At 38.0% G+C, this 142,969-nt stretch overlaps 7 protein-coding genes across 16 annotated transcripts; 2 read left to right on the forward strand and 5 right to left on the reverse strand.

The window, feature by feature from the left end:
- Positions 1 to 14,385: 14,385 nt before the first annotated feature.
- LOC102233037 (interferon-induced, double-stranded RNA-activated protein kinase-like) lies at positions 14,386 to 22,743 on the reverse strand. Its single transcript, XM_023327036.1, has 17 exons — positions 22,490 to 22,743; positions 21,023 to 21,152; positions 20,786 to 20,928; positions 20,579 to 20,702; positions 19,607 to 19,665; positions 19,011 to 19,160; positions 18,776 to 18,908; positions 18,622 to 18,692; positions 17,916 to 17,982; positions 17,380 to 17,435; positions 17,160 to 17,279; positions 16,923 to 17,045; positions 16,639 to 16,834; positions 15,899 to 16,033; positions 15,378 to 15,476; positions 15,159 to 15,221; positions 14,386 to 15,044 (listed from the first exon to the last, which is right to left on the reverse strand). Exons 1-17 carry the CDS (start codon positions 22,606 to 22,608, stop codon positions 14,931 to 14,933), a joined length of 1,902 nt encoding a protein of 633 aa, XP_023182804.1. The 5' UTR covers positions 22,609 to 22,743; the 3' UTR covers positions 14,386 to 14,930.
- Positions 22,744 to 26,322: 3,579 nt separating this feature from the next.
- LOC102232776 (interferon-induced, double-stranded RNA-activated protein kinase-like) lies at positions 26,323 to 35,584 on the reverse strand. The gene is made up of 19 exons (XM_014469412.2): positions 35,353 to 35,584; positions 34,306 to 34,432; positions 34,066 to 34,208; positions 33,852 to 33,975; positions 33,679 to 33,743; positions 32,993 to 33,142; positions 32,770 to 32,902; positions 32,065 to 32,120; positions 31,571 to 31,661; positions 30,978 to 31,009; positions 30,855 to 30,897; positions 30,695 to 30,768; positions 30,454 to 30,582; positions 30,190 to 30,318; positions 29,902 to 30,118; positions 28,704 to 28,847; positions 28,510 to 28,611; positions 27,829 to 27,891; positions 26,323 to 27,308 (listed from the first exon to the last, which is right to left on the reverse strand). Exons 1-19 carry the CDS (start codon positions 35,457 to 35,459, stop codon positions 27,168 to 27,170), a joined length of 2,070 nt encoding a protein of 689 aa, XP_014324898.1. The 5' UTR covers positions 35,460 to 35,584; the 3' UTR covers positions 26,323 to 27,167.
- A 640-nt stretch (positions 35,585 to 36,224) lies between these two features.
- gpatch11 (G-patch domain containing 11) lies at positions 36,225 to 39,155 on the reverse strand. Its single transcript, XM_005795125.3, has 8 exons — positions 39,008 to 39,155; positions 38,144 to 38,370; positions 38,016 to 38,057; positions 37,813 to 37,933; positions 37,630 to 37,720; positions 36,812 to 36,919; positions 36,600 to 36,681; positions 36,225 to 36,525 (listed from the first exon to the last, which is right to left on the reverse strand). Exons 1-8 carry the CDS (start codon positions 39,055 to 39,057, stop codon positions 36,470 to 36,472), a joined length of 777 nt encoding a protein of 258 aa, XP_005795182.1. The 5' UTR covers positions 39,058 to 39,155; the 3' UTR covers positions 36,225 to 36,469.
- A 189-nt stretch (positions 39,156 to 39,344) lies between these two features.
- On the forward strand, positions 39,345 to 63,475 carry heatr5b (HEAT repeat containing 5B). 3 transcript variants are annotated; one of them, XM_023327525.1, is made up of 36 exons: positions 39,345 to 39,416; positions 41,210 to 41,366; positions 41,452 to 41,663; positions 42,191 to 42,299; positions 42,393 to 42,542; positions 43,310 to 43,481; positions 43,554 to 43,711; positions 43,965 to 44,259; positions 46,185 to 46,340; positions 46,424 to 46,674; positions 46,756 to 46,867; positions 46,954 to 47,106; positions 47,794 to 47,893; positions 47,971 to 48,080; positions 48,169 to 48,332; positions 49,410 to 49,585; positions 49,717 to 49,822; positions 49,899 to 50,089; positions 50,815 to 50,974; positions 51,061 to 51,250; positions 52,692 to 52,861; positions 52,944 to 53,091; positions 53,418 to 53,597; positions 53,679 to 53,933; positions 55,265 to 55,446; positions 55,546 to 55,614; positions 55,715 to 55,894; positions 55,973 to 56,213; positions 56,691 to 56,927; positions 57,048 to 57,175; positions 57,923 to 58,067; positions 58,148 to 58,420; positions 58,496 to 58,720; positions 59,783 to 59,934; positions 60,512 to 60,725; positions 62,367 to 63,475. In XM_023327525.1, the coding sequence occupies exons 2-36, from the start codon at positions 41,241 to 41,243 to the stop codon at positions 62,672 to 62,674; spliced, it is 6,198 nt and encodes a 2,065-aa protein (XP_023183293.1). In that variant the 5' UTR covers positions 39,345 to 39,416; positions 41,210 to 41,240; the 3' UTR covers positions 62,675 to 63,475. The 3 variants fall into 3 exon arrangements, with proteins under 3 accessions (XP_023183293.1, XP_023183295.1, XP_023183294.1); XM_023327527.1 differs by having other exon boundaries at positions 43,965 to 44,214; XM_023327526.1 differs by having other exon boundaries at positions 39,370 to 39,416; positions 41,213 to 41,366.
- A 798-nt stretch (positions 63,476 to 64,273) lies between these two features.
- On the forward strand, positions 64,274 to 97,614 carry strn (striatin). 4 transcript variants are annotated; one of them, XM_023327769.1, is made up of 17 exons: positions 64,274 to 64,634; positions 78,951 to 79,054; positions 80,919 to 80,992; positions 83,799 to 83,877; positions 86,099 to 86,263; positions 88,281 to 88,410; positions 88,500 to 88,668; positions 89,641 to 89,751; positions 91,744 to 91,887; positions 91,965 to 92,101; positions 92,367 to 92,542; positions 93,531 to 93,581; positions 93,677 to 93,798; positions 93,884 to 94,051; positions 94,147 to 94,287; positions 95,205 to 95,393; positions 96,129 to 97,614. In XM_023327769.1, exons 1-17 carry the CDS (start codon positions 64,422 to 64,424, stop codon positions 96,296 to 96,298), a joined length of 2,343 nt encoding a protein of 780 aa, XP_023183537.1. In that variant the 5' UTR covers positions 64,274 to 64,421; the 3' UTR covers positions 96,299 to 97,614. The 4 variants fall into 4 exon arrangements, with proteins under 4 accessions (XP_023183537.1, XP_023183538.1, XP_023183539.1 ...); XM_023327770.1 differs by having other exon boundaries at positions 93,534 to 93,581; XM_023327771.1 differs by lacking the exon at positions 89,641 to 89,751.
- Positions 97,615 to 98,856: 1,242 nt separating this feature from the next.
- Positions 98,857 to 126,783, reverse strand: vit (vitrin). Of its 5 annotated transcripts, XM_014469576.2 has the most exons (23): positions 126,636 to 126,783; positions 119,890 to 119,977; positions 119,599 to 119,664; positions 118,744 to 118,900; positions 118,534 to 118,667; positions 118,372 to 118,449; positions 117,753 to 117,938; positions 117,255 to 117,299; positions 116,467 to 116,505; positions 116,321 to 116,371; positions 114,646 to 114,708; positions 114,101 to 114,154; positions 110,013 to 110,087; positions 109,808 to 109,873; positions 109,317 to 109,379; positions 107,367 to 107,429; positions 107,014 to 107,061; positions 106,480 to 106,548; positions 104,767 to 104,914; positions 104,583 to 104,686; positions 102,948 to 103,174; positions 102,356 to 102,869; positions 98,857 to 101,199 (listed from the first exon to the last, which is right to left on the reverse strand). In XM_014469576.2, exons 2-23 carry the CDS (start codon positions 119,918 to 119,920, stop codon positions 101,021 to 101,023), a joined length of 2,460 nt encoding a protein of 819 aa, XP_014325062.1. In that variant the 5' UTR covers positions 119,921 to 119,977; positions 126,636 to 126,783; the 3' UTR covers positions 98,857 to 101,020. The 5 variants fall into 5 exon arrangements, with proteins under 5 accessions (XP_014325062.1, XP_023183533.1, XP_023183534.1 ...); XM_023327765.1 differs by lacking the exon at positions 114,101 to 114,154; XM_023327766.1 differs by lacking the exon at positions 109,317 to 109,379.
- Positions 126,784 to 132,171: 5,388 nt separating this feature from the next.
- On the reverse strand, positions 132,172 to 140,092 carry LOC102231994 (visual pigment-like receptor peropsin). Its single transcript, XM_014469641.2, has 6 exons — positions 139,912 to 140,092; positions 138,260 to 138,465; positions 135,668 to 135,767; positions 133,844 to 133,948; positions 132,814 to 133,037; positions 132,172 to 132,732 (listed from the first exon to the last, which is right to left on the reverse strand). The coding sequence occupies exons 1-6, from the start codon at positions 140,048 to 140,050 to the stop codon at positions 132,274 to 132,276; spliced, it is 1,233 nt and encodes a 410-aa protein (XP_014325127.1). The 5' UTR covers positions 140,051 to 140,092; the 3' UTR covers positions 132,172 to 132,273.
- Positions 140,093 to 142,969: the final 2,877 nt, after the last annotated feature.

Raw genomic sequence — 142,969 nt, forward strand, 5'->3', positions numbered from 1 at the left:
CATTCATTTGTTATTTCCCATTTTATTTGCTACAGTCTACTATTATGTAATCAAAACGCTTTGGTTATTTAAATAGAGCTGGACATTTGAATTGTTCGCATGTAAAGTAATTCCACTTTTAAAAAAAAGAAACAAAAATTGACCCAAGACTGAAGCCCCACTCTCTGACTTTGACAGAACAGGCAAGCAAAGAAATAGAAGAAATAAAAATCTTAACATTTCAACTGAGATTTTTAAAGAAATAGTGAAAATTCATATATGCTTTGTTTATTCTGCAGCTCACTCAGTGGTGTTCAGCCAACAACTTGGTGCTGAACACAGGGAAGACCAAGGAGGTCATTGTGGATTACAGAAGGTCCAGGAGGACGGATCACACTCCCCTTCTCATAGATGGAGAAGTGGTGGAACGTGTGGACAACATCAAGTTCCTGGGCCTCCACATCACTTCTGACCTCTCCTGGAACACAAACACCTCCCACCTGGTGAAGAAAGCACAACAAAGGCTCTTCTTCCTCAGGAAACTGAGACGGGCTGGACTTTCCTCACGGCTGCTCGTGAACTTTTACAGGGCGATGATCGAGAGCATCCTCTGCCTCAACATGACTGTGTGGTATGGTAGCTGCACAGCACTGGAGAGGAAACAACTGACACGGGTGGTGAGAACAGCACAAGGCATTGTGGGATGCCCCCTCCCAGACCTGGACTCCATTTACACAGACCGGGTCAAGAAGAGAGCTGGATCCATAGCCATGGATTCCAGCCACCCGGGCCACAGACTGTTTGTGCCGCTGCCATCAGGCAAGCGGTACAGGAATATACGGACTACAACAAATAGACTGAGAAACAGTTTCTTCCCCACAGCCGTCAGAGCCATTACTCCCTGCCGTCCCCCCCTCCCACACATATCATAACCTCGCAGTCACACATACATATCCCCCACCCCCACACGGCCATATTGTTCTGCACTTTGCACTGTCACATTATCTGTACTTTGCCATAATTGGACCTGCTGCTACTTCTTTGGTGTGGTTGAGTGCCTTTAGTTAATTTAGTTGTATATATTGTTATTATTATTATTGTGTGTTTGCTTATTTATACTGTATATATTTGACCTTTTGCACGGGAGCTGCAATGGAAATTTCGTTGAATTCTGTTCAATGACAATAAATGCTATCTATCTATCTATCTATTTGACTGCATAAAAATATCTACACAAATAAAATTAAATTAATCAATTATACATTTAATATACTTATGTAATATACAATTAACCCAACATGGGTTGGATGTGTGGGGTCTCTCTGTGAACCCCAACTTTTACCCACAGTCCAAAATCATGACTGTTGGTTAATTCTTCTCCCTAACTTGCCCTTAGGTATAAGAGTGTGTGGATGTTTGTTTGTCCGGTGTGTCTCTATGTTGCCTAAGATGTTCCCCATCTCTCGCCCCGTAAGATAAGCACATATAGCTGATGGATGAACCCAAAATTGGCACAGATGTCATGTAAAATCTGACAAAACAGATTTAAAGTCTTAATCTTCTCAGTTATTAACTACTTTGTGTTGGTTTATCATAAAAGAAAATCACGACAAAACCCATTTAAATTTGTGTTCATTATGTGTGAAAAAATGTGAAAACCGTAAAGAGTAACAATGCTTTTGTAAGGTATTATATCTAATGACTGTATGATATGCACATCAGCTCTAATTGACACTTCTCTCCATCATAAACCCCACAGACAGATGCAGCAGCAAGTCAAAGTTTGCAGAACTAGCTCTAATGTAAGTTTTCTTCCCCAGACGCTGAGCTGTTCTATTACAGTCCAAACTCTTAAATATGCTGAGTGACAGCGTTAGAAAGTTGTCCAAGGAAGTTGCTGCTTTCACAATTTCATCCCCTCGGTTGTACATCATTCACTCAGCACTTCAAGGATCCTGAGGTTTTATCAGGCACAGGGCTGTCAGAAAGCATCCTGCATGCTGATCGAAGCCGTTACAAGAACGGCCAGATGTCAGGAAATAAAAATTGGCTGCAACATCCTGCAGCAATAAAACAAGGTGCACTTCACATTGTCTCATAAGTCATGCTTGTAATGGATGAATTCAGAATTTACTTGGGAAAAATCAGTGTTTTACAACAACATATAAATAGTAGATGCAGACAACAGAATGGCAAGTGTGATTCAGAACACGGGGTGTTGATTTCTGGGAAAAGCAGTTCCAGAGGGTGGGAGGAGGAGGACAGATGGCAACGCGGTGAACTGGTTCCCCTACGAGGATTCACACGCAACAAGAAATCCAGTTATGAAATGGCTCTCTGGGTTTAATGCCACTAATTTGGGTCTGATGAAGAACACAGGAGCTGATCACCAGCAACGGGGACAAGCAGCCATCTCTAACAGGATTTCTGAGAAGCCAGATGTGCTGCAAAATAAATGTAATTCAGCGGTCTTCATCCCCATGGGGGGTTTTAAAAGGATATCTTATCATATTACAGCAAGTACTGAGGGTCCTATACTGTATGAAAGAGTTATTGTTCTGTGTCAGTGCACCAGTGGCATCAATACAAGTTTTTAAAACACTTGAACAGTGTTCTTTGAACAGAATCAAAGACTCAGATTGACCTTTGACTTTTCTACAACCAGCAATTCAGGAGAGATTTGCTTGAAATCAAGGATGAAAATGTGTTACATTTTGTCCACAAGTAAGAATAGTAGAAAATGTGTGATGCTTTGGGTCTGTGCTCTGGGAGTACCGGTAATATCGTAGCACCTGGCGTCTTTTGATCATTGACATACAAGGAGAAACACTAAATAAAAATTGGTGACCTCAGCCACAAAACTGAAAAATGTGAGTCACAAAAGCAAATCATCACTGAAATAAAACAGAGATGCCTTTAAGTGATCAGATAATTAAAAAAAGACCAAAACCTCAGGCTCTACAAAAACCTTCAATAAAGTTACCGTAGAGTTCATTCAACCTAAAGAGTAATGGAAGAACAATTAATGCAAAGGCATGGGGGTGAATTGATCATGATTTGGACTTGTCTTACAGCAAGATGAAGTGATTTCTAACTGACTGAAATATCACACATAAGAAAGTAAAAGACATATTAATATTAATACCTAAACACCAACTATAAAGTCTTTAAAATGGCAATAATTAAGAAAAAAACTAAAATAAATAAACAATGCTAAGCCTGGTGAGAGCACAAGTAAAGCCTGGTGACCCACCAGGCTTATAATACACTGAGGGAAACTCTGCTTATTTGAGTTTTGAACTCAGCACATTCTTTCTGCAAGGCAACCGGACTACAGAATAGAATAGAAATATCCTTTATTGTCCCACAACAGGGACATTTCTGAAACACTATTACCTAGGATAATGCTCCTTAGTGCATTTAGGATGCAGCCGTCTGTCACTGAAGGAAATCTCCTGTTCAAATGCTCCAAAACATATTAAATATTTACAAAGAAATATTTAGAAACGTTACATTTGTCATCCCTGGATCATCATTATCACTCCAGTGATTCAAAATACACAGTGATACTTTAACTTTTCACTGTTGCTGTGTAGTTATCTGCTATAAAGACAGAATTCGTAATGTTCAGTCCTCTGCCTGTTTAAACTGTGACATACTGAATTTTCCCTCACAAAGGCTTCATCCATTTTGACTGGTATTGATTTCTGGAGGCACCAGACAGAGCAGACTCTTTTCAATAAGGATCAATACAAATGTCTACAAGTATCATCAAATCCCCAGCGCTTGTGATGTGAAACTCTCAGTACTGAATTTTTTAGTCATGCTCCAAGTATGTCACAAATGATCACATAAGTGGCATAAATTTCTCTTCTAAGTTTGTCCTCTAAAAAATGGAGAAATCACCAAATTCAACCTTCTGTTGCTAATCCTTGAACTTCCCATCGAGTGCATCTGCTCCGAACATGCAACCATGATAATAATGTGTCAAACATAATGTGCTCTGCTGAATGTTTGATGTTTTCCCCTCCAGGCAACAACAACATAATCTAAAGAGATGGAAATGAAAAAGTAAAGTGTATTTTAAAACCATCTTTGAAACCTGAAGGGACCTTTCCCCTAAATGCGAACAAACCCACTCAGGCAGAAAAGAGGTTTAACAGCTCTCAAACAGCAGACAGGCGGGCTGATTGCAGAGAGGGAGGCAGAGTGTGTCTGCTTTTAGAGGCTCTGTTGGCTCGAGTGAAGCCAAACTGGACGCAAATCATCTGGAGCACCATCCAGAGGGGTGGGTATGTGGGTGGATGGGAAGGCAGAGCAGATAAAACGAATCCTAAAAAGCTCCTGGCAGCCGAATAAAAACAGCCCCAAAGGCTGTCTGTCATGGCGCGGTGTTCAAGCGCTGGCCCCCTCTTTCTGTTTTCTGACTTTGTTCGTGTCCTGGTTTCGCACGGCTTTCATCTCCCTGCTCGCCTGCTTTCATACGAGCCCGTGTAATCACGGCCGACACAAAGAGAAAGAGGACCTGAATCTGCAAACGTTACACACGTAATCATTTCCTCTGGATTCGCTCTATCTTCCTGCTTATCTCCCTGTTTAATGAGCTTGCTTTTTTTCTGTCCTTTTTGGCTCTCTTGTCGCATGATGGCAAGAGAGCGTGATGGCTCTCTTGCCATCATGCGACCTGAATTTACTGTTATCATTCACGCTACGCCATTAAGTCACCTCTCTTTTACCCTTGCTCCTCTGTATACCCTAATTGTTGGCTTTATGACATCCCTTTGCAGTCTTTAACAGCATTTGGAGCGGAATCCATCTCCACAAAGTCAGTCTGCAGCAGCAGACTGAAGGAGTCGACGCCTTCTCTTAAAATCAATCAAGAAGCACATAAAACTTCATAGACCTCTGGAGAAGTGCATGATGGCTCCTATTTAACTTTTATATTAATGGAAGCAGAGAGGAGGATATGTACAGTAGATGCCTCTGTTATTGATTTGTAGCTGTGTTTGCATGAAATGGTGCTTCGGATAATAACTTGTACTAGTATTTGTCAGGTTACACCCACAAATTCTGTGTTTTATTTCAATTCATTATGAGACAGACACAAAGTTTTGGTGGAGGAAAAGTGATCAAAATTTTTTTTGTATGGCACGCATTTGTATTCAAGCCCCTTTACTAATACTCCAAAAAAGTCACCTAATTATTAATATCCTGCAAACCCATCAAGTCGTCCATATCATTTAAATCAGAGCCACCAAACTCATTTTCAATTTGGGTCATTTCAAAAATCTGAATGTTCTTAAAGGGCCAGTTGTGCCAGAATATATTGGTAAAACCAATTAAACTGTTAAAATATCAATAAGTAGCTGTTTGTTTCAGCATTCAATAAGTGTTTCTTAAAATTAAACAATGTTTAACATCTTTTCACGCTGACCAGAATTTTGTGATTGTTTTTGTGGTTTTTTTGCAATCACTGATTTTGTGGTGCTAATTTAAAAATATTTCTAAGGAACTTTTATGATATTTGTGCTAATTTATGACTTTAAATGTAACTCTTCAGTAATCGCGGCATCAATCACGGATTATAACTTGACCTCACGTAAGGTTGAGGCAGCAGTCACATAAAGCCGATATTTTTGGCCAATTTTGAGAAACATTTTCAGTAAAAATCAGAATAAAATGTGGGAATCTGTTAATTTTGTGTTAATTTTGTGTGAATGTTGCGGATTTGTGAAAAACTGGAGGGACTTATTAATGTAATTTGGAGTCCAGAGGGCCACATCAGAGTGAATGTGTTGACAGAATCAGTACTGGTCATGCACTCCTGAAGTCTGACCTTAATGGAAAATTTGCAAAAACTTATCGGAGGTGTTTATTAAATGCCATGCAGGAGACACAACACACACAGAATAATCTTCTCTGATCATGGAAACCAAAATTGCTCTTTTTGAGCAACATACACGGGATTAATTAGGGAAGAAATTTATACTCCACATCACTCTTAGCACACAAAAGAAACAAAGTGGTGGCAGCATCATGCAGTGGGGATGCTTCACTTCAAGGAAGATGCTGATGGTGAGATGGATAGAGTGAATTATATGGCAGCTCCTCCAGACTAACAGCAGCAAACACCTGGTCGAACTGCGCATCTGCTGAAGTTACCATACAAACTACTTCTCAGTCAAACGCTTCTAAGATGATGCGATGAAGGCGGAGTATCGGAAAGAGCAGGAGCTTCTTAAAGAGACAGAGGCCCAATTTCAAGGTGTTAAATTGCTAAATCAAATTTCTTTTAAGTCTTGTTTCGTACAACAATTTCATAACAACTGAAGGCAACATAGTTACATGACTGTGCTATAAAATGAAGCCTAGGCGCAAATTCAAACTGGAAGACTCTTTTATCCCCACCCCGACCCGTTAATTGAAGCGACCTGCCCACAATCATCGACCTATCAACGCCGGACCAAGCCACGTCACGTCCAATCATCGACCAAGTCCCAGCTGATAAGGACCTTCATTCATGGTGTCCTTCGCTCTCCAGCCGAGCTCAACCCACCACCACCCCTTCTCCTCCATTCGCTCGGTCCTGAGGCCCGCACCCTTCTTCAACCTCCACCACCAGTGCCGGGCCCTGGGGGATAACGTTCCTAACAGCATCGGGGATGCTCATCTGAAGCCTATCGCTAACACTGCGATAACCGTTATCCCCAGCCGGGGCCCGAGCGCCAAAGACTTTAAATTCTGTTTGTCAATAAACTCTTCTAATTGTCTTCTTATCTCCATCTGAGTCGCTCCAGATTGAAATGACAGTATGTGGTTGGAAAATGCATGATATTGCCCCTTTAAAGGGGCTGAAACACAATGCATGCCACGATGTTCATTTTTATTTTCATATTTGTATGTTTGTTGATCTAGCACATTAAATTCCAATTAATTACATTAAAGTTTATGGTCATAATGTGAAGATATTTGAAAAATGTACATTATTTTTTGCTGTAATAAATCAAGGTATAAACCCGCTACAAAAAGTTTACATAAAGCTATTTTGTGCCTTCTTGTTGCATTCACCTTCTGAATTCAGCTCTAACGCTGTGATTGCATCATATCTCACCTGTCTTTTCTGAAATCAGCACAACAGCTGGCCTGTCAGAAAGTGTCATCTTTTGCAAAAGAAAACAGAGGAGAAAGTGGTTGCAGATGATCTTCAGTCGCACCCCCGTTGCTCTGCAATGAACTGCTCAACTCCAGATGGGGCCGACTCCTTTGCCTATTAAAGATTTATAGGTGAGTTTGCCATCGCGTCCCTGACCTTCAGTGCTGTAAGCAGGGGCCTGTGCTTTTAAAACGCCAGTAAGTGGGGACTCGAGAGGGCAGGAAGTTGACAAATGACTTTGCTGGATTTGCCAGTCGACAGTTGGCAGGCTGACAGAAGCGAGAATGCAATATCATTTGCAGTAATTTTACCTGACCTCACAATGTGCAGCGCGGCTCTGACAGCTGCTGCAGATGTCTAGCAGAACAAAAAACTATTAGAAAAGCACTGAAAACAATTATTTCTTTTACACACACCACTTTAGGTAACAAATAGCTTAGCCTTTCTTATAATACACTGAATTTGACTCTGTTATTCACTTTTGATATTTCTTTGTCTTTTCCAATCAGAAAAAGGAGACAAACTATTGTATTATCATGTATATATTATAACCTGTTTTGCACTTTAATGTACTAAATTCAAGTGTTTTAAAGTAGAATAACACTCAGACATGCAACCATTCATACACAGTGGTTCAGGGGTACACAATGTGCAGCAGAAAAAGGCTGGAATCAAACCTACAATTGTTTTATTAAGATATTTAATTAGGTGGAAGGTTAAGAGAAAGAAATTGAACATTGTTTGTGGCATTTTTAACCTGTGTTTTCATGCCAAAACTGACCAAAATAAAACACAAAACAACTGAAACAGCAGCTGTGACAGTGTGTGTATCACAGGTAAAAAAGCAACATCTTAGCAAAAACAGTACTGTTTTCAGTACTGATGTGTAAGATCAGTACTGACAGGCAGGGTCTCCAGAGAGAGCAAGCTGCTGTATGCGAGAGGTGAAAATGGATAAAAAGTCTCTGCAGAACATTTGACTGATGTGCAGCGATTTACAGCACATTTGATACGGGCCATTAGGGATGTCTCATGTGAGATGAGCTTTATGTAACCACAGCATAAAAGGCTGGGGGAGGATTTACTGTAGGTGTTGTAAAAGAGGATCCAATCTCTTCTTCTGAGTACAGCTCAGTCAGGTGGACAAAGAGCTCTGTGCTGCTTTTATAGCTTCAAGCTTCGCCTTCTTCTTGTTACCTGTTGATGCTGAAGTCCTGCTGCACATGCCATGAATTCTTTACACTTTCTATAAACTGCAGGGATTTTAAAAAACAAGTTTTTGACACAACTTTGAGTTTGTTTTTATTTTATTTAATTCAAACAGATGACAAAAAGTGAAAACATAAAAAATAAGATAAGTAGCCATCCCAATTGGCATGCAACTTTACACAAATTGTTCTAAAAAGGAACAGGTAGAAGATAAAAGATTTGATTTCTTGCCTCTCTCATCAACATACAATCATTTACGTCTCCCACACTGCATTCTCATATTAAATTATGTTTACACCTCCAATTCATTCATTGGCTTGGTTTTTAGCCCTGATTTAAAGGAACTCAGTGTTTTAGCTTTTTTTTTTTTGCACTTTTCTGGAAGTTTGATCCAGATTAAAAAAATGCCGAAATGTTTCTAAAGTCTGTCCGCAACTACCGTACTTGTTTTCTTGCCTAACAGCTCAATCTTTGTCTCATCTAAAACTTTTCTCTCAAAGGCATCTGGATTGTTCAGCTGACATTTCTGTTGATCCTGAAAGCATCAATTTTGGAGGTTTTTATGTTTTGGTCAGCACCATGACCATCACTTACACTCCTTAATTTTCTCTACTGTCCATAATGACACTGGTGTTTCAAGAGTTTCCAGCTACAGACAGAAAACCTTTGTGGGTTTTCTTGAACATTCAAACACATTTCCTTTAATCTGAGGGTGACAGATTGGGGTTTCCTCCAGGTCTTACAAATGTGTAAACCCGGCTCAGTAACTTTTCCTACTGTTGTTTCAGCCAATAACGTTGGCGTCCCTAGTGATTTAAAAATAGAATGTTAGCGCTGCTGTAAATCTATGCACCTTCACTGAGCTTCTTGGACGTTCCCATTTTTCTGAGTGCTGGTCTGTCCAGTCAGTGCCATCAAACAAAAACTGTTTTGATGCTGCTAAAGACAAACTACCAGCTGTGCTTTATCTGTTTATTGACCTTCAGTTCATCAGAGTGAATCTCCAAACCTAGCAGGAAGTGACGATTCAATGAACTTGAACTAAATTCTGAACAGATACAATAGTTTTCAAGGTTTTAAACATCAGATAATGAGAACTATTAACAGCACACAGTTAAGTTCAACAAGTCTAAACATAAATCCAATTGAAATACTATAGGAAGACTAGACAATTAATGTTTAGATATCCTCTCTATTCTAACAAGAATTTCTGAAGAATTAAGCTTTTAGATGTGCAAAGCTGGTAGTCATGTGCAGCTGTAATTGTAGCAGTAGGTGGTTTAACAAAGTTATCAACTCAAAGTGGCCTGAATTAAAATGCATGCCACAAAATGTTTTAAAGCAATATTCCAATATTTTATTGCACAAAATCCCCCCAAATATGCTGAAATTTGTGGTTTGCAAAATATGAAAATATTTAAGCAGTTACTCACAGTGGGTAGAGTATCCAGAAGTTTAACTCAAGTAAGAGCAGTGATAGCAATTTTACTCCGGGAAAACCAAACAGTTCAGTGTTGTAATAATAACTTACTTACTAATAACTCCTAAAAGTGCATTTTTTTTCCCCAAAAAGTTACTGAGGTAAATGTAACTAGTTAACTAGAAAGTTAATTGTGTATACTATGATATCAAAGTTTCTTTAGGTGCAATCAGAGAACGAGGACTCTATGCAACACATGCATCAGATGATACGAGAATAAAACCTTGAAACCCATTCAGGCGCTTTAAACAGCACTTGTCCTGTTTGCTAAGTGTTGTGGACAGTGGCAGGATGTGGCTGCAGAGAGGTGGAAAGTCCAGGGTGAAAGCCAACAGGAGCCTGGGGGCGAGACGGGTCATGTGCTCATGCTCCAGTAAGCTCCCGTTCACCAGAGGTTAAGTGGGTTTTAGCATAACAGAAATATATGAACAAGCAGTGAAGGAGGGCAGCGCTATGTGACAGCCTCTCATGAATCCTGAATTCTCATTTTGATTTTGAAGCCCGCTCCCGGGCGAGGTTGGTTCCCTAAGACACAGAGCAAAAACAAACTCTGGTTGCCACTTCTGAGATGAGGCTGTGCACTGAGTAATCACTCGTCGAGACCCCGGGGACCGCAGGCAGACTCTCTGACTTGTGGGTCCATTTTACCCCTGGATACATGGTTCATGCCACTGACCAGGAGCTCTGCTTCAGCGCCCACACAGCTCTCAGAGGAAGTGACCTCAATACATCCAATAACCCTGCTCACAGGAGCGCGGCTGCTGCAGAGGACCGGAGACTCACCTGCTTTCTTATCTTAGAGGAGAAAGATGCTGCTCAGATGGAGCAAAATGTCAGGAGGACAAATGTTTGCAAGTTTACACACCCAGAAATACAATTTATCACCACAAATATTTATCCAGTAATAAAGTGTTAAGTTCGTCAGTTGACACAAGGTGTCTTTATTTCTTTTATTTGGATCCACATTAGTTGAAGTTTCCTGCATCTACTTCTCCTGAGGTTCACACATTCAACATAAACAGCTAAAAATACAAAACATACATAGATCACTTAATAAATTCAAAATTAAAACTACAAAAATAGACAAAGACAAACATAAAACAGAGGTCATATATCAAAACAAATTAATATTACTATAATGAAATGCGTAATATGTATAATTATACTGATTGTGTGTTTTTCCACATTGTCACCTTCCTAAAATAATTTGCCAGAAGTGATTTGTTTTTGCCTAAATCATTTTTTGGAAATACAAATGAGGTTATTTGTTAACAAAAATCCCTTTTGGCAAAAAAAAACGTAGGCCATTATTTTAGGAAGGTGACAACATGGAAAAAATACACAATAAATATAACAGAACATAAGATTAAGATAATTCAGAATAGTTGTTTTTCTTGTAAACACCTTCTTGAAGCTGGTCGAATTTCACTTTCCTGATGTATCTCCAATACATTTTTCAGTTGCTTCAGATAGAGTTTAAATACATAATTATCCCTAGATTTATGGGTGAAGCAGAAGATCTGACCAAGATTTGGCAAGAAAACGATAAAAAATATAGGTCTAGTTTATATAAACTGCACATATTTTTGGTTCCTCTGTGTTGTTGTGGTTGTTAAGGTAGCTCTCTGAGCTGCAGAACTGATCTGCACTGATTACCTGCGCCTCACCCGGTGTTTGCGTGATTGTGTGAGATCTGCTCTTTGGCCACTGTGACTGTTGTTTTCCACCGAGATGCTAATCATGCAGCATGTGCCGGAGGCATGATTAAATGTCACACACAGACCCCTCACCCTTTTCTGCTCCCCCTCACTGTGAACAAACCTGGATCACACTCAGCGACCTGGAGTTTGCACACAGAACAGCAGAACAACAGCTCCACCTACAGGTTGAGCCATGAAAGATGGTTAGTGTGTAAACCGCAGCATCATTCCTGCTCCATCTTCCATGGACAGTGTACAAATGCATTAAAAGAGCTTTAAAAAGCTTTCTCAGATTTTGTCCGACTATAACCAAAGTAATCAGTAATCAATTATTAGGATTACATGCAAAAGACCAACAAAATTTGTGCAGCATTTAGAAAAAAACAAATATAACTACAGAAAAAAAAAGTTGATTCTTTGAAGGGAGAATCTCTGTATATTGGTCTCTGTATATCCAGAGACTGACATTTTTGAACATTTTGGCTTTGAAAACTGTATCAAGATCAGTTAGATTAGATGTCGATCATCTGTGAACATCATTTTTCAGATATGGCCAAGGAATATTGAATGGATTTTGGTCTGGGCTTTGACTGGGCCATTTTAAGACATGATTGTGCTTTGATCTTAACCTACTGTAACTGAGGTCGAATGTTTATGGCCATTGCAAAAGGCTCAATCTGAAGCCTTTTGCAACCTCTCAGGTTTTCTTCTAAAATTCCCTTCTTCCTAAGAAAATACTCTCTCAGTATGTTGCCGCCATCGTTTCACTGTGGTTATCTATGGTGAATTCAGAAATGTTACATTTTGGCAGGACTCAGTTTCTATGCGCCACAAATCTTTAACAAACTAAAAGAAAACTGCAAATCAACCAGAAAGGTACGGAGCCTCTTAAGGGACATGGGGAATTTTTTTTTCTTTTGAGTTACCTCGCTAAGGAATTGTGTTCCCTCGGATTACTTTTGAGTTCTCTCGAAATGATGCTGATTAGTTCATGCGGCATAATTTAATACTGTAAGCCTTTCTTACGTGGCCATCGTACTTTCTGCTATTATACAAGGCTTTCGTGAGATTTTTCCATGTATTTTAATATGTCGTTGTGAAATATCTGAAGTTTTATATATTTTTCTTTAGGACAGAAATGCACCACATACCTAAACAGAAACTTTCTGTAAGTAGGAAAGAAGAAAAATACATCCAAACTATTTGGATTATTTACTATAGCGGGGTAATAAGTCATCTGACCAGGGCCGGCCCAAGGCACAAGCAAGTAAAGGATGTTTTCATGTGCAGTTCCGTCACAACCTTTCACAAACAGATATGCAGTGAATAAATAGATTTTCAATAATTGCTTTTGCACCAAAGAGTTAAGAATAAATACTGAGGTTCTTTAAATACATTTTAAAATTTTAAATTGACATTTGTGACTGTATACAAAATAGACCAGCAAATATTACAGTAAGCATATTGCGAGGTAACGCAAAAGTTTTCGAGGTAACGCAAAAGAAAAATTTTCCCCCATGTCCTCTAGAGCAGTGGTTCTCAAATGGGGGTACGTGTACCCCTGGGGGTACGTGGAGGTACTGCAGGGGGTACGTGAAGCTTTTCAAAATATCTTTAAAAAATCAGTAGGCTCCTCATAATAAGTCTTGGGAAAAATTATTTTGTAAAAAGTTCGATAAAATATAAATGTGTGTTCATGCACTGAATTTTATATTCAGTATTTAGTTTCAATATCCTTTAAAATAAAACGGTTTGACTGGTTTTATACCTTCCTGGTGGTCACCGTCTTCTGTTTTTCTTTTTTGTTTAACCATGCAATGTTTGTAATATGGATGTATTTGTCAGGTTCACTGATATAAGTTGTTTGGCTTTAATAAATCAGACAGTGATTTTACAGCACTGTACCTCTTTTTAATTCCAAAAATGTTTTGCCCGTGTCAGGGGGTACTTGACTAAAAATATATTTTTAAGGGGGTACATCACTGAAAAAAGTTTGAGAACCACTGCTCTAGAGGGCTCCGTAGAAATATGACCAAAGAGACAACTTTTAAAAATATTTGTAACATTATCATGTTTCTTAACCATGTAAGCCCTAAAACAGTGAATTTTAGGGCTTACATGGATTGAAATAAATATGGTTTTGACACCTTTATTGAGACATATGAGTCAAACGTTTTACAGTCAGTGTCTGATGAATATGTTCTCGCTTTGCAGTTTCCCGCTTTTTCTTTTAACACCATAATAACTTAACACATGACAAGACAGAGGCCCATTATGTAGAAAATTTGATATCACCCCTAACTGTCCAGTCTATTAATATAGGAGGAGATGGATTTTAATTTCTGAGCCCGTCAATATCTGCATCCCCTGTCTATTGTCCTATTGATATGAAACTTTTACCAGTAGCTCATAGAATAAGTGTGATTATGCAGCAAAGGTGAAATCCCTTTTAGTTTTTTATTTCTCCAAGTTAGCAGGGGGATGCATTATTTGGCAAAGCAAATTATTAGCCTGCCAATATTTGGGGAAAATATAGATATTTTCCCCAAATCTTGTCCTATTGATATGAAACTTTTACCAGTAGCTTAGAGGATAAGTGTGATTATGTAGAAAATGTTATTCAACTCTTGGCTCTTTATTTCTACATGTTAGCTTTGGGATGCATTTTATTTTGGCAAAGCCAATTATTAGCCTTTTAATATATGCACTCCCTATCATTTTTCCACCAAATATTGTCCATTTAGCTGTTAATATTTTCTCAAGATTTAATATTATACCTTGTGTATTGACTGTGGTTCTAAACCTTGTGTGGGTTTGCAGAGTTTTGTACTAAACAACAAAACTGCAAAACACTGTAGATTTTGTCTTAAATCATTAACAGAAGAAAATGGTTTATTAATGAAATTTAAAACCAAAAAATCTTAACAAAATCTAAAATTTCCAAGGATTACAAATTTTTCATTGCATGCATTTTTGTACATTGTTTAAAAACAAGAGCATCCTCTGAATGATTGTTTAACTTTCTATGCATCAATGTGCGTCATGTTGCTGAAGTTAATTGAGTTTCAAAGGAGTAACAGTTTAATAAAATATGCAGCTTTCTTTCTGGCAACCCAACAAGCCCACCTTTAGTTTTTCCTCCCAGTTGTCCCATAGATTATAAAGATGATCTATTTCTAGAGAAGAATAAGGAAACCAGCTGCTAAAATGACCCAAATCATGATTTTTTAGAACAAGCATGATTATCTATGTTGTAATTATTGCAAGACACGTACAGTAAATCATAATAATTTTTTTTCAAAGCTAAAAATTCCTCCAAAGTGCTGCATGTTGACAACTTTCTCCACAGTTCATGTAAAAATAAAGCATTTCCTCCTTCTACCCAACCAAACTCTCATTCTTTTGACATTCACACACTATGTTGGTCCAAGTGTTGGTTTGTTTCCTCCAGTTGTTCCTTCACTTGACTTGCTTCAGGTCGATCATTTGGGTTCTCAGACAGCAAAGATTTGATTATTCGATACTAAAATCAAAAATAGGAACAATGAACCTTGATTAGTATCAGGCTCCATAAAATAGTTTCTGAAACAAGTGCATTTAGTAGATAAATTGGCGGAGACTTAAAACTACAACATACCTCAAAAGGAAAAGCCTGTGAAAACTCTTTGGGAAGCTTGCCCTTTCTTGCATTTTTCCAAATCTAATAGTAACAAAGTAGTTATGACATAATAAGAGTAAATTAATTAGTTTGTTAAGGCAATAATTCTACATCACATTTTAAAGAAAAACAGTGCAAGAGAAAACACACAGAGTAATTAATTTAATTTCAAAATCAGTTTCTTTATGAAAGACTAACCGTTGCTCTTTCGTGGCCAGTTGACATTTTCCAAAGGAGTTCAAAAAAGATCAGACCCAGAGAAAACATGTCCACTTTACGATCATATCTATTACTTTCCTGTTAAAACACCAAAAAGTTAATTTTACAATTATTTCTTATCTTAGTAATTAGCTTGTATATTAGAATTGGTTTTGTTTGTTTTTTGCACAGCAGGTAATTAGTTATAAGCAGGGGTGTGTGCAAAAAGATACTAGGTTGTACTAGAACACCTTCTTTGTCGTGTGGACAAAAAAGTGCCCTTCTGAAATCGTTTAATTTATTATTTGACATTGTATAGTATGTGTTAGCAGAGACAACTCAGAATTAACATATTAGCCCAATTTGGTATTCCCTACTCTGGTTGTCCATTTCCTTTGCAGTTGATTTTAAGATTTTGTTTTTAGTTTTTAAATGTCTAAGTGGTTAAACACCTTTATTTTTTATCCTCTTATACAATACAATCAATACTTGTGTTAGCTCTAGCACATTACTTTACTTACTTGTTCAGGAGCCATGTAGATTTTGGTTCCTGGTCCTTCTGTTCTGTCGATCAAGATTTCACTTCTGTCAATAGTGACGAGACCAAAGTCCCCAATTTTCACCTTCCCATTTTTTCCAAACATTATGTTGGGAGGCTGAGAAGTGAAAAACAAAAAGTGATTAAAGTGATTATCAAACTTCTTGGATCAAACAACTAATCCTTTATGAAAACTAAAATTACTAAACCACCAACATACTAAAACACGGGCTAATGATTATAGATGCCCCATGTATCTATGGGGCATTTATAGGAGCATTTCCTGATGATTTGTGTCTTAACATTAAGGAAGTTTTTAAAATGGCTCATTTTCAAGACATCAAAAAACCTGAACTTATTGCCAAAAAACATCTGACTGGTTTTTAAGTACTTGGGCTGTTTTTAGAAGCAGACCCAAAAGAAAGTACAAAAATGGGCAAAGTGTGAATTTTGCTCAACAGGTCCCCTTTAAATATTTTGTGTAAAATAAGGAAAATATTTTGAAGTGCCCATCATTGGATTATATGCAGTTTGCTTCAAGCCGTATGCACATTTTTAATGAAAAGAATTAAAATTAGTTTCCCAATGAAACTTTCAAGAGAGAAAATGTGGTAAGAGAAAACAAAATGAAGGTAGAACACAAGCAAGGGAGAATCCAAGGAACGAAGGAAAGAAGGAACCTACCAACCAATCAAACCAGCAGTGTAAAAGCCTGAGTCTCACCTTAAGGTCTCTGTGAATGAAGTTGTTGGAGTGAATATATTCGACTCCATTGACTATTTGCAATGCAATAGGAAGACTGTCTGCTCCTCTCTGGGGGTGTGATAGTTCCTCCTCGTTCCTCTCACCAATCCATTGTTTGAGGGTTGCAGGTTTACATAATTCCATCTTAATAAAGAGGCACTGTCCACATGTGACACTTGCAGGTAAAAAAAGGCAAAATGTGATTTTTCTGCCAGTCTGTAAGATGGATTCACTTATGTGAAACTAGAGGTGAAAACTCTTACTCTTTTAGTTTCTTTTGGACTTTCGCTGGTTGCACTTTTAAATCCTCCATCCAACAGTTGTAGTATCTGACAATGTTTTCATGTTGGAGATCTGATAACGCCATCACCTCTCGCAAAGCTTTTCTAAATCAAAATAATATAAATACAACCAACCTCAGGGAAACAATTTCACTGTTTGTCCTGAACTCTTTAACCAACGTTTCTGTTTTTGTGCCCAGAGCAGCACTACATACTCACTCTGTTCCAGGAACGACCTTCACTGCATAATCCAGATCCAACAGTTTTTCCGTCACCATAAAAACGCGACCGAACCCTCCTCCGCCAAGATATTCAAGGATCTCAAAATCTGATGCGAAGCTTTAGGCATTAAACAGATTGCTTAGACACAAAGAAATGAATTGGTCTTTAATACTTATTAAAGTTTATATTTTTAGTGGAATAACATGTTTTTCAATACCTTGACTGCACTGGTGGGTTGCTTGTATTTGTGATTTTCTGGTTGTCCACATCATTCTGGGAAAAAAATCAATAATGTGTGTATTTTAAAAATAGAAAAGCATTAATTGAGAACATCTGAGTATTTGAACTATATAGAGAGAAACAGTGCAAATACTACAACTTCAGCCCTTGGTAGCAATGTCTCCTCTTTGATTTGAAACTGCTAATGTACTAATGATTTACAAGAGTACATACAAGCGTCAAGGCAGATTTTAAAGGTACAGTTCAAATTTGGTATATCAACCACAGTATATACCGTTTATAGTGTGTTTATTTTGTATAAATACTGATTTGTTCTTGCAGAAGGCTTAGGATGATCAAAACCTGGATTTCTATCATCCTAAAGCTGTTTCAGCCATGAAAATTTCATGCTAGTTTCTGTAAGATGCTTAAAAAGTCTGCAATGTTTATCTATAAATGTATGTTTATAGATAAAATATGAGTGTCTACATAAGCATCAAACAATGCATTGATAGTTTAACACAAAAGCAAAACCTGGTTCGAAGAATCCGCAGGATCAGATGAGTCCGTCATCTCGCTCTGCGATGGCTCAGAAGAATCTCTTTAACAAAACATTAATTAAAAATTATTGTTCTACAGCGCTCCCATTAAGGTTCTTAATAGAAACCAATCATTTGAATTTCTCTTAGACCGCAACCCACTTCCTCCATTATTATTATTATTATTATTATTATTATTATTATTATTATTATTATTATTATTATAGTCACTGTTCTGATTACAGATGCTCTCAGTGAGTGCCAGCTGGAGACATCCTCGAAGGAAGCAGCATTATGAATCTTAATAGGAAGGTTATTACTACAAGCTGCTTTAATATAAGTAGGTAATTAGTATGATCATGAATAAACAGCCATTAACTTGCAGCAGACAGCAGTCACAGCCATCTCAGTTTTGATTTCAGATATACTATATTGTTATAAGTATTTGTTCAGCAAATAATTTTTGTATTGAAACATATTTGGGTAAGACTGGCCATGAAAGGCCCAGGATGAGAATCACACCTAAAGTAGGTGCGTCCCTTACTACATGGGGCGCTTGTGCTCCCCAATGGACCAGAGAGTGACCTGGTAGCCATCAGGATGGGCCGCTTGCTACTGAAGTAAGATAATGACTGCTCATTCGTACTCCACACATCCCCACTAAAACAAAACAATATGCTATGTCTTTTAAGAGGACTTACTGTGACATGGATGATGGTTCATGCGATGCTGCTGCTGCTCCATCTTCAGATGTTGTTGATCCGACAGACACCTGAAATGCCAAGGAATAGTGAAGAACATTTTAATTTGCCGTCGGCTTGAACTTGAAACTAGAGAAATCTGAACTTTGTCCACCTTGCTGTCATAGTCTGACTGCTCCTGAAGAGCAGACCAGGCCAACTTTGCTGCATTATGTTGGGCTTCCTTGATCTTCTTACCCTCAGCAATAGGGTATTCCCTTGTCTCAATTTTTAATTTGCAGAAAAATCTGCATTGAAGAAAAAGGATCTTGATATCTGCATGTTTACTTTAACATCAGTCAGCAATTCAGAAGCAAATGCAAAACTGTTTCAGGTGAGAAGATTCTTACCGAGGGTTATGAGGAGGTCCACGTTTTTCTACTAGTATAAATTCAAGACTGAGGCTTTTTTTCTGACAGTAGTTGTGGATAATTGCAACAAACCGTGGCTCCGTACAGTTGTTGTCTTCTGAGTTTATACTCAGGCTTTTTGTCTTTGCACTGAAACAAACAAACACAATTTCACATATGTGAAAACATCATAACTAAACAACAGGGGTGAGGGATAAAAAATTATTTTCAATTATTTATTGAGACATTGACATGGACGATTCAGAGTTGATTAACAAACATTCAAACTTTATTATCTGAATGTCAACTAATAACCTATAATCCGAGAAAATCAAAGTGTGGAACTTAGAATTTTAAGCACTTCCACGTTCTACTCTTTATGTTCCTATTTTACATAATTTTATCTAAGGTACGTATTCTTCTTTATCATTTAACTAAAATTTATTGTGCATTAAATTATTAATTATGAATGGAGGTTTGTGGGAGTTGCACCATGTTGTGACAATGATAATTTATAATTGCATCGTAGCATTCTGAACTGTTGGACCTAAAAAAAATCTCCACCCATAATAAATAACCTGCTGTTATTTACTCACCTGAGACGATTTAAGTTTTCATTGACCATCTGATTTTGTTGAACTGGGGAATCTATGACCTTAAAGCAAAAATAAGATAATTAACAAAGAGGAATGCTGCCTGATAAGTATTAGAAAGTTATTTACGTAGAACTTATATGGTCTGTGGTTTTTTGCAAAGTATTGAAAAACACAGCCTATTATGGGTATCAGAGGAACTATGTGGTGTCCTATTACAAAATGCATCAGTTTGCATATGGGACTGTGAAATACAGTCGGGGTGCCCATGCTGGTCATAATGTTATGCTTGATTAGTGAAAAATCAATACAAACTAGTGCAAGTGAATTGCTTGTTTCATTATAGATGCTCAGACGTCTGACTGCAAATAGATGCATACAAGGATCCACTTTGTAAAATGCACCAGCACACCTGTGGACCTAAACAGCCCCACAGTATAATGCTGCCACCACCATGCTTGATGGCTAGTACAATGAGGTCTGAAAGCCCAGGATGGAACCATCAACACAGTGATCTCAAACACACATCCAAACTGGATGGATAAAGCAGACTGATATTAAGCTTTGTCCGCTCTCATTATGCTAAAGGGTATAGATTATCAGTCACGTCTGGGCCAAAAAAATCGATTTTAATTATCCCAAAAACTACAAAAGGAAATGTGGTGAAATATGAAGTTAGGATTTTGACATAAGCTTGTTGATGACTACAATAACATCAACAAGCTTTTGGAAGCATTTTGGAACAAAAATTAGAGGAGCAAATATGCAAATATTTGAGTGGATAAAAGAAAAAAATACTGTAAATTCAGAAAACAATAAACCCAATTCTTGTTTTAATGAATCTTCCTAGTGTGGCATTACCATCCCACACTAGAAAAACAACAGTTCTAATAAAGACATACACAAAACTCCCCACAAAATTTGCATGCTATGATGTTTGCGTCTAAACGTCTAATAAACTGTATCACTACTCACCTCTGGAGATTGACTAGTATTTATCATGTTGTACACCAACTTAGCAGCTTCCTCCTTTGCTTCTCTCTTAGATTTTCCAGAGGCTTCTGGGTATTCAGTGTCACCCACTATAAACTTACACCATCTAATTCAACAAATGTATATTTATGAATTTCAAGTGGTTAGTTCATAGCACAGACGAAACATGCAGCAATGTGGTAGACTTACAGAGTAGCATTATTTGGTCCAGGCCGTGCCGTCACCTTTGCTTCTACATTCACCCTATTTGTTTGACCGTATTGATTGAGCCAACATATGTAGTTAATGTCATTTTGCCTAGCAGGTGAAGACATTTCTGCTGAATATTCTTCCTGTCAAGACAACAGTTATTCACCATTTAGGGACCAAAATGATTGTTTTGAATTATTGCACATAGTTTCGTTTCGCACAGAAGAGGAATCTTACTGTGTCCTGTTGTTGGTCCCCACGAAGACATCGTATAGCAGTCAGAGCTGCGCTCAGCTTGGCATCCTGTTTGTTTTTTCCCACGCCACTCGGATAGGGTTTGCCATCTACGAGAAATCTCCCAGTGAATCTTAAAAAAAATAAAATAAATTAAGTCAAAATCTATTTCCATGTTATTCATTTGTACAGTACTATTTTTATCGATAAGATGACAAAATCATCTGTACAACATTTATAAGAAACAAACGTAACACTTTTCTCAACCAGCTTTGCATGTCTAGAAGCTGAGATTTTTGTACTTTTTTCTTTACAATTAGGTCAAGCTGAATAAAATTGGATGGGCAAGTACTTGTGAAATTTGGTTATCAAGATTTGCAAAAAATAAAAATAAAAATAATTGGATCTCTGCAACTCCTCCAGAGTTAAAATGGGCCTCCTGCCTCTGGGATGCACCTTTTATTAATGACCATATTTTGGAAGGTATTCAGCTATGTTATATGCCTAATCTCCTGTCTCAAGCTGCTTTGAACGTCTCCACAAGTTTCTCCCTGATATGTGTTCCTTGGTCTTCCTTGTTTGTCGTCTAATGCTGTCCAACAAACATCTGAGGCCGTTATAGGTCATATGGAGCTAGTTTAAGATTTATTTAAACATTTGCTTTTTACTAATGAAATAATTAATTAATTCTGAAGGCAGTTGTCCAATACTTTATTTAGAAGTAATAGATTATACCAGGTTAAATACATGTAGACACCACCCTTCTCAGATTTGAAACATTTAAAACATTTTTCTTTCACTCACCCTTAGGATTTATTTTGGTACACCACATAAGAATCCAAATACAATACAGCAGTTTGTGGTCATACATTCATACTTTCTCCACAGCAATGTGTACTCAAAACCTCCACTGTTTGGTCTCAACTGAATGCTCTGTCTTTGTGTGTTGGTCTTCTGCTACTTGAACTTATTACACTAACAGAACTGCACTCCATGCCTGGAGACAAGGCACCGATTTAAGTATGTATAAGGTAAGTGAAGTAACTATTTGTGTTTAATTAGGCTAATTTGATTGTTTATAAGAAAACAAACAAACAATTGCTTATTTTCTACTTTTCAGCAATTAGAGGTAGATGTAATCTAAAACTGAATATTATATAACACTGTTATAAAAGTCTACCTGTGTAGCTTACTTCCCGGGGGCGTTTTAGAAAACGAGGTGACAAGTTAAAATTCACGTAATACATTGATAAAAACAACATTTATTACTGAATTAGTCTAACTACGACAGCAGAAGTTTGATAAATAACTATTGTAATCATTTATTATATAATGACTGATCTCAGCAGTTCTTATTGCCCAGTTCACTAAACGACAGTTATTATTACCTGTCTTAAAGTTTCTCCATCACAGTCCAAATGCGGACTAATTCCCCCTCCCAAATCCCAAAAGGAAAATATTAACACTTACTGTTTATTATGATCGGGGCCCTCGGAGTCAAGAACCTCATAAGTTAAGTTCAGACCACGTCTCTGTGCATACATGTAGAGATTAGAAATTGCGTTGCCAGTCTCTAAGAGCTCCATCATATACAGTAAACAGCGTCCAGGCTCTGTCTGGCTGGTCTCTGCTTCAGCTTCAGCCTATGTTCAAGACTATCTTCGATGCAGCTGTTTTGTTCTTTTCTAAGTTTCGATTCTGTCCTCCAGCTGGACGAATCGAAATTAAGCATTACAACTTCCGGAAAAGGGTGGCGAAAAGCGGAAGTTCTATCAGTTCATATGGAACAATTTCGATGGTTGCAAGACGTCTAGGATTGTGAAGAAATATTAAAATGATTTGTGTTTAATGCCTCTTTTGTGAAATCTGACTACACCTAGGGCTCCTACATATTTTTAAAGTTCCCAATTTTTCTTTTGTGCAGTTTATTATTATTAATAATAATTATTATAGCTTCTGTTACTAGCACTACTTTGACATATTTTAACTCCAAAAAAAGCACACACACACACACATATATATACAGTTTCTACAGTGAATACCTTATTCTCAGAACTATAAGGCTAATAACATCAAGTTACAAAAATTGTTTCGATTGCACTTCAGCCGGTGCTGGCCTGTTGTTTTATGGGAACCAGAGCAGACATTTTTAGGTAAAAAATAACAGGAAATATATTTCAATACTCAGTTTTATTTTTTCTGCTTATCACAATTTGGAAAATATTTAAAAAATGATATATTTGACTAAGCATATTGTTTACCAGTTTTTCAGCCAATTAAGGTCTGCAACTAACATGTAGTCTTTTAGAATTATTAGAGTACTGGGTGGGAAACAAACAAATTCAAGTTTTATCAAAAATTAAATGCAAGTTTTATCACATAATTAACTTCAGATTTTGTAAGTAAAAAGTAAGCACACAGAAGCAGACAAACCTCATAAATTTCACATGGTTTTATTTTCCAGTTTGGTCTTTTATTACAGTAAGAAATGTTGTGATGCAACATTATAAAACTGCCAGAAATAGTATTAAATTGATCTTAAACAAGCTGATATTTAAACCCCAAAACATGATTATTTTCTCACAATGATATTTTTGTTAAAAACCTCTCCTGATAAAACGGAGTCCATTATTTTCTTCTATCAAGTAAAGTGTCAGACACAAAACACCTTATCACACAGCACATAGTCATGATTAACGGTTATAAATATTCCTCAAAATGCAAGAGCTTATTGATTTGATGTGAGAACATGTGAAAAATAGAGAATGTTTGTTTATTTGTGTGACAAATGAACTAAAAGTAACAGAAAATGACATTGTATTTGAAACTAGACGAAAATGATTAAATGTATTGTACATTTTTCACCTACCAAAAATTTCCATAAAAACTTTCTGAATGTTAAGTCAGGCAGCATGCTTAGATTGGCTTAATTACAATAAACTATCTGACATTTTATTTGTTGTTCATATGGGTATAATTTAAGAGTTGGGCCATTATCTAGAATTTTGTGTTTACATTTTCTTAACTGTTAGTGACGCTATGCAAAACAGTAAATCCTGCTACTGTGTACAGAGGTAACATTATCCAAAACACTGCCTGAAAAATGTGTGTTAAAAGCTAATTTATATCTGGAGAGGTGTGAGCAGAGAAGAGAGAGATGGGGCGCATACAATGACGGGCATGTTGTTCATCTCATATTCAGTGGTCACTACAACTCAAAACTGCAGAAATAATTACTATTATTTGTAAAGCATATACAATTAGTAATTTATGCTGCTTCAATTAGCTTATGACACAGCACACACAAGCTGCAGAACTAAAAATAAAACAAAACTGTAATTTTGTTTTTGTTTTGTAGCAATGACACACTGGTGAAACAGTAAAAACTAAAAAAAAAAAGAAAAGGCTGGTAGATTGCCCCATTTTTGGTCTGACCTTAAATAGATGCAGGTTAAGTTGCTTCTTTGCAGATTTTGGTCTCTTTGCAACCAGAATTTAGTGAAAACTCTCTATATATTTGGTTTAAACACTGAAAATCTACTTATATTAAAGACAGGGCTGATAACCAACTGTGTAATCTGATTAATCGTTTTGTGTGGTATGTTAACTGACCCGAAAACAGATTAAAACCACAATGAAAATGGAAATATAACATAATTTGAAAAACAAAATAGAATAAAACTAAAGAAAAGAAAAAAATCTGAATCATCACCAAGCAATATTGAAGCATTTAAAAAAGAGAATTAGCTGAAAAAGTTTGACTTTATCATGGATTGTTTCCTTTTACACAGAGAAGGTCATACGTACAGGCTCAAATATATTCATATACTCTTACAAATACTTGATTAAATGTCCCTAAGAAAGTTGCACCTTAACCATCTGGTGTTTGTAGCCATCAACAAGCTTCTGGTATAAATCTCTGAATATTTGATCTCTTTTCATATGAGAAAAGGTAGAGTTAATTTAAACTGGTTAGTTTACTGGCACAACCCTGAATTGTAAGAGTAATTCCATCATTTTCTATAGCTATTTAGCTATTTCAAAAGGTTAATGATAGACCTTTATTTTTACCCAAACCAGTTTTCATTTGTGTTTGGGATAATTCTTCTTGTCTGGAACATCCAGCTTTGACTCCTTGTTGAATTGAAGTCAAGATATAAAAGAGGAGTCCCCAAAGCCAGTCCTCAAAAGCTACCATGCTGAAACTTTTAGATGTATCCCCTGTCCTACACACCTGAATCAAATTAATAACTGGTCACTAGATCTCTGCAAAGCTCATTGACCTGTCTAACAGGTGCAAACACGCAACAAGTGGTGAAACACGTAGCAAACACATGAGCAGTGCAAACGCCAAAACATAAAAAAATTAAAATAAAAAAATGCAACAGAAAACATTTTACAAAATGCAGCAAAAAGCAAAAACAACAGCAAGTATAAAAATGTTGCAAACTCCACAAAGCAGAAGTGCAACAGACCAGTAGGGGGAGTTGACCACCAGAAATCGTATGGGACTCGATCATCAGTAAAGACAGAATGTTATGATTTAACATTATGCCCAGAAGAAAGAAAAGGTGCATTATGCTTTGCCTTTTTCTAAATTATACAACGGCAGCATATATGTAGGTAATATTACCTACTCCAGACTCCACCTAGTGGTCTGGACCATTTCCGTTTTGTGGAGCAAGTTTGAAGTGTTTTATACAAGCTGTGGTTCTTGCTGTTTGTGGCATTTTCTCTTTTGCTTCTATGTCCTGTGGTTGCAGCATTTTTCTGTTGATTTTTTTTTTTTGGTGTGTTTGTATGTTTTGGAGTTTGCATCATTCATGTGTTTGCAGGGTGTTTTGATGTTTGATGCAGCTGTGCTGGAGAAGGGATGCATCTAAAAGTTGCAGGATAGCAGCTCTTGAAGACTGTACTAGTTGGGCACCCCAAGTCCATATGGAGTTTTTCCTCCATTCTTATTATTACTGTGTATTTACACATCAATAATGTGTTTAAATACAAAATGTATTAACACTAGCAAACACAGACTCTATACTGACTCCTTCAAGGACACAGTTTGAGTCAGAGGGTTGGACCCGGCTTGACGAACATAACATGAAGACATGTTTCGAGTGAATAAAGCAGGTAAACAATAAGCTCTTGCAATGACCTTGACCATCTTTTTTATTTACTTTTTTACCCCTCCAGGGGGTCTTTTGTGGGCTCTAGTGTCCCTTATATGAAAGTAGGCTGACAGGAAAGGTGGAAGGAAAAGAGGGCAGACATGCGGCAAATATCGCAGGGTCCGGGAATCGAACCCGTGACGGCTGCGTCGAGGACTCAGGGCCTCCAAACGTGGGTCGCGCTATCCCCCACGCCACCACAGCACGCCCAGACCTTGACCATCTTAATGATTTCTAGACTTAACCAGGTCTGTGTCAACAAACTAACCAGTTTAAATTAAACTCCACTATTTCTGCAAAAATGAAGATTCAAATATCCAGACAGCTTTGCCAGAAGTTTGTCGATGGTTACAAATACTCTGTGGTTTAGGGATAACTTTCAAAGAGACATTTGACCAAATACTGGAAGGGGTGTATGTATATATCTGAGTTTGTATGAAAGTGACTGTCTGAATAAAAGAGAATTTATCAATAAATAAAGAGTCATATCTCTAAAAACACTGTAGTTGTGGTTATATTATTAAATCATAAATATCACAATGAAAGAGATTCATGCAGATCCAAAGTGTATGTAAACTTTTGACTTGTGCTGTATATAATGGACCAAGGACGTGTCCACATCAAAAACACAAATGCGGTTAATTATTTGCACTTCACAATCAGAAAATGTTCTAAGAGTTTAAAGTTTACATAATGTGGAACATTTTCTTTCACATTCTGTTTTTAATCACTAAACATTTATTTCGCATGAATATGATTTCGTCATAAAGGCAAATACTTTAAAAACATTCAAGTTCAGATTCTTCAGGTTCTTGAGTTTCATATGTACTTAAATCGAATCAATAAGCTCAAGCATTTAGAAAGATATTTCATCTTTAAAGCAGTTTTACTGCATTAGTTAAAAAAACTTATGAGTCCAACATAAATGGTCACTAAATGAATAATTCATCCTTGTCAGGGCTCCAAATGTGTCTGTGAAGTAATCAGATTACTGTCCTGCTGTCACGCTGCTTGGTTTTAAGTTCTGCAAGCAAATGTTTGTGCTGCTCTAAATCTGTTTTTATTTTACTTGCTTCCGGTCGCTCTTCTGGTTTACCACACAGCATCGATTTTATCATTTGGCTCTGAAAGAAAAACACATCAAGAACAAGCCGGTATTAGGATTTATTTAATAACTTAATTAAAGTCTGTTGTAAAACTTTTATGGTCCTGGTTTATCTTAAACATTATGATCCTTCAAGGCTTCATGAATAAGTTTCTAAAGTGATTACTTGTTTATTAATTCATATTATAACTGAATTAATAGTTTGGACCAAATGAGGAGGCTTTAGTCCTCAATACATTAGTCCCAGGTTCAATTCCTGACCACTGGTCACTTGCTGTATAACTTCCCCCTCTTTGCCGTTTTCCCTGTCAGGTTACTAATGAATAAGAGTCACTAGTGTCTCAAAATCTAAAATTAATAACAATATTTGGGAATGTTTTTTTATAGTGGTCACTTAATGTATTTTTTAATATTGCTGATAATTTGTCTTATACTATGTGCCAATAGAATAAAAAATAAAAACATATTTTTTGTAATCTACCAAATATCATCAAAGTGAAAATTAAGACGGTCCATAGATTGAGAGAGTAGTCGAGTACCTCTTGAGAAAAATGATACAGAAATGGTTGAGGAAGCTTCTGGTTTCTTACATCAGTCCACATCTGGAAATCAAGTAGCAATAAAAGAGAAGAAAACTGTTTAGTCTGGTTGAAATAAACAAAGAAGGATCAGCAAAACACTTTTCAAATAACAAAAAGACTCCCTATAAAATGATGCTTCCACTACCGCCATAGGTAACAGTAATTACAGCCCTCTTTGAGTGATAAACATCTAATGTTTTCCTGGTAAAGTTTGCAGTAAAGACACAGTTGGTTTTTCTTAAATAGGATCCAAAAGTTTACACTGATGTGAACTGGCTTGATCAATTTATGTTTCACAGTAAAACAAAAAAAAAATTATTTAATGTTACAAATATCCAATGTTAAAAATATTTTATTTTTTTACATTGATAAGAGTAACTAGAACCTTTTAATTTGTAATGAAAGGTTTTCTGTTTCCCTGAGGTTTACATATAATGCGACACTGAGGGCCTGTCTCTCTTCCAAAGATCCTGAGAACCTTGTTCATCGACATGGCATGCTGAAATATTTGAAACATTTGAACATTTTTAATGAAAAGCTGATGGACTCTGCCAGACACCTGGAAAAGGGTCATCATCATCCAACCCACAGCTCCAACCTAACAAAGAAATGACTGACGAGACACAAAAACAACCTTACTTTTTCTTTCTCGTGGATAGTGGGTATGTTCCAAAGGAGTTCAAAACATATAAGACCCAAAGCAAATATGTCGACCTTCCGGTCATAAAGCCTCCGTTCCTTCTGTTATAAAATGAGACAGAGTTAGCAAAAGCCACACAAACCCATTGACAGTTCATGAAATATTTAAGAGACGTTCCTACAGCTGCTCTAACCTGCTCAGGTGCCATGTAAGATGGAGTTCCTTTGTAGCCTCTTCTCTCCTTCTGGTTCTCTGCATCATCTTCAATCTCAGATGTGGCGAGACCAAAGTCTCCGATCTTCACTGTGCCGTTCCGGCTGAACATGATGTTAGCAGGCTGACACGCAGATTCATGAGGCACAGAAAGACATAGTTCAGAATTTGCCCGAATGCCCTTATGTAAATTTGATTCCTTGGTTTTCTATTTTTTTTAAACTTGCAAAAATCTCATCCTTTTTCCTCCACCTTTTCAAATGAGATATTTGTGTGTAGAATTTTGAGAAAAGATATTGATTTAATACAATTTGGAATAATGCTGTAATATAAAAAAATATGAAAAAGGGAATTGCTGTGAATACTTTTCAGATGCACTGAACTACAAAAAAAGAAAACAAAATGAAACCAATAATTTACCAAGACTGGAATAGCCTGCCTACCCTACAGTGGCTACTTCTGCCTACTATTTAGAGTTTTATTTGTAAAACCTCTGAAAAACCATAAATAATTTTCCCCTATTTTATAACTAATCAGCAATTTGTGTTGGTCTAGTTCAGTGGTTTATAATTTATTTTGTCACATGAGCCAAAAATATCAAGTTAAAAGTACTAAAGGGCCAAAAGAAAATATTTCTTTAGACTGCAACTACAACAATACATACTGCATACGTTTTTTTAAAGGAGATGAAGAGCAAAATCAAAAAGAAGGTTTTGTAAAAAACTTTTATGAAAAGAAAGACATCCAGTTTGCAAATTCTTTTGAAATCAATTGAAAAGAATAGAATCACATGTAGTCTACTCTTACCAATAAGAACAGGATTTGGATCACTCTTTCTTTGAAAATGCTGGCTGTATTTAGCCAAGAATAAACTATTTAAAAGCAGAATTCGGTGCAGCAAAGACAGCTGGGTATTTTATAATAAATATAAAAGCAACACACAAAAAACTGTGATTATCAAGACATAATTTGTGTTTTCCGTAATACTTTCAATTGCTAACAGATTTTATTGGTAATAGTCGGCTAATCGATTGTTGAATTGAAGTTGGCAATAAAGTCAAAACCCTTGTCTAGCTCACAAAATCTCAATCGAATCAACTTAAGTTTTTGCCATTTTGCAAAGCTCTGTGTCACTGTGATTTTTTTTAGTTTCAGGTGAAACCGACCAGCTGCCTCACCTTCAGGTCTCTGTGGATGAGCATATTGGAGTGAATGTGCTCGACTCCGCTGACCATTTGCACCATAATATCCACACTCTCGTCTCTTCGCCTGGAGTCTCTGAGGGATTTTTTAGGATTCTGGATGTTTTTCTCATCTATCCAAACCCGCAGTGTTTTAATCTCACACAACTCCATCTGAATGTAGAGATACTTCATAGACAGGTCAATGGAAGATCTGTAGACAACACAAAGATGAAATAAACACCAGGTTTGATGAGTGAGACCTCCAGAGAGCAGAGGACTCACTGTGAAGCGCTGCTGCTGTCAGTGGAAGTGTCCCGCGAGTAGGCCGTGTCCTCCAGCCAGCAGGAGTGGTACCGAACGATGTTACAGTGATTCAGCTCCGACAAAACCTTCACCTCCTCCAGAGTTTTTCTAATTCAAATAAGTACAACAAATAGATTACATTCAAAAAACATTACACGTTGATTTGTGTTTTTAAAGCATATGTCTTGGGGATTTACCCCCCCAAAAACCCGCTGTTGTTAAAGAAAAAAATTCTTGACTCACTCTTTGTAGCGCACAATCTTTACAGCGTAATATTTTCCCTCCAGTTTACGTTTTGCCTTAAAAACACGACCAAAAGCTCCTTTATCGAGTTTTTGTATGGATTCGTAGTCTGTTTCAAATCTACTGAAACTGAAACACATTAAAAGTTATGAGCTATATGATAGCATGTCTTATTTACTCTTATATCTTCTAAGAAAAGCAATCTCTCTCTTTGTTTCTTGTGCCAATTAAATTTCCATACCTTGAAACTGTCTGAGTTGGTGACTTTACACTCTGAAGATTTCCTCTCTGATTGGTTTTGAAATTTATCATATCCTTAATAAAAGCCAAAATGAGGATGTGAGCATTTTGAGAAAGAACCATAGATACAAATGGTCATGGTCACTACCTTCGTTCTTTACCTCTTTACTTTTGTCTTTGGCATTTGGAAAAATGGCAGCAATTCTGGTAAGAAAAAAAAAAAGAATGAATCATTAACATTTGGGGAAAGAAAGTACAGCTTTACAGTAGGGATGATGGCTTACTTTATTTTAGGCTTCACAACTGGACTTATCGCCTTTGGAGAAAGCAGAGAAACAATCATTTTACTAAATATGCAAACTTTCAAAATCCATTTCAAAATCCATCTTGATGTTTTGCACGCTGGCCAAAATGGTTCAACAATACACAAAAGCTGCAACTAAACATTACAAGTCAAAATGGCTTAATTTTACTTATAGTGGAAATCAAAAATAATAGATCGTATATTAACTAACAATGGAAGTTGTTGCCAGTTGGAAGTCATGCTAAAGTGGAAGTTTTGTTCATGTCTAATATTAAGCCAAAAACATAAGTATATGAGAAACCACAGTGTTTGGGGCCTCATCATTAGACTAACAACACCAGCCCCAAAATCTGACAACCAAAAGAGTATCAGATCTTTGTGCTGCAGCTTTTGTTACTGTGCTCCGTCTTGTGTTGTGACTTCAGTATTTTGGTGAACCATCTGGGCCACTGCAGGTTTTAAGAGCTCAAAACACAAAGCAAAAATATGAGTTGGCTAAAAACTTTAATGGATAAGCCCGTTGCAATATGTTCTGCAAAGAAAAAACAGGAGCAAGAGAAATAAATAACAGACCTGATCTTTGGGTGGGTTTGATGGATCCATAAAAACAATTGATTCGCTTGTGGCTGATATCACCAGACCTGATTTTGTGTCACCAGAGTCCCTAAGGATTGGAAGAGATGCACAATTAGTGACGTGTTCAACTATAAGTGTGACCATCTGCTGTATGGCTCAGTCAGAACAGCATAACACTTTCATTATAAAGCATTTTCATATTTGAATTGTTTAAGTATTGTTCCAACATCTGAAGTAATGAAAAGAAATTAAAAAAAAAGACAGCAGTTTGTGTTTGTTGGTAAAAATATCCAAGAATGCAGAATAAAGGCCTTTTTGAAGCATAAATTTGACTTTTGAAGTTTTCTTGAAAGTAATATTAAAATCTTGTCCCATCTTGTTCTCGCTAGCTCAATTTTGTGTCTCATCTTGTGAGTGTTGGGTATGGTTGCAACACTAATAAAATCGCGTAACAATGCAGAGTTTTAAACCCAAACTGAATCTCCACTTACAGTGTGCTTGTTGGAGGGGACTGCTTGGCTTGTGTGCAATCATCAGACCCAACTACCTGAAAACACAGGACCAAAATGTTACTTTTTCACATAATATGAGCAGACCAATAAAACAAAGATTTAAAAAAAAAGAAAAGAAATGTTGGCCAACTAAAATGTATTTCCATGAAATGTGTAGTAAATGCTTGTTTTACTGCATCAATTACTGTGTCAGTGAAGCATGGATGAGATCAGCTTGTGGATCTGGTGAGGTATTAAGCAACCCCAGATTGCTTTAAAAGCGGCCTTCAATTCATCTGTAATGTTGGTTATGTTATCTCTCCTATTCCTGTTGATGGTACCACATAGATTCTCTATTGAGGTTAGATCAGATAAGTTTGCCAGCCCCTAATCTCCCAAATGGACATTCCTTCACAGTCTTCTCAAAGCTATGGCTGTCCCTATTCCTTACGCACATTTGTCTACTAATTGTTTTGCTGCCATTAAACGTTCTGTGAATATTCTTGCATGCAGCATTGTGTGCTTATTTAGAAATGACCTTTTTAGAGCTATAGTGATTAAAATGAACTGAAATAAATACCTTAAATATATTACTCTGTGTGTAATATAACTGTGTAAAAGATGAATAAACTTTTCAGTGATATTTTAATTCATTTAAATGCACCAGAACTAGATCTCACATTAAAAAAGCTTAAGTATCGGTACCTTGCTGTCCCAGTCTGACCGCTCCTTCAGTGCAGACAAGGCCAATCGAGCTGCATTCTGTTTGGCATCCTTGACGCTCTTGCCCTCACCAACGGAGTACTGCACCTTGTTAATCAATAACTTGTAGGAAAATCTGTAATGCCCAAAAGGAAGAAATTAATAAGCAAAGAGTTTATTAGTCTGGTGCTATGTATTCAGCTTAAAGAAGTTCACTTATGCTCACAATGGGTTATGAGAGGGGCCACTTCTATTCTCTTCTACAAACGCACAGGTGCTCCTTGTTTTCTGACAGTAAGAATTGACCAGTCCAATGAAGTTTGTTTCTGTGAGAATGCTGTCTTCAGACTGTAGGCTCAACCGCTTGGCACGATTACTGAAAGACAAAATATTATAACTAATAAAATATTTTACAGTCCCTCCAGGAAGTTGAAATATTAACTAGTAGGAAGGCTATTAACTCATCAACTGTATATTTTGACTTGCAATTTTCACCAGTCATCTCAACTTTCCTGTAGATATGACTAATCACCTTTACGTTTTATGTATTCCCTTCTTTTCTGACCAATCACAGCAACCCGGCTGAATTTTGACCAATCCCCTTAGCCATCTTGAAATTGAACTTCCCCATGACATAAATGTATTTGTATCAAGGGTGCCATTTCAGAAACGTACTTGACAATATTATTTGCATTTCACTTATTAACCATGTTAAAATCTTATCTTTTTGGTGAAGAAAAGATTTGTAAGATAATGACATGGTGTAAATAAAGCTTTAAAAAATTTGCAACTTTTTGAAAAAGGTGTTGCATAATCGGTAATTTTAGGCTGCAACAAAACAAACAAAAAAACACTGCATCATCCTGGAGGGACTACTTTTAGTACCAACACAGGGAAAAGCATCAGGCTCACCTGATATCTGAGACAACTTCCTCATAAGGCAGACTTGATGTGCCGCTGTCCCGATCATCTCCAGTCTGCCAAACAAACAAAAACATACAATCAGAAATAAACATTTAAATTGAATCCAGGAATCTGATATTTTAGGATAAGATGATAATAAACTTATGTATCTCAGTACTTACATCCAAGGTTTCATTGCCTAATATCTCATGATGCACCAGCCTGGCAGCTTCCTCCCTGGCTTCCTTCTTGGTTTTCCCAAAAGCAGCTGGAAACTCCTTGTCTCCCACCACAAACCTACAATATCTGACGCCGTCATGAGAAGAATACTTTTATATAACTTGTACTACTGAATTCACACCTGTAAAAGTAACTGGTTGATGTAAGGAGACTTACTGAGATAAATTATTGGGTCCAGGTGTGATTTTCTCCACAGCCCTTATCATGAGCCTATTACTTTGTCCATATTCATTCAGCCAACACATGTAGTTAGTTTTCACCTGAACCCGAGGAGAAGAAACTTCTGCAACACTTCCTGTCTGTCAGGATAAAAAAAAAAAAAACAAACAAAGAAAACATGTTAGTATTTCACATCAATGCAAAAAGTGAAATGTGCATTAATTCAATAATTCTTACAGAAACTGAAGTTTCATCTAACAAGCATGTCAAAGCATTTTTAGCAGCGCTCTGTTTGGCTTCTTTCTTGTTCTTCCCCACACCTTCAGGGTATGGCTTTCCATTCACAACAGCTTTTAAGGTAAACCTGCAAAAGATTCAGAAGAGCTGCATTAGTTGCTTTAAGAATGTGACTGAATGGTTTGACAAGAAGAACTTAGCTATTTTTTTTTCACATTTTGGGAGATTTAATGTGACAAACAGTGTAGGTAAGTCTGAATTCAATACCTTTTCATAGAGGTACGGCTCTAGCAGTTTTGCGGAACAAAAATGGATAAAATGTTTACTGCTCGTGTTATCTAACCAGAGCTTAGTCCCCAATGTTTTCTTTCTGTGTTCTCTGTGTGATTGTCTGATTACTCTCCAAGTACTCCGACTTCCACCCATAGCACAGAAGCATGACTGATAGACTAATCGGTCTTTCTAAATTGCTCTTAGGTGTGCGTGCGTGTATGTGCATGGTTGTTTGTAATGTGTGTCTCTGTGTTGCTAAGCTTGTACAGAAATTGTATGGATATGGATGGATCAACAAATTAGCAAATGATAATTTCTGTGATTTGTGATTTTCTTTCAATAGTCTCTTTCTTCTTGCACACTCTTCAATGATTACTGATAGTTATCCTTCAGACACATTCTCCCACTTGAGCTGTGGATCTCGGCAGCTCCTCCAGAGTTTCCATAGGGTCTCTTAGATGCTACTCTGATTGAAAACCATGTCTTTGTAGGGCTGCATCTGTTCCAACCTCTTACTATTCTCAGAACAGAGCTGTTGAATCAATTAAAACTTGGTAATATTGTTCTATAATTTTAACCCACATATTTATCCTTGATCTGACTGCTGTGTTACTTGGTCTTCGTGATGTTGTTTCTTCACTGACGTTACGGTACAGCATGCATATGTTTTCATAAAGATGAGTGTTTTACTAAAATGATACAATAGACCTTGAGAAGCAGGTAGAAGAAAACTTCCAGAATGAGGCAAAAAAAAAAAAAATGCCACCAACTCACGTTCTAATGTGGTCAGGTCCAACACATCCAAGTTCCTCATACCTCAGCTCCAGTCGCTCTTTTTGTGCGTATTCGTTCAGCCTCGCTACGTAGTTTACAGAATCCATTTTGAATAAGATTAGCTTCTGAAGTGCAATAAAATATGAGAAAACACAGTTCTAGCCCCGTAACACTCTTCTGGTTTCATGTCAGCGCTGCTTCCAGGGCAGAGACGTAAGTTTCGATTTCATCAGAAACGTCACCCGTGGCGCCTTCAAGTCCAGTCTGAAATATCAACTCCTAATGCATTCTAATTAACAATCTAACTTTTAAAGCCAGCTTTACATTTCCAATAATTGAAATATTTAAAAAGCGACCGAAGAGTTTGCAAAAGAATGAAAATAAATTAATGTATTAAACAATTTGGCCACGTGGAAGATATTTATTGGCCTCTTCATTTGTATCACCTTTGTAAAAATATGTTTATAGCTTTTCCAAATTATGAATACAGACACCACGCAGCTCAAAGTTGGTAAATAAATATAAATCCAGTAGGGATTCACAACAGTTCCAGTTAATGGGACATGTAGTTCAAAACGCCAAAGGAATACATGGTGTAATAAAAATGCATGAAAAACAGTCATGAAAGGAAGGAAATAATAATGATTTACAGACACGCCCTGTATAATGATATTTAGGGGGAAGAAATACTAAAAGCAGAGATAATTATGTATTTTTTAAAAATTTCAACAATATGACCTCTTTCTAAGTAACTCAAATTCAACAACAATTTTTGAACATGACAAAAACCAAATTTCATCAACACAAGATTTCTAAAAAATAAATGTTTGCTTTTCAAACATATGAAGGAGATTCCTCCATCATTTAAAAAAAAATGTAAATGCAACTCTGTCACATTTTTGAAGAAAAAAACAGACATAAAAACTGACAGTAGATTTCAACAATAAATTAACGTTTCACAAATTACCACTAATATTATCAAATACAGTTGCTCTAAAGTCTGTTGATTCCGATTTGCATTGTAACATTATCTTTATTACGTCAAAGATATTTTAAGAAACAAATATATGTTGCTGTTTTTTCAAGAGGGAAGCTACTAAATGTCTTTTGTTCAGGATCATTCGTGATCTGCTGCTGTATCTCCTGGACAATTAGAAGCCAGGTCCTCCTCATCTGCAGAAAGTTAACATATGCATGAGCAAAAGAGCATAAAACAGACAGAAATCTTATGATGGTTTCACCCTTACCATTATATGTGGTTCCACACCATAAGCAGTAAAAATGGACTCCTCGTAAATAGGATGTAATAATTTCCAATTTATCAGAGGGCTGTAAGAGAGACCAAAACAGCTGAAGGTAATATAATGGTACATTTAACAGCAAATACATTAATGACATTGGTATGGAGCATATATTTCATATGGTAACACTGGGATTTTATCCTAAAATAAATACCAACATTTAGCTCTGGAATTTCTTCCTCTTCATCCTCCTCTTCAACAGGATCTTCCTCATCATCACCATCATCTTTGGGCCAGTACCAGGGTTCTCTGGGAGCAGTTATGCCCTGAGACAAAAACATACCTCATGTGTAAGAAGAAAATCTACACAACAATGAAGAGTTACTTTAATAGTTAGTAAAATGATAATGAGATTTTTCTTCAAAAAGTATATTCCCCTTCTTCTTTTTTTATGTATTCTCATCTAAAATGAGGGCTGACCAAGGCAAGCATTAATCAGAGAAACAACCAAGAGGAGCTGCAAAGATCCACAGCTCAGGTGGAATGGAAACAGCTGTCAAAAGTGCCATTTGCAAATCTGACCTTTGTGGCAAAGTGGAAACTTACGTTTAAAAAGAGTTGTAAGAATTTTCATTAGAAGTTTGTTACAAGTCATGCCGGAAAAGACTAAATTTCAACCTTTTGACCTACATACAACAGGATATTACAACTAGACTGTGATCACACCGTTGTGATGGTGGGACCTGGTGGAGAAAGCATTATGCTGTGAAAATGCTGCTTTTCAACAGGGAAATATATTTGTCTGAATTATTTATCTGATGGTTGGAGCTAAATAAAGGAAGAAAGCCTTTTTAGAGGCTGCAAACACTTGAAACTGGGGTGGAGATTTAACTTTCTGTATGACAACAACCCTCAAGATGCAGGAAGAGCTGTAATTACATGATTAGGTCAAAGCATAAGCATATAATTCGCTGTAATGTGACAAAATGTTAAATGACTTATTTGCAAGGAACTATATACTCAAATTTCTTCTAACCTTCTGATTGTCAAGCTGCTCGCAAGACCGCTGACTCCTCCTCAGGTCTCCTTCAATCTTCCGCTCTTCTCTCTCTGTTCTGACTCTTGACCTGAAGTGTGTTGCAAACACAGAAAATAAAACAGCTCTACTGTAAGTAGGGAGGCTCCTCAGGGACATCTCAAATGCTCTTGCAAGCTTCACCTAAAATCCTCCAGAGACTTGGCCTCGTTCTGCTGTTTGGCTCGAACTTTCTGCCGATAATGGTGGAGTTCCTCCTCAGCTTTTCTTTTTTTCATCTCTTCAAGACCAATACCCCCTCTGTCTGATGGATCAGTAATAGAAACCTCAATAAATAACAAATTGTACACATCAGCACAGTGTGATATAAAAAATGAACAGCTTACCTGCTTTAATACTTAGAGGAATCGGATCAACCCTTCCTGCTCCTGAAGACACATAAGATGGAGACATTACATTTGATTCAAGAGCCTAATCTTGAAAAGAGAAAATTATTAGAAAAGATTATACTTACCCTCTTTTCCAAGGCCTTGGCCAGCTTTGTAACCCATCTTTTGAAGAAGTGCAAAGCCCTTGTTCTGATTGCTGATGGAGCTCTGTAAAGCTGCTTCTCGGCTTTCCTTCTCCTGCTCCTTGTAGCTCTTCTGACGGTTCTGGATATTCTTCTCCTTTTGTTTTTCATCCTTTCTGATGGCTTCCTTCACCCTCCTCACCATGTTGACTCCTGGCTTCACATCCTGACTATAAACAGGAAAAACATAGAGAACAGAAACAATTGGCAGATAATTTCTCTATTAATATTTTAAATGAGCATGAGGGGTGCTTACTTTCACTAGGCTGGCAGCAAAAGAAGAGAATACAAAATATTTTTGTACTTACAGGAGCCAGAAATGTTTACCCAAGAGAGATGTTAATTCAAAATAATATTACTCAAATAAAAGTAAAAAGTATGGTACAAACTACTAATAAAATATTTTTTCCAAAAGTTACTTATGTAAATGTAAATAGTTACTTCCTCTGGGGTAATAACACAGAGGCCCTTTCTCCAACAGAATTACTCAACTAAGATGCTGATTTTAATATTATATTCAGCACCTAACAAACAGGCAGATTTTTCTACATTGAGCTAAATTCCTGGGATGATAAATTTATATATTATTTTATATATTTATTCTTTTAGCTACAACCGTTTTGTTGAAACCTGTTGAGTTTACTTTTGTAAATGAAGGTAATTAATTAAATTCAATAAAGAAATACTTCTTTAATTCTATATTTATCACTTGTATACTGCTGAAAATTGCTATCATTACATAATTTACAATATCTTGCTAGGTAGCTACATATCTTCGTTATTTCGATAGAAATATAAACTGCTTACATTTTACTGAGGAATGCATCCGACATATAATCTTCTTCCTCGTCCGACATTGCGAATTGCAGAAAAAATGTAGTACAATTAAAACTAAAGAGAGAATCAGCTTAAACAAATGCTCGCTGGTTAATTTTGTTGCTCCCCCTGTGTTTGGTTCGTTCGTAGAAAATTTCCGACCAGCTACAAGGAACCCATGTGTCAATAGTTCCACCCTTTAAAACACATAATTATAGAAAATGTATTAATACACACCATATATAATTAAAGTTTAATACAAAGCAAAAGTTGTAAAACTTTCTTTTGTCAATTGCACGAATATTTATCAGTGGTTGTTTGCATAGTTTCCCACCGGAAGTACTTGTTTGCAACGCCGCTGATATTTTGTCGTCATTCATCCTGGATCATCGAAACACAGGTAGTATTTGTATTTTAGCGATATTTAGCTTACATTTTAGCATGCTGTTGTTGATGTCGTGTTTTATAGGATATATGGGAGTTGTGATAGACTTCAGAAAACATCTTAAAGCCCCGGTTAACGCCGTGTTACCGGAGTTCAGCTTGTTCCTCATAGGAATCAGCTAGCTAGCTGAGGTTGCTACAAACAGCTAAAAAGTGACAGCGACTGTCAAAGCACAAAACAACCCAAAAAGTAATGTGTTACTGCTTCTAAGCTTTACTTTTATGAAGCACAGACGCCATGTAAATGAAGCTAAGTGTCCGAGAAATGATAGACATTTTGAGCTCATTTAACCGGCTTATTTTATTTATAGCCTGTTCAGATCAGTTTATATGACGCCAAATCAACGTAAATCTCAAGGTTTAACAAAACAAAAAATTTTGTTTAGGACATACATGAGCAAATTTCATTCAATTCAATCCAATTAATTACAACATGATGCAGTCACATCAAGAATCACACGGAATTAAAAAATGTAGCTAGTTATAATGCAGTTCAAAGTCAGGAGATCATAAAACACCAATTTGTAAAAAATGATCAAAGGAAGCCCAGTAGATTGCATTGAGTCACTTATTTCATAGAAATCCCTCATCCTAAGCATGCATGTGGCAACAGAGGAGAGAAACCACTCCCTTTTAACAGGAACCCCCAGTAGAACCAGATTCAACCTGAGCTGTTGCAAGCAGCTAGATGTTGAAAGAGCCAGAAGCAGACATAGGAGAAAAACAGAGTAGCTCTGGGTCAGGAGTTCTCTTTATGGAAAAAGAAACACAGTAAGGCTGCAGTACATCAGCAAAACATACAATATGGACAAACGTTGAATGTTGCGATGATGATGTGACATTATACTGGAGTGTTGACATGGGCCAGTATGAGAACTACCACAGCTTTATGATATTACTGTATTTACACCAACGTCTCTAACAAAAAAGTGCAAAAATAATCTAATTGCTTTTGTTTAAAAAAAGAAAAGCTGCAACTATTCCTAAAACACTGACCCATTGATGCAGACCAGTTGGCAACTTGGTGCAAAAGGCCTTTGCTAGGGGCACATTGACTGTTGTAAGACGAAACAAATGACTTTCTGATTGCAAGACAACTACTCTACTCAATGTTCCACAGTCAACCCAGTTTTTACCATTATAATAATTTTATTTAGAACATTTCTGGTCATTTCAATGTGGTAATAAGGTAGAATCACCACTTTCTGCTGCTAAACAGACATGGTGCTCAAATTTGACTAACTGTAGTTTAAAACCAGTTATCTTACAAAGAGAGTTGACTGGCTTCCCTGCAGCATGATGCTGCCACTACCATATTTTATTGTTCATTTTCACACTATGACCATCAATGTTTGTTTTTGAACTGGAAAAAAATTATTGTGTTGTAAAATATAGGAGCCCTCATTTCACAGTAATAAGTGGGAGGAGAGCAGTCCTGCTTTACGCTTTCCTCCATAAAACAGGAGGAAACTCCAGTCACTCTGGGCTTTTCTCTGACATTTCATTGAGAGGTCTTTAAACACTTTCATCCTTTTGGTGGTTTTGGAACATTAACTTGCTAAGACGCCTGTTTACCTTGGTATTTGTAATGCCTTTATATGCAAGACTTAACAGGGTAGCAATTAAAAGAAGCTGGAAGTTTCATAATGTGACTTTTCCATTTTGTTTCATTTTATTTTCTGAGATTCTAGCTAAATTACCAAATAGGCAGAAAATTGGCATTTTATGCTGACAATGTACACTTTCTAGCAGACGAGGGTGAACAGTGCTGATCCTCACCATGGAGCTGGCTCACAGTCTGCTGCTCAATGAGGATGCTCTGGCTCAGATCACTGAAGCAAAGAGACCAGTCTTCATCTTCGAATGGCTTCGATTCCTGGATAAAGTGCTTGTGGCAGCAAATAAGGTGATTTGTCATTGTTAGTGTTGCTTTTTTTAAGAAATTGCCTTTGCAGGCCTCCGGTGACTTTAATTATGTGCTTGAATGGCAGGTGGATGTGAAGGAGAAGCAGAAGAAGCTGGTGGAACAGTTAACAGGACTGATCAGCAGCGCCCCTGGACCACCAACTAGAAAACTGCTGGCTAAAAACCTTGCTACTCTCTACAGCATTGGCGATACCTTCACCGTGTTCCAGACTCTGGATAAATGCAATGAGATCATTAAAAGCAAGGATGACACACCTGCATACTTACCAACAAAACTGTAAGATACAGCATTTCGGAATATTTACAGTTTATTAATAGCTTCTTGACATTTACAAGGACCTCTTATTTTTTTCATTACTGCTTTCAAATTTCAAGCACATACAACTGACCCCTCTCAAAGGGTATTAGCAGTTAAGCCATGCATTAGTCTGTGGTATAATAATTTGTGTTTAAAAGGGAGGATTAAGTTAGAAGGAAGAGGTGTTATGTTTTTCTTTCTCGCATTAATGGAAAATTAATCCTACATTAGGATTTAATGGTGCAGTTTATTTTAATCCTGTGTTTTGTTTACATGATGTTTATTTTCCACATTTAGCCCAATATCTCCACAAATCTTAGTCTTTTGTATTGGGATTTTAAGTGATGGACATATACAAAGCAGTGCAGCTTGTAAAGTGGAAGAAAAATGTAACTAACCCTGATAAGAAAGTTTGTCTTTATCATATCTTTTTTCTAATCATTCTGAGTTTTTGTAATGATTTTTGCTTGCGTATAGCAATGTTTTGGTTGGTATTTGTCTCACAGTGCTGCAGTGGCGTGTGTTGGAGCATTTTATGAAAAGATGGGCCGGATGTTGGGAAGCTCATTTCCAGACACCATTAATAATCTCCTGAAAGCTCTAAAGAGTGCAGAGGTAACTGAGATGTTTTGTTTTTGACATAACTTAGTTCTTTACTAGAGGGCCATTGTGTAATATCTGTATTATTTATTTTAATGAATTCTGTAGTCCCAAGGCAGAGGAGAGATCCTGCTCAGCTTGCAGAAGGTGCTGAGTGGACTGGGTGGCGCTGCAGCTTCATGTCACAGAGACATCTACAAGAATGCTCGCTCCCTGCTCACAGACAGATCCATGGCCGTCCGCTGTGCGGTAGCCAAGGTTAGTGTCTGGAAAACACTTCAAAGAATGGATTAAAAAAACAATTAATAGCTGTATTCTAACTGAATAATTTAAAACCACAATTATATGAGAATTCATTCTAACATTAATCTAACATTTAAGTTCTCGCTACAAAAACTGCCTAATAGTGTGACTTGTTTAAAAGACCCAGTAATTTCTTGAAATCTTTCATATTAACTGTACATCCCATAAACCAACATCACTCTTAAACAGTCAATCATGTATGACATCTGGTCTCGTTTATCAACAAACTGCTAAATGCTAAATATAGAAATGAGAGTTATTGGGATCTTTCCTCTTGGCAGCTGTTAGACTATATAACCAGCAGCCAACAAACTATAAAATACCAAACCTAAGCTGTACTATTTCACTTGATGTGCAGTATTTGTGTACCTACACTTACTACACAAATGTAACATTTTTGCAGTAGCTTTCTTAGCCTTGATTCTTGTATAAAGCCATTTGTTTTACACAGAAATAAAATGCATTGACTTAAAAAGTTGAATGAACATGCCTGTGTTTTCAGTTTTAAACACCTTTCTTAAGATTAAATAAGCAAACTTTGAGTCTTCTTCTCTCTGTAGCAACTTTCAAATTGAATAGTGGTGTAAGTTGTAAGGGCTCTTAAGTATGTTGGTGTCTTCACTGTTCATAATTAAAATCAGATTAAGGAGTTTCTGAATGGCTAGTCAAGCTGAAAACTTATTTATTTACAAAATCTCACATCTTTCTTTTTGCCCAATCAGTGCCTGCTGGAGCTGCAGAATGAGGCAGTGTTCATGTGGACGACAGAACTGGAGAACGTGGCCACTTTGTGTTTTAAAGCCTTGGAAGGCTCCAACTATGGTGTTCGGGTGGCAGTGGCCAAACTGCTGGGAACCGTCATGGCAACGGCTCTCATGCCCAAACAAGCTGCAGGTACCTGAGGTGGGTCAACAGGACTCTCTATACAGACTCGCTGTTTCCAACCTGTTTTTTTGTGACTCCCAGTGATGCGTCAGAACGTGAAGCGGGCCACACTGGACGAGGTTCTAGAGCTGATGGCCACCGGGTTCCTAAGGGGTGGATCTGGCTTCCTGAAGAGTGGAGGGGAGATGCTGAAGGGTGGGGCGTCGGTCAGCAGGGAGGTTCGAGTCGGGGTCACACAGGTAGGAGGGATTTTTTAGAGGGGAAAGAATTGAAGACCGTTCCAATAAATCCGTCCATTCATGCTCACTCATGGACAGACAAATGTTTCCAGTTAAAGCCTAACTACTGCAGAACTGTCTTCCATAGATTAATAATGAATGTTTGTATTTATGCTTTTGTCAATAGCTAAAGGGTTAGAAGAAAAAATTGACATGCAGATGTGAGAATCTGGTTTTTGTCCAACTTACCGGTCGTTCTCTTCTCTGTCCTCAGGCTTACGTTGTCTTTGTGACCACACTGGGTGGTCAGTGGCTGGAGCGCAATTTTGCCACATTTCTGTCCCACGTTCTGGACCTCGTGTCTCACCCGCGGGCCACCCAGACACACGTGGAAGCTGTGTACTCGCGGCGCTGTGTGTCTTTCATGCTGCGTGCCACCTTGGGGGGGTTACTGGGAGAAAAAGCTCAGATTGCCGCCGGCAAAGAAATCTGCCAAGCCATCAGCAAACAAATGAGGGCTGTGGGTAAGGAGGATGGGGGGGAAATATCACGGTTCAGAGCATTACAGAGTAAGTACTCATCCATTGTTATCATATTTAATTCTTTGTGCATTCACTTTCCAGAATCATTGCATGTTTTGCTTTTGGGTGGACAGAGTTTGCCCTACATGCCTCTCTTTTTTCTAGTTTGGCTTTCTGTCTTTTCTTCTCTAGGGTGGCCCTCTTCCTCCTTCTTTCCATCTCTTTTTAACCACAAGCAGCATCATAATGTCAATACTATCATCCATCAGCTACACAGCCCATCTACTATTCATTCTTCCATTATTTTATAGTCATCATGGCTTTTTGTCTGCCAGTTTATGCTCTGCTATTGCTTTATAATCCCTAAGGAGCAAATAACATCTTCCAACTGTAAACATCTGGCTTAGATCAGCAAAAAAACTGCATGTGCCTCCAAATTTACAGCAAGGCATAATTAGGTTTGCAAGTACACCACCAGATAGTTCCCATTCTCCCTTACACAGCATCACATCAGTGTCTTTTTAAATCACCATTATCTCATTCAAAAGGATGATTCTTACTCTGATTTGCTGTGCAACCTCTTATAGGACATCATGCTGTTGTTGATAACACAACTTAAAAAAAATTTACTTCACTGTTAGTTTTTCTCCAGATGTTATTCTGGGCTCTTTGTTGTTCACTTTATACTTGCGGCTCAAGCTTTTCCAGTCAGTTTGATCTGTGAAACTCCTTAAAACAAAAAAATGTAAAAAATGTTTGTGGCTAATTGGAAATAAAACAATGAGATCTGAAGCCTGGTGGATTTCTTCCACAGATCAAGAAGCGGCTTTAAATTTGTTCCTTGAGACTATTTTTAATCTTTGTGTGATTTCTCCTGACTTTTGTCTGTCTGGAGCTCAGATGATTTCTAGATATTTAAAATGACCAGTGTGCTTTTATTTGTATATTTGATGGCACAAGAGTTTTTATATATATTTCATATTTCTGTAACAGAAATCCTCAGAACTCCAAACTGTAACACAGTCAGGTTTATAATATTTGGACAATGACACCACAGTTGGTTTAATGTACAAATAAAGCATGTTATAATAAAATAAAATAGAATTTAAAGATAACTGAATAATAATAATGACTAAATGATCAAACAATTGTAAAATGACGTGGTTTTCTTGTGAGCATTCATAACCTGTTTAGAGATCATTAAACTTTCATCCAATATAGTTACACCAATAAACAATAAGATTATTGCTAGTAAAAAAACTTTCTCTATCTTTATTCTATATTGATAGAGTGTCTATAATACATCAGAATCTTAAGGTGTAGTTAATGTCACTATTAGAATAATAACAAATATTAACAGTTAGACCGAGATAATAAGCATTTTTATATATGCCGACTTTCTTGAAAAGATAAAATTATAAATACTTCTGGTAGATTTAGATTTGTTATATTTACATTTGTTCATTCAAAGAAGTTTTTCAGATTTTTTTCTTTCCTCCTTTAAATCTGTATTTCCTACAACCTCTATTGTTTATATGATTATTTTAAATTAAGACCAACATTCTGATTTATTTGGCACTTTTCTTCAACCTGAATATTTTTTATGTTGCTTGAATACATTTTAATCTTATTAACTTTAAATGCATCTGACGATAAAATGTGTCAGTGTCCAAATATTTCTGGGTTCAATGGTTCAACCACATGATTTAAGAGCCTAATTGATGAATGTGTGACAGCAGTGTGTAGTGGTCCATTAACACTTTTAAGGAGTTCTTTTCCAGTTATGATATAATGATTATGATTATCTTTAATAAATCAAAAACTTTCAAATTGTTGTTGATTTTAAGCCACTACATCCATCAATGCTGCACACATTCTAAAGAAAATGATCTTTTTATGAATTTTTAACAGTTAAGAGTAAGCAACAAGCTTGAATTGCTTGTTTGTTTTTGTTTCCTGCTACGTTCTTTCAGAGGCGGTAGTGAACGACATCAGTGGGGAGAACAAGGCAGGGGCAGCGGACGTCTCTGCCAGTCAGCATGTCATGGTGTGCGCCCTGAAAGAGCTAGGCAGTTTAGTCCAGAGCTTGAGTGCCACGGCTTCTCCGCTCATCCAGGAGCCTTCGATTGGTAAGACGCATACATCAACATGAAATCCAACTTTTGTTCTGTAACTTCGGAGTGAGGATTTACGCTAAATATTTACATTCCAGGGCTTCTGGAAACTGTAACCTCGGTGCTGCTGCACCCGAGCATGGCAGCGCGCCTGGCGGCTGCGTGGTGTCTGCGCTGTGTGGCTGTGGCTCTGCCCTATCAGCTGTCTCCGCTGCTGGACCGCTGCGCTGAGAGAATCAACAACCTGAAGAGTTCTCCAGAGGCCGTGAGCGGCTACAGCTTCGCAATGGCCGCTCTACTGGGAGGTGTACACCAGTGTCCACTGGGTATTCCTCACTCCAAGGGCAAGGTGTGAAAAGTTTAATTTCTCTCACTTTTAACCGCCTCAAGTGTCTTTAAATACAAAGCTAAATTATTGCTCGATCTGTAGCTGGTGGTGAGCATAGCCGAGGACCTCCTGCGTACTGCGGCTCAGAACAGCCGGCTGTCCCTGCAGCGCACGCAGGCTGGATGGCTCCTGCTGGGGGCCCTCATGACTTTAGGTGAGTCTCATAAAAAAAGCTTTGAGCTGTTTGCCTGCAGTTTCTTCTCCCAACCACCTTTGATCTGTGTTTAAATACATTTACAGGTTCCTCACTCGTCCGCTACCACCTTCCCAAAATGCTGCTGCTGTGGAGGAACGTGTTTCCACGCTCCCAGAAGGAGCTGGAGGCTGAAAAGGCCAAAGGAGACTCCTTCACCTGGCAGGTCACTTTGGAGGGCCGGGCCGGAGCGCTGTGTGGTAAAAACCTCTCCTCTGTAGACTTTCAGCCTTCTCCATTAACTCAGCTTTCTTAGGGTTTATTCACACCAGCCATGTTTAGTCCACTTTAATCCTGCTCCAGTTCATTTGTGTGGAAAGTCTGGTTTGTTTGGGGAGATGTAAATGCGCAATCAAACTCTGATGTTGACCAAAAAGAAAACTCTGGTCCACCTAAGAACCTTTGTGTGATTAACCTTCTCAGTTTGGTAGAAGTGAACTCTAATGTTCAAATTCATATTTGGAAAACTGGAAGTAAACTGTAGCGCAGGGCATTCTGGGTAAATACAATGAAAGCAAACACAAGAGTCTATCGCTAGCAAGAGAAATGGCTTGTGGTGTTTTACTAGAGACAAAAGAGAAATCTTACAACTGCTAAAATATGACACCACCCATTTTTGTTTATATTTTGTGACGAAGGAAGTTGTGCTCATGTTGTCTTCTTAAGAAGTTTCCGTGTAGTTTCCGTCAGTGGTTGTTGGTGTAGTGCCACCACAGTTCACAGGTTTTCTAAAGGGTTTGGCTTGTTTGACCCAACGCAACGTGAAGGCGAACCAGCTGAAAATGTAACAAATGATGCAATTTTGGTCCCCTTTTAGATATAGTCTACCAGAGTATTGGGTATTAAAACATCCTTATGTTTGACTTGTTTGTTTTTCTTTTCTGCAGCCATGCGCAGCTTTGTGGCGCACTGTCCCGAGCTTCTCACTGAAGACGTAATCCGTAGACTCATGACTCCCATTGAATGTGCAATGACCATGATGTCACAGTGAGTGTGAAATTTCTTCACCAGTTGAAGATGTTAAAGGCAGAGACACGTGATGACGATTATTTGTTGCTTTTCAGGGTCCCTGCCATCACTAAAGTCCATGGTGCTCACCTAAAAGCAAGTGCAGCAATGGTGAGACTCAGGTTGTATGACATCTTGGCCCTCCTGCCTCCTAAGACATATGAAGGTAAAACTGTTGCTTTTAAATTATTCTGTGCAAATGTTGCAGATGTTTTTTTAAAGGAACTGTTTTAAACATTGTAATCTTTTTGCAGGCAGCTTCAATGCTCTTCTGAGGGAACTGGTGGCAGAGTTCACTTTGACTGACAACTCTGCCAACACCACCACGTCACTGTTGCGCTCTTTGTGTCACTATGACGACAGTGTGCTCATGGGCTCCTGGCTGCAGGAAACTGACCACAAGTCCATCGAGGATCAAGTTAGTTCAGATTACCTCTGACATTCCTCCAAAATCCCTCATTTATTGACTTGGAAAAGTACGAATACACTTTTTCTAGGGCTGGGCGATATAGCTTAAAAATAAAATAGCTGATTTTTCATACCAAATTTGATTTCTGATTTTAATATATATACTTTTTCTTTTTGCAATTCTGAAAAAAAAAATTACAAATAAAAAATATTTTCAAAAAGGTAGGTCTTGTGCATGCTGATTTTGCTCTGAACTATGAAAACCCAACAAGTGTTTTGGTGAAAAAAGAAATCCAGATTTTTTTAAAATTAAAAAACTAAAATTTGATTAATTGATAAAATTGATTTATCGCCCAGCCTTATCTTTTTACTTATCAACTTCAAGGGGTTTTATGTAAGTAGTGTTAATGTATTTGGAAACACATTTTTTTTTTTTTTTACAAATAAAAATTTGAAACTTTTGACTTGCTGATACATTTATCATTTTTTAATCTGATGCCCCAAAATAAAATCCAGTGCAGTAATTTCCCTTTAAAAGTTACAAAATTAGCAAATATCATCTTTGTGCACCTATTTTATTTAATTGTGTTACTAATGTAGTTGTTCTGCAACAGCCTCAGAAATGTGTCAGAGAGTGTTAGTAAAGAAACGGCATCATGATTGGACAAACAAAACCAGAATTGACCTTTTTGGCCTACATGCCAAAAAAATGGTGAGATGAGAAGCTAAACAAAGAGCAAACTTGAAAAACTTTGTCCAAGTCAAAGTCCAGAGGAAAATATGGATAAAAATTATGTTTAAAGACACTCACATTCCAGAGAAGAATTTAACCATTTTACAATAAAAAATAACAAAAACGTGAGCCTTCAGGTGTGCCAACCTGCTAGAGGAAAAACTCCTAGGACTTACAAGAGAAAGAACGTTGTTCTTCAAAGTCAGAAGGACTAAAAACATACATGCCTGTCACACTTTTCAGATTTTATTTGTATAAATTTTGAAAACCAAAATGAGTTTCTTTGCACTATAGAATATTGAGCCTGTAGTGTTTTTTTTTTTTTAACCCTATTGTAACTCTGTTTGTCTGTAGCTGCAGCCCAACAGCGCCTCTGGCAGCGGCGCTCTGGAGCATGACCCCTCGTCTATCTACCTACGTGTTCCCGTTGGTGAGGCCATTCCTGGGCCTCTGCCTCTGGGCGTGTCTGTCATTGACGCTTCCGTCGCTCTGTTTGGCGTGGTTTTCCCTCATGTCTCCTTCAAACACAGGTGAGTAGTAAAGCTGTCATATTATACATTTGTAAATTGGTTAAAATAGGAAAACTGTAGGGAGGGCTCTTGGTGTTGACTCTCTTACTATTTAACTTTTTCTTGTTGATGTTTTTATTGGTTTAATTCAGGCTGCAGATGCTAGACCACTTTGCAGAGTGCATAAAGCAGGCCAAAGGAGTTCGACAGCAGGCGGTTCAGCTGAACATCTTCACTGCAGTGCTTAGTGCTCTCAAGGTAAGGAAACAGCCCATATGTCCTCTTAAAACCATTGACCATTGACACTGTCGTTAAAATCTGGTACTAATTGAAGGGTTTGGCTGAGAACAAGAGCACTTTGGGCCCAGAGGAGGTGCGCAAGTCAGCTCTGGCCCTGGTGATGGGAGCTTTGGACAATCCTAATCCCATTTTGCGTTGTGCTGCTGGAGAGGCTTTGGGCAGGATGGCTCAGGTGGTAGGAGAGGCCACATTCATCGCCAGAATGGCACAGACCAGCTTTGACAAGTAAGAATATTGTGGAATTTTTAAATATTAAATAGGTATGCAAGAAATTAATCAACTAATGATTAATTGTTAATTAATGGTTGAAAAGATTAAAATTTGCTCAAACTGATTAACTAATAACGTCCGCTTAAACCTTCTGTCAGTGTTATAGTGTAGTACCACTGGTCATCCTTAAGTAGAGCCAGTTGATACGGAAACAAAGATGGTGGGTCCATACCAGAACAGGAAAGAGAAACAATCCAAACATAGTACGGTTTGGGATGCAAAATGCATTTTATGTGGTTCTGTTATACATATATACTTGACAAGCTCCTTAAGTTTCACCTTAATGGCGCTCAGTTGAACATAGCATGAAGAATGGCAGAAGAATGTCAACCTCTCATTCAAAAATTACTGATGTGTTACAAAGGAGAGTTTGTGATGACAGAAAAGCAGAGGGATAACAGAGAAAAGTTGTAATATGATGGAAAGAAACATGTTGAAGGTTGATCTTGAGTTAATGCACTTCATGCAGCAAAGCTTTTACGTTCCTTCAAGAGCAACCAGACAGTATGAACATATCACATATTTTCTATTTTTATTTTTCTACCTGAGATGTTCCTGTTTTTAAAATGTAATTTTTTTTAGATTAACTATATTTACTTATGATTAACTCGTTAATCAATAACTTGGCTAGAAATCAGTTGATGAGAAAAAATCATTTTGTCTTTTCATTGTGACTGAAGGCTGAAGTCGGCTCGTGATGTGGTGTCAAGAACGGGCCATTCATTGGCTCTTGGCTGTCTTCATCGATACGTCGGAGGGATCGGCTCTGGGCAGCACTTGAAGACCAGTGTCAGCATCCTGTTGGCTCTTGCTCAGGATGGATCTTCTCATGAAGTTCAGGTATTACACAGGAGGAGAGGATTTTAAAATCAGTGTATAAAATGTTTGTTTTCAAAAATTTGGTTTGTTTCCTCTTCTTTCATCAGACCTGGTCTCTGCACTCTCTGGCTCTTATCGTGGATTCTAGCGGGCCAATGTATCGAGGTTACGTGGAGCCCACGCTCTCCTTGGTGCTCACGCTGCTCCTTACGGTGCCGCCTTCTCACACAGAGGTCCACCAGTGTTTGGGTCGCTGCTTGGGAGCTCTGATCACCACTGTTGGACCAGAATTACAAGGTAAGTCTGGTTAATTACACCATATTTCCTGTGTTAGAACAGTTTTCTTTTACACTGCCAAAACACAACATCTTGCCAAGTATTTTTGTCCTAGTTTCTAGTGCAAATATCTTAGTCTACTTGAAATAAAACAAAACTAACTTACAAGTAACTTTTTAGCAATATATAAGAGCTTGTTTTAAGTAATTAATTCCTTAATGTTGGTGAAAAAGTACTTGTTCCACTGGCAGTTTATTTCTCTTAAAACAACACATTTTCCTCTTGTTATAAGTGAAATAATCTGCCAGTGGAACAAGAGATTTTTCCCATAAGTTATAATATGGGAAAATGTGATAGCTTTAGATTATTTTACTTACAACTAGTACTTTTTCATCAATATCAAGATGTAGGAACAAGCTCCAACATCTTGCTGAAAAGTTAGTTATGTTTTATTTCAAGTGTACGAAGAAACAAAACCAAAATACTTGGTAAGTTTTTGGGGTTTTGCAGTGTATATTTTGGTCAAAAGCTATATTTTGCCAGCAGGTGGCAGTAACAAAAAATTCAAACCTATGTAGGCTAGTATTCTAAACTCACCTTTTAAAAATAAATATCTTTTAATGGGTGTTTTTACTCTCTTCTCTTTTATCTCCTTTATCTGGATAACCAATATTGTTAGATCAAGGACTGATGTGGAGAGAGTTTCTAAGGTCTGCTGCATGGCAAAGAAAAGCTGATCCACTGCAGAGTAGATAAAGATTTGAGTCTGCTATGTTAAGCCATGGTTTTAATTAAAAGTGTGCCAGTTATCATAAAAAATAAACACTTTAACATCAATAAATGTGACTGATTTAAGAGTTTGTAGAATGATTATGGCGCAATTTGTCCCTTTCTCCTCTTTGTACCCTCCTATTATGCCCCTGTGTTTCCAATTCTTCCCCTTAGTGCCTTTAAATCCATACCCATGTGCTTTTGCCATTGTATATTAGTTAATTGTATCTTATATTGTTCTGTGTAGTTTCATTTTTTCATTAGTTATAGTCAGAAATAGTCATAAAAATGATCAAACTATATATAATTTAATTGCATAAACTTCTCTTAAAAACTATATGAAATATAACAGACTATTACCGCTGATTAATCCAGAAAAACTCAATGTGATTCTCTTTTGGTTGTTATTTATTTGAGTCATAAAAATGTTTCTTTCCAACATTAGTAAATGTGCAGAACACACATTTTTTTAACTCTTAGTTGATAAAAGAGGTTCACAACGCCCCCGGTGGGATCAAACTGACCCACTCAGGTGTTCATCAACATAAAAAATGAACTAATCCCGGGAACTTTGATTGAACTAAGATATAAAGATTTTTATTAGTCCTTCTGCCATCATCTCCAGTTGTCTGCGTCATTTGATTGTTAAAAACAGCTTCCTTCTGGTTTTCTAATTAATTTGTTTCTCCAGGAAATGGAGCAACTATTTCCACCATCCGCTCGTCCTGCCTGGTTGGTTGTGCCATCATGCAGGATCACTCTGACTCCCTGGTACAGGCAGCTGCCATCTCTTGTTTGCAGCAGCTGCACATGTTCGCTCCTCGACACGTGAACCTGTCCAGCCTGGTGCCCTGCCTCTGTGTAAGATGCACGTTTCACACCGCAAAAGAGTATTTAGCTGATTTAATTTGGGATTTCTAACTCTGCTCTGGGATTCCTGCAGGTGCACTTGTGCAGTTCTCACTTATTATTGCGTCGTGCTGCCGTAGCATGCCTTAGACAGCTCGCACAGCGGGAGGCCGCAGAGGTGTGCGAGTACGCCATGAGTCTGGCAAAGAAAGCAGGAGATGGCAAGGACAATGCAACCATCAGTGAGTTGGATAAGGCCAATCTAATGGAAAAACACAAAATCTTACCATGTACTTTTGCTATAGTTTCTAGTGCAAATATCTTACTACATTTGAAATAAGACACAACTAAGTTACAAGTAACTTTTCAGTAGGATGTACGTGGTTTTTTCTTGCTGAAAAGCCATTTGAAAGTTAGTTTTGTCTTATTTCTGGTGCACTAAGATATTTGCAGTAGAGAGTAAACCAGAAATACTTGGTAGGATTTTGTGTTTTTGCAATATTCTGTTTGGTAATATTGGCTCACTGAGATGCTAACTCTTATGGTGTTATCCTGGTGTGTGGTTCAGATCTAAATATAACTGAAACCGGGTTGGAAGGCGTTCTGTTTGGCATGCTGGATCGAGAGACGGACAGGAAGTTGTGTTCTGACATCCATGACACACTGGGGCACATGCTGTCATCTCTCGCTGTGGAGAAGCTTTCTCACTGGCTCAAACTCTGCAAAGACGTCCTCGCGGCAACAACGGGCAAGTTCTCAGATTAATAAAAAAACCTAATGTGTGTCTTTAAAATCATTGTGTCATAAAAATGCCCTTCTCGTCTTTCAGACGTGGGGGGAGCCGTGGCATTTGAGGTGGAAAAGGATGAGGAGGACTCTGAGAAAAAAGACGAGATGGACGACGACACCATGTTCACAGGCCTGGGTGACGATGACAAGTCCAAGCCCTCTGTGGCGCCTCGCTGGGTGACGCGGGTGTTTGCTGCCGACTGCTTGTGCCGCATCATCCTGCTATGTGAGAATGCAGACAAGGCGCACTTCGACCTGGCAACTGCTCGCTCTGCTCAAGCAAAGAACCCCAAAGGTACCATTCTACCACCCTGCTGATTTATGCTACGAGTTTTTTGTTGTTGTTTTGCCTGAATATCTACAGTAAAAGGTCTTGCCTCTGGGGAGATCTAGGTTGTGGAAAATAGTTTGTCCATGTTTGTTGTGAGTAAAGACTGAACATGGCAGGAGATGAGTAAGCAGAACTGGGAGAGTTTTTCCACTGTAATAGACGGAGGAGCCTGTATTTATGTTATCTACTCTAAAACAAGCAAGATATGTAGATAATGGATGGATAAAGACTTGGAAAAGTTATTCAGACCCTGTATTTTCCTCATGTTTTGCCTTGTTACAGTCACTAATGTCTTTGTATTTTGGTGAGACAGATCAGACCAAAGGGATGCATAATCCCTAGAAGAAAAATTATGTATAATTTTAAAACAATCTAAAAAATATGGCATGCATTTCTATGGAAATACTTTGTAGAATCATCTTTCCTTACTACTACAGCTGTGAGACTTTTGGCTGATGTCTCACCTTAAATATCTTGACACAGACTAGAGTCTTTAGGTTGCTAGAAGGTAAAGGCACAGATATGACAGGAGTCAGGACATACCAGCTGTAATACTAAATTTTTCTAAAGCACATGAACGCAGAAATAACAGTAGATAGATTCCTGCTCTCTTCTGGCATCACAAGAACCCAGAGGACATCTGCTGCCTCAGAGGCACTCAGATAATTAATTTAAGTAATTTTTTTTTTTTTAGATTGTTACCTACATGTGCCAGGAAAGTCTGCTCTACAAAAAGGATATCTCAGGATGGTTTCCCTTCTGCCTGATTGATTTGATTAAATCAAGACTGCATCTGGCTGTTTCATGTGCAGAATACAAATTCACACCATTCTTAGATTTTTCTTTGTAAACCAGCTACTATTTTCCTTCCAGCTAATAACGAGTGGGTTGCTCTAATAAAACACATTAAAATTTGTAGTTTAAATTTGAGAATATGTGTAAAATTTAACATTTTTGCAAGCTACTATAATTGTATGAAAAGGGCACCTCTGTTAGAGCAAACATTATTTTTTTTGTCTTAAAATCAATATTTGGTGTTTTTTAGTCCTGAGTCCACACTCTAATATTTTGAAAGTAGATCTTTTCTTATGTGTTCAAAAGCAGAAGATCAAAACACTGATTATAAAATCAGACACAGAGTTGACAGTGAAGAAAATTAAAGCTAATAACATGTCATGATATTTATTTTTCTTTGTTGATAGTGACAGCTCACTTCCCCCTGCATTGATCATTTATGAATTGGTTTTTATTATTCACAAAGGTTGTTGTTCCTTCCTGCATCTCTGTCCATTCAGGAGATCTGTTGGTGCTCCAGCTGTCTGACCTGATCCGTATGGCCTTTATGGCAGCCACCGACCACAGCAACCAGCTGAGGATGGCTGGTCTGCAGGCCCTGGAAGACATAATTAAAAAGTTTGCGTCCGTACCAGAGCCTGAGTTTCCAGGTCATGTTATTTTGGAGCAGTACCAGGCCAATGTGAGTTAGAAATGTATCCAGAAGTTCTCAGTTAGTAAAGTTAGAGAAAAAAGGGAAATGACAAAAACGTGACTTTGTATGCAAATTATGTGCACTTAGGTTGGCGCTGCCCTGAGACCTGCTTTTTCTCCTGATACACCATCTGATATAACAGCAAAGGCATGCCAGGTAAGACACGATATTTATTTTTTGTATTCATTTTTAATACTTTGCGCTGTAAACACGGGAGACTTTTAGAGATCTATTTGACCCCAGTGTTTGTCTACAGGTATGCAGTACGTGGATTGGTAGTGGTGTAGTCAGCGACCTCAATGACCTGCGGCGAGTCCACAATCTGCTGGTCTCCTCGCTGGACAAGGTGCAGTCTGGGAAGAGCTCCTCCAGTCAGCTGTACAGTGAGAGTGCCACCACCATGGAAAAGCTGGCCGTGCTAAAGGCTTGGGCCGAGGTGAGCGTCAAAATGACAGAATGCCTCTTTTTTCCACAGACCTCAATCTGATCGTGCTCGCTGCTCTATCTTGGTCAGGTGTACGTAGTGGCAATGAAAATCAAGAAGGAGGCAGAGGCTAAACCTGCCAAGCCGGTTAGAAGGGGAGATGAGGATGAAGACGAGGATGACCTGGGTGCAGATGTGCTTCCTCCAGACAGCCTCATTACCTTAGTGCAGCCGGAGCTGCCTTCACTGAGCCGACTCTGGCTGGCCATGCTGCGAGACTACGCGCTGCTCACTCTGCCTGCTGAGTTCTCAAGTCAGCTCCCACCTGATGGTACACAACTGATTATTTACCACAAAAATTAATCTGAAATGTTCAATGTTATACTTCAACTGGTGAGATTTTGTTTAATTAGCTAATAATTAGGTTTTATTGTTCCATTTAAACTTGTGTTTATTTAATTTTAAGATTTTTCAAACCAGATTTCTACTATTTCTATGCGAAGAACCTTGAAATATTGTCAACTTTGCATTTTTGATTTAATTTTTTTGTTCTTATGTTTTTGTTAATTTGATTAGGACCGACTTATATTTAGTGTTACAAATTAACCATCACTTTTTAACCAAGTCCACAGCTAGGCTTGTCAATGTAAAATATTTCTCTACAAAAGAGAAACCTCCATTTAGGTACAAAAGATTAAAGAAGACGTATTACTGTCACAGCTGGACAAAGTGCACTAACTGTGTTGGTTTTGTGATAAATTTAGTTGTCCAAACAAATAATGTCCATTGGATGTGTGTATCTTCATAGGCGGAGCGTTTTATACCCCAGAGACAATAGATACAGCGAGACTCCACTACCGCAGCTCTTGGGCCCCTGTGCTGCACGCTGTGGCCCTCTGGTTGAACAGCAATGGGTTTGAAGTTAATGATAATCAAGAGGATCTCTCATCAACTCCTTCCAAAGTTCCCAATGCTCTTCAGGGAAGCTCTTCCTCAGGAAAGATGCTGGAGGACTTGGTTAAAGACAGAATGCATCTTATGCTGGGTAAGAAGTCACTTCCAGCTGTATTCTTCTGTTTTTCACATTCAGCTTGAAGATGTTAGGAAAAAATAGTGAACAGAACTATGAACTGTTAGTGGAAAATGTCCATGTTCTGTCACTCAGGTGTCAGCATAGAGTTCCTGTGCTTCCCGCGGCCCGAGGAGCCCATCGAACACGTGATGTCCTGCTTGCAGGCTCTGTTTACTCTGCTAGAAACTCCTTGTGCTAAGACACATATGGCAGAGGACCAGGTACGGAAAAATTATATATATTAATGTGTTGAAATAAAATCAGAGGCGTTGCATATAGTCTATTTAGCTAAGGCATAATATTTTTTATTTGACTAAAATTTAATTTTTTTTTTTCTTTTTAAATTCAAAAGAACATTTTTGGAGTAGCTATATAAATACATATGTGAGACCACAAACTTCTCTGTATTCTGCAGAGATTTTAAATAGACCAAAATTGAGTAGTGCTTAATTGTGAGGTGGAAGGAAAATGGGGAAATTGACTGTAAAGTTTTTAGAAATAAAAATCTGAAAAAATATGGCTTGCATTTATGTCAACAAACCCATCTGAGAAAACACATTTAAAAACCACCTTTCACTGCACCTCCAGCTGCAAGTATTTTGGGGTTTGTACAAGTATAGGGTAGAGTCTGTCCTTGTTTGCAGCATAACTTGAATGGGGAGAATATGTCGTCATCAATCAAAATCAACTTTAATGGCCAAGTTTGTGGAAAATGGCAACGACTTTTGACTTGTGCCACGTCTTCTTAGTATACAGATGGGCCTTGAGTTTGACATATGCTCCAGATCCTCCAGCTTTACTGTTGTTGGCCTGGATTCTATTTTTGGGTATCACTGGCTGTATACAAATTTATGGTTTTAGTAGCTCTTTATGAAGCTCAGTGGAAAGAGTAAGTCAGATGAAGTAATTTTCTTTTTTTGCATTTCACACGGCATTTCTGATTAACCGTTCCCTCACCTCTAATGTAGCTGCTGGCAGTGGAGCTCCTGAATGTGCTGCACAGACTGCTGCTGACGCGGGATCCTCCTGCAGTCCAGCTTCAGGTCACAGCGGTGGTGCAAGAGACCATCAGAGCTGCAGTGGACCACCTACAACAGCAAAGGGCCAGCAGAGGTCAGGAGTACTGTGCTAGAGCCAAGCCAAATATTTCTGGGATTTAATTTTTGTAACTGATTTTTTAAATTTTTGGTCAGGCAAAGAAGATGAAGGTGAAAAAGATTCTCTGACCGGCTTAGGAGAAGGCGGGGACACGGGAGAGCTCGTACCTGGCAAGTCTCTGGTTTATGCAGCCATGGAGCTGCTTGTGTTCATCCTGGTGCGCCACATACCGCAGCTTAATTCCCGAGTGAAGGAGTCACCTAGCCATGCCCCTCTGAGGCCTCAGAGGCTACCAGACGAAAGCGCACGGCTGGTGGCAAACACGATCTCCATCCTGGCCGAGTTGCCTTCGCTGTGCTCTCCTACTGGTGAGACCTGAAGACAACAGGCACAAATGCATCCAGGAAGTTCATTCTAACTTATTGGTATTTTTGCCTTGACAGGAGCAACAACCATTCTTCCTACAGTGCTTTTCCTAATCACTGGGGTCCTAAAGGAAACTGCAATTAAAGCTGCTGACAACTCTGTGCCTGTACCTGTATCAGCCGCTCTGCAGGGCATTAAGACCATCATCACCTCACCATTGGCCCGGGAGGAGAGCATTCAGACTCAGTGGACCACCCTGGTCAGGAGTAGCCTGGCGTCTGTGCTTGAATACTCTCATCCAGGTAAAGCAAACACATAAATGTACTAGGGATGCAAGTTATTGATTGAGTTAATCTAAAGTTGATTGATCTTATCAATCAACTTGATTAGATCAAGTTGATTGATAAGATCAACTAACAGTCAACTTGATTAGATCAAGTTGATTTGATTGATCTTATCAATCAAATGACAATTTGCTCATAAGGAGTCATGTACTTAAAAACCTAATTTTCTCTTGTATCAAGAGTGCTGACTGTCTTTCTACGACATAAAAGGCTAAATTTTTCATAATAAACTGAATTTTCAAAAAAAGTTTACATTTCAGCATTATTTTGTGCCAGCTATATTAAATGTATACTATTATAAAATTATGGTTTTCATGCATGATTAAACTTAAACATATTTATTAAACATAACAAAACAGGAACATATTAGGTTGCTTAATAGAAACATAAAAGATGAGAAGAACAAATATGTGAAACACTTACAGAGAGCTATTCATACAGAAGTACCCTCTGTGGTTTCTCTTGAAGGAATGTCAAAACTTCACTCCATGAATTGCAGCTTAACTCACAACAGCCCTCAAAATCAACCTTGCTTATTGGGATCATGTTACAATTTTTCTCTGTTATGCTCTCCATTTCTAGCACCTCATTCATTTTTAAATGAGAAGTTGGCACTGCTCTGTTTGACTGCTATTTAGGTGATAACTTAAGGAGTTTGTCGAGTATCTATTTCAAAACAGAACCACATAAAGTACAGTTTGCTTTCCACACCTGACTGGATCATTTCTTTTTTCTGTTCTGGAATGGCCCCGCCATCTTTATTTCTGCATTAACTGGCTAAGGGATGACCAGCAGCTTCCTCTGCTGTATGGCGGCCAAACTACAACACTAACAGGTCTAAGCAGATGTTATTAGTTGGTTGGCTGGAGCTAATTTTAATCCAATAAACCATTAATCGACAATTAATTCTAAGTTGATTAATTGTTTGCATGTAAATTTTAAAATGTAAGTTTTCTGACCATGAGACAACATGAACTCTACTTATTGTGAAAATTTTACCTTGTGGTTTTATCTTTATAGATGAGTCCAGACCTGACATGGATGAAGTCAGTATGTTGACAGCAATAACTCTCTTCCTGCTGTCAGCCAGTAGTGAGCTGGTGGGAGTCATCGTCCTGCAGAAAGGCTGCATGGACCGCTTCCGAAATGCCCTCAACTCTAGTGATCCCTGGGTAAGCAACGAAATGCACATAAACTATGTCTTGCATTTTGACACAGTGCAAACACAAATTTGAGCTTTTAAGGGAGTTATAAATAAAAATAAAATCTAGAAAGCATGGAGGATGTATTGAAAAGTGCATTTTGAGATCTTCATATCGTGGAACACTGTTTTATTACCTAACCTTGTTTTAAACTTTTCCATAACTTCATTCCTGACATGTTTTCTATGCTCAATAGAACTTATCAGGCTGGTGGTTTGCATGTTCTTAACAGCTGTATTTAGATTAAATTACACACAGGTGGACTCTATTTACTTGTTACTTGACTTCTGAAGAAATTTAGTTGCACTTCATTAGATTAAACGACTAAAAGGGAATAAATGAAAAATATATATCACACTTTTGGGATTTTTATTTCTAAAATAAAAATCATGTTCCTTCTATTCTCCAATTATTCACACTTTTATTTTTGTCTGTCATGTAAAATTACAATAAAACACATGAATTGTGTCTCTATTGTAGCAAAACGTGAATTTTCAGAAAAAATCGTATTAGTTATTGGTGAAAAAATTAACTTTGGTTGCCACAGGTTCAGGCCCGGTGTTACCAGCTGCTTCTGTCAGTGTTTCAACACTCCAACCGAGCTTTATCCACTCCTTACATCCACGCCTTAGCTCCACTCATGGTGGAGAAGCTAAAGGCGGTGGAACGCAGTCGGCCGGGAACTGCTGCTGAGCTGCAGGCTGTGCAGGAGGGAATCAGGGTCCTAGAGAATCTGGTCAGCATGGGCGAAGAGAAGAACAGTAAGTATAACTTTACTTAATGAACCTCTGAAGTACCCTATGTAGCATGTACATATTTTTTTATGAAATCATTTAGCCTAAGCTACAGTATGTCTGCTAACGAACTAAGCCCAGTGCTTCTGACTGTGTGCTCTAGAGCATTAACGCATTAGAAGCATTAGATTAAATTTAGAATCAAAGCACCGGTTCACTGTCAGTTTTATTATTGATTTTGATATAACATTCATCATACTGTACATTCAGTTCTCAAAGTTATTTATCTATTGTTATTATTATGAACATTTCGTTTTCTTCCACCAAATGAAATGGCTTTTTGGAGGTCTAACAATTCAAAAACTCACCAAATATTTTACAGTGCTCAGTCATGTGTAAAATTTACATCATTTACATTTTGCAAAAGTTGCAAGAGAAATATCTCAAAAGTGACACCTGACAAGTTCGAAAACACTTTCCACATTTATCTTACAGAGCTATGAAATATGGTACAATTGTAGAACTTCCCAAGGCCTACAGAAAACTTTTGTGCTTTTGTTGCTTTACAACAAATAGTGTGTCTGGCATATTGAATAGAAATTGCAATTTTGACCGATCCCATTTTAGCTCTTTATAGACTCTGCATCTGATCAAATTCATCTTTGGATTTTGATCGATCAGCTTGATATTGGTGAGTTTGCTCATAAGGCACAGAGGATGTAAAGTTAAAAAAATCCTGACTTTTTGTGCATGTTGAAGGGGTTGTTGCCTGACCTCAAACTTACACTACACATCAAAAAATAAACATTTTTATTACTCCTAGAAGGAAAATCACAGAGGCACAAAACATGTTTTGATTGGTCCTTTGTATGTTCCTAACAAAACTCAATAGTCAAATGCTACATGATCCAAGCCCCGCCCCCTGACAGCCTGAAATTTGATATATAAATGTAATGTTTCAAGACCTGCAATAAGTGTTTTGGAGTCATAGTCCAAACTCCACAGGAAGTCGGCCATTTTGGTCCAAAGCTGCCATTTTGTGCCTTTTACATGGAAATTTGAACAAACGCCTCCTACAGCTTTTGATTTACAGACTTCAGAATAGGCCGTTACAATCTTTAGATGTTGGAGATCAAACGTTATTCATTAAAGACAAAGTTGTTGTAACTTCCACACACAAGCTGGGAGCTGTACCAGATTTTCTGTCTCATCACAGACCGGCACTGAACACATTCATATGGTCATTCACTGACATCACTTCAGCCCCACACCCTGATAACAGGAAGTGTCCTCCTTTTACATTCAGACTTACATTTCAATTTGTTACTGATGACAATGAGCAAGTTGATGTTGAATCATACCCTGAACAGTGAGTGTGGGAAATTTTAAACAATAAGAAGACAAGACACCATGTGCCCATATCTGCCATCAGAGCATATCATGACACATGGTAAGAGGAAGTGAGAAAAAATCTGAACACCTGAAAAATTTAAAAATTTGCAAACCAAAATAATTATCAATGAACACAGAATACATACTTGGGCCAATGTGATAGTCTAGGTTTGCGTACTTTGCACCATATTAAATGGGTTTTCTCAAAGTCTGAATTCTAAATCATCTGTGCTTATTGTTGTTAATGTTTGATGCATGTGTCCGCTTGTTTAACAGGAGTGCAGCTGTTGGCTCTTCTTGTTCCTACTCTCATCTCTTACCTTTTGGATGAGAATGCGATCTCCTCCGCACCTCAAGTCTCTAAAAACCTGCACGATTTTGCCCTTCAAAACTTAATGCGAATTGGGCCTCTGTATCCAGCTGCCTTCAAGACCGTAATCGGTGCAGCACCTGAGCTTAAAACGCGTCTTGAGTCTGCTATTCGAGCTAACCAGGCGAGCAGCAAAGCCAAAGCAGCAGCAAGGCAAGCTCAGCCAACTGTGCAGGCTGCGCCAACTATTAAACTCAAGACGAGCTTCTTCTGAACACATCAATGTACTCTACCCTCTCAAAAGAGTTTATGCTGTCTGTCTTTGTATTTTCCCTGATGACATTGTACTACTTACCGTATCTGCTATTCATTACAGTTTGTTAAATGTATTTATTTATTCTTCATCTCAACTTTGTATTAAAGTATCCTTAGTCTAAATGGTAATTTGTAAATAGCATCAAAGAAACCTTTGAATGTTCACTTTAGAAAGCTTACTTTAACATCTCAAGTTTTTATTTAATGAATGTATCACATCCAGACTTGACTTTTTCCCCTGTGATTAATATCATTTAAAGGCTTAGGTTCAGCCATGTTGTTTCTCTTTAGCGATTTTCTCCACCATTTGATAGTTATGCTTTCTCACAGATGTAATTTTATGTATTTGATAAATTTGTGCAGTATGTCACATTCAGGTCTGCTGATTTCCATCAGTTGTTTTAGCTTTTATTTTTTACTCTTAGTTGTGGAATCCAGAAAACAATAGAATAAAATGAGAATATATATATATATATATATGCAGTATATATATACTGTATATATATCACTTTATTGAGCCAGATTTGAGATTTTGCAAAATTTCTTAAAATGCTGTATTTCTTTTGCTAATAATAGGTGTTGCGGATATTTTGACATTTAATGTTTTTGTTTCAGATTGCATTAACTGTTTTGTCCATGAAGGAATTTTAACCCTCTTTATTATTTACTGCTGGTAATCATGTAAACATTAATTGCTTACTTTATCATTTTTGGGAAATTTGAATAAAGTTTCTTTCACTCATTTCTGTTTCTAAAATTTGATCGACTTCACATTATTATTATTATTAGTCCAGAAAATAATTAACTGAATTGTAAAGAAATATAAGAAAAAAATATACTAGAGTAAGGAGGAAGAATGAAGAGGCGTGGAATCCATGTTAGTTAAGGTGAAGCATGACGTTTCCACAGCAGGTGAGAAAGCCATGTCATCTGCTGATGTTGCTCCACTGTGTTTTATTAAGTCCAAAGTCAACACAGCCTTCTACCAAAAGAATTTAAGAGCATTTCATGCTTCCTTTTGCTAACAATATATACAAAGAGGATGATTTACATAAAACAAACTGGGCTTTGTAAACATGACAGCAGAGCCACTGGCTGATTACCTAAATCCCACGCCACACAAAATTCTGAGTGCTTCTCAGTAGGCTTGGATTTCAGTATTCCAATTATTTTTCTCTTCATCTAATGCAATAATCGGATTTTCTGGAAAAATACTTTTGAAATGTTTAACTAGCTGGAAGTCATAATCGTGTAAACTTAACAGAAAACTTGTCACACGTGTGATTTCACCTTTGAAGACTGAAAAGATTTTAGATATTCAAATTTGAGAGGCGCCTTTATAGTTAATATTAAAAAATTAATTTCCATTTTAATTATTCATTTCTATATATGTATGCTTATTTATTAAATTGTGATACATTTGACCCTCATTAAATTACGCCGTTGAAATAGATTTAGCTACTTCCTGTGAGTGTGATATCCGGATAGTCCGGTGAACGAATCGAACGTCCCTATCAGTCTGTGGGCGTGGTCTGCTGCTGTCGTCACTGGATGACAGCTAGCTGTCAGAAAGTGAGTTCATTCCCCGAGTCGAGTAGACGGAGCGTTGTCGATAGTTTTTATTTTTCTTTTCTTTTGCTATTCCTATTGACATCTAAGTACATCGAATCGGCAAGAACGGATCAACCTCTTCACCGAGCCCGGCCATGGACGAACAGGCAGGGCCCGGCGTGTTCTTCAACAACAATAACAACTCTGTTTTAGCCGGCGGTGGGAAAGGACCGCTGCCCGATGGCGACGCTGGGGAGGCGGCCAGGGCGCAGTACAGCATCCCGGGGATCTTGCACTTCCTGCAGCACGAATGGGCCCGTTTCGAAGTAGAGAGGGCACAATGGGAGGTGGAGCGGGCCGAGTTGCAGGTGAAAAACGCTTCAGCACACGTCACGTAGTTTTGTCACTGATGATCGTTTGGCTGATTTGTGTGTTTTATATCCCGCTGAGTTTCTCTGTTTGATTGTTCTGGTGACCAAGCTAGCTCGTTAGCTCAGTTAGCTAGAGGCGCTGCAGCGCCCTCTAACCCCCGTTCCAGCTGCACGACGGCTGTTTCCGATCTCTTTACGCTCTTAAACATCTAAACCTGCCAGATATTTAGTAGACGTGCTTTAGAAATTACTAATATTAAAGAAATGTCACAACAAAAACCGTAATTACAGCTAATTGCGGTCAGACTAGTTATTGTATAGCAAGGTAAGACGGATTCCCTTCCTTTATATATTATACTTAAACGTATTGGACGTCGCCTAAATGCATTTTATGTGCTAATTATTAGTAAAAATCATAGAATAAACAAAAATAACACACTTTTACGGTGTTCGGATTTATTTGTGAGCCGTCTTTTACTGTTCTTGACAGTGCGTGAATCAGGAGTCAGGATTGTTTATAAAGCTAGCTTCCAAGCTACTGCCACTCCTGAAGAGAGGATACTGTCCTGATGGTCTTTTGTACAAGTTTTCTTCCATTTCATCCCTGCATAAATGCAGCATACTGTGTATTTATACTAAGGCTAACAGATGCTTTATCACGTTTTTCTTCCTTTTAACGAAATGGTGTAAACTAGTAGTTTTTGTATAATAAATTAGATTGACCTGAGTGGTCGTAGTTTGGGAAGCCTGGTTTGGACAGAGGTGGGTAGTAACTCGTTATTACATTTACTTGTGCTTTTAGGAGTAATTTTATTACACCATACTTTTTACTTTTACTTGAGTAATATTATTAAGCATTGTTGTTCTTGCTTGCGTAAAATCTGTTTGTTCTTCATTAAATTAAGAACAATGTCTTGTTTTATACACAAGCTTTATTGTTCTGTTGTTGTTTTCTATCTGCTGAGCCATTTGTTCCATTTGGAGATCAGTACACAGTACAGTAAACACTATATAATGCCTTTACCCTGTTCTAACATTATCTACTGTGAGTATTGGTTTTCTAAGTTTTACATTGAACATTTTTTAATTAGAAAACATTTTTTCCTGCCTAAATTCATTTTATGATTATTTGTTTGTGGGTTTTCTCGCCAGAATGTGAGAAAAAAAATATGTTTTTCTTTCTGAAGACATCATCTGTTACTCTGTGCTTACATAGTCCTATGCCAAAATATTTTCTTATTCTTTTTATAAAAATATCTTGGATGACTACTTTTTACTTCAGTAAAAATATACTGGAGTAGTGCTATTTTTATTTGAATGTAATCAAATTTTTTCTATTGCCAATATTTATTGAAATAAAAGGGACAAAAGAAAAGAAGTGTATAAAGTATCCTGCAGTTAGAATCCAAGCGACAAAAGTCCGAAGTTTCTCACCAACTCGGAAGGCAAAACCCCACATGGCTGCAACATATTCAAAGTATACCTGCAATAACAAACTCTTTATTTGTCTGTCATGAATGTCTGCTAGTGGTTGTGTTGCTGTGGTGTTTCAGATGCTGAAAAATAAACTGTTATTGTCCCGGTTGTTTAGTATAGGGGTTAGGAAATATATTATTTCCAGACCAGAATAATAACCATAATAAATAATTTGTGATAATATTTGCAATCCTCAAAAACTGACAGCATGGTTGGGATTGTTGTACTTTGATCTGACTAATGGAAGTCAGTTAATTTGAAAACATCATTGAATTCAATTACTATCTGCTCTTTGATGGTACAGCTGTACCAATTAATGTAGCTTGTGTAATGAAGTAGCTTATTTGATAATGGGTATGTTTAATGTCATTGTACGATAGCCGAATAGTAGCGATGACTGATGAATATTTACATATTTTATGTCAAAAAGAATCTTATCACCTGTCCCTACTTGTTCTTGGCTCATTGTTAATAACTTTACAGCTGTGTTTAGAAAAGTCTGGAAGACCATAGAGTTCTTACACATTTATTATATGTGATTTGTTTTTTTTTACAAATGAAAAAACAAATCACAGATCACAAAACTGTGATAAATAATCTTTATGTGCCATAGATTCATATGGTCCAAATGTGATAAATATAAATGTTATAGGTATTGTAATGGAGTCAATCTAAAGTAGAATGGATATGAAAAACATAAATACTATTGGAAAATTCAAACCCAGACTAGCAAATAACGGGCTAATAAATGACAGAAATGAAGTGATAAAACAATTGTTGACTTTTATGTTGAAGCTGTAGTTAACAGTATTTTTTTTTACAAATAACTTTTAACACCATGCTACTTACATAATTGAATAAAAATAAAAGCATTTACCAGTTTTTCTGTGTCCAATTTGATATGAAACTCTTTATTCAAATGTCCTAAATGTTATGAAGGCTTCTGATGAAAAAGATACAGAAATATTCAGCTGGAAATGTATGAAATTTTAACATTACTTTGACTTTGCCTTTAAAACACCATCAAATAGAAAGCCATGTTGGAAAGCCAAATAGAAAGGTGGATTAACATTTAGGTTCAACCTGTTCTGTGATGCGTGGAGCATCAGATGGTAATGCCCTACTAATGTGCAAGCAGGTGCAAAGAAAATGCTTTGCACTAATGGTGTCAATCATAGCCTAAAAAAAAAAGAAATGTCTAGAAAATGAAAATGAAGTTGGGGAAACTCTGGAGTTTCTTCCTGATGAAGCAAAAACAATCTATATAATATATCATGTTCATACAGAACCTTTAACAGCTAAAAATTACAAAGCGCTTCATAACAACAGAGCATAGAAATTAATTCATACAGATTATTAAAAACATATTTAATGAGACAGGTTATCTCTTGTCTTTTTTTCCCCTGTTAGTTCTCACTAAGATTAATGGCGTTACAGATAATTAGCACCAACATTCTTCTCAACACCACTTCATCAGCTTTCGTGCTAATGGTGGAACCTGTCCCGCAATTTGAGAACCGTGGCATCCTTTGTCAGGGTTTAGCTTTATTCCAATATATTATTTAAAACCTTGATTTCTCTTTTGTTTTTTCTTTCGACTTTTGACCCAGTTGTAATTGTGCCTTTTCTGGATCCCAGACGACAGAACACATCACCCGGCAGCGAGGGAGACACTGCATTGTTTGTACGTTGATGACGTATGCCACGTTTTGACTCAGCCTCATGCAGCACTTTCAGGCTGGCTGCTGTAACTCTGCTTCCTGTCTGCTGTCATGAAATGAGCTTATCAGCAGAGCAGTCGCTGCAGCAGCGGCACGGCTTGGGGAAGGCTGCTACGCGGCTTTGCGGGTAGTTTGTTTGTGGCGGCAAAATGGGGCGCGCTCAGTTTAAATTCTTGCTTTTGTCGCACTAAACCCTGACCGTAATTGACTGACTGTAGACCGTTACCAGCGGTTGGCTTTCTCATTATTGCTCTGTAATCCCTCTAACTCTCCTACTGATCCCAGAAGGGACACGTCTTTTGTCTATTATGGAAATTGGTCTTAGTCACCATTTCCTATCTTTATTTAGCACTTCCTCACAACCGTAGAGCAGGAGCAATGAAGACGGTAAAGCTTCCTTATGGGCAGTAACCTCGGGCTGCCCTTGAGGAATGCTTACATATACTGCACGTCTGTATAGAAGACGTTGGTGGATTAACATTTAGTGATGAATAATGGATGGCTGCATTGGACACCGTAATGGACGATGCCAAGCAGCATTGTAGTTTTTTTTTTTGTTTTTTTTGCTCACTACTTCCTGCAGCCACATCCGATGCCCTCCTACTTTGCTACGTTAGAGTCTGAGCTGATGTGTTGTGCTTGTTAAAAGCTGCTTTTCTTTTAAAATTAGTGCTTGTATTGTCAAACAGCTAAAGGTGTCTCAAAGCAGCTCGCTTGTAGAAATGTTGCTCAACCAGCCTGTTAACTGGAGCTGCGGGGGGGGGGGGGGGGGGGGGGGCACTCCTCTTTACCAGGGAGGGCACAGAAACCTGTCGCCTTGCCATTTCTCAGTAACTCATTCATGATTAAACTCCATAGGTGGGATCTTTTCCTATCAGCTCACAGGCAAGAGCTGTAACTTGTAGTTGCAACTTTGTCCTTGTGATCAAAATAAAAAACTTTGCTGAATATTATTGTTTTCTCTGATACTGAATTGTTTTTTTTCTTGTATAAATAAGCATAATCAGTGGTTCTGATGGTGCCTGGTCCTTGAGGCTCACTGCCCTGCATGTTTTAGGTGGAACATGCACACCTGCACCTACAGCATACCTTATTTCAATTGATTCTTGATTAACATTGGTCTAGCTACACTACTTGCAAAAATTAGACACCATATTGACATATTTAATGGAGATAATCCAGTTCAGAGGCCTGGATAAGACAGACAAACCAACGTCGGCCCAGCGGAAGAGGGACGCCTTGAATCGAATCTGTTGGTGGTGTGTGGTCAAGTTTCTTTGCTCCTTAAGGGGATAAAGAAGGGAAACAACAACTCGGTCGAAACAAAAGCTCCCTCTGTTGTTACAGCTCTGTTAATGTTCAAACCTTGGAAATTAACATTTGATTGCTGCATCTCTACTGCTCTACTACAACCGTACAGTATAGCAGTAGAGCAGTAGAGATGCAGCTGTTACTAGCTGCATCTCTAATTAAATTGGAGATGCAGCAATCAGAGATTTGTGGCCTCTTTCTTCTCTCTGGGTTTTGTAAGCTTTGACCTGTTTTGAAGAAGTTACAAGAACGACATTCAATGTGTTCTTTCCCCAGTCTTGCTGTTGCCAAAAAAGCAGTTACTTTAAAACTGGATTTTCTTTTTAAATGTAGAACTTCACATCTTAAACTGTCATTAGTGTCTCGTTTTAGTTCTTAGCACAGCTAGGATGCATTATCATGAGGATCGTTTGCACAGTTATAGATTGAAGCAGAAATCATTATGAATAATTGTTGTGACTTAAAAATCAAAAATCGGGATTTTCAATAAAATCCTAACACAGTACAACAAAACAGTGCAATGAAAATTCAGCATTTGCTGTTTTACTGATTAGTCCCAAGATCTTTTCCAGCCTTGGGTCAGATTACGTCCAGTGAAGGCCATCCATCCAGTGTACCTCCTCAGTTCTTTTAGCTTTGGGGAAACCCTTTGCTCCATGGGGGTATCTCCTTGCTCGAGGCGCCCATAATCAGACACCAAGAGAAGGTTGAAGGTGACTCAGAGTGCGAGGTGTGGATTTGTCCTTTGCAGTTTGATTCTCCCTCTTAGCTCTGCAGAAAGCTGCATGGAGCTCTTTCCCATCATAGTTGTATTTACTTTTTACAAATAGCAAAGCCTGAAGCATAATTATCCCAGTGGTTCAATTGCGTGCATCAAACCATGCACATATGCACACTGTGGCATTCAGAATGGTAGAGGAGGGAGTCACCTTCATTCCTCGGTTGATACCGTGTCCACCCGCACTCTGCGGGTTATTTTTTGCTCTATAGCATGCACCTACTGCCTGGCAAAGCTTAAAAAAGGCTCTCGTTTCCTGATTTAAAAATAGCATGGTGGAAGTGCTGGTTTGTCACTATATCCTTGTCCTCAGATAAGAAGTTACTCCAGCTGATCTAAAATACTCCGGGGACGATAGTGAGTAGTTTTTAAAGGGGTTTTCTTGTACGATGGCCCTCTGGGAGCTGTGTTGCTAACTAAAGCATCTTCTTCCGAGCTTTGCACCAGAACTGACACTAGAGCCGTTTCACTCTGCTGCCGAGATGCCTCGCTGTCAGCTCGTTAATTCCCCTCTCCTTCCTCCATTCACACTTAACAGCCTTCATCTGGTTACGCGGGCATGCCAGTGACTCGCCTGCCCACTCCGGTTTTAAGCTGATGCGCTTGTAAGCTAAAATAGTCGTCCTAGATCTATTTTTGATTTAATGTTTTCCCTTTTTTTTCAGGAAATAATGAATTTTTCATTAATTTTCTTTTAAAAGTTTCACAATAATGTACCAGTCGGTTTAGGTTGGTACTCATTGTGATTTCTTTTTAAAGATGGCTGCACAAGTTTAAATGCATGTACAAAAACATTTTTGAAGAAGTTTGTTAGAACCAGCAGCATCTTTGGCATGCATATGTTTATATTTTTGTATGAAAGTGAATATTGTTAAAACATAAGATGCTACTCTGAGCTATCTTCATTTATAAGCCAAAATATATTTTAATTGCTCTTTAATTTGTACTAAATCATCTTGGCTTATCTTCTAGTTTAGGGTCTCATCAGTTTCTGTAGAAGCTGCTGTATACCTTGGGTTGAATCATGCTGGGTATTTATAAAAAAAATCAGTCGTATGTTTCTCTTTGCCCGCAGGTGGGTTGCATAATTTTTTGTTGCCCTGAAAGCTCTTACATCACGCCTTTACTTGCACACACAGTGAGGAAACGCGCTCAGGAGCAAAATGAACTTTGAGTGAAAAGAAAATCCATGATTGAATGAGTGGAAATCTGTTTGTGGAAGGCAGAACGACGCAGTTCTGAGCTGTTTCTGTCTAAGGATTTTGTCTGGTTCGTTTTCAGTGTTCTGGATTGCTGAGAAGAAATCAAAACCCGAGTGAGAGCAGCTCACCGTGTCAGCCTGTCTGTCTGAAATCCATTACTTGTGGACGTGAGCAGGATCGAATTTCAGCATTTGAAGGCATCTTGCCCTGTAATCTATTTTGTGGGAGATATACTTTGAACACTGGATTAAACTAAGTGATTCCAGAATATGCCTAAATGACAAAAATAATGAGTCCCAGACCAAATTATAACATGCTTAAGTCTTGCATGTAATTTATTTAAATGTTATTACATAGTGGACCTCTGCCTGGTTCAGTATTTCCCGTTTCAAATATTTTTCTGTGGAACGCAACTCCAAATTTCTTCTGTAAAATTAATCTTTTTCTGGATTTTTTTTTTGTGGAGCATTAAAAAGAAAATGGTCTGCCATCACTTCAAAGTAAAGAGCCATTTTTACCCTTTGTTCAACTACATTAAACTTGTTAAAGACGCAATTATTACACAAACTTTTCAACAAAAAAACCAAATTTTAGATAAATGTTACTATATAAGAGGAAATTTGTTATCTTTGAAGAACCACCATTTAGTTTAAAATTTCAAGTATAAAAATAATGAAAACATCAAACTTGACAAAAGGAGGAATTACATGTTTTGCTCTGGATTGCTTATATTTGTGGCAAATTATGTAAAAAAAAAAAAAAGTAAAAAAAATTAAACTGGAAACGTTTCTAACCTGATGACAAAAATAAGTAAAATATTACTGGTACTTTTGGTGTCAATCTGCTGTAGAAGTTTATGACAACTATTCCATAAAAATAACTACAGAAACGTGCACTTTTTTTTTTTACACTTTATCCATATTTAAAAATAATTATTATAAGTTAAACTTATTGATAGCTGTTATATAAGGTCCAAATATCTACGTCCAGTTCCAGAGTTTAATTCTGCTTGGTACATTGTTGTCTATTTCCCCCCCAAGTACAAAAATAATGAAGATTGTAGATATTAGCATCTGTAGTAGTGCTGAGACTTTTTTCCCACTGGATTTATTAATGCATACTTAGGTTATTTTGGGTTTATGCATGAGAGAGTTGCTGCAGCAAAATTATCACTGGATGCAGATATCATCCAAAATTTTCAAATGTGTGCATCCCTACTACAGATGTACCAATGTACCAGTGCCCACCACAGGGCTGTGGTGGGCACTGTGGGCACACAATAGATAAAAATAGGGTGATGTGACTTTAGAAAAATAAAATCTAGTATGATTAGCCTACACTTTGTTTTCTTTCTTTACTATTACTCAATATTCCCACCACTCCTTGAGCGTTAGCATCTTAACTGAACAAACACTGTATTGATTTACTAAGGATCCAAGCACCCAGAATTATAGCATTCTACCAACTATTGCATCCAAGGAGGTTTTTGCAGTTTTGCAACCAATGAAATTGTGACCATGATGATGATGCTTGTCATTCAGTATATTCTAATATTAAAAATGTGTAAAACTGTACTGGATAATAAAAAAAAACATGCATAAAAACACAAGAGCTTTCTATGTATTTGGAGCAGTGGGATCTTCCTTTTGGATATTAAAAGCATCTAGTGGTTGAGACTTAAACACAAAAATATTCAAAATGCTTGTGAAGACTTTTCACTATTAACAGTTACAAATCTGAGTTAAAAGTCTTTTAATGTAAAGTTCCATGATCTCTCATTGCAAAATGTTAATGTTTAAGCTCAGAACCTCCTATCTGCTGGATTTTTCCTCATTTGCAGATGTCACATCAGATGAGAACCAGGAAGGCTGCTCATATCCAGTCTGTCAGCATAGAAAAAAAAAATATCACGCCCTTCCTTGTAATAGAAAGAAAAACCCTCCAGTCAGGTTCACTGGGAACACGCTGAAACACACATCCACCATTTCATTTTCTCAGATTCATTCTACTCTTTGGCCATGACTGTATGGTTGTAATTTGAAGTTATAAGAGAAAAGAACATGACTGTAACCAGATCACAGCAGTCTCCTGCCTCGCCTTGTTTTGCAGCTTTCTTCTCTCTGCTGCTACTAGTTTAAAGGCATGCGTGGAATGCACTTGGCTGGTTATCAGGTCAGTCATCGTGTTGCTTGGTCCTCTGTGAGCGTAAAGCGGCGGTAACTGAACGGCGCTTCGTTTGCATTGTAAATATGGGATTTGCACCAACACCCTCCTTTCCTTCTCCCAGTTTGCGGCCAGTGGGGGCCAGCATGTGTGACCATTTTGTTTGTGTGGATTTCCCACAGTTGTGAACTTTCTTTTCTGAATGAAGGAAGCACTCTGTCCAGATTAAATGGACTCATTGTGTCGGAGCAGACGTCTGGATGATGCCGGATATATCTGGTTGTTGGGGAAATTTCGGACTTTGAATTAGTGGTTTTATATAAACTTAGCATTTACATTCTTAGTTCTTGTTCTTGTTTCTTGTCTTCCAGTTGCATTAAATAAATGGCTAAACTCAGAAGAGAAACATAAGTTTCTAGCAACAGGCAGCTTTTTCTTTAAAAGGTTTTATTATAGTAAAAAAAAAATATTCATAATTTTGCTACTTTGCACTAAATCTGTTTCTTCTGGCTGCTTTTCCTCCCAGAGTAGCGCTGGGTCAATGCATCAGAGGGGCCCTTATCCAGCAGAGCAATAATGCAGTCAGTGTGAGGCAGGGAATTAAATGCTTCCTGTGTCTCTTTATGTCCAGAGTTGACTCATTACATTCTTCCCGAGGTTAATGTTTGATAGAAGCGAGAAACCAAGCCAGAGACTCACAGACCCACACTCTTCTTCTTTATCTCTGACACGGCAGTACGCCAAATGGTTCCCGGTCCAGCGCTTCATGTGGACGAGGAAGTGGACGGTCAGCTCGCCGTCTCCATCGATGCACACTCAATTTCATCTACAGCTAAAAAAGCTTTCTTATGTGTAGTTTTGATAAAGACCTGGCTCATATCGATAAAATGTTTCATTGTTTTGTTTTTCCTACCTTTGATTTCAGACTTGTCTCTGTGCACATTATGACAGAAGAAGCTGGGTGTGAGGTTTATAGCAAGTTGTTTGGTTGCCTGGAAAATTACTTCCTGGGTTTATGCTGTGTTACATTTGCCTTTAAAAGCTGGAGCTCATTGGTTTGGAATGATGTCACAGGCGAGTCGACTGCGGCGCGAGCAGGAGATGAGATTCTCGATGCAGGATAACCTGTATAAATATCACGGTGCCACAGGAGGAAACCTACAGTTTAAAACCAAATTGTGATCTAATTGCTCTTGTTGAAAACGCCTTCAACTAACAGTGCACATCAGTATTTGGATTACTCTGTGCTTCACAGAGCTGAAGAAAACTCCAGTCACTCCGGCAATTTCTCAAGATGAGAGGTTAAGGTTACTGCTACATGCACCAAGAAGTGTTGTGGATAAAATAAATAAAATAGGAATAGTCAATTTCTGTAAAAAAAAAAAAAAAAGAAAAGAAAAGATTATTTTCACAAGAAAAAATGTCAGTGTCTGATGTCAAAAAGTCACATATTTAAGTCAAGAAGGAAAATGTATATGATTTAAACTAAAAACGAGATATTCTGACATAAACTTGGACATTTGAGACAAAAACATCAGACGTTTTCTAAGTTTTATGTGTTCAATTATTCAGATGCACAGCTGGATATTTTCCAAAGTGTAAGGAGCACTTTCCATATCATAACATCTCACAGACCACAAGGTTTTGCCTTTGGTCATGCTAATTTCTTGCTAATTTAAGACAGGTTTATTCTTATATCTATGTAAAATTAATGTAGAAATTTCAAAATTTTTTGGGAGGGAAATTTACTCCAAAAAAAAAATAAAATTACATTTGTTTTTCTTTTCCTTACAATGGCCCTAATAAATGCTCCATTCTAATTGTAACAGTAAGGTGTCTAACATCAACTAATACCGCAGAAACATGTCCACTGATAAAAGATTGAATGGTTCTGATTTGGTGTAGAGCTCCTACAAAATATAACAGGGATTCATCACTGTTACTATTACAAATGACTGACAAATATTGAATCAAAGCAAAGTTACGTAATTTTCCATTAATTTATGAAGTGACTACCTGTAATATGCTGCTCTTGGTCTCCATTTCTGTAGATATTTGTGAGCTACATGCTGAAGCTCATTGAGAATGAAGAAAAATAAAAGATAACATACAAAATATTCAGCAATATCACATGCTAATTACCTTGATATATCTATGCTATAATTTCATAGCATTTGTTACAGTAAATGTCAGAGGTTATATTTTAGTTTGCCTGGCTCCATGTTTTTGAGAGGAAAGTCAGAAATCTGAGTGGTTTTCTGCTGCAGTTATGGTTCTTTGTTTTTGTTTGGTGTTTTGTTTTACTACTTTTATGATGATACAAAATCAGAATTTCCAACCCAGTACCAACTGTGTAGAAAACAGGAGTACAATAATGTAATGATGCAGTGTGGCCTACACTTTCAAACGTTAATGGCTTGCTGAATGAAATATCTTTGAACCTAACATGGACAGATATTTGGTTATTTTCAGCTGGGTTTTTACTCAAATACAACCAAGAAGGCACAAAAAAATAAATTAACATCCCAGGTTTGTAAAACAAAAAAATAACCCAACAATTATCCTAATGAGGTTGCTGTTAGGACCACTTTGATCTTTCAGAAACTCTCCTCCCTCTGATAATTGGATTTCAGCCTTTTTAGTCAGAGTGATTTATTTGCAGGGACTCTCAAAGTCCAATTAAAACAGTGAGAAATTTCCATGGAGTGGAACAGTTTGATCTGTTCAAGCCTAGTTTCCTATTGCCTTATTGTTCCCTTCCCTCACTTTTTAAAGGTGATGTAACAACGCAATCAAACCCCTGACTTTATTTAACATCCTTTCAACCATTGTATCTGACTTAATAAATATAACCGGTGCCTCTTGATGACATTTATCTGATTTAAGCTCTTTTTATGTTGGCATTGGTTGGTAAGAGGTTGTATTAGGTTTTTAATGCTGCTTATTTGAACCACATTATAATAAACCCAGAGTAAATCCTCATAAACTGGATTGAATAAAGAACTTCAGGTTGTAGAAATGTGGTGGGTGAAGTGGTGAAAGATCCACTCTGCCTCTCTGCATGTGATCGGTGCCAAATACTCCACTGTTTACTCTGTCAAACTGAGTGCCAGCAGTTATAATAATCCCGGTTGAACTGGAGCTGTTTCAGGAAGGTTGTTCTGAGGGCAGTCCTGTTCACTGAATTGTGACGGTGTTGTGAAGATGCCCATAGTCGTTGGAGGCAGACTGAGCTGCCGTGACTCATTTCTGCAGGCGGCAACTGTTACTTGTGAGTGCTGTGAAAGTGTGATGCAGCCTACTCATGCTGGCACCTTCTGCGTTTTGAAGCAAGCTGAAGGAAATTTGTCTGTTTATTCTCCCTTTAGACAAAGTTTGATTCTCATGTTGACGTTAGACAGAAGCTTGTCTCAATGTGCTTGTTGGTGATCTTGTCAGATGGATTTTAAAGGAAGGATTTTGATGGAGAACAACAGCATACGCTCTTCTTTTTTTCTTTGGCAGCTTTTTGGCTCAATAATGCATGATCAGTTTTGCATGTTAACTGATATTTTTGTATGTTTTTTTACTTCTTAAAATCTAAAATTTCCTAAAAATAGTTCTCGTATCCTTAAATCTTTACACCTTACAACCTCAAACGTGAATATGTATTTTGGGGATTTTCCCTGGAGGAAAATTGTGCATCTTTTTCTCCCCACTAACAAAAATCTTAAGCTCACATTATAAATATATTTCCTGGTATCCAAGTCAATGCTTTCTAGAAACATATTTCACTCAATTATGTCCAGATGTGTGCTTTCTCCAATGCAGCTGATTCAAATTAGTTAATTACTTTCTCAGCATGCCAACAGATTCTGCAGAGCTATTAATGTGACTCAGGAGCTGAGAAACGTCTTAAGATCAGCAGAACATTGCTACACCTTGTGGCTTCAAGGCTTCTACACCTTGAAGCCTGTCTGCTACACAGTCTTACGTTAGCTAAACAGATCAATGTGCAATGTGTACTGTATCTGACATACACTAAAGATTTTATTTTAGCAGAAAAGGCTTTGGACTAAACTGTTACTCGTGTTAGCCACTCTAGCACCAAGTACAGTGTATCAGGCCTAGGCACACTCTAAACATTTGCCAACAAACCACAGGAATCACCCACTGATTTCAAAAGTAACCAACAAAACGACGAATGCCCGACTTACCCAGCCTTGCAAGAACAATAGGCATCAGTGATCTTGTCCACAGCTATATTGTAGAGGGTGTGTGGATCTGCCGTTTTCCTCATCGAGCGAAAGCGAAAGTGACGTGCACAATGTTGGAGGCATCGCGTGGCTCAAACACCTTGATCTCATCCAAAAAAGATGACATGAACTTCTTAGTTCCTCTGTCCATTGTAGTAGCTGATAAATTGTGAAAATCTGGTAGAAATGATGCACTAATCGAGTCAGAAATACACTGCAGAGAATCAGTCAAAGAGGAATACGCCATGTTTACATAGAAACAAGGCGCAGCGAGGCTTTGTTTGTGAGACTTGCGACCACGTGGGATTTTCTAGGTCGGTTGTGGGCGGAGCTTGGAAAGGTCCATTGCAGCAAGTTTCCCCAACCATCTCCTTTATTCATAGATTTTTCTGTAAAATTAAAAAGGTGGCATTTAAAAAGTCTTAAATTTGACTTCATGCAACCTGCAGATGACTTTTTTAGGAAAATGACTTCAATTGTCTCAAGTGGACACTGCTTTGTAATTACGTGACTTCTGAAGAAAGTTAGTTGCACAAGATTTTATTTAGGAGCAGCATTGTAAAGGGGAGTGTATAAAAGTGTAATCCATAGATATCCCCCTTCCTTTTGTTGGTCTGGTCAGTAAAATACAATGACGTTTGAAGTTGTAATATCACAAAATAGAGGAAAGTTCAAGGAATATAATTACACTATATATTTAGCCAAAAAAAACTGTATATAAAACATTGTTATTGATTTATTAGGCTTTTATATTTTTGACACAGACTAGGATAGGAAGTAAAAAAATAAGAATGAGAGTAAAAAAAATCATTGTATCAAAGTGAAATTGGATGCATATTAGACATAATGCATTATTCTCTCCATTTGCTGACATGCAAACCTTCTAGTGATTTATGATGGTAATTTTTAAAATCCCTGTGATTCTGCTTTTTGGTAGCTTTCTGCAGCAGCTTGTGTGAAGAGTGCTGGACTGTGCTTTGGAGCTCGCCCCACTATCGATCTAAGTGACCATGCTTCTGTGTGTCCAAGTGTGTGTGGTACCCGGTAATGTAATGTAATGCTGACTCAGACTGAGTTCGCCGACAGCTGCTGCCTCTTACTGAAGAGAGACGGGGATTTGAGGAGGGAGAGGGACGACTGGTGTGTGGGAGGGTGTGAGGAGGTAGATTTAAATAGAATAGCACTGATAGGCTTTTTATTTCCCATCATGCCACACATTTTTATCTGAGACTATTCTATTTCAATCTTGACACAAGAGGGTGTTTTTTAGATGTTCCCTGATGAAGGTTTTCTTTTTAGTAAAGGCTTTTAATGAAGCTGACTCTTAATTAAAGTGCAAAAACTTGCTTCTATTATTAGAAAATATCCACTGGAAATATTTTAGTGCTGTAGTGTAAGTTGACAATCTTTTTATTTTGTGTTTTCAGGCGCAGATCGCCTTCCTGCAGGGGGAGAGGAAAGGCCAGGAGAACCTAAAGAAAGACCTCGTTCGGAGGATCAAAATGCTGGAGTACGCACTGAAGCAAGAGAGGTGAGTGAACCATTAAATATCTGAGCTAGTCTGCTTCAGCTGCGGTGCTTGTGTGTTCTTTAAATAACCCACTATCACCATCAAAGAAATCTGTAAAGAGATACTAGGCCATTAGTCAACAAATCAGTATCTGCTTCTGAGACCACAACTCCTGTAGCAGTGCATCCCCGCTACAAGGAGTGAAGGCTGCATGTGAGTGACTTTATTCATCCATTATATTTGTATAGAAAGTAGTGAAAAAGATTTATACCATCTCAATAATCAAAGTAGAAATCATAATTGACATCCAGTTTTTTTTGTTGTTGTTGCAAATATTGTGGAATGTTATAGCAAAAACTGTAAAGTTCCACTTGTGAAGGTAAATCTGTTAGGCTTCTTTTTTACAATTCTACTGGTTTAAAAAAAAATAAATAAATAAATGTTTTGTCAAATTAAAAGATTATTTCAAACCTAAATATGCCAGTGATATGAATAATTTCAGGCTTGGCTGTACCTGGGTGTTTGTTTATTTGTTGCAGTTTGGGTCATTATTGAGGCTTTCACCAACCTTATAACATACTGCATGTTGTCCTGAAATGGTGAAGCCCTGGTTTGACATACTGATGTTGTTGTTTTCAAATTCACTGTACAGAACAGCCAATCAGGGAGATCTCTCTGACACACCTGACATGAAGTCAACATGTTAGATTGATTGTAGAAATCAGAACAAAAACATTGAGTACAGGTGGGGTGTTCGACAGACAAACAGAAAAAAAGATGGGGAGAACTTGTACTTCAAATATGAGTTCTTGGCTACTAAAATAATTCAGACAGAGTGACTGCATCAACATTACAGTTACTTTTTGAAAGAGTGTGATTTAAGGCCGTGTTTTTCTCTCCAGTCTTAACTCCTCCCTCACTCAACTACATAGGATGTTCATGACTTCTTTGTGGGTGATGTTAGAGGTCTGAGACTGTAAATGACATCCTTCATGAGGAATCCTACGAATGCAAAGCGTTGCTGACGCAGGCGTAGCCAGGCATGTCAGATAAGGCAGTATCAAACTCCAAACCTGGAGTAGGGAGTAAATGTAATGTATTTACTTTACCTCATGTGTTTTTGTGAGATCTTGCAGCAGGGAGATTAAACAAATAAAATCCTCAACACAACTGTGTCAACTGAGTTTCAGGATGGCTTTTTTTGCCCCGTCATTCCCCCGAGTCAGCTCCAGTTTTAGTTAATGTTTGGCTCCGAGGCACGTCGTCATGGGTTGTTCAGCGTACAATCGTCCTCCGTCTGTTAACAGCCTATTTTTATCTACTTAGCCTCAGTGAGATGACTGCAGGCCTTCCCTCAGGAGGAACCCTTAACCCAGAAATACTACCACTTCTCCTGGTTGCTAAGCAACAGGTCACGTCTCCGAGGGTGTCTTGAAAGCAATTTCAGAAATGGCTTTTTTGAGTGTGGGATGTGCCCTGTTTGAAATGGCTTTAATTTTAATGAGGTCGCTTCCTCTGGATCGTCACAGTGCTGGATGGAGGGGGCTCCTAAGCTAAAATGTTTTCTTCCGTTGTCAGTCGACCTCAGCTGGGAAAAACGTAACACTTCCTGCTGATGATATAATATAGCTGTGTTTGTCGTGCTGTATAAACTTGAAAACTGACTCCAGCAAAATAACATTTGCAGAAATGTCTGTTTGCTTTTAAACTATGTAGATGCCAAAGAAGCGTTGAAGTAAATATATTATGAGACATAGTTTAATAATTATTCATCAGATTTATCAAGTAACAGAAAACAGGGTTCAAAGTACAGACGATTATTAATATTTTCCTGATTTTATTACCAGTCCCAAGTTTTTACCCTTTGCTTTTTTTCTGCTTTCAGAGCAAAGTACCACAAATTAAAATACGGGACGGAGCTAAATCAGGGCGACATGAAACCTCCAAGCTACGACTCTGGTAAGTCGACAGAACCTCGAAATCACTGTGTTTGCTGAGCTCATACATACCTGGGATGACAGCATTGGCACATGTAAAAGGCTGCATTCATGTTGGATCTTGTTCGTTTTGGTGCATTGCTTCACAGCGTACTTAACCTTGGAATTACGAAAGAGCAATTGTTGCAGATGTAGAAGAGAAAAAAAATGCCTGAGAAATGAGAGTTTCAAGCAGTCACGACAAATTGCAAAAGATTTGCTCACCTGAATTAAACTTTTCAGATTTTACTCACCTCTGACACTATGCAGCTTTTCAACTATTTAGTTATTCCTTTTTTCTACACTTTGTTTTTGCTCCAAGCACTGAAATGATTATATCTGAGAAAAATCGAAAGCACTCCACTGGAAGCTTGTCTTTGTTATTCTTTAATCCATCGAGCTGTCGGCAATTTTACAACATTTATAAGTAGAAAACAGCTTTCATGAAAGGGTTCACAGTTTGCTTTGTGGATTATTTGTGGAGTATTGAGGACATTATTTTTAGAGCTTAAAATTATTTATTTTCTGTACTGTAATTGAACTGAAACAATAGGTGTAATAAACAAAATGAATACTGATACATGGTATATTTTTAGTTGATGAACAATAGATCACTATGAGCACAACACCTACTTCTTATTTTATTCTGGTTTTATCGGCTCCTCGTGTTCAAACCATCAGCCAGGATAGCGATGCTTCCTCTCTTCTCTGCTCATCTCTATTCATGAGGAATGTTCAAAGCCCAGAACCCTTGAAGTGTTGATGATTTGGAGAAGGTGAAGAAGAGAGGTGTTGGATGAAAGAGGGGGAGAAAAGAGAGAGAGCTGGGAGGCGTTACTGGTTTGGTGGCTCGTCTGCCAGCCCATCACCCTCTGCGTTAATTCTGACACAGTTTTTGAGACGTCTTCACCTCCGCCTGCCTCTCAACACTTGCTCTCAGGTCATCTTCTACAATGTAGAATAAAAATTTCTGTTTTGGAAGATTAATTTTTTTTGGAAGATTGGGATTTTTTTTTCACCATTACGCTCCTTGGGTTTCCATAGTTCAGAGTGATGTTAGGCCACCCAAGAACTACCTTTTTTTTTTCTTCCCACAAGCGTGTCCACCGCGTGTATTTATTTCGACTTTGATTTCAGGTCAACTCACAGAAGCAGTTATTTAAATAAAAGCCAGTTTCTTTTAGATATTTTCTGTCATTTGTATTGTTTTTTCTAAGAAAAAAACCTAATTGAGTTTGGCATAAAAACATCAGAGTTTAATTTTAATTCATATGGCACAGCCATACTACAATATGAATCTCATAAACTACAATTATTTTCTTGGGATTTTATGTGATAGAACAACAAAATGAAGCATAATACGTAGTTTAAGGGCAATAATATGTGGCTTTGCAAAGGTTAAAGATTAGAATATTTGTCAGCTGCATTTACTCTTATATTGCTACCGAAAATCCAAAATACCTTCAGAAATAAACTCCACCTTCATCTAATTTAATTTTAGTGTAGGTGCAGCTGTTCAGTAAAGTCCCAAGAGGTTTGTAGAGAACAAGAAGACCGGAAGTCCTAATATCCTGCAACGTTTAGATGTATCCCATCTCCAACACAGCTGAATCAAATAGCTCATTAACCGGCCTCTGCAGAGATGAATAATGTGTTAATAAGGGGACTCAGGTGTTTACAGGATAGTACCTTTTGAGGATTGGACTTGGTCAACCTCGATGAAGACAAAAAACACACCAGGTAACTCAGAGATAAAACTGCAGAAATCCACAAATGAAGAAAGCAATAAAAAGTGCTTCACCATTTGCCACAACACAGAAAACTTGCAGAAGAACTTGCTTTGTCAGAAACCAATAAAGACTCGAGACTGGGCCCGAGGTTTGCCTTCCAGCAGGAGAGTGATCCTAAACATACAGCCAGAGATAGTTAAATGGTTTAGAAAATACAGGGTTCTTACAGGTGCTTAGAGTCTTTCAAAATGCTTGAATGTCAATTAGGTGTTTTCAGGTTTTGAAAAGTGCTTCTGTATAAAAGTTTTTAAACTGCACAGTTTTGTAATAAAATGCAATTTGACTAAACTCTAGTTTTGCACAGGAGGTTGGGCAAAAATGTCCGTTTCCAGATGTTCGAACCTGCAGTAGACTAAAGGTGGTTCTGCAAAGTATTGACTCAGGGCGTCTTGATAGAAGTAAAGAACACACTTTAGAGTTTATGGTTCTAACAAGACAATATGTGGAGATCAGGTGTTAGTATGCTTTTGCAAGACAGTCTGTGTTATTTATGATTATTTGCTCCTCGCTCGAGGGCTGACCATCTTTTATTTGCACCAGCATTTCCTTCTTGATGAAGACAAAGCTTGTGTTTCGTTGCTACTGACATCACTCGTCTTTCTAGTGTTTCATGGTAATCGAGTGGAGCACAGATTAGTCATCTGAGTTTTGACATTACAAGATGTCAGATGCTTTGTTTTACTTCAAGCTGTTTCAACGGTTTCTGCTGCCTTTGTCACACAACAGTTCATGTGTTGGGATAAAAATATTTTCGATTATGTAAATTTGAAACGATGTTAGGGTTTGGAGTCCCAGCTTTTACAGATTGAAGAGAAAAATGTTTCCTGTTCAACTGGATTTGACATTTGGTTTTATAAAGTTGGTAAAGAATGTGTGTCGTCTCCAGAGTGCAGCGATGCAGGAATGCTCTCGCTGTTTGCCGAGTGGAAATAATGTCAGAGGCTTGTTCGTCTTTGTTGTTTGTGAAGCTCTGATTTGTGCCTCTCTTCTCTCCTTCAGATGAGGCCAACGAGAACGATTCTTCTGGATCACTTAACAATCAGCTGTCCTGGAAACATGGCCGGCAGCTCCTCAGACAGTACGTACACAAGCTCTTCCAGCCCAAAACAAACCGAATGTGTTTAAATGAAATGAAAAGCCTGAGATTACGGGGCTAAGAAGCCGCTCTTTTCAGGCAAGCAGGTTTTGTGACATTTGTTGCTGGGCCAGCTGTGGCCAAACAGAAGGAAAACGATGGTGAACAGCGCCCTCACATGGACAACTGCAGTCATCACTAAATCTGTGTTTTCTTTAGATGTTCCCTGTTTGTTTAGAGCAGGGGTGGGCACTCCTGGTCCTCGAGGGCCGGTGTCCTGCAACTTTTAGATGCATCTCTACTTCAACACACCTGAGTCAAATAATGAGGTCGTTAACAGGACTCTGGAGAACTTGACTGCACTTAGGAGGTGATTCAGCTGTTGGATTCAGGTGTGTTGGACCAGGGAGACATCTAAGAGTTACAGGACACCGGCCCTCGAGGACCAGGAGTGCCCACCCCTGGTTTAGAGGGTGGTTATTACATTGCTCTATAAAGTCTGTGAGTTTTGACATCATCCCTGCAGCTTTGCTCCTCATCTGCCCCAACATGCCGGCTGATGAAAGGAGCCATTTTACTCAGCAGTCTGTGTGAAGCGACGGATCAATAATGTGCCAAAACACCCTGCCCTCTTACCCCTCCATTCCCTTTCTATTAGTCACTCACTCACTCAGATTGTGAGGGCTTATCCTCCTTCGCTGCGGGGTTGGTGTAATATTTGATGAGAAGCTTGTTTTGCTGCAAGAGAACTGACAGCATGAACTAAACCGCTGAGAGATGAACAGACTATGAGGAGTAACATGTTTTTCACATCTTTTTAGTAAACTCAGGTACAAAAAATATTTAATTTAAAGCAACAGTATGTAACATTTTACAAATTTATTAAAACTGTCACCATGTCCTGACAGACCTCCACCTCCTCCCTGACCTCGTGTAGTCGCTGCTAAAAGTGCTAATGGCGAAGAAACGACTTACCGTTACAGGAAAGCTGTTTATCTGCTGTCATTGGTGGCCATGCTAACTAGCCTTAGCATCAACAACAAGCTCAATTGTCTGGATGATGCTGTAGCATGGTAGAGAGTGAGGGGGGAGCTATGAGTGGTGTGTACACAGGCATGATTGACAGTGCCAAGACCCTCCTCTTGGCTCTGATTGGTTGTTTCTGACTGACTGGTTTATTTCTGCAGTTAGAACTGGGAGCACTGGAGCTAATTTTTTTTCACAGATTATGTGTCACATACTATGCTGTCACAACAGAGTGACATTTTTAACAAATATGTTGGAATAATTTTTTTAAGTTACAGTCTGCAGCTTTAATGTCTTTAAGCTGGAAAAGTGGCTCAAATATAAAGACCAACTTATTATACAGGAACTTTGTATGATTTGAAGTTGAAATCATACAAAATCATAGGGATTGGTCAGAGCTCTTTACACAATAAATTGTTTTGACATCCTGGTAAAAAATTTTAAAAGCCTTAAATGGTCATTTCTCTATTTTGGTTAAGAGTTTTTTTGGGGGTTTTTTTTTAGCTTTACATCATGTAAAGCTCAAATGATGTAAATCAACATGCCTTGATGAAGAACAAGGTATGTTCCTCAACATTAGTTTATTTATCAAAAACATACCTTGATTTTTACTTTGATTCTTTCATGCCTGTTTGAGAAATCCTTTAATCTCCTTGATGACCCAACACAGCTGAGGAACGTCTTAAGACTGACGCCAATTTCAGGCCTTTGATATAAATAGCATTTTTATAACAACTGTAGGCCACATAGTTACTTTATTGCGCTATAAAATGGATCCACGTGCCTGGGAAATGCATAACACTGACCCTTTAACCATCCTCTTTATCGTACATGGAGATGAGTTGCTGTAATTAGGTGTCATCCCCCAGCACTCATGGCAATGACTAAAGAGACACAAGTCTTTATACCCTAATTAATCAAAAAGTCATGGATGACCAATCAGAAATTACCAGGAGGGGCAATAAATGTGTTCTGCACTATAAAGAGGGGTTGGCAGTGTGGTGGTCACTGTTTCTAATGAGCACTGCAGCAGGAAGAGCCCTCACAGCAGTGCCATCTATCTGCAAGGAGGCACCGTTTCAGGCTGGAGGCCAGAGTAAATTTTACTGTGGGCTGCAGATGAAGAAAAGAGTTCCGTTTTTTTCTGGGGTTGCTTATTTCCTCTGTTTTCTAAACTCCCTTTCTACCTTGTTTGCAGGTACCTGCAGGAGGTGGGTTACACAGACACCATCTTGGATGTAAAGTCACAGAGGGTCCGAGCCCTGCTGGGTCTCGCCGGCGATGGAGCCGGCAAGACTGGAGAACGGATGAGCACGGAGCCTTCGGTCAACGGGCCGAACTCGACACCAAAGGGGACCAGAGGGTGAGTATATGACAGTAATCCTGCATCTGTTGAGGACATGCTGTGAGATAATCAGTTTTAAGGAATCTGAGTGCAGAATTGATCCTTAGACACATCTAGATAAACAAACACTTTAGCCTATCTATAGATCTGTTTGTTCTGGGACAGAGCAGAGCTGGACTGTCCCATCCAATTGGCTGCAGACAGATGATTAGCTCCTCGCTGCGGAGCTGCAAATGCACTTTATTCTGCTGTATTGTTTCAGTTTCATTATTTGCTCCAAGCTGCAAACATTTAGTTTAGAACAGGTCTTTCCAAGAAGTATCCCCCCATGTCTTTCATGCTTTTCTTTCAGTTTATTTTTATGTGATCCAACATGTTACAAAACATCTCAGGAAACTTTGATCTCTGCGGTTTATGTCGCCAACATCTTCCAGATAATCAGTGTTTTGCTCTTCGTACCGCCTGACGTTCCCAGTTGGGGCTGGATTAGTGACTCTATATTTATTTTGATTATTTAGTAATGTCTTTCTAATTGTCCTTGTTAACATGAATACATGGTATAATGTTTATATTAGTTTGTTATTTAAATCTTGCCTGCTCTATCAGCTCCTTCCTCGCACTAAGCAACAATTGTAAATAAGAAGTTGTTCTTAATCTGTCCTGCATTTTTTAATAAAGGTTAAATAAAGATGTAGCTGATGATTGTCTTAATAATAATTGACAGACAACAGAAATGCCAAACTGCCAAGAGGTTCATTACTTTGACTGTCTTGTTGAAATAGCATAACTGGATGTTTCTTGTTAGTTATTATTTAGTATTTCAACAGATCATGGCATATACGGTTTGTTTTGCAAACTTAAATCAGAATGATGCTGTTACTTTATCCACTATCAGCTCCACCATGCTGGGGCAATATTTGTCAAAATAATATCAAAATATCAGGATAAAACCAAATGATATAAATATGGCTCACCAGCTCAGATGGTTGAATCAGATGGAGTCTTTATTTGCAATCAGAGAAAAATAAAAAGTGATAAATGTCCTTTAAGGATAAAATGTTTTAAACACAATGTATTTGTCTTTAATAAACAGACTTGCATTTTCTTTCATTTCTTAGTAAGAATAATTATATCTATGCATCCACTTAAACACAGAAGATGTTTGTTCTTCCAGATCTGCTTTTAGTGAATTTATTGAACTTAGCTAAACACAGCAGGCATTTTTAAAGAAGGCGTGACCCAAATCTTGCTCTTATTGTGAGAAAACACAAAAATGTGTCAATTTTTTTAAATTGAACTAAAAACAATTTGCAAAAAGAGAAATGAGCAAAATTTCTTTGCATCAGATTCACAATGATACACACATCTCTGCCCTACTAATAACATCTGATAACCTTATATATTTAATTAAAATACTGCAGGCTTTGATTATTTATATATGTTTCTTGAAATAGTTTTTTTTTGTACATGTGGGTTTGTTTTGGCCCATGTGTTTGGACACCACTGTCTTTATGATTCATGAAGGTATTACATTTAATTCTTAAAGATTTTTAGAAGTTTTAAACACAAAGAAATCCTGGTTGTCATTATTACTATTTTTATTTATATATTTTTACGTAAGGTTCTGATTTTAAAAATTAGATCCTGATAGCTGCTAAAGGAAAAAGTTTGAAAATTAGATTTTGACATTCTGATTAATTTTGTCCTTGCGTTATCATAGAATGTTATAGAGTACAGATATCAAGGTTCAAGCTTCCCCATCGTTATAACTCAGGTTTTTCTAACTTGGACTTTTCCGTTTGACTAGCACCATTTTCAAAACATGGAAACATGTTTTTTTTTTTAATTTTAAGCATAAAATCCGTCGTGCTTGTTATTGTAGAGACTAAATCGATAAATGAAACTCTGATTCATTTATTGCTCGGCCATGTTGATGTGTTGGTATAAATAAAAAGCCCTGGGGTCGTGTAAATCAAATCCATGAGCGCTATGTGTTTTGGGAACTGTTTTGATAAAAGTATTTTTGTCTGTGCAGAAAAGCTGAGCTTTCTGACACAAGCGCTGTGCTGGAGGCCTTCAAATTCATCGAGAATGCAGACTTCAGTGATGAAGATGAGGAGGAAGACAGCGACGGGAAAGACAGGACTAATGTGGAATCCAGGACTGTAAGGAACCTGTCTACCTTGTTACGTCAAAACAGTTTAGCTTGGTCCAGGATGTTCATGGAGAGTAAAGAAACTAAACTCTTCCTCAGATTGTGCGAAAAAAGCCCTCATCGTCGTCGTCATCATCTCCAGCCAGTATGGACACCAGTGAGGATCCCGACACAAAGGAGGCCCTGAAGGACTTCGACTTCCTGTCGAATCCTGACGAGATGGACACGTCATCAGAGTCCCGGGGGACCGGAGACGGCACTGACTGGGGTGAGTCTGAGACATCAGAAACGGTCAGAGTCAACAACATGAAAAACTGATGAGAACACATCACTTATTGTTTGATGCAGTTATCTTAAAATGTTTCTAACAGTTTGGTGATGTTTCTGGAGTCTTCATTCATAAATCACGCTGTGGTCATGAACCATGACTGCCTCTGTTTAACCCACAGTTTGTCTTCCACTGTGTTCCCATAGCCAGCCCACTCTGTGTCTTTCACTCGTTTCCACCCAGATCAATATCAGCCTTAAAAAAAATACGTAGTAGCTCGCAAAAGTATTCGCAACCTAAAAAATATTTTTTTTTCTTGTTACAACCATAAACTTCAGTGTGGTTTATTGGGATTTTATATGATAAACCAGCAAAAGTAATGCATAATTAATGTCTTTCAAACATTTTTCTTTACAATTACATAGGTCTGAAATGATTAATCAGATTAATCGTGATGACTCAATTATTGAAATAATGATCAATTAATTTTTTAATCTAGTAATTGTGAACTGTATTATAATAACCTTCAAAAAGTTTCATGTTTCTACTTACAAAAATAAACTGAAAATGATTTTATTTCCACATGAGTTGTGCACTAATGTGTTTTGTTCTGTGACATAAATGCCCATTAAATTACATGAAAGTTTCTGGTTGTAACGTGACAAAATGCAAACAAATTCAATACGTTAGGAAAGAACTATGTGAAAAAAAATCTTTTTTAATGCTTAAAAATCTGACTGTTCCTGAATTCGATTAATTCTTCACCCAACAGTAGTTCTTAACAGAACACAATTCTAGTAAAGAAAAAAATATGAGGAGAATCTGGAGAATCCTATTAGTCTAGTTGTTTAAAACCCACCAACTCAGTAAAACCTCTGGTTCCTGAGAGAGGCCTGCATCTGCAGCTCAGCCTCTCGTCGGCCATGCAGCTCCTCAACAGCCTCTCGGTCTGGTTTTTGTTCCCCTGTGTAGACAAGGACGAGCAGGGTCCCGTTTCTGAGGCCTGGGATGTGGACCCGGGAGTGATAAACAAACTCAAGGAGCAGTACAAAAAGGAGCGCAAGGGGAAAAAGGGGGTGAAGAGTAAGTGCCGATAGACATTGCTGCCTCCTTCAGTCTCTTCTCTCTGCAGAGCCTGACTTTTCTGAGCTCGATCAAAATGCCTCCGATCAAAAGAGAGCATCTTTTTTCATCTCCTCCTCTAGCCGCTCCTTCCTTTGTCTCTCTCTGTTCTTTGTTTTCCAGTTAGTGCTTGCAAATGCCATTAAATCCCCTCCCATATGAAGTGTAATGCTTGATGCATGTCTTGTCTGTTGCATTTGTTTGTTTCCCTTCATTTCATCTTCACACTATCATCTCGTCTTTGTTAAATGTTAGCAACTAAGTAACACTTTGTGTCAGTAAAGCATTCCGTCTCCTTTCTGGGCTTTTAGCCATCTCTGTAGACATCTGTTTCTCTGTCTTTGTAGCCATAACAACATAATGATCTTCATTGATGTCCTTGTCCACCTGCCATGTTGATACTCCAGTAGCAAATAATATAGCTGCTGATATAGATTAACAGCCAATAGAAGCTTTTTTGAGAAGTGACTTAGCTGAGTAATAAGATTGCTCTCAGATTAAAAACTCACTTAAATCTTGTTTACCAACTGAGAGCTCTTACATGTTCCATGCAGACTTTTCCTTCTTTGATTGATCATGAGATCAACAACGTACTTCAACTCCTTTTTTTTTCTCAAACTTTTTTCGCTTTCATTTCTCCTGTTATGATCTAACAGAAATCCTAAGATTTTTCTTCACTCTTTTGGTGCTTTATCACTTTGGTGTTCATGTGGAGAGACTTTCTAGCTGAAAGTGGAGTTAAAATATCAAAGACCACTGACTGACAAGCACAAGGCTGCCTTTTACTAAACTAAGATTTATTTTTAAAGGCTTGTTGGGACATGTAGTTGGATTTCATGAGTTAAGTCATTAAGTCTCATTTCCAGCAGGTGCATGAAGCTAAATAGATAATAGATGTAAAAGTTCACACAAAAATTTCTTCAAGAAGTGTACAGAATCCAAAAGTCAATTTGCTGAAAGAATAACATTCAGAGCAGCAATTAAGCCAAAACTCTAAAAAGAATATACATTTTGCATTTAAAGTAAAATAAATAAAATTAAAAAGAAACCTGATTTGTCTTTTAATATGTTCTACTCAGACCTCAAGTGGCATAGTTTTAAATTCACCAGGTTCAACTACTGTGAAAAAATAATAATAAACATTTTTTCCCCATTATAAGCACCTTTTGTTTTTCAGCAGTTTAGCCATATTAGCTCTTGATGTCAAGTTGCACAGAAAGGCCTACATTTTTCACATCAAGATATTTTTTAGCTGCATACACTAAATGAAAATATGTTATTGCATTTTAGGCAATAAAATGTTTATTATTTAAAAAGGAATTTATTATTTGTTTATGTGCATATTTTAATGTATTTCTGATGTACAAAAATGCTTCAGTGGTTAAAATCTGCAGAATGTGCCACTTCTTATTTAACTATTCAATAGAATAATTGATTACTGAAATAATCATTGGTATTTTTCACTGTTTGTGGATCAGAGAATAACAATAAATTCAAAGCACTGCTCTTTTTTTGGGGGGGGTGGGAGGGTTCACAGCACATTTCTCCAAATTGGAGATAAAATAGTTCTGTTTGAAGAATCTGAAGGGGAAAATGTCCTCCTAATTGTTGTTTTTAGAATTTATTTCAAGTTTAATGTGATGTAACTTAAAAATAAATATATAAAGACCAAAATTTGTTTTACCTTCAAGCCAATGACTGTTGCTCTCCACAGTTCACCGTTAAAGATAAATGCGCCTCAACTTCTTCTCTACCTTTGCAGGACTCTACTACTGGCCTCCCATCATCCACTGTTTTTACTGATTTTTCTTTTTTCAGTGCTTCCTTCTATATTAATTTTTTCTCTGTTGCTTCAGCATATACCCACCGCTTTCTGGTTGTTATTTTTTTTTTCTTCTTCCACTCCATCCAAACATGTCGGTTGTTTGAACGTTGAACCTAACTCGTTAACAGGGCCCAACCGTTCTAAGCTGCAAGACATGCTGGCTAACCTGAGAGACACAGAGGACCTGTCTCACATGCAGCCTCAGCCGACCCCGCAGTCCCGGCCCAACGTGCCGCGCTTCAGCGAACACGAGGGGAACAGGACAGAAGAAGGTGACTCACTAAATACAAAACGCATTTCCTGTCCCTTCTGCCGATTGACAGATGTTTTTTATTTGTCCTTTCCGCAGTTGAAGCGCTCACTTTCCCACCCACACCAGGAAAGTCGTTCATTATGGCCACAGAGGAGGACTTGGAGAACGTTCTGGGCCTTGGGGAACTGGCTGGACTCACTGTGGCCAACGAGGCCGACAGCATGGTGTATGATGTGAGTGGCATGGGGCAAAATTATGTCACTTACTTGTGTTGGAAATGTCAAATTCAAAGGGTGTTTTATATATATATATATTTTTTAAGTGAGATAGACTCTTGCAGAACACAAATATCATTATTCCCTAAACTAACCGTACAACTGCAGATTTACTTTAATCACCATGAAAATCAACTATTTAATTCTGCTGGAAACATTCTTAGTGATATTTATTTGTACGATTGTCCTTACACTTTTATAATTTGCTGTTGTTTTCCCTCAGATTGGCAACAATAAAGATGCCATGAGAAAAACTTGGAACCCCAAATTCACCCTGCGGAGTCATTTTGACGGGATTCGCGCTCTGACCTTTCACCCTGTGGAGCCGGTCCTGATCACTGCTTCTGAGGATCACACGCTCAAAATGTGGAACCTGCAGAAAACCGCTCCAGCCAAGAAGTAAGAAAGCTTCAGCTCTCTATTAACTCACCTTCATGCCACGGTTTTTACTTTTCCTACCAAATATGAGCAAAACAAATCCTGTAGCTGCAGCTTTTTTGTGTGTTTATTTGACACTCTTCTGCAGAAGGACGTAACCCAGCAGCTCTAAGACTAGAAAAGATGAAATGAGTTTTTTATTTTATTTTTTTTATCTCAGCATTGTACTTATGCTGCATGACTGAAACTAATTACAGAAAACAAGCAGCTAAAAAATATCTTGGTGTGTAAAATGTAGCTTAAAAAAAAATTTAAGGAAAATAAAACAAAGAGATAACTCTAGTGTAACTTGTTTCAAGTAGAAATTACAATGAAATATTTATTATCTTGTCACAAAAAAATGTAAATGACCCAGAAATGGTGCTTAAAATTGGGCACAATTAGAGCCGCTGAATGTTAAAAATAAATGATCCTATTTTATGAATCAAAATGTTGTTTTTTGTGCATTAAAAATACATTTAGCTTGTGTGAAATTGTGAAGGGATTCCAAAACCAATCAATGGAAAATTTTTTAAAAATTTATATCTAGCATTTTTTTTAAAAATATTAAAAGGCTTGTGGAAAAAAATATGAAAAATTAGAGTTCCCACCAAAATTTGGCCACTTTTTATTCCACTTGCATCAGAAACAAATGGAACAAAACAAAAACAAAATAAAAATACAAATATTAAATCAGAAGCATATTAGTACAATATTTAAGATATAAAGATTATTTTATTTATGTTCAATTTCTTACCTAGCAGTGATTTTATTCAGCCTTTTCTGCATGATTTCAGTCTCAGTCCTATTTGAGGCTCATGTTTGTCGCAGCAAATATGAGCCATATTAAACCATATAAAACTATATTTTTGTCCCACAGTGGTAAATCAATGGGAGGCTTAATTTTGCTTCAGATTTCAAATATTTGTTTTTATTTATTTTTTCATTAAATTAATCAACTTTTTGTCAGCAGGAGTACATCTTTAGACGTGGAGCCTATCTACACTTTCAGAGCCCACAGGTAAAATACGGCATTTTTGTCGATTCTTTTTTTTTTTTTCAGCTTGTGATACAGATTACTTAATGTTTGCTATTTAATTATGTAAAACACAACAGGGGCGCTGTACTGAGTGTGGTGATGAGCAGTACAGGGGAACAGTGTTTCAGCGGAGGGGTCGACGGCACCATCCAGTGCTGGAACACACCCAACCCGAACATCGACCCCTACGACTCCTACGGTAACCTCAGCGTGTGTTTCGATTGAACCAGGAGTGATTTTTAGCGGCAAAGCATGAAAGGTGACCTTGGTCCCCGTGTTTTCAGACCCGTCAGTGCTGCGCGGGGAGCTGAGTGGACACACCGACTCGGTGTGGGGTCTGGTGTACAGCAGCGCACACCAGCGCCTCCTCTCCTGCTCCGCCGACGGAACCGTCAGGCTGTGGGACGCCAACACCACCTCCCCTTCGCTCGCAGTATTCAACGAAAACAAAAGTAACAACCGGATTCAAATACATTAAGTTTACCTTTTTATTGTCTTTATTCAAAATTGATAAATTAAAACTTGCACTTGTTTAACCCTCTGCTAGAGTTGGGAGTTTCGTCCTCTGTGGACCTGGTGTGCAGTGAACCAGCTCATCTGGTCACATCCTTCACAAACGGCCAGATCGGCCTCTTCAACATGGAGACCCGCCAGCTGGTGCTCAGTATGGAATCTAATCTGGAACCAGGTAAGTTTAGGGACGAGCTGCACAAGGCATAAACCGAGGTGGGCTGAAAATGTAGAACAAATTGTTCATGTTGCACCTTGAACAAACATTGACTCACTGTTTAAATGACTAAATTACTGGGCAATTACATCCATTTGTGTGCAGCCATTTTCCTCTTCACTTCCCAGTGATTCGGATCTAACAAAGTTTAATTTTATGAGGAAACCGAATCATTTAAAGTCGATCATGCACTATTAAACTTTTCTTGCTCTTCAAAAAACATGAAATCTTAGAGTATTTTTTGTCTAGTTCTGGTGTAAACATCTTACTACACTTAAGATAAGACAAAACTAAAAAGTAACTTTCAGTTAGACAAAGGAGGTTTATTTTTAGTAAATAATTGTTTAATATTGATTGAAAACGTACCAGTTTCACTGACAAATTATTAAAACAAGACAGTGATCCCATGTTATAAGTGAAATAATATGCCAGTGGAACTCATGCTTCTTTTATCAATATTAAGGAATTATTGACTTAAAACAAGCACCAATTTCTTGCTGAAAAGTTGCTTGTAAGTTAGTTTTGTCTTATTTCAAGTGTTCTTGCTTAGTAAGCTATTGTTCTTGCAGTGTGCAGTCTCATTTCAAAATGTTGAAAATTATGCATCACCTGCAACACCTTAAAAGGACTTTCTTGCAAAAGTTTTTACAATGGAAATTACTAAGCATGTTTTCATTTATTATGCAATTAATAGATTTATTGATTGTTGTGACAGGCCTATTTGTGAATATCTTTGCAAGACGCTCCCTTTATGTAGTAACTTGTGTTGACCATTGAATCTGTGTTGACTAACACTTTCTCCGGTTGTCACATCTTTGTTTGGAGTCAGATATTTCTGTGTTTTTCATCGTTAAATCTTTTTTTTTTCCTTTAACCAGGAACCCCCTGCCAGATCAACAAGGTCCTCAGCCACCCAACTCTTCCAATCACCATCACAGCGCAGGAGGACAGACACATCAAATTCTTTGACAATAACAGCGGGAAGCTGATTCACTCCATGGTGGCCCATCTGGACGCCGTCACCAGCTTAGCTGTGGATCCAAACGGACTTTATCTCATGTCAGGCAGTGAGTATCTAACATTCTCTTCTGCTTTCTTCTTCTGTGGCTTGAATGGTTGACTCAAACCCAGTCTAAAATAACTGGCAGTATTTAGAAAATGTGAATTATGCCGAACAAGGATTTTAAATTATATTTATTTACTACACCTCCCTCAACATTAATTAACACCACTGGTAAAGATGTGCGGAAAGCCTTAAAGTATTATTTAGCCTTACGTTTCCTTGCAGGATCTCAAATTGTAGAAGTAGCCAAGCTTTAATTTGACTGCATGCACTCAGAGGGGGAAAAAGAAAATATTAAATTGCTTCATTTGTTTGCTTTTTAATATTTTCTAGAAAAATAATGTTTTATTTTGGTCAATGTGTCTAGTGCAGGAGGCTACACTTCTGCTTTTCAAAGATGTAGGGTTGTATAATTGCACAGCTATTTGCAGCCATTTTCACGCACGAGTGTAAAAGTTTAGTTGGGGGGTCAGGAGCAGCTAATTTGGATTTAAAGTGACAAGAGGCCCTAAAACAGCTGAAAGGAGCTTGAAATAGGACTGAGCATACAGAAATCTCATTATCTAAGAATGATTTTGTATAAAAAAGGCAATGAACATGTTTTGTATCTCCTATAAACCTATTCTAACCTGTTCAAGGAAGCATAACATTGCTCCTAATTCATGCAAAATATTAAATTTCTTCAGGGCTAAAAGCCATATCAAACCTCTAAGCAACTTCCTGCATGTTTTGTCCTCAGGTCACGACTGCTCCATCCGTCTGTGGAACCTGGAGAGTAAAACCTGCATCCAAGAGTTCACGGCTCACAGAAAGAAATTTGAGGAATCGATCCACGACGTGGCGTTCCATCCGTCTAAATGCTACATCGCCAGTGCCGGGGCGGACGCTCTCGCCAAGGTGTTCGTATGACACGGAGCAACACGTCCCTCCCCCACCACAGCCTCGCTCTCTGACTCAGTCTCCTACGATCAGGGACCAATAGAGACACAGCAGGGGAAGGACAGTCAGGCAGCGAGTCTGGTCCCACCTCAAACTAGCCACTGGTCTCCTGTCGGACTCGCAGACTATGTAGCCAATAGCCTCAAATAGGTTGTGAGGAGGAGGAGGAGGAAGAGGAACTGCTCTCTGGTCCCGACCTCCTTCACTCCCCACCATCCAGGCAGGCCTGGGTGTGACTGGCCACAGCGCCCCCTGCAGACAGACTCAAACTTCACCTCCACAGAAAGGAGAGAGGCTCAGGACAAGTGGCAGTGAGGAGCGGAGATATGAGGTCCCATCTTCCTTCGCGCTCATCCCAGATCCTCCTCGGCTAAACCAAGTTTTTCTCCGTGTTGCGTTTCTGAGACAGAAGCCTCCCAGCTCCTCTCCTCAGCTTCCCCAGACTGACTCTGCTAGCTTGACCTGCCTTTATTTTCCTTTTTAAAAACCTATATTGACGAATGTGCCTTTGCTTTAAAAAGGTCTTTAAAAAAATTTATTTTAACAAGCTTGTTTTTCGGGGGTGGGGGGAAGCTGGTTGTCGCAATGTTGTCGGTTTTAACATTGGATGTAAAATTACAAATACTTATAATAAACAAAAATATATATTCAGTCTTAAAAATTTACAGTGCAGCGTGAGTTTGAGTTTTTGTTTTTGATAAGTGTGGTTGGGATATCAGTTCTGTGTGTTTGGAGGCAGCGCTGGTAGAGCGATACAGACCATTAATTTCATGCCTGTTTCTTAGATTGAAGCCACTGTACACTTCTGAAGATTACACGCTTATGTGTCCAAAGTAAACCATTTTGGTTATATAATTAAAATTAAACAGACTTGATTCTAGATGTCAACTTTTAGGAATATCTAACACATTTTGGCCAGTTTGCTCTTGTTTGAATTGAATGCTGTGTACTGTAAATAGTTTTTTTTTTTTTTCCTCCCCCGCCTCAGCTGTGTGGACATGCTTGACTACGATGTGATGTATCATGTCCAGGTATTTACAGTAGTCCAGTGTTTAGCAGGAGATTAGTGCAGTACTTTTAGGACTATTTGAAATGATGATTTAACCAAGAGAAATGTCCTGCAGTTCCAGTTTACTGTAAATCCATGAGGTTTGAAAGCAAGCAAAGATTAAAAAAGGCAAACAGGATGTTGTACGTGGAGAGTACAGCTTTACATGAGCCATTTTCTCAGTCACTGGTTTGTATATGAGAGTATGTTCGAAATAAAATCTGCTGTAAAATGTTAATTGGGCTCAGATGTTGGTTATTTTGAATGCTGTTTTTGATTGACCCAATCGCGTGAATTGAATTATGCTCAATGTTATATCAACTTTTTTTTAGCTTTATGTTATAATGTTATTCTCTCATCAAAAACACACCTGAAATGTTGCTTTCATTCCTACATATACATCTGAGAAACCCTATATAAATAACAATAACTGGAAAGTTATAGGAGATTCATCTGATTTACTTTTTAACATGATTAATATCACTACTGATTTGGTCTAATCCACTGAGTTAAATTTTTGAGTTGCTAAATTCACTAAATCACCTTAGATAATCTCAATTTTAGGACTTAAATGGTTTTTATTTTGACCAGATTTTCCTCATTAGGTCTTAAATGGGTACTTTGGATTTTCTGGTGAGTTTCTGTGAAGTCATGCTGCATTCAATTTGTAGTCAAAAGCCAGAAATTCAAACTTCCGAATCAAAAGTATCAACTTGAACGCCGCTCCTGAAATCAGACTTCCATCTTGGACTGTAGAATTTTTCCAACACCAACTTCGAGATCCAATATGGCCGCTCTTCACATACGCCATAACCTGAGGTGGAAACGTTTATTTCACAAGACACAAAAGTGTACAAATGCGTCTAAATCAATGTTGCCTGTTCTGAACTGAACAGATTAAAAGTGGTGTTTGGATGTGGAAAGAAAAGCTTAAATTTCATAAGAGTTACTGCAAATAATTACTATTTACTACTCAATGAAATCAGCCACCTGAATTGCATTGAAAAACAAAATAAATCTCTTCTACTGGTGCTAGAAAGCTTTGTAATTTCTTTTCAGAGTGTGAATCTTAACAACCCATTACATCACTCACTTTGTACTTGTGTTCTTCCTCATTTCTTTTTTTTTCTTTTGCTTTGTTCCCAGAGTATGTTTTGATATGTAAAGGCACAAGGAATATTCTCTTTGTTGTAATTTTCTTATACTTTGCTACTTCATTCAAAAGCAAAGATCTAAGTTGAATACATTTGAAAAGATAATTTCTCATGTTTGGACACACTGATATTTTGCTGCATGTATTGTGCAAATGCTAGGTTATTTTTTGTTGACATTTCCTTTTTGTCCCTCCTTTTTCCTCCCAACAATTCAATGTTTTTAGACTTTATTAGCAATAGAAATATAAAATATATACATTTATTTTCATATTTCCAATCACCTGAAAAAAAAATATGCTGAGAAAAACCCCCATAAAAACATCATGTTCTGTTCATTGGTTTTATTAAAAACAAAAAATTACCAATTATGTGAACATGACAAGCAAGATATTTTAATAAGCATATGTACAAACAGGAAAACAAAGGCAAAAAAAAAAATCATAAATACTCTTAAAACTTCAAAATGCTTGGTATATTAGGAGCCGCTCGCTACAGAAATACAGAAAGGGATGAAATAAACTGCATAATCCAACCCCACTTTTCACAGAAGTCCATATCCATGCTGGTGGTTTGCTTTTACACCCACATAAAAATTAGATAAACAGCACCATAGTCTCTGACTTGAACTCAGATTACATCTCCTGTTAGGAAGATCAAAATGCCTCAGCTGTGAAAGAGGGGATCCTCTTCACAGGTAATCATATGAAAGCACCATGTTAACAAGTTTATGAAGTATACGAAGCCATTAAAGGAAATGTTAGGAATGTGTTAAACCTACATATGTCCGCAAAGTTTATTATGTTGGAATCGCTTTCTGGTAACTCACAAAAAGAGTTGCATTTTGGCTGCAATATATCATTGTAGCTTTCTGTTTTATTTCAGTTTCTTTTGATAAACTTGTTAAGTAATTACCTAAATTTTGTGTGAGGGAAATCACACAAACTGGCCACCAAAGAGTTGACAGTGTTGTTTGTGGCACCAACAAAAGGTGCAATGCTAATGTTTTTCATGAGAATTTACTGTGTTGATACATTTTAAAATTGATCTTCAAATCCATGATGAAATACAGTTACAAGAAAAGTTTACAAAAACTCATCATTAGAATGAACGTGGTATTATTTTGTGCCTTTAAAGATGTGTTTGAATCGTTCTCACAACAAAGAATGTCAAGGAATTTCAAGAACAAGAGTTAGGTTATAAAACTTGTTTTGATCCTAGAAAGGCTCATAAGGGTTAACATGTTTTATATCAAATAATTTTTTTTAGAGAATTGAACCTTGGCCACTCGAACGATTGCTTTTTAAACCATAATTAGGCTTTTGGCTTAATTCTGACTGGATATTTCACAACTAATTATTCTAAATGAGTTGGTTTCCTGATACATGCCAAGCTTTTGAGCTTAGTCCACAAATTTTTCAATACAGTTGAGGTTTTGGCTTTGGAAAAGCCAGTCCAGAGGCCTCAGTTTCTCCATTTCAAAAGCAGTTCTGATGCGTTCTTGAAAAACACTCTTGTTTTAACGACATTAAAAAAAAACTTGTCATAAAAAGTAATCTCCTTAAAACCAAAATTTATTCTCTTTTAAATACAAAAGGTCATATTAGTAAAACAGCAACCTTTCTTGGGATTTTTGGATGTTGTCTAAAAGAAACAGAGTGAAGAGTCATGGTGAGGTTTAACAAGCCGCAGTCTGACCGTATTCTTCATGTTAGCACAACATGTATAAATCATGAGAAATTTTGCCATAATAATGAGATATAAAATTTCTCTCATTATAATGTCAAAGTTTCTTGTTTTGATGAGCTTTGCATGTTGTAATAACAGGAATATTTTCTAGTTTTATCACGAAATGTCCCAGTTAAAATGAGAAACTGGTACTGAATTTATGTTCAAGCTTAAGTGGCACATTAAAACTGGTTTGGAAATAATTAAATCACTGAGTGTCTGGACTAGCTCCAGCCTCACCACAACTTTGATGAAAACCAGAAAACCATCCAAATTAAATTAACTCTACCAATTCTGCAAATATACAGCCACAATTTCTATGGAAGCTTATTTTTGGCTATAATAAGCATGTGGCTGTCATGCAGCTATCAAATGTTGTTGGAAGTATACGTATTTGTATTTTTGTGCATAATTTTGATGACCATGACTAGAATGGAAAAAATTAAACACAAAATTCAAACACGTGCATTCAATTCTTACGTTCGAAATTCACTGATGTTACTTCATGTAAAATCAGTTCCTTGTGAAACTGGCTCATTTAAACTCATTAAAAGACCCCAAATTTGATGTGACTTTCATACCGGTGATGAGTGTCTGTAAGCTTTTTACTGGAAGTGTAAATTCTAGCCTCTACATCTGTGTGTGCCTGCAGCCCACCTAGAGACGCCATCTGTGGGGCCGCAGGGTGGGAGCGTTTGCAGTCAGCCTTCTGATAAAGACGGCCCTGATCCAACATGCTCCTCCCCCTCCGTCGCACTGATGCCCTCAGTTCCTGGGCTGAGAGTTGAACTCCTGGCAGATGTTGTGGATGATCTTGGGGACGTATTTGTAGAGGTTGTCGAATTCGTCCACGAAGAAGGAGTGCTCTTTGTCGGGGTCAGTGGCGATGTACTCCAGCTCATCCTGGGCGGCCCAGGCGATACCGATGGAGTAGGCGATCACACCTGGATCAGGGGAGGAAAACACAGGTTATCAATAAAGAACTGCATGTGCATCTCTGAAGGCTAATGTGACATTAAAGCCATTTTGCTTTATGAAATGAAGGTTATTGTCACATGCTTTTTAGTTTTTTAAATGAAGGTGCAGCTTGCTTTACAGAAGTATTTGTACTCTCCAAATTTCTTTACATTTCAAAGGTTGCAACTTCAACCTATTTTATGTGATAGACCAACACAAAGTTTTTCATAGCTGAAAATCTGTTAGGGTGCGTCAAACAGTTTTGCTCATCTAGAAACTAGGGTTGTCGAAATTGTCAATATTAATCAATACAAAATCGAAATAAACAGGCCTGGTGTCACATTTTCCCACTCTGCCTCTCCCCTCTCAGTTGCTCATCTGACCAAAACAATGAGCTGCTGCTAGAAAGTTTAAACTCCAATAAGAGTGGTACATACAGAAAAAAGAAACTCTCTTTTTAACCAACAAGGTACACCTAACAAGGGTTATAAAAATGCAGGTTATGGTGGGAAAAGACAATTAGAGGAGAGACCCTGCTGATGTCGTTCATTAAAGAAAAGATTCAGAAAAAAATGCCCGGCAGACAGAAATTGTACATAGTTGCTGCTGAATACATATACTGTTTTACCAAACAGGGAAGCAAAACTTTAAAATACATCTTTCTCTTATTTTATGATTAACAGAAAAAAAACCTGTGCCTTCAAAAAACATTTACCGCAGTATAGAGTGTTTGTTTTTAGTATTGAGTTTGACATTTTTTGTATCGTAACAACCCTGGCAGAAAATAAAATCGTTAAATTTTGAGTAGAAAATGTATAAAGTTTTGTTTTTTCTTAAATGCAAAATGTATACATGTTTTGTACAGATCTAGCTCAATGAAAGCTCTCTGTATGTTCTTTTTTCATCAAATTGCCTTTTTTGAGTCTGTATACTCTAGCTAATGATTAATCGATAACTAACTTAGTCGATTATTTCAATACGCGATTCATCACGATCATTCCTGTCCCATATTACAGATTTAAAGGCAAAGGTGTACATTGAAAATATTGGTTCTTCTACTGTAACACAACATTAGAAGGTTAAACAATGTGAAACACTGTGAAGGCAAATGTCATATTTATCTCTTATTTTCCGAGGTCTCACCTTGGCGATGGACAGCCAGCGCAGGCGCCCTGACGTCATCGTACGAGCGTCCATCTGTAATGACGATCATGATCTTGCGTTTGTTGGGTTTGGATTTGCTGAAGAGCTGCTCTGCCGCGAAGGTGATGGCGGCCCCGGTGCTGGTCCCGCCGCTCCAGTAGTTGATGCGCTTTATGGCGTTCAGCAGCTCGGCCTTGTTGTTGTACTGTCCGAAGGCGAACTCCAGCCTCTGCTCGTAGGTGTACTGCACAGCTCCCACCCGCGTGTCCGTGTCCGAAATCTCAAACTCCCGCGTGACGTTGGCCACGAACTGGAGCACCGTGCGGAAGTTGCCAGTCCCCACGCTGCTGGAGCCGTCGATCACGAAGGCGATGTCGTTGGCGTTGATGCAGGTCTTGCTGCACACCAGGCGGTCCGTGTCGCACACCCGCTTCACCAGCGGCTGCACAGCCTTTCTCAAGGCGAACCAGCTGTTCACGGGAAGGGAGAAGAAGCCATTTGTCCGGCACACAGCCTGGGGAGTGAAACAGGAAACAGTGTTACAGACTGTTTTTATGGGACACACCGGTAAACCTGTGCAACTGAACACCACCTTGTCAACAAAGTTGGCCTCAACCAGATTTTGTTTCTCATTCTCATCAGGGCCCTCGATGGTGACGAAGAAAATGTTAATGCCGGATTCTCGGGCGAGTCGAGAAGCCTCCTCCACCCTGTCTGTGGGCCAGCCATCCACAAGCACCACCGCTACGTTGGGAGCCCCTCCGCGATTCCCGTTTGCATCACTGAAGTACTGTTTGTTGATGTAGGAGAGGGCCTTTCCTGTTTGAACACCAGAGGGCGACAGGGAGACAAATAACTGATGCTGCTGTGCCTTAGAAAAGCACAATGCCCGCTGAACATTTTCACATTTTGTCATGTCACAACCTCTAACCTCACTGTGTTTTGTGGGGATTTTATGTGATAGACAGGGTTGCCAGACGTGACTGACAGCAAACGCAACATAAAACTCACCCAACTCCAAAAAAATCTTGTGCCACATACATCATCTGCTGCATTTATAGACCTGTGACATTTAAATTGGGACTGAAAATGATTTTAAATTAAATCTTTTGCAGTCCCAGGTCTTATTGGGACTGCAAATGACTTGACACTTTGAACACAATGAGACTTGAGTTATTTGCAGCGGTATATCTCTTTAAGTCATGATGTTGTCCTGGGATTTCTGTTGTACAACTCTACTACATAGAAACCCTTGATTAAACAATGACTAATCATTGATGATGACACATTCAGCAGATTCCAGAGAGCTCAGAATAAATTAACTAATAAGAAGAGTGTAATAACATTGAATTTTATTAAAGGTTTTGCGCTTTCCTGCCGCACAATGATCGCTATTTCGAATATTCTTATTCGAATATTATATTCTTCTGAAAACCTTCTAATAATCCACCAAATGTTCTGAAACTGTGCAGCTGAAACTTTAACAACCCCCACAAAGCCACCCAAGTGACAGTTTTAACCCCACAGGCTGCGATAATCGGGCCAAGACAGTGTTGAATATGCCCGATTTTAGATCGGGCATATTCAACACACCACCACGTAACACACCACACACTGCAGGATGTAAGATTGGTAAAGGGAAAATCGGGGCAAAAAAAAAAGGCTTTAGCGGGAATAAAAAGGTTGGGGACCAATTGGGCTAAAGGAAAGAGTATTCTGCACTGAGATATCTCTGTACTGGATAAAATATATTTAGTTTATCAGCTGATCGTTGGTGGTCTTTACAATAACAGGAGAGGCTCTGATCAAGATTATAGAACCTTTTACATTCACACACACTGTTGTGCGATTGTGGTTACACCCAACAAACTGTCAGCAAGCTAAATTTAGCAAACCCTAAAAAACAAAATCCAGCTATCAGTTCCAAAATCTGCAGCTGATGAATGCCAAAAAAAAAGCAACAAACAGCCCTTGCTTTTTGAGAGCTGACCCCTGCAGGCTTGTAAAAAGCAAATGCGTTCTGGTCGCAGAAGAAAAACACGCCTTACTAGAAAGAGAACTGTAATTTAGCTCGCTGGTCTCCCGGCAAATTTAGATTTAATTCTATCCCTGCATGTGAAAATGTGCCAGCGTAGTAAAAACCATGCGATAATTGTAACCCTTTCGCTTTCACACTTGAGTTTGTGAGTTTTTGTCGCAGTTGGCAGCAACCAGCGGGGTCACTCACCCACGTTGGACATGCCGCCCTTCTGCACAATCTTATCTATGGCCGACTTCACGTCCTTGGAGCTGGAGTGGGCCCTCAGACTGATCTCCGTCACAGGCTCGTCACTTCAAACAAAACAATAAACAGTTTATATCTTCTTTTTCCAAAGTGGGACAAAATTACAGAAAGCATAGACAGAGTTTACCCATATTGGATGATGCCCATCATTGGTCCAGCCATGCCTACGTTGATGACCTGAGCCACCTCAGTCAGAAAGTCTTTCTGGATCTTAAAACGCCGCTTCCCAATGCTCCAGCTGCCATCCATCAGGAAGGCAAGATCAACCTTACAATCTGAGGGGGAAAAAAAGGAACACACCATGCGGCTACACCACACTGCACTGAGGTGGATTGTTGTTTTTTTAATGTTCCTATATGAATAAGACTTTCAAACTTATGATAAAGGAAACCAAATATTGATTTTTTTAAAACTCTTACACATATTTGATTACATGTTTTTGTTTTTAAATTCAGCTGAGCTTTTAAATTAGCTAATAATTTAGTCACTCAGTAAAGAAAGCTGTGCTGGCCCAAATCCAGTAATCTAGTTTGCTCTAGTCTATCCGCAAGACATTATTCAGACAAGCTTCTGTTTTATTTTGTCTTTAAAGCTAGACAAAATGGGCAAACAGAAGCCAGACAGTAATATTCTTTATGAGTAGCATTGGTTTTGTTCTTGCAGCAGCAACAGCTGCAAACACACCATTGGTATTCAGAGTTTGTCAGATGGTAGACTCATAGTGGGAGAATCTAATTTCTAAGGATATTATAGCCTTACTTCTTGGACTGTTACCCTACTCTTGAAGTTTTACTGAATTTCTTTAACTTTCAACAAAATACATCTTACTGTGACTATGCAGAGTCCAAATGTTTTACAGACTGCTTCAGCCTTGCGTTTCAGTGGCAAGTAACTTCAAGTGTATAATGAACCTACATCAGCTTTCTATGCATTTGATAGTCTTTACAAGCTATATTATGAGAAAGATATAGAAAAGAAATACAGTGGGCTAAAACTGTGAAATTTCTGAGAGGTTTTTGGCTCTTGGCAGCAACTTTGCATTTCTCATATGGCACATGGCTCTCTAGCTAGCTAGCAAACAAGTATTAGCAGCTTGTTACCTGTAGCCTTTACCACCTTGAGACATAGAATGCAGTGAATGGAAATGGCTACACATAACTCAAACTTTTACCGGATAAAAAAGTTTCACAAGAAAAACCTACATAGGACATGAGACTATATAGTCCTGCTAACGTATTTAAGGCCTGCTTACATCTTTAATGACTTAAGACATTTTAAGGCCTTAATTTTAGATAATTCAATTTAAGGTTTTTTTAAGGATGTGCAAACATCCTGACAGTGAATAGGATAATGCACTGTCATCCTCAGAAGGTCAGGGACCATCAAGTAAAATGGGACTGTGATGGCACAAATAAAGTAACTTACATTTGCTTATGGAAATAAAATGTGTCAGGAATTTGAGATTAATCTTTTTTTAAACATCTCACTATTATTTTGAACACAACTCTACATCTACAAAGCTTATAAGAGCAGAAGGTCAGAATAAGCCAGAAATGATAAGATTTACAATTAAAACAGACACTTATTTAGTTCTATACACGTTACAATTTCTCAACTAGCAGAATAATCTGCACCTGATCCCAGCAGGGACCACCAGGATAAAAAGGACCTGGTTTGAAAGTGCAGGCGCAAGAAAATCCTCTGAATAGGCAATCAGTCTCAGGTATGCATACTTAAAAGTATTATCTGCTTTAATAGGACTGAAGCTAGATGTATACCTGGGTACTTGCCACAGATGAATAACATTCACATATTCATAGGTTCAAGAACATCCACATACTTGGGTCTCCTTGTGATGCAGGGGGTTCAGGTGCTCTGGGTAGCGCCTCTGGTTCTCTCAAGCTAAAACCTAGAAAACAACAAAACAGAGAAATGCTTAAAAGTCAAGATGTTTCTGGATTAATTAGCTGTTTTAATTAGCTGACAGAATCCTTGATCTTTTTCCTTTTTATCTTGGTCGTCTTCATGTGGGACAACTGAAGGGAAAATAATCAGCTTAACCTTTCATCATCCAGGAAAATGCAGTTGGGTGTTTACCAAGAAAATAAAACACTCAACTGACTAACAACAAAGACAGCTCAAACGCCTACTTTTAGGAAATTACATTGAAAGTTTGAAGGCGTCCTCTTTTTAGTGACCCCAAATGTTTCCAGTCACAAACATCATGCCCCGAGCCACCATGCCATTTGGCTTCTGTCCCAATTCCCTTCAATTACAGGCCAAGCCAAAACCCAGAGTCTTAACCTCGGATAGCTTTGGTTTGAATCGCACTTATTGCAAAGCTGCAAACTAGCGGCAGTGCAAGCAAACTTACCTGATTCATAGGGGTTTGCATCTTGTTTCCAGGCATCTACTGGTTCCACTGCATGAATGACATTATACAAGCTGAGCATTAGGAAAGCAGCAAGTTATAAGATCAGAAGCATTTACTTACAGTGCTGTGAAAAAGTTTCACCATTTGTATCCAGACCCCTGAGTCAGGTTATCTTTGTCTTATATTAAAACTAGTTTATTGATCTGAAACATTTATGTGTAACTAAATAGCAAAAATTGAAGAAATCAGTGAAGTGACAAATACTTTTTCACAATTGTGTTTCAACAGCATTCTGTGCAAAAGCTGCGTAATAATCTTCAAGGCTTCCCTGGATGTTCATTATGGCTGCTCACCGTTGCCATGGGGTAAGTGCAGGGGCATTTTGTGGCTGCCATCTATGTCAGTGGAGCGAGGGGCTAAAAATAAAGACATTATCAAATATGAATAAAACTGCAACCAAAGAAAACACTAACGCTGTGGCATAACAGCCAGCACACCGCTCTGTTTAAATGTTTAGCTTGGCTAGATTTCTGGTTGTATTTTTATGGTGAATGCTCCAAATGGTTTCCAGACCTCAGATTTGAATGCCAACCTGTGCCTCTAAAAAAGAAGAAAGCACAATGTTTGAAATATGAGATTTAGTGCTTTCTGCTGGGCTTTTGTGTCTCGTCAGCAGGTCGTACTGCAAGCGAGTTATATTGTTTAATGTGAAGGCATGCAAGTATAAGACAAATAAAATGTGGTTTCCTTTCAAGGAGCAGTAAAGGTATTTTAGGTTCTTTCATGTGCAGTCAGACGGAAATTGACCCAACTGTAATATCTGTGTATTGTGAAAAACCTAGAGAAGAAACAGGGCAGCAGCCAGCCTGCTTGTGTTTATACTGTGAATTAAATACAAAAGTACCAGAAGCTGAACCTGGATAAAAGAAAACAAACAGTTTTTTCATCTGCTTACAAAGGTATTCATACTTCTTGAATCTTTCCATGTTTTGTCACATCACAACCACAAACTTTATATGATAGACCAACACAAAGCAGCGGATAATTGCAAAGTAGAAAAAAGGGTTACATGTTATATTTTTAGAAATAAAAGTCTGTAAAATGTTGTGTGCATTCTTTTATCACCATTTACCCATTTAATGGCCTGAAATAAAAATCAAGGGTTGCAGCATTTATACTGATGTTAAATCACACATAAGTGGGCGCTATTATTCTGAAAACTAGCCTAACATGAGTTTGCCTAGATACAAATGTGCGGTATAGGTTTTGCATAAAAAAGAAAAACACTTTAAAAATATGCATTAGTTGAATTTAAATGTGTCATGCATTTGTATCCAGACCCCTGACTCAGTAGGTTTTAGAATCACATTTGCTATATTACCACTGCAGGCTTTACCAATGAATGTCTTGTTCATTTTAGTGTCAATCAGAGTAAAATCATCCATATTCCAATCATCTCTGTTCAGTTTTTCTGTCTACATATGAAAATCATCCTCACAGCATCACATTGCCTCCACCATATGCTATATGGTGTGTTCAGGGTGAAATGCAGTGCTAGTTTTCTTTCACACAATATCTGTGACCTGTTCAGTATGTTTTTTTGACACTTTATTTTTAAAGTAGACTCCAGACTATTAAGCTTTTTCTATGGAATGTCACTCCAAACTATTTGCAGAAAATCTGCCTTTTTGTAGAGTATATTAAAAAAATTATTAAAAAATGCAGTCTTGGTGCAATGGGTCTGGTGTTTGCAAAAAAATCATTTCAAGAGTGCAATTGGTATTCCTTGGTACTGATCGGCTGTTCAACCTAGAGTGGAGATAATGAAAACTGTAGACGTTAGTTTCTGTAGCACACTGCGTATTAATACATACTCAGGTATATTTGGTATTTGGTATTTGGTATATAGATTCCCATTACTAAAATGGGAATCTATAAGTATTTTTAGAGAGGGTCTAAGTATTCTGGTGTGGTTGTGGTTCCAAACACTAATGTTCTCTGACATGTCTTCACAGAACAACTGTGCTTTTATTGATAAATTACACCCAGACTGAATCTATTTGCAAATGATCACTTCTGACTACTATTGGTTGCAATAATTTCATTTCTGGTGTAACAAAGTAATGGTGGCTGACGTAAAATCCTAATAAAATACATTGAAGTTTGGAGGTGTAATGTGACAAAACGCGAAAAAGTCCAAGGGGTTGAATACTTTCGCAAGGTAATCCCAACCCATTTATTGACACTCTACAACCTGGAGATTTGTTAGTAACCCCAACAAATAGAAATGCATGAACACTTACGGTATGGTCCAAAGCTATAAAGCCAGCGTTCATACTCTGAGATATCAGGCCTGAGATCCCGAGCTAGAGGAGGACGTTACGAAACCCGTTAGTGTGGAGGAAACGTCAGAGGGAGAAGCACATGTTTCCATGGTTACGATTGGTCAGAAATCCTTCACGACCAGTCCCAGACCAGTGAAAACAATGACTTTTTTTTTCACAATTATCACCTCAGAGTACATCACTTTCACATGCATCAATATCCTGCCCCATTCTGCTTTTCTGCACTTCAAAGAAGCCCTCATATGGCAGGCAGATGGCATGTAAACAGAGATTCCCTTGCATATACGTACTTACACATGGAGTCAATTCAGCGCATACATGATCAGCAGATACCGAACTGTACCAGATGCACAAGCGTGCAGCACAGCTGGATACGAGGTTTGCAGCAAAGGTTGCGATACGCACCCAAAGCTGCAGCACTCTGTCAGAGAGGAGGTGCATTTACTTACCTGGAATCTCAGGTGTTTCTGTCTCACTCCATGCATATCCTGAGTCTGGAACTGCATAGCTAACATCTGAGCAGAGAACATTGATGTGTCAGCAACATCCGGAAAGAATAATTCACTCTGGATATTTTTTTGAGCCCGTTTGTCCTTCATCTGATTAAAAACCAACATTTATCTCAGTCTTTGCTGAGGGATTACTGTTTGCTACCTGTTGGTCGTCGAGCTCCTGGGAACCAGTCAGGGCGAGAATAAGAAGAGGGTGGCCAGTCTCTCCTGGGGAAAGCTGTGCACGGGAGAATTGGAAAGCCATTTTCAGGACAGGCATGAAGGAGGAGCATACTTGTGATCACCACTAAAGTGGGATTTATTAGTGGAGAACGCACAAAATGTTCAGAACGACACTAAAACTGTAGACACTCAGACGCTGGAGAACTGAGTTGCCGCTTGAGAAAACTTGCTCTTTTCTTTCAACTTTTTGGTTAGAAAGGTAAAAAAAAAAAGATTAATATGAATTTGGGTTTTGTTTTAAAGTGGACATACAGGGAAAAAAAATAGATTTGAAAGATCTGGCAAACATCCCTCAAAATGCTCTTACTTCGCGCTTAGGGTTAGCTAAAACAACCTCTTACTCCACCTCCACAGTTCAAAATATTTACGCCTTTATGACTGAACTGTTATTCTCAGGGAGTCATGTCTGAATGTTTGTGAATATATGTCAAACGATCTGACCATCGCGGATGATTTAGAAATTAAGGAAAGCCTTTTAAAAACAAACCAGTTAGTTAACTTTACATAGTGATTAATGTGTCTTTATTCAACTTTATACATAAGTTTGGATGTAAAACAACTTCCAGGAATGAAATGGTATTTTGTCTACATTAATAATATATTTAGGGCTGCATGTTGGGGCATTTGTTGTTAGTGATAGTTTATTAATTCGGTGCTACTTACTGCTTTATTAACTCATTAGGATTTAATATGAATAATGAGGTTAAAAATAAATGTTTTTTGATTATATGTAAATAATTTGGTAGATGACATAAATTGAAACCTGAAAAATGTAAAAACTCTGTTTCTTTAATCTAGAAAGAATGATTTATTCCTTACGTTTAAGATAGCTTTTTAGGCTGATTATGATATTATTTACATAGATTAAAATACTTCAGTTTACCCTATGTACCTTCTTAGAAGTTGGTCACATGAATGCAAACTTTAACGAGCAAAAAGCAAACTGTCTGGATAGTTAATTATTGATAAGTTGAGGTAAAAACCAGACTGGCAAAGCTCCCTCTGCAACAACAGACTGAACCATGACTGCACACTTCAGTGAAATCCACTCTGAGGACAGGCAGCTTGCACAAACACACAGCGTTCGACTTTGAGGTTCCCATACAGGGGCAGCTGGTGAGAAGGGTCTCTGTTTGCAAAGGCGGCCTGAGAGAGTGCAGCCAGCAGCCCACTGAAGCGCGGACGTATTATTATAGACCCAATGTCAAACCAGGAACAGTTCAGATAGCAGGCAGAGATAAAGCCAATCTGCTGCTGTTGACTTTTTTTTACTATTATTAAAAACTGCCTTAAAGGATCTAGTTCAACTTCCTTAATCATAACCAATTCAGTGATTGCAGAGGTCAATAGCAGAGGATCCTCCTCTTGGATCGGAGCTTATTTCATATCAGAATGAGCATTGTGTTGTGACACTTGCTCGCACAAAAGACAACTCTGCTAAAAGACATGATCCAAAACATTTACAGCAGCTCCAAAACTTACTTACTTTTCCACAGTTTGTTAAGTTACAACTACAGACTTAAATGTTTTTCTTTGGGTTTTAATGCGAGAGAATCACATTGTGGTGCATAACTGAGAGGTGGAACGAAACGGCAAAAAGGCGTCAGTTTTAAACCATGGAATATGTTTGCAAATAATTATCTGAGAAGTGTGGTGTGCATTTGTGTTCCTGTGTTTACGTCTGCAAACTTTGGGTATGTCTCCAGCCTTGCACATCTTAACACTGAAACTTCAAACTCTCCTTTCAAAATGTCTCTCAAGTTCAGTCAGATTGAACGAAGACCATCTAGGAGCTTCACTTTTCAAGTCATGCCATAAATTCTCAATTGAATATAAATCTGTGCTTTGATTGCAAGACTTTGATATACTCTGATCTAAACAATTCCTTTACAGCTTTTTTGCTGTAAGTTTACAGTAGCATTTCAGCTTGTTGTTTCACCATGAGGGCGGGGTAGTCAGATCGATATGCAGTGATTTCTTTTCACCAATTTTCATGTTGGACAAAGAAATTTGTAATTTTGGTCCTATCTGAGAGCACCTTCATCCTCGTGTTTGTTGTTTATGCCCCAATCCATGCTAGTTTGTGCTCGTCTATAAGATCAAATTGAAAATAATTGAGGTTTGTAGTTGTAGCCTGACCAAAATTGGAAAGCTTCAGTGGATATAAATGCCTTTCTAAGTGGTACAGCGTGATTTAAATATTTTCATGCATCTTTTTGGCTGTTAGACTGACATGTTTCATTATAGACGCCAGACTAGCATCACAACTTAAAGCAATAACACCCAACATCTGTTTTAAGCCGCTAGGTGCCAAAGCTACATAGGAAAAGAATTTTTTGAACTCATAAATCAAAAACTAAAGGGCCAAAGTCAAAAGAAGCATCCATCTTGGAAACTCCGGAGGCACTGCTTGACTTCACCTTTAAACTCTGACTTCCATCTGAAGGAGCAGCCTAAAGGAATCAGTATTTTCTTTTGTAAATCACATGGTTATCCCTTGATCTGAATAGCCGCTTCCTGCACGGATCAAGAGCTAAGCAGCAAACGTTTTGTGGAAGAGTTTACACTGCCTTTTATAAATCAGATCCTACAATCAGCTGTCATTTAAACAGATATAGCCCTGTCTAATTTTAGGGGATTCATGGCTTTGCATTCCGCAGAAGGAAAAACAGAAGCACATTCCTCAGAGGGCCACACCTTGGCTGGTTTGGGGAGCTTTTCAGAGATTGGACCCATATGCTGCAATGGTTACAGACTTGGACGCATAACTGGGTCACTTGGCGCTGCTCGTTTCAACTCTCTGAACCTTCACTGCCAAAACTCACAACTGTCGCGACTACCAGCTACTTTAAATGACAAACATATTTACTCCTGCTGGTCTCATTTTTTAAAAAAAATTCTAAATCGGTTTCACCTTTGCAGGGATTTACAGTTGCGATTAAAAGGATTTCTGATATTTATCATGAAAATGTTTTGAGAGAATTTACATTAATAATCTATTTGCCAGAGATTGAAGAATTCAAATGCCTATTTAATTTACCTCATTGCCAATGACGTAAAGAAAATAAAACAAAGAATCCTTATTAACCAATAACCAAATCAAACACTGGACAAAAAGACTCAGTGTAAAAAATTTACTTATTGCCAATTTATGCCAGAAACCCTCATTTCTGGCATAAATTTCCACTCTGGAATGTGTTTGATTTTTTTCCACCCTGGTAAGTAAAATTAAAAGGCAGCGAGAATTAATGACCCAACAAACCCCGGAAAATGGTCCCTGTCATGAAAATGTGCTTTAGATTGAACTAGTTATCCACAATTTTTTCTCTCAGGCGACAGTGAGTTTCACTGATGTAGGTCTTTATTGAAGATATTTTCCTTTTTAACAAAAAAACCAAACTGTGTGAAAAAGAACTTTTCTGCACATTCAAGGTATTTTAAATGCATATCCTGGAAAAATACACTGGATAAATGCAGTTTTACATTCAGATTATTGAAAATAAAAATTCAGTTTCAAACCTTCCAGATTTGATTTCTTTTCAAAAAATGAAGCGAGATGGTTAACTTTCTCGATTTATTTTGAATTAGCTCTTATTTTAGTCCAGTGCAGCTGCAGATTTAAGAAGTTTTGGCTGAACTAAGAGTTCATTTTTGAATTCTGCTTGCTGGCTGAACTGGGCAGGAGAGCAAAGAGTATTTGGGAATGAAAGAAACCAAAAATTGTGTTCATACAACAGAGGCGTTAAGATGTTATTTTAGAGCATGGAGCAGTTATCACCAACGTAATCAAGATGAATCTGAGAGACTGATTGTTTCATCTCTTAGGTGAATAGACGCATTCAGATTTTTCTGTCGAAATCTGAGCATCTGCTTGGATTTGGGCGCATCGTCGGCGTACCACAGACTGTAAACATTTCACTCAGCGCTTTTACAATCGTCTTTACTCTACTGTTTGATCTGACCCGTCTGCGTCAGCGTGGTTGAGGACTCCTGCTCAGAGAAACTCACCAGAATTCGACTGGCTCGTTGTCGGGGTCCGCTCGGGTGGAGCCCTGTTAAAAGCTGCTTGCAAGCGACGAGAAAAGCGCAGATAGGAGAAGAGAAGAGGGAAAAAAAGAGAAGAGGAAGGAGGGTAAAGCAGAGTTTCAGTTCTGGGCTTCCATCCTCAAATGTAGTCCAGCTGTTTTGCTTTGATGGAAGCTAAAGGCTTTTTTTTCTTTCTTCACAGCGTGCTATCAAAAACAAAAGCATGTAAGATGGGCGTATTTACAAGCACTACCTCTGCTTCATTTGACTCTTTTCATCTCGTAAAATGAAAATATGACTGGTAGGATGCTCCTGATGACAGAAAACAGCGGTTATGCAGCAAGGAATGTTAGCTGGGAAGCTCAGAGGATGGTATTAGTGGTGACCCTGAGGGTGAAGATATCAGAGGCCCATGACTGTAAACAGTGGGGTTAGACTTACAGTAGTCTGCTGACGGTGACCTGCATGCTACCTGTACCCGTTTTTGTTTTAATCATGGGTGTAAGTGCGCTAATGAGGAGGCTGACCTGGGCCGACTGGAGAGGATGGTTGCCTCCTGATGGCTGAGCCCGCCTCTGGCCGGCGCAAACCTTGGACCAAGATTAGAAGGAAGAAGTTTTTTCAAAATAGTGAAACATTGCAGAGTTAATCTGTGCTGATACTTCAATAAAGTATAAATTTTATTGCTTAAATGTTAAATGTTTGTGTTAATTTGTATCCCTTCCGGTAGAGAGTTCAGTTTTTTCACTGAAATTAGCAGATTGCACCAATGTCTAAATATCAGCACAGATTGAAAATACAGAATCTCCCTCACGTATCACCACCTCTGGTAAGGATGTGTAAACGTTCTTAGAATAAATTCACATTTTATCGAGTGACACTCTTTTCTTCAGCTTCAGCTCAACGGTTGAACAACCATTTCTGTTTATTTAGTCATGTTTTGTATCATTATACTATTGAGAGACCCACTAACAACCCATTTTTATTTTTTTCTACTGGATTTTTATTCAAAATGCTCAGTTTTTCATGAGTCCATGCTGCCATGAACTTCTACAAAGTCCTGAGGGCTCACAGCATCACAGATCCTCCATCATATTCTGTATGAACAGCAGAGTGTTTACACATAGACATTTTGTGTTTCATATTAGACCCACTAGGAATCTTTGCAGAAACACTTCATCTTAGTCCTAGCTACTTGTCAAATTCTACATGTTTATGTTTTCATAGCAGAGCAGAAAATACTTTTTCCAGGCATGCTTCTCAAATAAGACTTCTAATAGTTGTCATCTAGGCAGATCGTTGCTACTCGCTACATCCAGCTCCTTTTTGTGCCTGCTGGCAAATGAATAAGGAAACTTCTAATTTAACTCAATTACAGTTGTTGCTTTCTGATTATTGCCCTGACTGGATATGATTAAGTTTAAATAAGTACCTATTTCCTTTTAGATAATTAATTACATATAAAAGTCAACAAACATTTGCGTTTCCTGATTGGCATGTTCTCTTGCCTTTCATATTTTAAAAGTAACTAACATAATGTCACCTTCTAAATAATGGACAAAATCACTTTCGGCAAAAGTCATTTTTCTTTTACCTAAATAAAAAAAGAGGTGGTGATTTTTTAAAAATTATGTAGACCATTATTTTAGGAAAGTATCAATAAATGCTGGTGTCAAACTGTTGCTCTGTAGAGTGGAGATTGTTATAGTGATTACAGCTTATGAAACCGCTATATTTTAAATATGTTGCAAATTAGCAACATTAGGCATATTAGGGATGAATACACACCTGAAACCAGAAAAGGTACTACTATGTTTAGCTACTCATGCTAAACATGGCTTTGAAGTTTGGTTACAACGTAAGTTTCTGTGTAATCCACTCTGGTTGGATTCTTAAGGGCATCATTATGCTACTGCAATAAAAGGTGAATTTATTTTAAGTCCTTAGATTCATCTTTACCAGGGGTTCCAATATTTGTGAAAGTTGGAACATGACCGACAGAGATGAAGATTACACCATAAGCACCATTTCTGATTTGCAACTAATACAAGTCAAGTAGCTTGATAGATACTGAACAGTGACGGCATGCAGAGCTTATGTGCACAAGTTAAAAAAAGAAAAGTGTCTTAGTGTCAGTGTAAAAAGAACAATTATGTTTTTAAAAAGCAGAGGTTAGCAAGTTGGATTTTTGAGTTGATTTACCTGAACTGGCACGCTGTGGATACCTGTTTGGGTAGGAGCTACCTCTGAACACTGAAGAGATGGTTTGATGGTTTAGTCAGACTGGAAATGCTTTGTGTGTGAAAATCTTTTCAATAGCTGGAACTTCTTGAAGTGTATTTACCCACCTTGGCTTGGACTCTTTCCTTGGGCACTCTGTGACTGTCCTACACCAATCACACAGTTCATTCACAAAACATTTAGATAAAAATGTATATTACAAACTGTAATGATTTTACTGCTTGGTATATATACACTGCTCAAAAAAATAAAGGGAACACTTAAACAGGTGTTTAACACTTAAAGTGTTCCCTTTATTTTTTTGAGCAGTATATATATGTTTGACATAAAGCTATTTGTTGATAAATATGGAAGATACCATGACCTTCGAAACAAAACAGGTGATATTTCCAAAAGCAGACCACTGTCATGCCATGTAATGCTTTGTGCGCCACATTTGTCATCGCACTAGTATAACTTGTACGAACAGAAAAACAGACTTTTTTTTCTGTTCCCCAGTTAATGGACTGAGTTGTGTGATGTCAGTAGCTCCACACTAGCCGTACCATTGTCTTATGGACCAACAACTGAAGGGGGCCCAAGAATGATGAGGTACAGGTCGGCTGTATATGCCGGTCCAATTGAAACAGACAAAAAATGTATACCAACCCGTAGCATATTGCTCGGTGGAAATAAGCCACTAGGCACATTTTGCAGATTACTCCACATCAAAATTATGCCCTGCTTTATGTTGGTTTACCACTTAAAACCCCAATAAAATACATTAATGTTTGTGGTTGTTGGGTGAAGAAGTTATTTTTGTGAGGCTCTGTGTAACCCAGAATACACTATCACCACTGTAGCACCTCCTGCTATCCCTCCTACATACAATTATTCGCTGCTTTGCTTCACTTACTTGAACTTGCGGCAGCCACATGGGCAAGGTACGGGTGACTGCTGCCTGGATGGAAGAAAGACAAATGGTGTGCCGGTGTGGAGAGAAGGAAGATAATGTTACAGAAAATGAAAGAGAGAGGGAACGCTCAGCAGCCTATTTGGCCCTCTGCCCGTCTCATTTGAATGCATACCTTAAGATACGGTGGCACTGTCTACTCACCGTACCTGCACCGCCATCCAGTATGACGCAGAGTCTCAGTGATTGTGTTTTTATTTAATCAGTGATGAAAGCTACAGTTAAAACAGTCTACACTGCATTAACTTCATCACAGAGGAGCGGTAATTGCTCCATAATTACAGTTGTAATTGGCACTCATCATCGCTCATTGCAGAAAAGAAGGCTTGTTGCGGCAAGCTGCAAGCTCTGATTATAAGCTGCTAATGCTGTAAGTTAGACTAGACGAGGCAGGCTGCTCGTTTACCTTTTAAAACGTTTTTATCTGCTTGTTTTATTCACCTGCGTCCCTGATTTTATGAACTGCGGCCCGGGCTTTGGTGGTCGTGGGTGGTGGCGGAGGCATAGTGGTTGTGGTGGTTGTAGTGGGAGCAGCTGTGGTTGTCGGTTCAGGGGTTGTTGTGGTGGCTTCAGGTGCTATTGTTGGCGGCAGCGTCGTGAACGCAGCTAATCTGGTGTCTTTTGGACCTGGAAAAAGAGAAGAAATGAAGGCGGTCACAAACGAGGAGGATGGATGAGAGCGTCTACAGTGTAACCTCTGTTTTGTAATGCATTCTTGTCATTCTTAGCAGACTGCAGCAATCCAAATCCAGGTTCAGCATGCCAGAGTCAAGTGTGCGGATGTTTTTTCTGTCACCTTTTGACCTCGAAATATACCAGACAAAACAGGTGGTCCTAACAGGTTCAAAACGAATAGATGGAAAGAGCATACTGCCTTTAACATTTAATATATTAATGATTAATTGATTGCTAAATTATCCATCCATCCATTTTCTGTACACCCTTGTCCCTAGTGCGGTCGGGAGGGATGCTGATGCCTATCTCCAGCGAGACATTTCGGGGAAAACTAAATATAATGCATTAAAACTGTGTGGTAATAGTGTGAAGATGCTTTTCCTACCTGTCTTCACATAGGTTGGCCTTGAAGGAGCATAGTCCAGAGTGGATGGGTAGATGACACCTTTCTTTGGTTTCCCAACTGTGACACAACAAATTCAGCTTTTATTCAACAAATTTCTTCTAAACAACTGATTTTCAAAAATATTTAATTCTGCATAAGTACCTGAGACCACAAATGACTCCCTCCACTTGGGTAGAGACAGTGACCGCACCCCGTTAGCGTTGCTGCCTTTGTAGACGTTCTGCCCGGCCATCTTCCTCACAATTACTTTACCCCCTGAGTTTGTGATGACTCCACTGTGCAGACAACATGTTTGTCAAATAAAACCATCATGAGACTCTTTTGGCGATATTCATTTCCCAGTCCAAACACCTATGGATGGCTGCATTGCAGATGCTGGAGATTGAGGCAAAGACGCCTGTCCCGTAGACCTGCTGCTTGGTTTCTTTACAGTGTGCTGGACACTTGGCAATGAACTCTGGGAGGTTAATCTTCCCCGCTCGGACGTCACACTCTATATCCGGAACAACTGGACAGTGGACAACAAAATACCACAAAGATACAAAAAGAAAATCACATTACTTTACAATAAAGTACACATTTTTAGGGAAATGTGGTATATTTTGCTACATTTTAGTATCACTACCAACACAGAATCTACTCTGGTTTATAGAGATTTAAAGAGGAGCAGCAAAAGCAAATGATGTGGATTAGCAGTAATTGACAACATTTGATGGTGTCATCCAGGATGTGTTACTGTGAATATAGTCTCTGTTGCCTCGATATTGACTTGTTAGCATGTCATGACAGTCATGAGATGGTCATACAATAGTCTTCAGTCAGAGGCCTCTTGAGATTTGTTACAAGACTTACTGCTACTGGAGATTCTTCCTGCCCACAGCATCACCATCCACAACTCTTTCAATACACCAGGATAATGATTTGAGTTATGACATTTCATTTCCTTTTGGAATAAATGAAGTATTTTTGAATTGAAAAGAGTGTTTATTTGCATTTCATTATTTTACCTTAAGAGTATTTGCAGCAATTCTATTGCCAGTAAGTACCAGATTTTCTTTTAACGCTTCCAGTGGACTTTAATCACACTCAGATGGAGCTATTACTGCAACCTTCACCTTCCTGTGAACCTCAGTTAGCACAGAAAATTGGAGCACATAATAAAACTGAAAGGATTGAAGATCATAGGCTACTGATGAAGATGATCACCTTGCTTTGGTTTCTTGTTCTTTGATCCATTAGGCTTGGCCCAGCATGTCCAAGACAAGAGGAACACTATGGGTGAAGAAGAGGGTGTTTGACATATTAGCAGGCACAGAAACATAATCATCAGCATTTTTGTCTGCCCACAGAATCTCTTAAAGAGAAAAGATGCTGCTGCTCAATGGTGTAAATTTACTGCTGTCTGATTTTTATGGCAATATGAGACGCTGTAAACAAGACTGAAACAATTTGAAATGGGGATATTAGTGTAATGGCATAGACAGACTGCTTTCTCACCGTAGAAGACGACAGTAATGGATCTGATCATGATGAATGATGTTCTGGTTCAGCAGCTAAGCCAGGTGTTCTTGAATTACCACTCCACCTTACAGAGAAGGGGAATGGGGAAAATGTTTACTTTTGTCTTCTGAGCTCATATTTTCTTTGGTAGTGTAGTGTAAAAAAAACTCAACAAACTTTCTAGAAAAAGAAAAACGTCATATCTGGAGATGCAATGATAAATCTGCTGCAGCTTAAAGTTTCTGCTTGACAGTAAAAATACATTAGTTTTATTCTGATCAGTGCACCACCATATATATGCAAGTGGTACCAGGTAATGCTGACCTCAACACTCTTTGGTGTGGAAGTCATTACTGTGGGAACAATGGCCAAAGTTGGTTGCTTTTAGTATAAAGTGTAGTCAGTGGAAGAACAAGCATACAAGAACCCATTTAAAAAGAAAATATATTTCACAGGTTTGGCGTTAATTCAGGCTCTAGAAGTTACTTGTCACATTTAAATCCTTCTCCATTTATACTTTTTCAGTTTTGATCATTTCATACTCTCTTGTGCTCTCTTCTGTTCCTTTGGAAGGCTGATCTCGGGTATATTAGGCTTCAGCGTCTTCGCGTAAGAGGATAAACATCCCCCTGGGGAGTATTGAGTGATGTATGGTCTGTACAGAACATCCCAAGGTAGACAGGATGGTTTTGTGTTGGGCATGAAAAGGCAGAAACTGCAACTGTATTACATGGAGAAGGAGACAAAATCATTGGCGCCTGCAGCAGAGGCAGTGTTAAATAAACAAAGACGACAGAGTTAGTTTGTTTATGTGGGAAGGGTTTGGTTTTAAAGACTCGGGCTTGGACCAACAAAACATGACATGCAAGATGGTGCCAGATTACAGACAGTTTTTAAAAAAAATCTTAAATGCAAAATGTATATATTTTATACAGTTTTGGCTTAATCACAGCTATGGCAGCATATAGCCTTTATTTGAGTATGGTTGTTATTCTTAAAAGTTACTTTTAATGGACATCATCTAAACACATATTCTAATTTATTGAATATGACTAAATAATATTCAAAATGGCTTTTTTAAAATAAAATGTAAATAAAAATGTATTTTATTATTCTTTTAAATTCTTTTTTCATAGTTTTATCATCTTTTGAGAGATCTCTATCTCATTTCCTATCAGAAATAAACTTTTAAGTTGTGCAACAAATATTTTAAATCTAAATCTGAGCATATGAATAATTTTGAGCTCAATTGTAACTGTACAATCTTCCAGAAGCTCAGTCTACCTAAATGTGAGCAATTTTATTTTAAGTTTAGACTTCTTTATTATTGTTCATGAGACTAATGGTGCTTTTATTTACTTGTTTATTTATTTAATGTACTTATTTTATTTCAATATTTTATAATTTTGTTTTTTCATGGTGAAATTGTTGTGATTATAGTGTTATTTACTTATTTTTAATTTATTGCATAATTAAACATTCAAAATCAATAATACAAGACTCTAAATAAAAACATGTCACCTCGGAACTGTTTTATCTGAGCTTTAGAACTTGTTTTACAGGAACTGCTTTCTCACACGCAAGCGATGTTGCTTCTGATCATGATAAAAATAAAGAACGATTCCTCAAGGCATGAAGACTTAAAATAACTTTTTTTTTTATCAGAGCAGATTATAGTTCTACAAAAATTGTAGATTAGGTATACATCTTCGATCAATGCATCTTCAGTTATTCTGCAGGAAACAAGACCAAACAAAGACCTTCCGCAGCCTGAAACCACCCTGAGAGCCGAGTTGTACTCAGAATGACCTGTTTAGCATTTGTCTTATTATAAGTCATGTTGTTACACTTCAAAGGTCAGTCATTTGAGGTAAAGACAGTATTTTAGCCAATCGCAATCTCACCTTCAAACATATGAGATAAACAGCCTAAAGAAATCCACCCACTAACATCCATGCAATCAACTTTATTAGAGAGCACACAGACATAATCTAATGAGGAAGGAATGGAGAACTGCCCTCAGATGGTTTATGCGCTTGAGGGTGACAGCCACATAAAGCTGGATCCTGCTTAGAAATACAATCTGTTTGTGGCCAGGAGAAAACCTCCCTCAGCATCTGTCATTCAGAAGTCACACACATGTAAGAACATTAAGCACGCTTGTAGAACCATGTTTCATGTTAGGAAGAGAGTGGCTGAGGCTTTGCTCCATGCATCGTAATGTGTCATTATAGTTCTATTACTGCACAGCAAATCATGAACACTGACATACAGCAAGAAAATGGTTCACCACACAGAGTCTGACAGTGAGAGCAACTCGTAAAAGCCTGGCTTCATGTGTGTCCCCCATCAGCATGTTCAGGTGATGTTTGCTTCACACAGAAGTGTGATATGGACACTGATGCTTGATTTGTTACAGCTGTTCATAGAACCATGAGACAACTATAAAAACATTCTCTTAAGGGGTTTACTGTTCAGTTGCTCCTGCTGGCAACTAGGGCTCAAATGATTAATCGGATTAATGACCAATTAATCATTAACTGGAGCATACAGACTAAAAAAAGATATCTGCTGAAAGAACAATATGTTCAAAGTAGAAAAACTGTATAAATAATACACACATTTTGCATTTAAGATAAAAAAAACCAGCCTTCGTCTGTAAATATGTTCTATCCAGAACTCCTCTATCCAGAACTCATAAAGTGGCGTAATTGCATCGAGTCATTGGCTTGCAGCATTCACTCCTGAATGAAGATGAAGCAACAGAAGAAAGTCAATTGCATTGCGTCATTGATTCGACACTGACTCTGGAGAAACCTCCAACTGAATCTGACTCAGTATGAGCAACCTGGGGGGTGAACCAAACCCAGGCCTTATTTTTGGGGTTGAGTCCAGAAACCTCCAATGTTTTGGTCATGATTCACATCTCATGACCTTAGTCCACCTTCTCAAGTTGATAACCATGGCCTTAAACTTGGAGAAGCTGACCTTCATCCTGGCTGCTTGCTTCACACTTAAGTAAAAACCTTAACTGTTCTCTAAAGATGATGGTTTAAAGACACCAGCACAACTACATAACTCAGAAAACGGTCAAGACAAAAAATCAGTTAATGAGGTTTCTGAACCAGACACCTCATATTCATGATTATGCCTAAAGGTCCTTGAATGTCACAAACAGGATCGCTGACATGTCCAACCACACTTGGAACAATTTTGTGCTGTAAATGTGCAGCTTTAACCTTCATTTCACTGCAAGACCTTGGTAGCATCACTGCTATAACCAATATTCCACCACCTCTCCAGAATGCATTGAGGAAAATAGTTATAAGTTTCCTGCTGCTCTACAAAGCACATCAAGAGTGAATAACTAAACTCCCATGAGTCTCTTAGCAACTTTCCAAGGCTACTGGCCTGGCCAGGTGTTAAGCAAGCTGGAGGTAAAACACACTGCTCCTCCTGACTCTGACGTTTGACTGGAGTAAGCTTTTCCAGGAAGGCTGAGAACTGGGATCTCTCAGGAGTTCAAACACAGTATACAAGTGAATCAACCACAAAAAACTCACAAAACCCATTAACTGCAACTTCATTAACTGCAGACCAGCTGCAGCTTCTATGATGCATACAAAACAAAGAAAACATAAAGTTAAAAGTTGAAATTATGACAAATAATGGAAAACTGGAGAGCAGTAAGAGAAGGCAGCAGAAAAAGGAGAGGCCTAAGCCTATGGCAGCATAACTAATAAGGTCACTCAGGATAACTTAACTTAAGCTAAATGTGAGACATATGATAATTAAACAGTGTAAAAGTAATTTATTACAGTGATGAATGGCAAGTTTAACAAGCACCCAACAAGCTGTACTGAACTTGTGTCTGGTTTTAATTAATTTGCTGAATGCTTGGGTGCATGTAAGGTTGCATTTGCTGTGCGAAGCTTCAGGATCTGCTCTCCTCAGATCCTGCAGGAAACTCCCGGGTTGTTCAAAGAAAACATCATTTTCTCTTTGTGTAATTACTCAGAGCAACTGCTCTTTTGACACATAAATTAAGTAGTCTGAAATTATTGTTATTTTGTTACTGTGATGTCATCCTTCTCAGCAAAGGTGCAGCTCGGCCAAATTAATGTTTCCTTAGAAGCAATTACTGAAGGTGGGTCTACATTTAAGAAACCCTAGGTTTCCTGTGAGGCAGCTGGGTGTTCAGGAGCACAGGTCTGCTGCGCTCCTGTCTCGTATTGCCGGCTCTCTAGATGCACATATCTGTTCCAGCATGTTCACAGTCTGCTGCTATCCACTGTGAGGACAAATTGCAGTCCTTTTTCTGTAGTAGTCATTTGCATACCTGTCAAAGATAGGTGCAGTGGAAAAAAACACGTCAGTTTTCACAAATGTTGTAGCAGGTCATGTTTATAGTTTCCGACAATCACTTCATACACACTAATAAAAGTTGGGAATTGCTTAGGTTTTCTTTATTTTGGATTGGGGGCGGACCAGCAGAGATTTCAGGGAGTTTCATTATGCATGCACTGCACCACAAGGTGACTCATTGCATAGGTGATAAGCTAATTGTTTTCTTCTTTTTTAAATTATAATGTTAAATTGCTGCAGGTTCTAAAATGTATTTAGCATTAAAACCCAATAACAGCATCTATTCCAACATGTATCAGGGGAGAAAAAAATGTTTTTGAGCACATAGCACTTTAAAAAGCCAGTGATAACATTGATGTTCAACTCAATAAATACTAAAATTTGAAAAGTTGATGTATTTCATTACTTTAATTCAAAAAATGAAAGTAAAGTGAATGCTTGGGTGCATGTAAGGTTGCATTTGCTGTGTGAATCCTCAGGACACCTTCATGGAGGGAGCCATCAGCTGAGCTGCTGCCAACAACTCAACGTTTTCCTCTTATAGGTGATACACTTGACCCTATGTTTAACCCTGTCTCTCTCTCCTATTGGCTAAGCTTTTACTGTGCTGTCTTTCATCTTGTGGTGAATCCTCCAGTTCTGCTGGAGGTTTCTTTCTGTTAAAGTCAAGATTTTACTCTCCACTGTCACTACATGCATGCTCACTATGAGGGATTGCTGCAAAGTCAATGACAAAATTACAATTCCAGGAGATGTGAATGCTACAAATCAATGACTCAATGTTATTTGCTGGATTTCCTTAGATGGAGCACTGATCATTCCAGAGGCTGGTAATTTATGACCTGGACTGTCTTCTGCAGTGGCTTGCTAATGACCCATTTGTTTAAGTCAGGTGTTTTAAGCAGGGAAGCATTGAAACCCCAGAGGAAAAATGTAATGTGTGATAAAAACCACCAATGCATATCAGGCTAAACACACACTATCAACAATGAAACACAGTAGTGGCAGGGTTATGCTGTTGAGATTATTTTCATCAACAAGTAATGTGGTCAGCGCTGATGTGAAGATGGGTGGAACTAAATACACATGAATCCCACAAGAAAACGTCTTTCAGAGGTTCACCTTCCAATGGAAATGACATTACAGTGGACCGTACCTTCCTATTTGCACCACAACCTTAAATGGTTTCACAAAGCTCAGCTTTTTAGGAAAAATCAGAAGCTTCGATGTTGTACCTTGCCACAGAAATAAAAGAAAGCAGAACCCATATCAGGGTTCTCCAAAGGAAGCTCCACTGCAAACAGGATGTCGACAATATGGGCTGGGAGACCACACATGTCTTACAAAGTGGTTGTTCATGATGAGCTCTAAAAACACACTGTGGGCAATTAAAATTGCATGTTTCAACGCATTAGTGTAATCTTTGCATGCAGCCTAACTCTAAAAGTGAGGAGTTGTGTTCCCCGCTTGGCATAAACATTAATTTTCTGAAGTGGTCAGTACAGATGCATTAAGGGTTAGTAGCTGGAAGGGATTGGGACTTGTTTCAGAACTTCGTAAGACCCTGTTCTTGGGTGGAAGCAAGCCTGAAGCCAGACTCTTTACACACATTACCAGGGAGTATTAAAATCCACCATTCACAGGAGTCAGTGCTGTGCTCCAAACATTTTTAATGGACCAAAAAGCTGCAACAAGCAGAAAAAAAAGTCAAACTCCAGCATGTCTCTACAGGGTCACTCCTGCTGCTGCTTCTGATACACGACTTGTTTATTGAGTTCCTCACAGGCTGAATTATTTTAACTCTTGGCAATCAGCTCAATGCAAGTTACAGCTTGTTGCTGGACATGTTATACTGAGACCACCTGCGCTTAATCATCCTGCTTCAAAACAAGAAGAATCAGGAGAATATATATCAAGATGTCAAACTTAGTTAAAGATGAAAAGTTTCCTCTCTGTTACAAGTGGAAATAACTTAAAATAAAGCTTCAGGTGAATTAATAGGAAAAATAATTTATTTTTAAAAATTTGTTATAAGTGAAAGTATGTAGTGCATATTGCAGATTGATGTCATGGTGAACCAAAACCAAGGCAGCTGTAAGTTTATTTAAGCAGTATGTATATCTGGGCATAGATTTCACAATAAATTATTTACTAAAAATGGCAAAACATCCAGTCATGCTGATAAAAAATCCCCAAGAACTCGCATCATTGAGCAATTGCAAATCGATTCTTTGACAAATGAACTAATTATGCATAATTTAGCACGTTAATAATTCACTCAAGCCACGCAAATGCCACAGAAACCAACATGCTGGAGTTGCTTCTCTCAGCTCCCTGTTCAAAACCGCCTCCCCGGAGAGCAATGAAGGAGCCTTTACCTGAGGAGGTAATATAATCCCGTCCGCGTTAAAAACGTAATCCCATGCGGAATCCTTTCCTGGTATTCCTCCTCTGGATGAACCGAGGAGCAGCGATCCTTCCACCTGGAGTTTCACTTCAAACTGGATGGCTGATTAGAAGCGGAGAGCAGGATGGGTGCAGAGTTGTTCCCCCCCCTCCTATGGTTTGCCCGTCCCACTTTCGGGTTTTTCACCCCGCCACAAATCAGCGCGGCTGTGAGGAGAAGACAGAGGTAGCATGCAAAGGTATTCATGTCCTCTCACGTTTTGTCACGTTAAAACTGCAACATCAAGGGATTTTATTTGATAGTCTGACACTAAGTAGGGATTCATTACAAAATGGAAAATCTGAAACGTGTGACAGTTATCTGCATTCCAGACCTCATGTTTTACTGTGCAAATGTCACACTCATTATAAATCCAGCTGTTCTGTGAAGGCTTCAAAGGTTTGTTAGAACATTAGTGTACAAACAGCTTCGATCTTTCTACACCTCCATTTTCATTCAGAGTGCCCCAAGTTCCATGTTAGGTCAAATTCTGTTTTTATTATTTTTTTTGCTTCTAGGGTTGATATATACATACGCAGATGCAGTGGTGGGAAGTACTTAAGTACAATTTTCATGTATCTGTACTTTACTTAAGTAGATTTAATAATGGGTACTTTCTACTTTTACTCCACTACATTTTACAGTAAGTATCTGTACTTTCTACTTCACTACATTTCTACAAAAGTGTCGCGTTACTCGTTACATCCAAGTCACACTGCTCTCTTTTTGTCCGTTAAAATATGAAGTTCAGGGACTTTAAGGTGGCGCCGTAAAATCCCAGCAATAACGTGACTTGGTGTCTGTTGTCACCCATCGCCTCCCCCTTTACTAGCACGGAGCTCCAGACATGCGCAGTGGTTTCCTCTGAGCGGGAGAAGATGTCCAACTAATCGATAATAGCTGCATAAATCATAAGATATGACGACATGTAAAACCAGCAGTTCTTCGCTTTCACAGACGGTGGGACTTTGTCCAACTTTTAGCGTCACTTGGAAGGAAAGCTTAAAGAAAGGTAAGATCTGTGGACGTGATGCTAGCAAAGCTAGCTGTACTGAGACACATGTTGCATCTGCCATGAAAAAAAGTTGTCACTCATGCGCTGAATTATTGTGTGGATTCAGGAACGATCCGATTCTTCTGGACGGATCTTTACTAAGGTTGATGGGACTGAAGCCTCACTGAGAGCCGTTCTTTGTTCTTGTATACACTGCAATAGCTATATATAGCTATATATATATATATATATATATATATATATATATATATATATATAGCTATACACACACACACACATTTATTTAATTGCCGAATAAGTAAAAGTTGAACGTGTGAACACAGAGCATGCTCATTGGTTGATTTTGTCTCCTGTCATGGTGGCAAACATGCAGTGGGAGGGAGGATGAGAACAGTCATGGTGCTCCTTCTGACAGTGTTCATAGTGTTGTTGTAATGTTACAATTACAACTGTAATTGTGACATAGCAATTACAGTTAATTGCTATGTTTCATGGTTTAATGGTGCAGACAGTTGTGGTTTCTGGGCAATATGGGCAACCGCCCAGGGCGTTATTTTTATAGGGATGGCAGGCGACCTCTGCAGATTGTAGCACAGCGATGAAAGCAAAACAGAATGAAATGAGTTGTAATTGATACTGGTTAAATATATTTCAGCTCTAAGTATTTATATCTAGGTGTTTTTATGGAAATGTGGATCTTTCAGATCAATCTGAGAACCAGTTTTGATAGGTGCACTTCATTTTATTGTGTCATGTAGCGCAGGGCGCTGGTCTTGGTCTCGTGTTCAGTGGTCTTGACTACAACTCTGCTACGTGGCTCCTCGATTGCATGTCTTCCCCCTCACACCTTCGTTCCATCCCCTTTCAGTTGGATTTCTTTCTAAATAAATGTCACTAATGAAGTTCATGCTACGTTAGGACAGGAAATAAGATGTTTCCATCCCTGAAATTATGATGCATAGAATCACATATCTAAGTCTAAACTCTTACAGAGAATAAACACAATAAGAACATGTTTAATCTGTGACATTGTTTATTAAAATGGCACATTTATGATGTATTCAAATTAAATAGTATCGGCACACTTAATGATATTAGCGATTAGGTTATGTATTCAGCAAGTACTTTTACTTTTAATACTTAAGTATTTTTAAAAGCCAGTACTTTTTTACTTTTACTTAAGTAAAATGTTAATGTGGTACTTTGACTTTTACTTGAGTACATTTTTGCCTGTGTATTTGTACTTTTACTTAAGTACATTTTTTGAGTACTTTCTCCACCACTGCGCAGATGTAGGAAACACACACATGGCTTTTCATTGCTATGCAGATGATCTTCAGATATATCTACCACTTAGTCCAGACGCTAATGCCTGGTTTCCACTCCATGTGTTGGTGTGGTTGGGTTAATCTAGGTTGAACATGTATCTTTTTATTTATGTACTTTTATGTATTTAGAGATTCAGAATTTTATGCTGAACTCCCTTTTTTGTATGTCTATTACTCAGTCTGATCTTTCCGCTCCTCATACTGTCTGTTTTGTTCATAAACACTGTCAACTTATTCATTACTGATGCTCGATAAATAAACTTTAACTGACTTGACTTGATCAAGACCAAGGAACACAGCAGATAGGTAAGGGGTGTAGTTGTGGACACGTTTACATTAGGTTAATAAACAATATTCTAAACTTTTAATATCTCACAGAGCTCTGTTCTGTCCACCATCTGAAAATTAAGAGTATAACAAACACAAACCCAGTAAATATGACCAGCCAGGCAATGGGAGCAAGTATCAAAGAAACAGCCACCGCAACTCTGGAGGAGCTGCAGCTCAGATGCGGGTTCTCTCTGCATCACTAGTTGCTTTGAATTCCAAAAATGTGTCCCTTATTGGAGAGCTTTTAGGAAAAGTTGTTGAAAGAATGCCAGAAGACACTGCAAATGTGCGCAAACTGAATTCTTTGGTCGTTATGCACCAGAAGACTAAAGGAGACCATCCCTTCACTGAAATATAGTGTTGATACCATCATAATGTGGGGATACTTTCCTGTAGCTGAAGCTGGTTATTTGTTTACTATGATGGATCTGTTTATCTACCAGGTAGTTGTTAAAGTCTGGACCAAAATCCAACTAAGATTTTGTGGGAAAACTCATCTCATACTAAAAGGTCATTTTCAAGCCCAAGCTTCCTTTTTCTCTTTCAATACATGTACTTATGTAGCAATGTCCCTGTGTTCATTGACAGTTAAAATCACACTTTCTTATGATCAGTCAGAAATTAGGTTTTGTGTTGCAGTCCTGACCAAAAACTCAGAAAAAAGCAAAAATGTAGTTTTTATTGCAGTAAATTGTATTATGATCAGTCAATGCTTTTGGTAACCATGATTATCTCCAAGAAAGCAAGTAGTTCCCTCTTCCTTTTACATTAAAAGGCAAAGTCATGCTGCTAGTCATCATTTATCAATCTTCCACGAACTTCAACGAGAGAATTTGCATTGTTGTGAAAAAATCTTCAAAGTATCCAAGAGAGTTCAGAAGGCGTCGGGACTGTCTCATGATGATGATTCAGAAAAAGGATTGAGTTGCCACCCATGCAGAGCTTGATAAGGAATGGCAGCAGTCAGGTGCAAATGTCAAGAAAGGGATTAAAGAAGCCACTTTAAGTCAGACTAACATTCTGCACAAAGTACAATGATTGAACAGCAGGGGATGTGGTCAGGATACTTCCCAGACAATAAGGTGAATGGTACCCTGAGAACTCTGTCATGCAGAGAAAGAAGCATCTTGAGATAATTCATGGAGTTGCTCCCCATCCACTAGTTTTGCCTAGAAACATAGCTAGAAAGAAAACAAGATATAAAATGTCTCCCAACAGCACCTTTGCAAAACCTATCAGTTGTAAAATAGGGCATGACAAAGGGCATAAGTACGAGGCAAAGGGACAACTAAGTGGTTCAGAGATTTAAACTTTGAAACTTCTCAGATCCTAATCCTAAAGAGGATTGAGGCTTTCTATAAATGGTATTGCCCAATGAAAGCTTGTGAAATTAGTAATTTCTGTTCAAAGTGCAACTTACAAAATGATTTTTCACTTTACAAAATTTAAGTGCAATTTTAATTTGCATTTTACAGTCGCACTTTAAATCCATTGGAAAGAAAGAAAACATGATCTAAAATATCTCCCAACAGGACCTTTGCCAAACTTTTCAACAGTCGAATAAAGCATGACAAAGGGCATAAGTACAAGGCAAAGGGACAACTAGGTGGTTAAGAGATTTAAACTTAGAAACTTCTCAGATCCTAATCCTAAAGGGGAATGAGACTTTCTATAAACTGTATTCCCCAATGAAAGCTTGTGAAACTTGTAATTTCTTTTTAAAATGCAGCAACAAAGGAAGGATAGAAGAAATCTGTACGGAGGGAAATACTAAAAGCTATTACTGGTTACACATTTTAGTCTAGTTCCACCATACAGGAGAATTAATAGTTGTTTTGCGAACACATCATATCCATGGTCACTTTGGTGTTATTGACCTTTTGTCCAGCTATTGTAGCAAACCCTACCTTTCCTAACACCTGATACTCGGTATCAGCCTTACATGACTCCCAAATCCTGAGCTATAGTTAGTTTATGCAGACTGTTGGCGCATAGGGTGTTGTGGATGCTTCCCTGCCATTTGAAGCTACAAGTCTGAAGTACTGCTGTAAAAGAGCTCATTGTGTGTGCTATTACAGTCTCTGCAGGAGCCACTGGGGAGCTTTATTCAAGATTAGATCCCTCTGCCCCAGGTAGACCAAGAGGGCAGACTGAGTTTCAGGGTTACTCATTTCTCTTACACCCCTGCCATCCTCTTGACAGGTTGTAAACATAGAAAATGTGTAACTCACAGCTCTCTGGACTGGATTTCCTATGAAAACATAACCCCTCTGCTTCTGATTGTAGCTGGCCAACAGAGTGATGATGAGACTAATGCAGATGTGAAACTGCTCATCTTTTTGGACACTGTGTTAACTGCAGCGTATGTGAGATTAGCCTGTGAGTGCCCTCGAGGGTGCACTGCATAATACCATCAGATATTTCAGTCAAGTCAAGGACGGTTCAGTGGTTCCAGATGATACAACAGATCTCATGTCTCAGCACTTTACTGCTTCCACATTTCATGGATTGTTCCAAGAAGGATTTAGGCGGGCCGGTTATGCCTTCCTGGAAAGATCGTGGCTTTTAGTGCTACTTACTAGAAGTTTCTAGTATAATTTATTTACAAGGTGAAAGCTAGACTAATTAACTGCAAAGTAGTTCTAATTAGTACCAGGAAAGCCGCCCAAGTCTGTTCGTCTTTGGGTCTTAAAAACTTTGCGGAGAAGTGCATAGGAAACTGCCAGTTCTGAACTGGCAGAAACAAAAATAAGCAATATAATTTGAGCCTTCAAAACATTGTTTATTAGCGCACGTACTGATGGCAAACATGGGTACATCTGTTTATGAAGATGGGTAAGATGAAGAAAATACAAAAAACAGTCAATCCCACCCTTGTATTCTGGTTTAAAACAGTCTTAGAGTCTGTCACAACAATACTCTGACGTTTCAATGTGTGAGGGCACATCGATGTGGAAGATCTCAGGAGGAGTCTCAGGAGGACTGTTGACCCCTGAGTCGCTGTCAAGGTTGGACCTGTTTGGCTCTCCTGCCAAATATTTCACCTCTGGTCTTTGGGCAGGAAGCGATGTGTCTTGGAGCAAGTTCTCAGCTTTTGGTTTGATGTTTCTGAAGTGTTGCAGATGCACCACTTCCCTGCTCTCCGGAATGCACGGAAACAGCAGTGAGACCTCCTTGCGAAATCTGGAGCTCATGCCGAAGTATATGAGTGGGTTGTAAAAGCTGGCAGACTTGGAGAAGAGGCGGGTGACGATGCTAGTGGTGCTGGGTACGTGGAAACCCCAGGCTGACCACATGGAGACCACTGCGTACGGTGACCAGGCCATGATGAAAGCAGTGCAGATTACAATAGAAATCTAGTGGGGGGTATAAAAAATCACTGTGGCTTCCTTTTAAATTCTGCAACCAAATATTTCATGATTCTACTTTAGACTTACCCTCGTGACATCTCTTTCCGTCTTCCTTTGTCGCGCAGAGAGAAAACCATCAGCGGACATTGCATTTGTGCATTTTACAGTCTTTATAATAGAGATGTAGGAGAAGAGCATGATGATCACGGGGATGAAAAAGCAGAAGATGAGGATAGATATTATGTAAGACTTGTAGATGGTGGAATAATTGGCTTTGGACCAGTCCACCTCACAGGTGCCATAACCCCGATCTGCAAAAAACAAGATGCAGACAATCAGGCTGTAGTTCAGTAATTATTACAGATGAACTGATATCCTTTTTTGATGTTGTTGTAATTGTAGTTTAGTTTGAATATGGACCATGCAGGAACTGGTTATTATGACCTCTGGACATTTTGTGCTTTCTGTTTTGTTCTTTCATACCAGCCATACTTTAGTTCCTTCCTACTGTGGTAATGTTTCATACCTGGTTTAGTACTTTAAAGTGCTCATAATCCTCATTGAGAAAATGTATTTATATGTCTCCAATTAATTTGATCTAGCTTTAGGAAATCATTCATAGTTGTTTTTTTTTATCAAGGATCCTAATTTGTCATATTTCTTATGTCATATTTCATATTTAAAATATGTTTGTCACTTTTGGCCTTTAGTGAAAAGTCATTTGACAAAAAAGAGGATGGAGAGAGAATGGACAGACATGCAGTGTATGGCCTGATACCATGAATTGAATGCAGAAAAACCACATCAAGAATTATATCCTCTGTAAATGCTACCAACTGAGCTACCCAATGCCCAAAAGTCATATTTTGTAGAAGTGGGGGGGATGAGCCAAACAAAAATCAAAGGAAAAGAAAGGGGGGAAAAATCCCAATTAAATAAAATTATAAGTGAGACGCAAACATTTTTAGTTTTATTTGTCCCTAAAATACCCAACTACCAAGAACAACTAAAAAAGAATGGCTAAGTATGTTGATAGAAAACAGTTTTGTACAAAATGAATGCAAATGGGAACAAAAAAAAACATTACATTTTGGTGAAGTTTCAAACTGGAACAGACCTGTGTAGCTGCCCCATCCCAGCAGCGGCGCCACTGACCAGAACAGTGCTCCGGTCCAAATGAAAATTAGGGATATTGCAATGGTGTTGATGCTGATGCAGTGTGCTGCAAAAATACACAGAAAAAAGAAAAGGCAATGTCAAAACAATAAATAGTTTATGAGTTAGATTTTTAGTTCATAACTATAAGCCATTTGGGAAACAGTGAGAGGCTTTGACAAATGGAAAATTATTGTTACTTGTTATGAATGTCAGCACTCTCATTGACATTTGTTGAACAATGAAGTCTTTTATTGACAGCCTTTACCAAACATTTGTGTCTGAAAAGGACATCTGTTGGAATGATAGTGCACACATTTTTGCGATCAGAGGAAACTATGAAAAGGTCAGCCTTTTCTTTGCAGCTCTAAAACATACTTCAGAGCTATGCCACAAGGAATTGCAAAAGTGTTCATATACCTTTGACATTTCAATATTTTGTCACAAACTTTATTTAATCAATTTTAACACAAATCTATGCTTAACTGTTAATAGAAAGTAAGCTTTCCCATGTTGTTTAACATTGTAAAGTTATAAAAAGAGTCAATTTTTATTTGTGGAGTCAATACAGTACTTTGAGGGAACACCTTCAATCCAATCAGAGCTAGAAATGTTTTCCTGCGTCTCAAACAGATTTGCAAATGTAAAGACTGAACTTTTTGCCAATTCTTTTTGCAAAAATAGTTGAAGTAAGACAGAGAGGATCTCTGAACAACAGTTTTAAAGTCTTCCTACAGATTCTCAATCAGATTTAGTGCTCGAAGCTTTTCTTGCAGGATTTACCTTTGTCCATCCTGCAATTAACTGAATGAGGGAGGCTGTTCTTAACAGCATAATGTTGTACTGTGGAAATGCTGTGTTTTTCACCCTACACAGTGTTTTGTGTGCTTTAGTTTGGTCTCATTTGACCACATGTTTGTGGCTCAGGAAAAGAAATACATTAGTTTTTTACTCTGCAAATCTGGCCTTTATGGAAGAGTGGCAAAAAGAAAACCATTTTTGAAAGAAAGTCAAGAATTTCTGTTTGTCATTACCAGTCCTGCCATCTTAGATGGACAGCTATATTCTTTCTATGGTATGTTTTAAAGGCTGAGATGTTATTTTGTAGTCTAAACCTGCATTAAACTTAACCACAAATACATTAATGATCTATCTGGTAAATTATTGGACAATATTTGCTACTTTGTGTTGTGTTGACCTCTCATAAAATCCAAATGGCTTATAGTTGGAATTAGACAAAATTTGTAAAAGTTCAAGACATATAAATACTTCTGTAAAACTGTAAGTACAGAAACTCAGAGCTTTTTGTAGCGTTCACACCAACTCACCTCACATACCTGGTGGTTAATTTGCTCCTTAGATTGTTTAAATTGCTCTATTCAGACCTTGGTTAGTCATTTTCAATGGCTACATTATGGCATATAATGCAACTGGTGACATCCCACACTTGCCACTAATGGGCACAGTTTACAGTCACAGCATTTTAAAAACAACCGCCAACTACGTAAAATCAGATACAGTTTTTCACCCTCATTTCTATGTAATTAGGACATTCTTTGACATTCGGATGTAGTCTCAAAATAGAAAATGTCACCTCAAATTGTCTTAATAACATACTGGAGAAATATAAATGGAATGGCTGGAGACAAATAGTAGTTATTTTCCCAGCTGAAAACAGAAACAGACTTTTCTGTCAGAGAAGGTCGGTGGAATGAGGAGGGCAGCCATGATGGTATGAAGCCCTCTTTGTGTTTTCACACTTGCACTCTGAGAAGTTTGTTCTGACCTTTTTGCGGGTGGCATCCCTTGATGTATCTGGTGACGCTGATGACTGTTAAGGTGTTGATGCTCACAAGGCCAAAGAGCAGCGTGAGGAAGCCGTCTACCTGCAAGAAGATGGACACAGGGGATTTATTGCATGACATCTTTACAGTGTCTTCACCAGACTAAAGATGGGGCCAATCTGATCTTTCCAGACCCAATATTCTTCAATCAGATGCTACTGTAAGTCATAATTTGGTTGATTATTCTCCCAAAGGTATGTCGCAGTGCAGGTGCTTTTGCTATATTTTATAATCTTTTTATATTTTATGCTTTATATTGTTTAGCTACTTTTTGTTCCAATGCATTATCTTTCAGTTTAACAGTTAAATATTTTGATTGTTACATGTGAAATGTTTTGAGTCTGTGTTTTTTGTATTGCTGTTGCTGTCTGTTTTGGACAGAACACTTTGCAAAAGAGATCTTTGATATCATTAAGTACTCTCCTAGCTAAATAGAAGTTAATAAATAAAAAAAAAGCTAAAGATCACAGCCAATCAGCTCCAGCATATTTACGGTAATAAAATACACAGTTTTACTTTAAATTGTATGCAAACATATCTGTCCATGCATCAATGTCCGAAAAGAAGAAGAACAATTTTTCACTTTCACTAGTGAAGCATTATGACTTTCGCTATAATAAGTGGACTGAGGCTTCTTTCATCGTCTCACTACGTTTCTTCTTGACGACACGTAAGCATCCTGCAAGGTTTTGCTGTTTTACTGTTATGACCTTTCTCTTTTAAACATGAACATATTTTGGTTTAATGGCATATAAGTCTCGCTAAAACAAGAATTTTTTTTTAAGTTTTAATGAGATTCTACTGTATTCCTGCTCTGGTAGATAAATGCTTCAAAATATGACCTAATCAGAAACGATAACAGCAATCGAGGTCACGATCATCCACAAAACATATTATTTTCTCACTCTTAACTCATTGTTATTTAAAGTAAGCAAGTTTAAAGATCAGGAAGAAATCATTCTCATATTCCTTTGACCTACATGTTGATAACATGTTGATGGCTAAAAGAAACATGAGGAAATATCTTTGTCAAGCTATGTTGATATTTTGGTATAGTATATCTACTTTATTGACGCTGTATTGCTCCTAAAATTAGCTTTTTAAAATGTTTTACTTTCTTGTAAAGTCTGCTGTACATCCCTCGTTTAAGTTAAATATTCAGGTTGTTTAACTGAGATAAACAGAAAATGTGAACCGAATTGGATGATAGATAACAGAATTATTGCGATGTATCACTTTCATCTGCACTCATCATCTTTTCCTGTCAATAGTGTTGATGTAAACTTTGGTTTATATATTGTTTATGTATATATCTCAGAAATACAAACCTTCTTGAAAGGTGTTACGGTGTTTCCATTTCTCTCCAAGTGTGCAACACTCGGCTCCCTGCTGGGTCACTTCCAGGTAACACACCTCATTTGAGGTCATTTGCTAATTACTATCTTGATCTTCCTTTGTACTAATCCAGTCACATGGACTCATCACAATTTTCTCACTCACTCTGATTCCTGGGGTTTTAATTCAAAGCCATTTTCTTGCACATGTAGGAAGAATCAAAAGAGAAATAAATGATGACTGTAATGTTTAATGCTGCATGTTTGCCTCTGTGAAGCCCAGTTCAGCTTCCTAAGGTACAAATACACCGAACTGACTGGGGTTTGTTCTGGTCACATCACGTTTCGTTCAGTAATCTGCTTCTCACATGCTGGTTCACATGCTCTTTCCCTTTCTAAAGTGTTACTTTTAGAGTATACCCTTATTTTTAATTTGGACTACCACTCCCCTCTCAGGGGAAGGTAAGATAAGAGTGGCATGCTACAGCTTTTCAACACCTTGTTTTTCTATGATTTTTCAGGGAGTTTACCCTGACGTTCCTGCACGGATCCCAACTTTCTACCAGAGCTAGCCTTGAGCAAGAAAAATAGCCTGCTTGAATTCCAGGCAAAAGAATGACAACAATTTAATTTTGAGCTGTGGCTGCGAGCGGATAAGAAAACACATGGGTGAACGGTGCACTTCACTGCTTACACACATAAAACTTCTTTTTAAAATTAAGTTTTTAGATGGAAATTGCAATTGTGTTGGAAAAATTAGAGCAAATGATTAAAATATGCTAAAAAATTCAATGGAAAAGCTCCTAATAGTTCTCCATTTGGTTGTTGAACTGTTACAAGGAGAGTTTTGCTTGTTTAAAGGTCTCCAACATGCTAATCTTATTACAGATTTAACCTCTAGCCTAGCGAGTACCAAAATCCCCTGCATATGCACTTGCACACACTCACACCCATGCTCTATTCATGGTAAAACCTCTGCTGTTCTGTAATGTAATGAATTAACTGGAAAAGATAGACAATGCACATAATGTTGTTTACAACTCAGAATGTAAACAATGATACGTATGATAACATTTTACCTTTTTAATTGTTATTAAACATCATTGCTATAGCACAGCTTGAGCTCTAACAGAAAAAAAAATATCCTGAATACAAGGAATTATTTGGATTATTTCGCATTTGTTTTCACATTTCATTTACCTGGCAAGTCCAGATCCATGTGATCAGATACCCGTCATCTTTCAGGATGTTAAAGATTTCCAGAATTCCTCGAGAGTAGCCAAACACCGAGATGCTGGCATCAGAAATGGCGAGGTTTAAGGTGAAGAAATCTGTTGGTTGGAGTAAGGCCCGCTGGCGGTACAGGACAAATATCACCAGACTGTTTCCAAACCATGAAAGCCATCCTGCAAAGAAGCGATATCAGAAATATTTCCAGGACTAGCTTATCTGATAGTGCAGGTCAAACTAGATTGGTAAAATATATTCAAATATAGATGATGTTCAATAGAAAAGCTATGCATTGTCTAATGTTTTAAAATGCAAAATATAATCATTTGTTGGTGTAGTAGTTGACTAGCAACAAACCACATCATGATTAGCTGTACTTGCATAATTTATACAACATAAATTACATTTGTGTACATTTTTCCATGAGCATATTTATACTGTGGGTTTTACAGTCAGTTGATGTTACGGTAGAGTATCCAAACTGATACATTTATCATTTCACATACAAAACCTGCTTGGCTGGACTTTAAGATTTTGATCAGATAAAACACTAAGTTCCTGTAAATCAAGACTAAAACCCACCTGTCTAGAGTTCCCTTTGAATAATAACTGGAACATTAATATGTATAATTGTATATTTCCTTGAAGATTTTGATGGCATTTGACAAAATGTAATGTTTATTGCTTGTTTCATAATTGGTTACTGTATGATGTTTTATGGTTATAAGCACTTTGAATTTTACTTGTCAATAAGTCAATATGTTATATCAAAATATTTCTTATATTTATTGTCTTATTTTAACATTTTAGGAATTTTGAAATTTTTATTTATTTTTTAATCATGATTAGTCATAACTTTAAAAATTGGTAAATATGGGAATTTGTACAAACTTGCATTGTTGTATTACATGTTTGAGACCTTATTCGATTCTATTGATAAGCTGTAAATAATTTGAAGTTCATTGACATATTTTGTCTCTCTCAAGTTGTAGAAATTTTTTTTGAAAGAAGTTCCTGCAAATGTTTTTTAGGCACATCATCTAGTCCAAATCCATAGGAGGCTATGCATGTCCAAAACCCAGGAACAGAAGAAACCAGTAATGCTTGGTGTAATTAGTGTTGGGACCAATGTAAGCAGAAAAGCTGACTATTGCTCCTAAACAGCTACTTCTGACCAATTATAGGTGCTTATTTTAAGTGAGAGACTTAAATTTGTTTAAACTTGTTACAATATTTTTGAATGTTCAATCCTTTTTTTTTCAGGAAATTTCCCCTCTCAACTGTAGAAGTAGCTGAAGAGTAGATGTAGTTTCGCATCATTATGTAATCTTGTCTGTCTCTTTTCCCAAAAGTAAATGATTTATGTTACACCTTAGTGTGATTAATAATAAATCAGTTCTTGATTACATTAAATACTAGTTCCCATTGATCATACAAATAAGCAAATATCCATATTTTTGATTGATGCTAAACAAATCTTAGACTAAAATACATAAATATCCACCTGCTTGTTTAAATGTTTGTTTGAATTTTTTCAATGAAAAGGAAATGGTTCATCTTTCAGTACATGAATACCTGCAGAATAGGAACCTGTCACTAAGGTTAGACAGTCTTTGACTTACCCAGCACTAACAGATAAACTCCAACGATGGTTTCTCCTTGTTCAGAGAGAGGAGCCTCTGTATGCAGAGTGCTGAGGTTATTATTCCTCCATGGAATATTCACCACCTTTAGTGGAAAACCCTTCAGCGTTATCTCCATGGTCTGAACTTTGATGCCTTGGCATGAATCCTTTCTGTCCTCGACGACGGCTTTGCTCTCCACTGCTTCCTGCAGATATTGTCGTCGTTTACCAGTAGGGATGACTGGCCAGTTGGTTTTAAATCCAGCTTAGACACAGTCACTAATACCTGCCTGCTCGCTTGCTCCAATGTCTGGACTGGTAATCCCATCTATTTCTTACAACTAAGAAGATAGGGATTTTGGGTGGAAATCCTCGTCAATAGCAATGTATCCAGTAAGCCTTGCAGAGTCACTTGATTTAGTTTTAATTAGGTAAAGAACCAGGATTAATCAGAGGCAATCAAAGGACATCGGTAAAGTCTAAACAGATATAAATTTTGAGCTGTTGATCAAATCCCAACTCGCCTTTGTTTTTAATCTGGTGGGGTTTTTTTCATTTCAACCTCATCATTTGAAAAATGAATCCACTCCAACCTCCCTAGAAATATAATATCTCCACAGTTTTCTTATTTGCTTTCTGTTAACTTCTTTATCAAAATTATTTTGATCTGGTTAAGCTTCTTTATAAACTGTTGGACTACATAGCATGTTTTCAACTCATTGCAATATCCTAAATTTAAAAAAGAGAAAGTAGAAATGTACCTTTTTTACTTTAAAAAGCGTAAATGGGAGGGTGATAGCTGCATAATAAACCAGGTGGAGTACCTAGACGCATTACCACGAATGATCAGGTGTGAAAGTAAATTTAATTTGACTCAACAGCATGTGCTCTTGGTGCAGATGGACTCATTTTAGTGAAAGATTTTTACTTATCAAAATGTTCTTAAAATGCAAAAATCTTAGGTGCAGCCCAAAGTATTTACCTTCTTTTTAAACATTTGCTTTCATTTTAATTTCATAGTAAATAGGAGCACAAACATGGAGTATTGCAAGAATATTTGCAAGGCAGACTAAGTCAATCTCTGGGATGCTGAACTACCAAAGAAGACTGAATGCTGAAATTAAAACATGCTGCAACAGTTTAAGGATGTACACACTTAAACAAGCAGGATATATGTAACATTAAAGGTAGAAAAAGTAAAAAAAAAAAGTGATTTATCATGATCTTTACGTCACATAAATTTCATATTTTAACGGGGGTTATATTATCTTTTTATACATCAAAATGAAGATTGGCCCTCATGATTGGACCTATAATAAATGAAGCAATACGTTGACAAACATGAACAGTATATACGCTTTTGGAGCTTTAAATCACTCAGAGCAAAATGTCTCTGTACTTCAGGAATACGTCCTGTGAAGCTGCATGGACCCTCTGCTCCGTCTCTCTAGACATATATTTCACTTCTACTAATCGATTCCATTCATATGATGCAATGGAGGCGGTGACTGTACTTCAACTTTGACGGAGCTTTGATGTGTCACATGATGAGGATTAGCCATGCTGTGCCAAGTTCAATGTGCACTGATGTCACTGCTGGAGCATCTGGGACTTCAAGGATGCAGTATGTGGGGCAATACCACATGATGCAGATAACTACACTGAAAAAGATTAAATTCAGCTCATTTTATCCAAATGAGGCTAGACATTTGTTATTGATTAAAATACTCTTACAGTTGCAACACATTTCCCCTCCTCCACTCTCCTCTTTACAGTGAGCTTCTCTGTGGTGGAGCATCTATCGAAGTGGGAACCTGAGCCACCGCCCTCCATGTGCGTGTAGCTTACAGTGCACACCTTGTCTTCCTGATCGCCCTGCCACAGAGCAGCTCTGCTGGCCCTCAGGATGTGGAGGGAAGGGCTGCTGCCAGATGCCTCAATGCTTCCGAGTCCTCCTCATGAAACCCTTTTAGTCTCTGAAAGCCAGATGTAGCCAAGAGGAAAGCAGGGCTCTGACCCTAATTGTCACCTGTCCAGCAGCTAACAAGGAACCCAGTCTCTGCTCATTTAAAGAAGTGGATTCTTCATGACACAGCTTAACCTCTGCAGCCTACAGAAACAAAATTACATTCAAGATTTTCTTTGTTTTTAGGTTAAAATGGACAACGTGGTGATGTTTATGCAAAAACCTCCTGCCTGACATGGCTGGATGCTAAATTGTGGCACCTGCTGTAGTGAAACCTAATCAAGAGATTAGACAGTTTGGCGACAAGTAAGAGGTGGATTTCATGTTAAGGACAGCTGCTACTCGGCTTATGCTGCGACTAAGTGAAGAGGTCAAAGGTTGAGGAAAACCCTATGTTCAGCAGGTGCTAAGTATAACAAAACATCTGTCAACAATTCACTCAAAACGAGAGTGAGAAGGGAGGGTGTTGCAGTCCTTATGTTCACTGGAAAAATAGCAAGAGAGGTTTTCAAAGCTTAGCACAAAGGAGTGACATCTGCGGAGCTTTGCAAAAGTTTTCTAATTTTATTACATTTCACCCACAAGTTTGGGTGTTTTTATTGGGGGAAGGTAGTTAATGTATCTAAAGCGGAAGGAAAAAGATTCATGGTTGTTAAATATTTTTTACAATTAAAAATTTGAAGTGTATTCAGCCTCTATGTTCATCAATTTTCAGGTTTTGCCAAGATATAAGATCTAACTTTTATTATGTGTGATATTTATAACAAAATAAAATGCACAGCTTGAAATAAAATGTTTGTCATTGGCCTCTGATGTAGCATATATTAGTTTAATAAATAAATATTAGTGATGTAAGGTTGACATTTTACAGAAACTCTCATAAGTCCTTAAAAACAAAACACCCAGGACACTGCGGACATTGAAGCACTCATTAGATTTCAAGGTTTTGTTTACATGAGACTGCTGTCTGGAAACTGCTAGTATTTTCAGATTTTGATTGGGGAAAAGTTCCACATGTAAAGGTTCTTCATGGTTGGACAAAAGTGACAAAATCCGTTCTCATTGCTGCAATTGCATGAAGAAAATCACT

Source organism: Xiphophorus maculatus, chromosome 22, assembly GCF_002775205.1.
Source record: "Xiphophorus maculatus strain JP 163 A chromosome 22, X_maculatus-5.0-male, whole genome shotgun sequence".
Classification (NCBI taxonomy): domain Eukaryota; kingdom Metazoa; phylum Chordata; class Actinopteri; order Cyprinodontiformes; family Poeciliidae; genus Xiphophorus; species Xiphophorus maculatus.

Excerpts from the sequence above, each read along its gene's own strand:
- LOC102233037 (XM_023327036.1), bottom strand. The coding sequence starts at position 22,608 with ATGATGGAGCTCTTAGAGACTGGCAACGCAATTTCTAATCTCTACATG. Across the intron at positions 17,436-17,915 it reads CTGCGGATTCTTCGAACCAG|AATGATGTGGACAACCAGAA; the intron begins GTTTTGCTTTTG and ends TTTTTTTCCCAG. Across the intron at positions 17,280-17,379 it reads AACCCACCAGTGCAGTCAAG|CTTCGCATCAGATTTTGAGA; the intron begins GTATTGAAAAAC and ends TAATGCCTAAAG.
- LOC102231994 (XM_014469641.2), bottom strand. The coding sequence starts at position 140,050 with ATGGAGATAACGCTGAAGGGTTTTCCACTAAAGGTGGTGAATATTCCA. Across the intron at positions 133,949-135,667 it reads GGGATGCCACCCGCAAAAAG|CACACTGCATCAGCATCAAC; the intron begins GTCAGAACAAAC and ends GTATTTTTGCAG. Across the intron at positions 133,038-133,843 it reads GGGATGGGGCAGCTACACAG|ATCGGGGTTATGGCACCTGT; the intron begins GTCTGTTCCAGT and ends TGTTTTTTGCAG.
- vit (XM_014469576.2), bottom strand. The coding sequence starts at position 119,920 with ATGATCAGATCCATTACTGTCGTCTTCTACG. Across the intron at positions 107,062-107,366 it reads GCACTTACCCCATGGCAACG|TGGAACCAGTAGATGCCTGG; the intron begins GTGAGCAGCCAT and ends TCATTCATGCAG. Across the intron at positions 101,200-102,355 it reads GCTGGCTGTCCATCGCCAAG|GTGTGATCGCCTACTCCATC; the intron begins GTGAGACCTCGG and ends CCCCTGATCCAG.
- LOC102232776 (XM_014469412.2), bottom strand. The coding sequence starts at position 35,459 with ATGGATTCTGTAAACTACGTAGCGAGGCTGAACGAATACGCACAAAAA. Across the intron at positions 33,143-33,678 it reads GAAGTTGTCTCAGATATCAG|TAATCGTGCCAAGCGGTTGA; the intron begins GTGAGCCTGATG and ends TTTGTCTTTCAG. Across the intron at positions 30,583-30,694 it reads CCAACTCAGACAGTTTCAAG|TTTCAGTAGATTTGAAACAG; the intron begins GTATGGAAATTT and ends AATGTGTTTCAG.
- gpatch11 (XM_005795125.3), bottom strand. The coding sequence starts at position 39,057 with ATGTCGGACGAGGAAGAAGATTATATGTCGGATGCATTCCTCAGTAAA. Across the intron at positions 37,721-37,812 it reads AAGTCTCTGGAGGATTTTAG|GTCAAGAGTCAGAACAGAGA; the intron begins GTGAAGCTTGCA and ends AACACACTTCAG. Across the intron at positions 36,920-37,629 it reads AGCAGCTTGACAATCAGAAG|GGCATAACTGCTCCCAGAGA; the intron begins GTTAGAAGAAAT and ends TTTTTGTCTCAG.
- strn (XM_023327769.1), top strand. The coding sequence starts at position 64,422 with ATGGACGAACAGGCAGGGCCCGGCGTGTTCTTCAACAACAATAACAAC. Across the intron at positions 93,582-93,676 it reads TACACTTTCAGAGCCCACAG|GGGCGCTGTACTGAGTGTGG; the intron begins GTAAAATACGGC and ends AAAACACAACAG. Across the intron at positions 93,799-93,883 it reads CGACCCCTACGACTCCTACG|ACCCGTCAGTGCTGCGCGGG; the intron begins GTAACCTCAGCG and ends CCGTGTTTTCAG.
- heatr5b (XM_023327525.1), top strand. The coding sequence starts at position 41,241 with ATGGAGCTGGCTCACAGTCTGCTGCTCAATGAGGATGCTCTGGCTCAG. Across the intron at positions 41,664-42,190 it reads GCATACTTACCAACAAAACT|TGCTGCAGTGGCGTGTGTTG; the intron begins GTAAGATACAGC and ends TTTGTCTCACAG. Across the intron at positions 46,341-46,423 it reads CATCCAGGAGCCTTCGATTG|GGCTTCTGGAAACTGTAACC; the intron begins GTAAGACGCATA and ends TTTACATTCCAG.